The sequence below is a fragment of the Tauraco erythrolophus genome, chromosome 1, assembly GCF_009769465.1.
Source record: "Tauraco erythrolophus isolate bTauEry1 chromosome 1, bTauEry1.pri, whole genome shotgun sequence".
Taxonomy (NCBI): domain Eukaryota; kingdom Metazoa; phylum Chordata; class Aves; order Musophagiformes; family Musophagidae; genus Tauraco; species Tauraco erythrolophus.
In genome coordinates this window covers 112,568,627-112,712,805 of record NC_141465.1, presented here as the reverse complement: position 1 = coordinate 112,712,805, position 144,179 = coordinate 112,568,627, and the positions used below count along the sequence as shown (strand labels likewise).

At 43.2% G+C, this 144,179-nt stretch overlaps 1 protein-coding gene across 2 annotated transcripts; it reads right to left on the bottom strand.

Moving 5' to 3' along the window:
- Positions 1 to 40,155: 40,155 nt before the first annotated feature.
- UBL3 (ubiquitin like 3) lies at positions 40,156 to 103,832 on the bottom strand. 2 transcript variants are annotated; one of them, XM_086613020.1, is made up of 5 exons: positions 103,365 to 103,832; positions 49,997 to 50,105; positions 46,249 to 46,335; positions 41,639 to 41,716; positions 40,156 to 41,223 (listed from the first exon to the last, which is right to left on the bottom strand). In XM_086613020.1, the coding sequence occupies exons 1-5, from the start codon at positions 103,389 to 103,391 to the stop codon at positions 41,171 to 41,173; spliced, it is 354 nt and encodes a 117-aa protein (XP_086469146.1). In that variant the 5' UTR covers positions 103,392 to 103,832; the 3' UTR covers positions 40,156 to 41,170. The 2 variants fall into 2 exon arrangements, with proteins under 2 accessions (XP_086469146.1, XP_086469156.1); XM_086613030.1 differs by lacking the exon at positions 103,365 to 103,832 and adding an exon at positions 88,881 to 88,916.
- Between the last annotated feature and the right edge of the window lie 40,347 nt (positions 103,833 to 144,179).

The following is a 144,179-nucleotide window of genomic DNA, read 5'->3' as shown; positions in this document are numbered from 1 at the left end:
GTGGCCTGAAACCAGTCTCTCCCAAGCTAACATCTTTGAAATTGCGTCCTTCCGTTCCCTCCATCCCCTAGGTTGCACCACACCAAAGCGACAAGAAGCAGATATGGACACCTTTCACAGATAGGAGTATGTTTCCAGTATCTCTGCTCACCACCCTTCCCATGAAATTTGTACCTTCTACTTGCTTATGGGTTTCCCGAACCTCTTCTACTCTGTCTCCCTCTCCCTCTCTGAGATGGTTACTTCCAACCAGGAAAGCAAAAAGGAGCGCTTCATGCAGTCTTCAGGGACAGCGTCCTACACTTGCAGAAAACTCGAGTCTGACAGTGAAAACATAGGCTGGAATTATGCACATGTGGTGATTTCTATTTATGCTTTCCTAATGTGACCCAGTGTTTTTACATATCTAACCTTTCTCTGCAGCGTTAGGAGACTTTGAACATTCTTAGTCATTTACTTACCACTTCTAGTTTTGTAATAATGGCTTCATTAGAATGCACAGATGTTGGATGCAGTCCCCTGAAACATCATGGTCATTGGCTGTTGTTTGTCATTTTTTCCAGAGGCGTTACTATGTTCCACCCCAGTTGTGGTGCCATCTGGAAATCCCCCCAGCCTTCCCCTCCCATTGATAGTATTTAATACCTTTCTCCAGAGCACAGTATCATCCACTAGTCTCTCAATAAACAATATTTGTCCTTCTGACAGCGCATGCTACTCCGATCTTTGCCCTGTCCTCTTGGACCCTCACTCTCTCTGCAATGTAGCAGCTTGATGTTCACGGTCTCTAACTTCCCCCATTGCATTTCCTTTCTTGGGTTCTGGCAAAGTGAAATTCAGACAGAAAATACCTAATTACCATATGCAATGTTTTCACCCAGAACAAGTCTGCTTCTCCCAGCCTTTGAAAGCCAAGGAAGTGTTATAAGAAAACATGGCTCTGTCACTGGGAAAGCCCCTACCTGCCTTGGCCCACCACCTGGCTCATAGCCTTGACCTTGACCACTGAGCCTGATGATACCATCAGTGTCCCTCAGCCAGTGCTGACCCTGTGACACTGTGAAGCCACCTCATTCCTGCCCATACACAATGATTGCGGGCGGATGTCCTGGGACTGCAGGGGCTTGTGACAGTTGGGAGCAGTGCACACTGGTGGCCATGGATTGCAGGGAATGGAGGCTCCCATCCTTCCCTGCCGTCACTCAGTACTAGGTGGCAGAGAATTGCTCGTAGCAGTCAACAGTGGGTCCCACTGCCTGGAGAGGAGATGGGTGTCCACTGGGACACTCTTTTCTAAGAGGTGATTAATTGATTCCCAGTAACTTCAGTTCCATCAGAAATGGTAGCGATTTTTCTCCAAAAAGAAGAGTTTGGCCCTTTGTCTGTCCCTGAGGAAGAGGATATATGATGTGCTGCCCTGGCAAAGGGAGCATCGTGGGTAGGCAGGTCCAGGAGAGCCAGCTGGGAGGCTGGCATCAGCTCTGGGTCTGGAGTGCCACATCACAAAAATCAGAGCGAGTCTGCAGCGTTATAGGAGCATTGCTAGTCACAGAGAGCTGCCTTTTGCCTCCAAGGGAGAGAGCCTGCCAGGAGCACTGGAGCTATTATATTTGAGTCACAGAGCAGCCATTTGTACATTTAAATGGTAGAAAGCTAAATATGTTCTGCAATCAGTCCTAGCAAAGGACACCGACGGGGACACGCTCCTTTCAAAGCCCGACGTCCAGCTGCTCCGAGCTGCGTGACACATCTCTGCACGCACAGCTCTTTGCCTGGCGCTTGCCAGGCTCCCTCAAAGAGGCAGCTCCCCTCCCCTTTTTTACCCCAAGCCAAATGTGAGAGCAAGTAACAATCGAGATGATCCTAACGCATTGCTGCCAGCATAAATAAGCAACCTCTCTGATTTAAAACGTCCTGTTCATTTCTGAGGTGTGTGTGTTGGCGCTTGTGCTGAAATATCTGCACCCTGGACAAACCTATCTGCTGGCTCTGCCCACAGCTACCTCAGCCAACCTGCTGTTGTCCTTACAGCAGGACTTCAAGTGATTCCTTCAGTTCCTCCACCTGAATAAGATATGCATCCCATTTTTTCAGTCTCTACATTGTGCAGATTCCAGGTGTTGCTTGAGGAAGATGTGGCACACATTTTTCTGTAAATCTTTATCAGGTAGGACAAGCATATTGCAGCTGTCTTTCATTACCGTCACTTTGCTTTAGCCTCAGTGCTCCAGCTGGTGTCAGAGTAGCTTGGTGTGTTGGCACGATCTCTTCTATGGTCTTGCGCAGGTCTTAGTATAGGAAAGAACACAGAATGATGGGGTCTTGTGTCAAGTTCTTAGCCCAAATGCAGCATCAGCTTTACCGACATTACACCTGATAGCTGTTTGATTGATACACTCTTTAAAAGACCTGTGAGGGCAGTCTCCATCCCTCCCCACACTAAGAGAAGCGAAAGGTGGTTGGTTGGCCTGATGAAATATTTTGGCCTCTGGGCTGCTGAATGCACAGTTCAGTGGTAGCTGGAGAAAATAATATCTTCCAAACAGGGTGCCGAATGTGAACAAACATATGCTGTTCTTTTATGGCCTTGCCAGAGACCTGCTGATGCTGGAGCGTCAAGTGTAGAAAAATATCTGGCATCAAGTATACCCTTGAGAAAACATTCCCTTTGCATGCAGTGAAAGACTTCCCTTCCAACACATTTACAGGAATTCTTTGAAATCTCTCCATCAGGAAAGGTTTTTGTGTGTTCCCCACTTCTGATCTCTCACTTCTCTGTCTCCTCTCTCTTCAGTGCCAATCCTTTCTGTTGAAATCCAGCATGTAAGATTTCCCAAATAGTGAAGAGATTCAGTTTCCAGCACATACGCGTTCCTGAATGTAACGAGTTTACATTCACTTTGGTACTTATCCGAGTTTGCATTTCACACCCTTGCTTGGTAGAGACGAGTTCATGAAGTCTCTAGGGTTTACTGCATGTGCTGTGTTATCTAGGGTGTCTCTTCCAGTGTTAATAAAACTGTTTCTGCCACAGTGCTGATTCAGGCATCTGTATCCAATTTAAAACAAACAAATAACCAGTTTGATTTGGGCCTGGTCACCCATGTGTGCTCTGGAGCTGTTGGCAACCTCTGTCAATTCTGCAGAGTGACGGAGCCTCTGCAGGTTTTGCATCTCCTTCCAAATGACAAGCATCATCTCTGGTTGTGGTGTCTGCCACGGAGCCTGCAGCTCCTTGTGCTGTGTCTTTTCCTTGAATGGCTTCTCTCTTTCACTGGGGATATTTTCCGTTTTATTTCACATATGGTACCACATGGTGTTCAGCAACCACGCAGAGCTAATGCAGCTGACGGAGTCTGCTCCTTTCAGCATTAGCCGATCGTTAGCTTTTTAGCACTGCGTAGCAGGAGCCTCTGCGCAGCACTGCAGCGTGCCCTAAGCAGCTCTGGCAAGAGCCTCTAAAACAGTTATTGCTGAGGAATGCCTAATCACGAGTCTCCTTTTATTATCATTCTTTGTGTGTTCCTGGGATTCCTTCCCCCTTTGCAGTAATACCATTTTTGCACCCTCCTGCCAGAGGGTGCTGGAGTGCAAGCTTTGATTTATTGGCTAGTGGAGAGGAGGGTTTGCTGGGATTTTTCCCAGAAAGTGCTGCAGTTCCTCAGGCTGGTTTGCTAAGAGCTGGCTAGAAGCACGCTGCAGAAACCAGACCAGATGGGCAGCTTTTATTTAAATGAAAAAACACTATATGGTGACAGTGGGGAAACAAACTTGGGAAGAGAATGAGAGAGTTCTCTGAACAGTCTCTGCAGGAACTCAGCTCTAACAATGCCTGCGAGGTCTGGGTGCTCCCACTGCCAGATACTGGCTCCAGAACAATTCATTTCAAGGCTGGGGATGGTTAGACCAAGCAGAAAATAAAATTCGAGCGGTTTAGGCAAGGATCAGGCTGGTAAACAACTCTCAGAACAACTCTGTTCTGCATTTGGTGAGCCAAGGACTGAAAGTATGTTTTCCTTCAACCTGGTGACTTTGAAAAGCAAAATCCTAGAATGCTGATGCTGGCAACTTGAGTTAGTATTTCATGAGAGATAGGATATTTTTTTCTTGGTGCAAGGTTGATTCTATTGAAGAAGCTGTCACAGTCCTGTGCGCCCCAGCACAATGCGGAGAATTCACCAGGAGGTTTCGTGATTAAATGTTTCAGGAACGATTTTTATTTTTTGCTGTGAGAGAGATCACTGAGTGTAAGAGAGGCCATAGCTTGACACTGATTTATCACAGGGAAAGCAAATACAGCAGACACAAGCCAAGAGCACCAGGAAGCAGCAGGAGACATTGCAGGGTCTAGCTAGTCCTCAACATCAACCGTGTTATCACTTGACATCAATAGTTAAAGAAATGTCAGCGTTAACCTGCATCTGCAGCAGCTTTTCCAAACAAGCTAAAAGAAGCCTGCACTGATGGTAAGGCAAAACCGAACAACCTTTGTATGCATCTGGTGCAGCAGTAGCTGCCTCACTCCAATAGCTCAGGTGATAAAGGACACAAGGGCCATTAGACACACATCTGTTTCTTGGGAAAAGAGGGGATAAATCACTGGAATAGAGAGATTTGGTACTGAGACAGGACAGTGTGTTCCTAGACTGCGATAGGGACAGATACTCCTGAGAAGATGTACAAATCTCTTTTGGCTCAGTTTAATTCCTGCCCTGCTGGCAGAAAATTATATGTACCAAAGAGGTTCCTGCAGCCAAAGTCAGTATCCAGGGCACCAGCATGGTTTGAGATGGTGTCCATGCGGGAAGACATCTGTTGAGTTAAAACCTTTTAAATACAGCTGCTGTGATGTAATTTAAATCAAGAACTAGGCCTATGACCGAGGCTTAATGAGAATCCCATCTCAAGCTGAGAAGCTAAAGGCAAGCCATGGCTGGCCACTGGACCCCACACAGCTTTGGTTCCTGCAGAAGAGCTGCCCGATAGCACACAGCGCTATTCAGAGCTGTAATGATGTGTCATGATGTGTTTTGTTGTCACAGGACTTAAAACAGTGATATGCACACAAACAGTCATGCCTAGCAGGCTCAGTGACACCCAGATCCTCATCTCTGCTCCTTCCTCCCCCTTCTACCTAGGAAATTTCATAACAGTTAGGAAAATTATCCTTTTTCTTTGCAGTTTATTTACTACTGTAGCCTATCTGATCTTCCTCAAAATGAACGCTGCACAATACAGCTCAGAAAAGGAGATGGATCCATGGCATGGTCCCAGCTGGTGCATTGGTTGTGTGCCTCTTGGCTGGTGGGTGCTCTTGTCATGGTGACAGCCCTGTGGGTGCACCTGACAACTTAGATATCAGGGAAAGCTGGAACGCAGCCTCTAGCACAGCTGGCAGCCAGGCATGCACTTGGCCTGGTAAACTATGGTGCCAACAAGATTCTAAACTCAATAGCAGTTGTTGAGTGTCACCCTCTCATGTCTGAGCTGTTCTCTAAACATTTATGGGATACATTCAAACGTGCAGACTCAGATAGTTATTATTTGAAATATCTTTTGCATCCAAGATCTTTGGAAAGACAATTAGCCACCCAGTGTGATTTTTGTCAAGGGTAGCCTTCACCCCATCCTAGTCCATGGTGTTACTGTCTAGCTTCTCAGTGATCATCTGAGAAAAATGCCATGACTGTTTCAAGAAGCTGAACATGAGCGGATGTAGATTCACAAGAGAAAGCACCCAGTTCCACCCCCAGTACTCTCCTGGCAAGAGCAGGCTGAGGCCATCTGCAGAGCAGGTGGATCTGACAGCACCACGGATCTGAACTTTTTATCTGTGTGTGACCAACTTATTGAAAAAAAAAGATATTGCAAAATGACCAACACTTTGCAATCTTTGAATTGCTCTGCTTTGACTGAAGTGCAGAAATGGAAATGGGGGTGGGCATAGAAGAAGTTATGTTACACGATGATCATTAGCTCCACTTAGAGGTCACCTGTTTTCTGCCAGCACAATTGTGCCATTGTCATGACATGGAAGAGGATATCTTCTACTGAGAAAAAAGGATATGGCAAGACTGGACTGATGGCAAATGCCTCAGGAATGCTATCCCACAGAGAGAAAACACATTTGTAGATAAGAAAAGCAATTCTGGCATTGGGCTGGGTGTTTCAACTGCTTTTGAGATTTCACCACAGACTTCTGTGTAGCTCTCACAGCTGACCACAAGCAGTTCTTCCTGTCAGGATGTCCCAGCTGGCTGTCACTGGGAGTGCAGTGAATCCAGATGTGTATGATGAAGCAGTAGCTTGTGGTTCTGGCAGCCCAAGGTAAGACTCTTGCCACTTCAAGTGCCCTCTCAAGAAGCCCATTGCCTGAAGCCAGCGGCTGACATCTGGCTGAAGAATTGGCTGCTGGCTAATTGGGACTGTATTACCAGCCACAGAGCAGAAGTTGGCTGAAATCTGCTTGACAAAGCAAGCTGGTGAAACACAATCAAAGGAGCTCTGCCCTCCAGTCTCAGCTAGGAATGCAGACAAACGATCACCCATCCTCATGGAGAGCTGACAAAGAGATACGTTTTTCTCATCCAAGAGCTGTGCAGGCTGAAACATTCACAGGGCTGCAGGGAGGATGTCGAGGCACTGCAGAGTGCTTGGTCTGTGACCACGCACTTCATGAGGGCCAGACCTCTTCTCTGAGCTGTATCCAGATTTGCGTGTCAGGTGTCTGGGAAGAACAGAGCCCAAACCATTCAGGCAATCAGCCTGAACAGGAGCTTACCTGTTTCACCTGAGCAGTCAGTGATGTCTTTTCATGTCTGACTGGTATCACACTGTTCTGAGCCAGCCATACTTGATGGGGTTTTTCCTAATGCTGGTTTTAATCACATAAAGTCCATCTTTGTAAGGCGCAGCATGCCAGAGAAGAGCTGACTTTTCATAAAGGTTGCAGCTTCAGCTGCATCACTTGGAGGCTTCCCTGTTCACAGAGCACATTGGGACGGTAATGAAGACTATGAGAGTTTGTCTAGTGGGAGCTGATAAAACATACAAGGTATTATTGACTCATCACGTTCTACTGTGACAAGAAAGGCTGTCATCTCTTGCCAATACATTTATTCAAGTTTATGACAAATTTGTGGTATATATGTATTCATCAGGAATAAGAAAGTAACCAGAATAGGAAAAATATGATGGATATTTTGGACACCGCAGGCCTCCTGAATACCAAATGGGCCAATTTAGTCTTTGGTGCTGATATGTACATGCAGGGACAAGTTGAAGAAAATGTCGAGATCCCATGTGCCTTATTTTCTGCCTGGAAACTATATACTCCTTTCCTTGCAACACCTTGCCTTGCCTTGCCTTGCTTTGTCTTGCATTGCCTTGCGTCTTCCTGGCCATCATCTCTGGGTCGTAAGAAACAGGACAAAACAAGATCCTGACCCATCTGCCCTCTTCCCCCACGACCATAAAGAGGGAAAACAGTGGTTTGCAGCCCCCTTTCCCAACATGCTCATCACAGACTCAGGCACATGCCTTCATGACCATTCTGAGTAGGGAAAACCCTTGAGTAATACCCTATCTTGTCATGGCAGTAAGTGGGAAAACATCCAACACAGATATATCCACCCCCAACCGCAGTCTTCACCATGAGAAGCAGAGGCATCAAGAGCTCCAGAGCCTTCCCGTGCGATGATGGTTCTTGAAAAGCAGATGTTCTCCTTTCTTGAGTATCCACTTGCTGCAGTTTACTTAGCAAGGATGCTTCCCTTTATGGGAGCCTCTTTTCTGTCAGACATAGTGTGAACAGCTTTTATGCCTTTCTCATCCAAATACCACCAAAATAACAGCTCCTGTGCCCAGGCAGTTGCTTTCTGTGGTTTCCTGCAGAATGGGGGAGGCTTATACAAGCATTTGTCTGTCCCGTATCCAAAACAGGGCTAGGGCAAGACTGACAAACAGAAAAGAAAATTGGAATCTGTTGTATTTCTTCTTCATCTGGCCAGTGGCTCATTCTGCACTTGTTCCTCAGAGCTCAAAATTAAAACTTAGATATGATCCAATTTGCAACCCATAGAAGGAGGCATTTTTCTCTCTCTATTCCAGGACTCTCCCAATAGACCACAAAGGCTTCAACAAATAGAATAATATGTTTTCCTTGCTATGTATAATGAAATTATATTCACCATGGTTCCTACTGGGAGTTTTTGAACTCCAGGTTTATTTCTTAAACAGCCACCACAGGTTTTATTGCCAGAACAAATAATCAAAGAGAGAATGGAGAATCTTGTCTAATGGATATAAGTATCTCAAAGGAGATAGAATGACAGATTTTACTGAGATCATTTGCTAGGGATTGTATCACAGAGACTTATATGATCAATTACAGGGCAAATTTATATGAAGTAAAGCTTTTTAAAAGTTACATCTGCTTACTCATATCAGAAATTCCTTGAACTTCTGAAAACCAGAATAATCATCCATTAAAATAATTATCACTTAGAAATGCAGCATTAAAGAAAGGTAATAGAATGTGAGCTGTCAGCCTGTGTGATGTATGTGTGATTGAGCTCTGTGGATGGATCCATTTTCCAGTTACAATGAAGCCTGTGCTAGAAACTACTGTTCTTAGACAGTCACTGATTTTAAAAGAACACCCAAAAATAGCTCTGTTATTCGTTACCTTTTTTTCTGAAAAATTCTCTCCAGTAGTTCACTAGTCTCCAGAGTGGTGATTCTACACAGGCGTCAGACTACTTGTAGTTTGGAGAGTCCTGCTTGATGTTTTTGGTGTATCAAAACTTGGATTCTAATTTTGAGAACAACTTGACAACATTAGGCAAGTGATTTAAGCACAACGAGATGGGGAATGGCTCTGCAATAAGAATAAATATAACTGCAGTCGGGAAGTCTTTCCCCTTAAGGAATTACATTCATAACAAGAATGCAAAATAAATCAGCTTGCACAAAAGTAGAGCAATCAGCTCATTCCCCAGCATACAGATAAATCCAGTCCCATGAACTAGAGCCACATCACCCAGCTACATTCTCCCTATTTTAAGCACCTCTGCACAAGGAAGGACAACCATTCGCAAGAGCCCAGTACTGTCCTGAAGCTCTCATGAGGGACCATTGATTTCAGTAGGGAGTTAACTCTGGATGGTGCTAATCCCACTGATGATAAAGCAGTAACTTTCAGAGAATGTTTCTCCATAGTAAAAATCCCAAAGTCTCATTCCAGGAACTGATAAATTAAATAAGGTTCCTATCTTCACCTCGTCAATGAGTCATCTAAGCAGGCTTTCCAGAGCTCAGAACCAATAGTTTAGCCTCTGTTTAATATTTTAAACCCAGAGAAGAGCCCATTTTTCTTTTCTATTTTTCTTTTCCTCCTTAACTCTTAGCTAAACATAATACTTAGCAATATTCACGTACCAAATATGGCTTGGCCTATCTGCTCTCCTCCCATCAAAGCATGTGTCTGTTAGTGACTTCAGCATGAGACCCCATGTTCAATTATAGCTTCTGCCTTTCAGTTGTATTAATCAAGACATGACAGAGATAAGCGGCTCAATGCATCTCCCCCTTGTTCACTTCCTTTCTTGTCAGCCACTGTCACCACAGAAAAAGCTGCAAAATTGGTCAGAGCTGTCCAGGGAACTTGAATACTCTCCTGCCTTTAAGTTTACTGGAAAATAACTTGTCAAATCGGGCAGTTTCACATAGATTGTTTCATGCATTTCATCCGCAGCAGTGCCAAGGGTCTGTTCGGACAAAGCCTTTTGTGTGCAAAGCTGCCATTGAAACGGGTCGGCTGCAGAAGATAAGACTAGGCACTTCATGGACTCTGTACAGAAATAGGACTGAATCTCCAAGAAAAGAAGAAAAAGTTCATTTCGGACAATTCCAAAGAAACATTCCAGTATCTTGACTCAGTTGGAAAGTAATTAAGATAATCTGGAAATGAGATTTAAAGTCTAGCAGGAAAGAAAGTTTCCCGCTGCTAAGAGAAACAGCCTTGCAGGAGATGCTGATGTATAACACATATTCTGGTGTAACAGTGAACAACTGGATTGTTACTGAGATGTTAAATTCTGTGCTAATAAATGAACCCTATATTTTCACTCATTCACAGCTCTGCTTGCTTTCTTTTCTTCTTTCCTTGCTTGTCATTGTCTCCTCATACACATTCCAGGCAGCTCTGCTATAAATCGTCTTCATCACACTGTCACACTTACCGACATTTCAAGGACGTTTCATTTGAAACATTAAGAAAAACAGCTCTTCACAGCCTTCCAGGAAGAAGCATCAATGACTGGCAGCATTTGAACTCATGTTGTCCCACCTCCAGTTGGACCCAAACCCCGAGAAGCAACATCTGGAAACAGGATTGCAGGAAAACTTCTAAAGGCCCCTGCACGTTTTGGGTTCACCTGTGACACCGCTTCATGGAAACAATTCACCCACAGCTGGGTGCTATAATTTAGCACAAGCTACCTCATTATTTAGTGCCTGGCCTCTTCTCAGTTTTACCCTTCCACATGCAATTTCGTTCATCCTTGGTGTCCCTTGGTGCCTCCTGAGCGCACAGCTCTCCTCAGGTCCTCCTCTTGCTCACATTGCAAACGCACTTAGGAGATTGCATTTAAAAATTATTGCTCCTGTAAATTATCAATGTTGAATCCTCACCTGGTGTCATTTATAGTAGTCCTTGAAAATTAACAGCTTAAGGCCATTTATGGCACTGGAGGATATTGATCTCTGTTCTCAAGCTCATAACGTAAGTTCTTTGAGACAGGGACTATACTGGCAATAGGTAAAAATAGACAAAAAAAGGTAAAAAGATGTTGCTAGAGTGTATATGGAGTCTAAACAGTTAGGAGGAAAAAAAAAAAGAACTTCTGGCCCTTGAAGTTTGAGACATACGGCTAAGAGAATAATCAAAGGTGGCCCCTGGTAATAGAGTGCATGAGTTGGGACTTTAAAAGGTTTGGAGAGGATGGCAGAAATAAGATGGTAGAGCAAACCCTAAATCTTCATGGTCAGATAGATGGAGAAAGCCGGTGCAACTGTGCGCGAGTGGAGGCCCGTGAAGGACAGCTGTGCTCCTGTGCATTAACTCATCGCTGGGAGTTTTACTGCTGAACTTCAGCTGCGACAGTGGGTGGTCCTCTGAGAATTAATAGGTTTATCATATGCTGTTTTTTCTATTCAAGACATACCACTTGAAAAACAGAAACACGATATGGCACAGAGTACAAGCCCTTATTCAGTTTTGATCTGCTGAAACAGCAGTGTTTGGCAACTGCAAAGGCGAAAAGATCAAGAAAAATATACTGTAGATGAAATAGATATCTGTGTCACTACTCATTATTTCTCTGCTTAGAAAAAAACAAAACCAACCCAAGAATGGGATCCACATTTTCTTGATCTGCTCAGAAGTGATTTCCCTGATGATGAATTTTCCTTTCCCATCTCATTCCTTTTCTGTGTGAATCCTGTCCTTGTGATAGACCAGCACCAGCTGTCATTCATATCAGAAGGGACTGAATCAAGGACTCTGTTTCCTTGCTTTCCATCCCTGTTCTCTCTCTTGCTTCATTTCTGTTTTTGTTCGAAAAAGAAAAATCATACCGTCAGTGATATGCCAACATGAGATTCACTTTACACCCCACCCTTTGGAATCACAATGAAATTGTGAAATCTCAGTCTTCAACAATATTTGATTGACGGCCTTTGAAGGTGGGATGAAAAAAGTCAATAAAGTCTCATTTCTTCAGAATGTCTTCTCTGCTGCTTTTTCATGTTTGCCCTGTGGGATATTTGGCAATTTTCACACAGAGCACATAACCAAGTTGACTTATCACACACAGTTCTTTAAAATAACACTGGAGGAATCCAAGCATTTTACTTAACACAATATTGTGAAGAAATACATCAGAGTTCTGTTTGCATTAGCAATAAATCCTTAACGTCCCAATGGATTTGTTCAGCCAGACCTGGCAATTAAGTTAAAGTTGTTTAGGCAATAATTAAGGTTTTGATCATGGAATTTTATTTGGAGTTCTATTTGGGGAAAATCATTATTTAAGAATCTCTGCCCAGATCAGTCGTGTCTTGGGTTAGACAAATGTCTCAGAAAGAGACTAAGATGACATGCAGGTTATGTTCTCTGACACTGACAAGTGGCACTGGTGTCTCCTGTAGAGTCCATGTTGCAGAGAAGAGTGAGCAATTCAGACTGCAATTATCCAGCAATCCCAGATCCTGCCTGCTTACGCGGTCAATAAAGAGAAGCCATCAAAACACCCTATGGAGGTACCTATAGATTATGGTTTGAATATAGGCCCTGCTCCTCAGCCAGGCTATATGAAGCCAACACCAGGAAGTTAGAGGTCTAAACCACTCTCTTGGATACCATTTTCATAGTAGGCATTTGAGAAGGGATCAACCATCCCTTATGTTAAGGCTTAGCCCTTAATACCACTGTTCTTGGGGCAAGTTTTTTTCATAAATAACAAGTCAGGTTGCTTTTATTGCAGGTTGTTTCATTTTCACTGTCTATGTAGAACAGGAGTCCAGTGCCACAACCCTTTCCGCACAGGAAAGCCCATTCTGTTGGCCTCCTGCAGTTCTGCATCAGCATGAGGTTGCAAGCCCTCAGCATCCTACTTCTGGCACAAGCTCAGTCCACACAAATCATGCTTCCCACTATGGTGGTGCCAAACACAAGCAGCCAGTGAAGCAGCAATTCATGTGCTTCAGCAATCTCTGAGGGACACTGCAGAGCCCATCATCTCTCCTTGGGTTTTTCATTTGGAAGGAAACTGTGTTCTCAGGGACAACTCTCTGTGGCATTGGTTCTGACTGTGCAGCAACATCAGTGTGCTAAATCCTCAACTCTTGCTCAGTCTCTGCTCTGGAATTATTTAGGAGATTGACTGCTGTTTACCTTCATAAATAACAAGCAAGAGATGGACTGCCAGGTAGAGCAGAAACAGTCTTGGCTCTGTCTTTGAACAACACATGAAATCATAGCATCCTCACTGAGGGTTTTCTGGTGTTATCTTAATAAAAATAATTATCCTAATTGCTTACTTTAAGTATTCCAGATGCTGATGATAGTTGTGCCTTAGAAATGGAAACATCAAATGAAAAAATAGATAAAGCAACTACTGTTACAAATAAAAACTTAACCTAAACATTAAAACCCCATCACAACAGCAAGCCACATGAGGAATATGGCTGTAGTGTCAGACACTACAAGTTAAGTGTATTTTTCTAGCACTAAAAGCTTCACCAGTCCACAAGCCTGTTGGTCCTGCTTGTGCCCTGATCTCTCCTGAGAAAACCCATGTCTCAAGAAGAGGGCTTTCAGGGTCCATGTGCCTCCAAGCTCCATAGCATCTGTAGCTGGTTATAATGGGGAGGGGCTGTCCACATCCAGTGGAGGATATCCGTTCCTGTGAGTGAGACACTACCAACTTGCAAAGTTGGGTGATGTAGCCCTTTCAAATGTTTATTTTCTGCCAAAACCCTGATCATTCCACCTTGAGGACCACAGCAGAAGAAAAGGAATGCACTGCAACAGCACAGTGTGCAAGGGATGCCCTGGCTGGGTACCAGCAATGGCTGCAGTAACCTGTGGCGATAGGTGAGAACGCTGATGGAGCAAAAATCTCCGTGTGTCCCTGCTGCAGGGCTAGCGTGGGGCAGGTCTGCATGCCCCACATTTGCCGTGGCGGGTGGAAAGCCTCTTTGGAAGCCTGGTCTGCCCAGCCATGCCTAAGACAAACAAAACCACTTGGAGTCAGCAGAGATGGCTGCTGGCTGTCTGGAGGAGTGACTTTTTCTGATCTGGAGAGGACACTGATGGAGTGGGCATTTCAAGCCTGATGAGAGGGGCTGTCAGCGCCCTCCTCATACCTCAAGGGCAAGCAGGAGAAGGCTGAAGAAGCTTTCTGGACTGCAAACCAGCACTGTCACAAGAGCAAACTTCTAGCAGCTTGCCATGTGTGCACTTCAGCTGGGTGTTCACCCAGGGTCCCAGTGGGCTCAGAGCAGCCTCTGATGCGGCATACGGGGCTCCACGTCCACCTGGGTCTAAAGCACAGTAACTTCGTAAGCAGCACTAGGTGGTGAGGCGCTGGGGGCAAAAGGGGGTTTGATTTGATGAGCCAGAAGAGTCCTTTCAGTTCTACAGCCCTTGATTGCCCTGAGCATTTCCATTAGGAAGCAGAAATAGAGCTTATTAGACCCAGCCATATTTATACCCATCTGATTCTTGACTAATGGCCTTGCTGCTGGTGACTGAGTCCTTTGAGTGTATCTCGCAGGGGAGCCTCTGTCTGGGACAAACTTCATGAGGTCCTAATTTTAAAGTACAGGTTTGTGTGACTTCAGCCTGTTCTTCCTTCTTTCCATAGCATGTCACTGTCGGGATGATCCAGCAGTGTAACAATAGAGGCTTTTTATTAATTTTGAAAATTGCGAGCCACCACGTATCTTCAAGAATCTATCCCATTATATAACTGGCAATGCTTGAGATGAGTCAGTCTGTGAATCACAGGAGATACAACTAGAAACCAAACTAGAGCATACTCTGTTCTTTAATAATAAAAAACTATTTTTCTGTCATATCAAATGAATTTATTCTTTCAGTTCATTACTTTTCCCCTTCCCTCTCCCAATTATTTTCTTTCTTTCTTTATAACAGTTGCTCATTTGTCCCTGACTGGAGGTGCATCCTGCCCCAGGTCTGCATGCCAATGGGTCCCCCTCATCACTGGGTGATGGGACTCAGTGGTGCAACCTGTGTGTGGGACCAGTGGGGTGCTCCCGAAGGTCATGATACTCTTTGCTCTCATGCATACTGCAGCAGTGCCCAGAAATGCTTACCAGGACTATGTAAAAGTTATGTACACGAGGCAAGCATGTTTTTTGAAGAACTGCAATGTGGAGCCCCCGCTGGAGCTCTTGTGCGACCTCTTTCTCATGCTAAAGGGGAGTTTTATGCCGGAATATTTTGCTTCACAGGGCCCAAAATATGCCAAGGAATAAAGTATGAATGCACGGGCACACTGAGGTGCACATAGGACCTGCTTGTGCTGGGGATCTGTGGGCCATGAAGGACATGCCTCCCTGTGGCTGCATGCCCGGGTCCAGCCAGGGTGAGCCCACAAAAATGCACATCTAGGGCAGCAACTCCCGGCCTGGGCAAGCAGCTCTGTTGCTTGTAAGACCAGAAAGCTGATTTTCCTGCTAGTGAGTATGGTTTTTCCATGGAAAGCAATTCTCTGTGTAATGCTGAAGTGTGGAAACCAGATGGAAAAAAAAAACACTAGGGGTGGGAATACGTTTCCCATGAATTTTTTATGCAGTGCTAAATCATTTTACATTCAACTCTCTCCTGGCCAAGTTTTCAAGGGGATGAGCTGGCACGGTCATGCTGGGGAGAAAGAAAAGCAGTTTTCCCACAAGTGCTTCAACATCCATCTCTCCATCCCTCAACAAATAACCCAACTACGGAGCAGAGATAAGCTGCAATAGGAATAATCCTATTCATTTGGTAGATACAGATGTCCAGGTAGAGAAGAAGAATTCACTCCTGCCTAGGCAGGGGATCCACGTGGGCACATTCCTGCCAGGGATAAGCCCAGGAGGAATCGGGCTCGGTTCATGCTGCTGCTCTACCAGGGCTTTGATTCTTCCCTTTTGCAGACAATTTGGCCAAACATTAGTCCAGTTTGCCTGCAAGTTTGGAGGAGGGCTCTCCCCTCCTCAGTAGGGTGTCCCTTCCCAGTGGTGCAAGCATACTCCCAGCCTTCATGACTACGTTTGGCCAAAGCACCAGCCCAGTTCTGCTTTCGTCCTGCACTGCTTTTGATGGCAAAACGCCAAGAAACGTGGGCACCTTCTCCCATGCTGGGTGAGCTCCCTGTCCTTCCTCGCTTTTCTGAGCCAGTGCTTTTCCCAGGGGGCCGTGGCTGCAACAGGGCAGGGGAGGGGGTAGACATGGCTGGGCAGCGCTGTGCCACCTTCCTGCATTTACATCTGGGAGTCCCGGGAAGCAGAGAGAAACCAGGGAGCGTGCAAGAAACTAAAGGTAATGAGAGTAACTACCACTGCGTGGGAGGTGGAATTTCCATTTTGCAGGGAATTCCCCAGTTTTGTGATGGGCTCTTATTCTCTGCTGGATCAAAACCAACAAGTTTTGGAATTTCCTATGAAACCAAACTTGAGAAAGACGAGCAGATACTTTGATGCCTGTCAAAGCGTTTGTTGTCATTTCAACAACTGACAGGGCTTTTTTTTTTTATATTAAATGAATTTCAGAAGAACATGTTGCCTCCCAAAAGAATAAGCTAAGTGTTTCACTGTGGAAGGGTTGAAGCAAAGTCATTTTATCGCTTTTGTGCAATGCTTCCTTCCTTCCTTCCTTCCAGAATTTTACTCAGTCTTTTTCTTTAGATGTTCCCTTAAAAAATTTCCCTTAAAATGATACTTTCTTTTTCCAAGGGGAAAAAAAAAAAGATACTTTCTCCTGCATTACTACTGCTAACAAAGCTAAGCAATGTTATTGCTTTTGCAGTCACAACTCCACCTCCAGCACTTCCCAAATGCTTGAAAAACAGCCCTATGGAAATAAAAAATACACTTTTTCCTTTCTCCCAGGTTTTCTTGAGTGCCACCTGTCCTGGGAAGTGCTGGAGGTACACCTTTGTGACACCTGAAAGGGGAACCAGCACCTGCCCGAGCTCCCATCCCAGAGCCCTTGTCAAGAGGAAAGAAGGTGGCACAGCCAATGGGGTGAAGGATTACAGCAGCCATCCAGGCTGGGATTGACTGAAAATTTGATGACTCTGGGAGCAGAAACAAAATTCAACCTTTGAGCAGCTGCCTTTGACAGGCTGACAGCTAAATCCTGGAGAAGAGCAAGCCCTGATGGATCTATCAGTCAGGCCAGCTCGGCACATGTATTTATGGCTGCAAGTTTTCATCAGTAAGAAAAAAACACAAACACTTTATCTATGTCCTCAATTTTCCATAAATCATGATTGTCCTGTGGTGAGGAGGTCCTGTAAACACTGGCACTCATGCCACAGAGTGCACCTCACTAGTGGTAGGAAGGGAGGAGGTTCATGGTTTTGGGGTGTCTCCATGAAGGCGACTGGCAGCATGAGATGCACAGCCTGCACTGCTGCTTGCAAAGTGCTGCTTTTGTTTAAAGAATTTTAAGCAACCATATTCTCACTTGATGCATTGATTCCAGCCCTGGTTTTCTCTGGTAGCTGTGACCAGAGGCATGGTCCCCACCAGTTTTGGTGGGCACGAGAGCCACTGCAGTGCAAACCATCCTGCCAGACGAAGAGTACTGCTTCAACAATGTAAATCTTGCCTTCTTTCTTGGCCATATTTGTTATTTCAACTAAGTCAATCCCATCTGAATTCCTTAAAGTCAAATATCCTGATCTGCATAAGGAATGTGTTTTATCTTTATGAGAAGAGCGATGGGATCATTTCTTTGTGTAGCTTTCTGGTTTATGTCTGTACTAATGGCTTCTTCTCATTTAATTATTCCTTTAATATCCGCCGCCCCTTTGCTGCTACCTGAAGTACACTTCAAAGCTCCAAAACATGACCTAGGCGCATATAAATTTACATGTAAATCAAAGCAAAGAGGAATTTCAGAAAGCCATCAAAGAGTTGCATGGAAAAGCTTTCTGAACCATCCCCGCTCCCAGCAGGCAGCCATGATGCCCCACGGTTCCTCCCTGGTAGAAAAGGAACTAAGGAAGGATGGTGCTTTTCCAGCATCAACCCCTACTCAAAGGATTACAGTGGTACGTAGGTGTCTAAATGGTCTGAAGACACTTACTTCACAGTTTTCAGTAAAATATCCAGGCCTCTCCATGAATCATGTCCCCCAAACACACAAAGGACCATGAGTGCATGCTAGTGGCTTGGCAGTGAGTCGAACCTGGAGGAGAGTGCTGGGTCCTAACCCTGTCCCCGGGGTGGGATGACTCCTTCCAGCTCTTTCCCAGTCCTCCCAGAGACACTGCCCAACCCTCAGCAGCTCCGACACCTGGGCGAGAGGTGCTCTTTGTATGAGTCCAGTCAAGGTTTAAACCCTTCTGTGAATTAGTTGAACTAAAAAAATTACGATAGATTTCGATTTTTTTTTCCTAGTCCATCAGCTCAGTAAAGAGGTTTCTCCCTACCCTGTTGGTCTTGGAATAACTTCCCTTGTCTTCCAGCCATTTAGCTCAGTTTTGCTCTTTACTCTGCCTGCCCTGAGCTCAGTATTCTTCTATTTCTAGTGGCTCACATTCCCATGTGCGTTGCCATGTAGGGTATCTTTTAGGGGCCATTCCTGACACACATCCAAGTCATCACAGCTGTCTTTTTCAACTCTTCAGTAGCAGGGCAGTTTCTCGTTTTAGCTGTTTCCCTCATCACATCATCTTTTATTTTTTGCAGCTCTGGCCCTGACAGCCCTCTTTGCAGCTGGCGCCTTTCCACAGTCCCCATTGCTGGGTTGCTGCCGTTTCTCATGCTCCAGCACCCTGACCCATTCAGCAGAGCTGTCTTAGACGTGCTTGTTCCTGGCTTTGGCAAAATGTTGGGAGCACACTCCAGTCCTTGCAGAGTTTCTAGCCTTGTGCTTCTCCCAGTGACAGTTTCACAGCCCTTATTGCTGCCATCAATTCCCCACCAGGTTTTTCATCTTACCCTCATTTTTCACCTCCCAATTCAATCTTTTTCTCTTTGTGTTGTTTTCCATTTGACATGATGTTTACCTGCATGCTGAGCCACTGTCCAAACTTTCTGCTCTTTCAGTCCCACCTCATCAGTTATTCTCTGCAGACCTTTCTTCACCAGCAATACCAGGTCAACAAGAGAGCTGAGCTGGGAAAACAGCAATGAATAATTTATCTGGTGAGCGTAGCTCCTTTGTGTGTCATGGCACAGCCCTTAGCAACTTGTGTTTCCCTGGACTGCCTCCGAGTCCTAGCCCCATTAAAAAAATTTAAAAGGTCTATTAATCACCAAGAGCTTCATTATTCACTGACAGGCTCACCAGCCCGGAGGAAGCCAAGCCCTGTGGATGTCCACCTTGGGTCTCACCAAGCCTTGGCCTCACCACTACCTGTGACTTGCACCCGGGTCTGGCACTGGGGGATGAGTGATTTTCGCTGTATCGGTGCTTCTCTGCTGATACCCTCTGCTGGAAGGAGCAGGTGGGAGTTTCCTCTGAGGGCTGAAAATCTGGGTCCTGCATGCTGGTGGAAGAAGCTTTGCTGTTCCCCATCACTGAGCACAAACACCAGTGAAGCTGGGCTGGGTGAGGACATGTGGTGGCCGGCTCCCATGGGGATGTTGAAGGGACCAGGTGGCGAGGGGCAGTTTGTGGCACACGGCTGGGAGCCTTCATCCGGCTCCCATCACAGGGCAAACTCCTGACACGGGGCTCTCCATAAGGAGTTGCATGGACTACCAGGTAATTTTGAAATCTAATTGCAGCACTAGTTAAGCCATAAGAAAAGATTGTCAGGAAGCTGAATAGCATGGGGAGACCTCTGACTCTCAGAAATGTCAAGGATTAATCAGGGAAACTTGTGCGCAGGACACCTCTTTCCGAGTAATCTTTTTAATGAAAAATGGATATATAAACTGAGCCCAGCCCTTCCTCCACTTGTAACCCCGGTCACAATTAAAAGACAGGCAGACAGAGCAAATGCAAGCAAGAGAGCACCATGTGCATCGCTAATGGGTTGTCTTCATTCTCTACAGGGATTGGATTATTTCCCTTTTAGCTTCCAGCACTGCCTTTGCACGGTGGACTTGCAAGGATGATTAATGGGAGGAGGAAGCCCATTGACCCAAACGAAAGCCCATTACAGTAAATGGACGCTGCCCATTGATTTCACTGTGTCCTTCCTCCCGCAGCGTGGTCAAGGCTGACGTCCCTACAGCTGGTCTGCAGCGCTGCTGCCGCTTGGAAGCTACTTGGGTTGGGAAAGTGGGAAGAGGAGGGTGTCTCTGGGAGACCCCTCCTGTGGTACCATGGCAAGCTCAGATCAACCCACCTCTGTGTCCCTATCTCCACCTATATCAGTCCTTGTGCAATAGGCTTTGGCTCCGGCATATCATGACATTGCTTCTTATGAAACTAAGGGTATGTACAGTTGCCCCAAATTACTTTCAAAAATCATCATAGTGATGAACATCGGTTTAAGAGGTCATGCAGGCCCCGGAAGGAGGGTGCAGCTGTGTACATAAACCCCATGGATGTGGTAGGGTTCACCCCAGGGGTCTGCCTCACATCTCACTGACCCTGAAAGGCTCAGAAAGGAGAAAATGCTCCTGAAAGAGCAAGTCCTGGCAAAGGAAGACTGCTACTCTGAAGGGCCCCTGTGCCCAGTAACATCACGCAACCAGATGCGTGCAGAGCTGGCCACACCTGTTGGAGTTAATAGGCCTTTCAGGGTTGCAAACCGCATTTTCTGGTTTACCCTCATCTGGTTCACAGGAGGTGACCAACCTACAACCTGGTCATCTTTTTGTCCTTGAAAAGCTTCCCCTTTATATTCGTAGAATCATTGAATGGTTTGCGTTGGAAGGGACCTTAAAGATCATCTAGTTCCAGCCCCCTTGCCATGGGCAGGGACACCTTCCACTACATCGGGTTGCTCAAAGCTCATCCAACCCAGCCTTGAACATCTCCAGGGATGGGACATCCACAACTTCTCTGGGAAACCTGTTCCAATGTTTCACTGCCCTCAGAGTGAAGAATTTCTTCCTTAGATCTCATTTAAATCTCCCCTCTTTCATTTTAAAGCCATTGCCCCTTGTCCTAGCACTATATGCCCTTGCAAAAAGTCCCTCTCCAGCTTTCTTGTAGGCTCCCTTTAGGTACTGCAAGGCTGCTAGAAGGTGTCCCTGGAGCCTTCGTAGGAGGTATTGTCACATTGAAGCCTGGAGGTCCCACTGGTGTCAGCGAAAGCTACCGCTTCACACAAACGTAAGACATATGCAGCTCCTTCCTTGCAATATCATTGCAAGCCCCAGGCAGATGACAAACCATAGGAGTGGGTTTGCCTGGATGCTCACAAGTGGGAACAGGTATGACTCTAAAAACGGAGGTGAAATACCAACGGGCAACAGTCTCAAATGCTAAGCAACAGCAGAAGAAATCCTTTAAATACTCTGAATACCATCCTGAGGCTGTTTTATCTCCACACAAAAATAGCTTGCAAGACTCTAAAATATTGGCTAGATGCTTGGATACAGCAAAATGGCATCTATAAGTCAGAGAAGGTTACTTTTCACTTGGGATCTGTAAAAAATATTATTTTAACAGTTTAAAAAAAGTTAGAGGTATTACACCACTGAGCTCTTGGAACCCAGCCTGCAGCAGTTTTATCCCCATAAAACCAGTGATGTGGCAAAGCAAGCCCTGGTAATATCTAGATGTGCCTCCCCCACAGTCTCACCGTGGGGCTTACGATGCTTGGAAACAGAATACATAGTGTGTTTGAATTTATGAGATTTGGAATTACTTTGGGGAAAAATCTCACAAAGATTTGTTTTTTTTAAAACAAGCCTACATGTTTAAAGGGCCAGAAAGACAGAAAAGAGGATAAATGAGACAGGAGTTACTATTAGTTATTCAAAATACTATTTTCAAAATGGGAAACCCTTCCTCACTGCACTCCACCGTTCTCCTGCTGCGTGGAGCCCACAAACCCCGTGGTGCCCTGAGTTCAGAGAGCACATACACGGGGGTAAAAAGGATTGTTTGCCTCCCTGTCCTGTGCCGAGTGGTGCCCTGACCTCAATCTGCTGCGCTTGGCACTTACTGGCGATATAAATCAGGGTTTCCCAAGCCACGGTTGTAGCCTGCACAATAGGAGTTACATTGATGAGCATGTGGCCTCCCAAAGTCAGACTGATCCCAGAGGCAGGGCCAGGCAGGGAGGGAGCTGAAGCGCCTGGTCCCTGGGACCACACATGAAATGCAAATGCATTGCCCTGGTTTGACCACGGGGAAATAATGGTGCCAGCCCTGGGCAGCTTCTGCCCCACCTCGGCCTTTCCCAGCTGCCCAGCCCGAGCTCTGCGCTGCAGTAGCTGGTTTTACTGGGGATGGCAGAGGGAGCAAAGCCTGATTTCCTGCTGAGCTGGGTCCAAAATCTTCACTCCTCAGTCACTCATCTCCTTACCACATCGTAACTCATGTCCTGTTTCCCACTCCTATCCCCAGCTAGAATCCATCTACTGAGTAACTCCAGTCGGAGACAGGCCATCTCCACATGCTGCTGTCACACCCCCCAGCTCCCTGTGTTGGCCATCAGTGATCAAAGCAGCAATGAATAGCCCAGCTAATACTCCTGCCTTCCCACTTTGGATCTCCATCCCTCCCACCCCCTCAGCTGTCACTCCTCACATCACTTGTACGATCTCCTCAGATCAAGAAAGCTGGAGGGGTACGTTTGACAAGGGCATGTCGTGATAGGACACGGGGCAATGGCATTAAACTGAAAGAGGGTAGATTTAGATTAGATGTAAGGAAGAAATTCTTTCCTCTGAGAGTGGTGAGGCACTGGAACAGGTTGCCCAGAGAAGCTGTGAATGCCCCATCCCTGAAAGTGTTCAAGGCCAGGTTGGATGAGGCTTTGAGCAACCTGGTGTAGTGGTAGGTGTCCCTGCCCAAGGCAGGGGAGTTGGAACTAGGTGATCTTTAAGGTCCCTTCCAACCCAAACCATTCTATGATTCTATGATCACCTGTATGATCTTCCCAGTCTCCAGCTGGGACTATCACCTCCCTGCCGGATTGAGACTGAGTTGATCAACAGCATCAGAAGCTGTTGGGAGCAGGCAGACCCAGCTGGCTGCACGGCTGGCGAGACAGATGGACGGACAGCTAGTGTGAGTTTACGCACCCCATTTCCTCAGAAATCTAGGCTAAAATTAAGTCTCCATGCTATGACAGCAGCACTTTCTACGCCGATGTGAAAAGGTTGCTCTGGGACCCACTGCACGTCTTGAACAACTGAGAGCAAAAGGTCAAATGATACATATCTCCAGCAATAAAAATCTCCTGATAACAAAGAATTTGTTATTCTGTGGCTGACAAAGAAATCCATCCCCAAGCACAGAAGCAGTCGTAGAAAATAAGGCTGGAAAAGCCTTTTAATATGAATCCACTCTCGTGCTCCCCAGCTGGCACTCTCTGCCCCATGCCCCCACCCAGCCCTGGGGAGGGGGGGGTGTCTGTCTGCTACCCGCTGGCTACACATCTATCTGCCCTCCATGCTTCTAGTGTTTTAGGAACCCTCCCAGAAACATCCTTATGGCCAGCAGGACCTTCACTCATGCCATGCTGGGTCCCAGCCCACCCTTGCTCAGCTTCCCTGAAAAAACAGCCAGTGAAGCCTTATTTAGCTCATCCTCCCTCGCAGAAAAAGCTGTGCCCCACTTGAGCCCAGGACAAAGCCTGTTCTTCCCTTTTTATGCATCTCACTAAGGAGAGAGACACACAAGCAGCCCGGAGCAGTGAGGCTGGGGTGCAGGACTTGCCCCACTGCCCAACTGCATCTCTTTCAAAGGGACGGCACCACAGCCTACCAGGCTCATGCCCCCCATGGCATATCTTTAGGATGTTTCCAACTTTGGGGGAAGAGCAGAGTGATCATTCTATCATTGTGTTCGTCTCTGCTCCATCTGGCAGCGGCCACACTAACAACGAGCAGGTGGTCTCCAGGTGATGACAGCCTTTTGGATCTATGGAGGTAAAAGAGATGGAAAAGCAAATGAAAAAATACCATTAGGAGACATGAGCTGAGACCAGCATCTCCTGTGTCCAGCCACAGGGTCAACAGGCCAGCATAGGCAGGGGGATGCTGGAGGCTGTGCCAGCAGCAGCAGGCAGGAAAGGGGTCAGAAGCCTCCCTGACCCTCTCTTCAGGCAACTTATCTTCAGGATGAAGCTTGTCCAGGAGCCTGAACGCTTTCTTCTCTTCAGAGCTAAGCTTCAGCTCCGCACCACTGCACACATGTAAGTCTCAATAAAATGTACTTTAAAAATAGATGAGCAAAACCCAGGGACTGCTCCTCGGGCAGGGAAGCGGCCGCTGTTCAGCATCGCTCCTCTTTGCCACGGCTGACACGCACGGAGTGCTGCCAGTGGCATTTGCAGCCACCCATTTTTGTTTCTCATCAGTTTGCTGGTACTGAGAAGACATGAACACTTTGCACCGAGAAGCAGGGAACGATCACCTGCAGCCATCGCGCCCTGCGGCGCAGGGACCGTGCCCGTCTCTGCAGGCAGAACGCGAGCATCCGTGGTGCTCTCTGATTTGGAGCTGTCTCTGCCAGTATTAAAAAGTCAATAAAAGAAAATTTTACATGTGAGTAAGATACACCACTGGGACAGATCTCCTCCCCATCTCCTCCCTCTTTTTCATGGTTTGTAGAAGATGAAGCACATGCTGCATACTGACACCCATATGCCATCTTCGGGATGCTCTCTGCGGCAGCGACATGCCCAGCTCCCGGGGCTTTCTATGTTCATGAAATCACAAAATAACACACAGCTTCTGCCAGGACCCCTCGTCGGTTCTTGGGGAAAACCAGGGACAGCAGAATTGGGATGCAAGCAGAAGCTGCAGCTGAGGGATTTTGCTTTTCAGCCAGAGTTTCACCTGGCTGCAGCCATCCTCCTGGCTCCCCCTTTGACATGAATCTCAGTCAACATCTCACTCCTGTAATTGGATAATTATGTCAATTATGAGGGTGAGGGAAAATTTGCGAGCTTGTAGGTGCCAGCACAGCCTCGTGGAGCCAACCTCTTACCACAGAGCCAACGCCTATGGCTTCGGGAAGCCTTCTGCATCAAGGATGAAATTCACCCCTAGGAGCAATGTGCCAGGACAAACCTTTGTGCACACGCATGATCCATACATAGTCAGGAAAGGGCCAGGGCAGAGCTATGGCTTGCTCAACCCCTGCTCCCCGATCTGGAGGTGCCTCTGGGTCTGTTTGTACCCACCGTATCGGTTGTGGTGGTGGGAAGCTGCTCCCTCTGTCCCTGAAACGCCATGGTATGTGGCTCTCCTGCATAAACTGCTGTGAAACTGATGCATTTCTTTTTGTCCCTCTCCTTACAAGCAGGCAAGTGAACCATTCAACCCTGTGCGGGAGCAGCAACGCAGCGAGCGCAGCCCTGCAAGGGGCTGGGGCTGCAGAGAGAGAGCCGGGGGCAGCAGCATCCCTGGGGCACACAGCCAGAGGGAAATGCATGGAGCTCAGGAGGGTTTTCCCCAGGGCCTCCATGAACTTTATATCAAGGTATAACCTAAAGTCATCTGGCAGCTCAAAAACTAAGGAAGCAGGAGCCAAAACTTGCTGGAGGGAGTAAAAGCATCTTCAGTTACCTCTAGTCCCTGCTGCAGGATGGTGTGGCTCTGAGTGAGGATGCAGCAAGGCTGTGGGGGCCAGGGGCTTCCCGCCCCCACACCTAAGGGCAGGAGGGGGATCCAGCACTGCCCCTGCCTGAACCCTCCAAAATAAACACTGGATTTCCACTGCATGGGCTTGTAGTGAAGCGTAGCAGCACTTTGGGTCATTGGTAGAGAAGGTCTGATTTATTCATCAGGAACAGGTTGCCAGAGGAGTTGTGGATGCCCCATCCCTGGAAGTGTTCAAGGCCAGGTTGGATGGGGCTTTGAGCAACCTTATCTAGTGGAGGGTGTCCATGCCCATGGCAGGGGGGTTGGAACTAGATGATCTTTGAGGTTCCTTTCAATCCAAACCATTCTATGATTCCCTGAATTGCCGCCTTGTTATGTCACTGATGGCAAACGACCTTGCAGGGGATGGAGCAGCAGAACAAGCTACAGCTTCCAGGGACAGGACTTTGCTGCGACATGAGAGGGAAACGTCGGCAAATGGAGCAGAGGCACAGGAATTTGGCACTTTCTTGCAACGTGCCCAGCTCAATAAGCAAACCAACGAGCCGAGCAGACTGCAGGAAGAGCGGCGAAGTAACTGCAGATAAGTGATCTCAGAGGGACAGGAAGGAACATATTGATTTAGGGGCTGAGAGACCACTTCCATGCAGAGGATGCACAGGAAAGCCACGGCTGTTTAGCTGAAGCCATACAATTTTTTTTTGAAGCTGTGAGATACCTGCCAGAGAAAAAAGATGGCCCGGATAGGAAACAAACCACCTCATACTTTTGTCTCATTACCCACATATTTTTTTGGCAGTATCATCTGAATTGGAGACGTTGCTAAGCACAACCGAGAAAATAAATTATCCTTTTCAGACTGGCCTTTCTTACATTTATCTTAACACGGATCGCCTGCCTCGCTCCAAACTATAAGGTGAAAGGTTTTAAACATGCAGGGGTCCTTACCACCCACCAGGCAAAGCCACCATCGTTCAAGGCAGGGCTGGACAAGGGCTTTCTCCTCCTCTTCCTCAGTGCACTCATGTCACAGTTTTCTTCCTTGGTCTCCAAAGAGCCCAGTCGGAGGATGCTGCAGCCATCCCTGCTCCTCCTGTCCTTCCCGGGGATGCTTCAAAGAGTAGGACTGGCTTTTTCCTAGTGCTGCGCCATCCAGGTTTTATACTCTCCCTGGTTTTAAGTAAGGTTTCTGGCAGAATTAGTAATAAATAGCTTTGGACCTAACCATCAGCAGCATCATTTGGTATCACTGCTCACAGGGAGATAATTTTTAACGGAAATATCTCTGGTTTTTTGCCCTTGTCAGGAAATCATTTGGAAACAGAGCTGTATCAAGCAGGGCTGGAGCTGCTGCCTGCATGAGAGGGTAACGCACCCAGCTATAGCTTGTAGCTCTGACAAAGTTCCAGCATTTCATTGGCCTTAGGACCATATGATATTTCAGGCTAGAAGGGACCTCAGGAGCTCTTGAGTCCAACCTGTTGCTCAGAACAGGGTCAGCTGTGAGATCTGGCCAGGTTACCTGGTATCCAGATGGGTTCTGAAAACTTCTGAGGAGAAAGAAACAGGAGAGCCTCCCTGGACAACCCACTCTGAGGCCTGGCCACCCTCACAGCGGACTTTTGGTTACATGGCAAAAGGGTATTTTCAGGGGGGCTGCCCCCAGCCAGGCAGTGCCCTGCTCGGCAACGTTGCAGAAAGACAGGGCTTTGCATTTGTCCCTATTGGATTTCATGAAGTTCTTGCTGATCCATGCCTCCAAGCTGCCTAGATCTCTCCGAATCACAGCATGTTGACAGTTCTTCTCAGTTCAATGTCACCTGCAGATTTGACAAGTGCACTCTGTTGCCTCCTCCAGGTCATGATAAAGCCGTTGAACAGAAAAGGTTCCACAACAGACCTGTGGTACCTCACTTGATACTGGACTCCAGGTAGAGCACAACCTGTTAATCTCTACCCTGTGAGCCTGATCATCCAACCAGGTTTTTACTTTTATCCATCTGGTTGCCCATTCATCCAGACCATAACGTCCTAATCTGGATACAAACATAAGTAGAAGAGGTCACTCCATGATTTTTCCCAGGGACCAAAGAAAAGGTTAACCAGCCTGTAGTTTCCGGATCATACTTTTGGCTGTTTGTTTGGGTTTTTTCCCCCACCAAGACAGGTGCAATGCTTGCTTTTCTCCCAATGTCAGGAACCTCACACAATCTCCGTGACCTTTCAAAGATCAGCACGGTTGTCATCTCCAAACTATACTTACGGACTCATGATGTTACACTCAGGTGAGCATGGTGGCAAACATTCCAAACCTCTTACCTTGTGCTTTTCAGTCCTAACAACAACAGAGAATAAGAAGATGATGGTTCATTTGTGTCATGGTTTAGCCCAGCCAGCAGCTAAGCTATGGGATTGCTTGCTCACTCCTCCTGCTCAGTGGAGTGGAGAGGAGAAGAATGTAACAAAAGGCCTGAGGGTCAAGATAAGAACAAGGAGGGATCACCCACCAACCATGGCCCCGGGCAAAACGGACTTGACATGGGGACAAATCAATTTAATTTGTTACCAAGTACATCAGAGAGGATAACGAAAAACAAAAACAGATCTCAAAAACACCTTCCCCCACCCCTTCCTTCTTCCTAGTTCTACCTCCTCTCTGCAGCAGCGCAAGGGGATGGGGAATGGGGGGGGTTGCAGGTCAGTTTGTCACACACTGTTTCTGTTGCTCTTTCTTGCTCAGGAGACTCCTTACACTCTTCCCCTGCTCCAGTGTGGGGCCCTCCTTACAGGAAAACAGTCCACAGACTTCTCCAACATGAGTCCTTCCTGCATGATGCAATCCTTATCCATCAGATTGTTCCAGTGTGGGTTTTCCCCACAGAGTCACAGCTTCTTAGGGCACAGCCACTTGCTCTGGTGTGGAGTCCCTTCCCACAGACTGCAGGTGCATCTCTGCTCAATCTCCAGCAACGTGGGGGTCCTTTCCCATGGCAGACAGTTCTCTAAGAAATCCTTCAGGCACAGGCATCTCTGCTCCAGCGTGAGGTTCTCCATGGGCTGTGAGTGTATCTCTGCTCCGCCATTAATCTCCATGGGTGGAGGAGGGGCTGCTGCCGTCTCACCACGGGCTGCAGGGGAATCTCAGCACCAGCACACCTCCTCCTGCTCTGCCTTCACTGACCTGGTGTCTGCATGGCTGTTTGTCTCAGATCTCAGCACCCTCTCTGTTGCAGCTGTGCCGGGCCCGATGAACCTCATCAGTCCCAGCAGGACAAACTTTTCCCACCAGCCACCCCAGAGCTCTCCAAGCCATGCCCTCACAGCCATCTCCAGTCAAGTGGTGGTGGCCCAGCACAGGCAGCCACCTGCCTGGGAGGACGGGGCAGCCAGCCCCCCGCCTCCCCCCTCTCTTCACTGCAGGTCCCGCCTGGCTCAGGTTCCTTTGTCCCCATCTTAAATATGGCATTCGCAGAGGCACTGATTGGCTCAGCCCTGGACAGAGGGGAGAGCGGGTCTGACCTGGCCAGACCAGTCCGAACAGTTTTAGAGCCCAGGAAGCTTCTCGCATCTCCTTACAGGAGCCAACTCTACAGCCCCTGCCCTGCTACCAAAACCCCACTGCACAAACCCAGCACAATTTGCAAAGCTGGTCTCTACTAAAGGGAGTATGTTTCAAAGGAAATATTAATGGACTTTTCAAGAAGGAGGACCATGTGCATGGCTTTGCATCTGGTGAAGGAAATCAGGGTGTAGATTCAAGTGGATGGCACTACTAACTCCTTCTCTCCTCTTCACAAATGTCGTTTTCTCTTCTGTAATTATTTAGAAGTCTGCTAACAACAGTCTTCCTGAGATTAATAGCTTCCTTTTGAAGACATTAGACACAACAAAGCTTTAGGAGAATTTTTTTTCTTAGATAAAGCATAACAGCACCCCTGGTGAAGTGGTACCATAGTCACCTGGACAGATAAATCTGTCCCCAAGCCCCTCTGTGGCAGCACTTGCACCATGGGGAGAATGAAAGAACAAGCCACCAAGAGAAAAACCACTCTCCCTCTCTGTCCCCTTGCAGGAAGTCCTCTAAGGAAAACTATGAGAGGGGAAGACTGACCCAGCCTGGCTGTCAACTCACTCAGACATGCAGAGCGATCCCCATCCCAGAGGGACTTGACTCTGGTCTCAAAATGGACTAAGATCTCCTGAATTCAGAACAGGGACAAAGTCTTTCAGTGGGAAACTTCCATCACAGCTCTCATCATGTCTGCTATGGGCCAAATGCAAAAAGAAAATAAATTATTGGAGTCAAAAGAAAACTTTCCATGAGCTACTGTGGGAATCAGATGGGGCCATGTTTCTCCATGCCTTTTTCTTTTTGCTACTCCTATCTATTGGCAATCCTTGGAGACCAGCCAAGTCTGCTTCCTGTGCTCCTCATTTATCAGCATACTCCTAGAAATCAATATCCTTGCACTGGCTACTTCTGCTAGTGCATTATCATTTCCTGCAACAAGGATAGCTTGACAAAGTGAAGTTTCAGCTAATTAAAGTTTGTAAAACAGCTGCGTTGGTGCCGGGTCTCCAGCACTCTGTAGGCCATTTCATACAATTTTTTCTGGAGGAGACTCCAAAAGGTCTTGCGTCCTTTTGCAGCTGCTAGCCTTGTGTGGTGCTCAGTCAGGACACTCCGTCCCTATCCATTAACAGGAATCATTTTGATTTGAATGACGTGAATGTCCTCTAGGTTCAACGGTCTGGGAGCCCTTTGCATCGCTGTCAGCACAAAGGCGCTGAAAGGCTCCATCCACATGCAAATTGCACATCTGCTGACACTGAAACCTCCCTCATGGCACACGTGGTCTTTCACATAAATGAGAATCAGCCTTTCCGATTTCCAAAATACTTGCAGCAGAGCACGTGCCTGCTCAGAGACAACACACGATTGCCAAATGGTTCCCAACTAAGGCAGCCCAGTCACAACTTGCAGACTTCGAAAGGAAAGAAAGGAAATTGTACAGTAATTTCCAGTTTGCTAATAAATCCTGGGGTAGTCTGGGCTGAGGGGGACTGAGCAAAATCCACCAGGCAGCCGTAGCTCTCAAGCAGTTCATCAGGCCAGTTAGGTTTGACAGATTTAACAGACCAGTTTGCACAAGAGCATCATGTAACACGTGAGCTTCATGTATTTATATAAGGTGGATCCTCAGCTTCTAAGACAGATGCATAAAAAAAGCACTGAGGTACCAACACAGGAGTGAAGCTAAATGGCAGAATCAGTTCAACCTGCTTTCCCATCTGCCCTTTTCCTAACAGAGATATTTTATCAGCTTAGGCTTGTATTTACATGCTGGTAGGAAAAATCTCTCTTCCTCCCTTCTCATCACATGTGAATATTGTGCTGCTGCTTGCAATAACCCAAATACAAAAGGCCCCAAAGAGATGATGCGCTGGAAGAGGAAACCAAGAGGAAGGTTGTGAGATGGCTGCTAGTGAGAGCAGATAACAGCCCTCCAGTTTGGTCCCCGGCATTCCAAGATGTTCATTTACACCAGCCCAAACTCAGTCATCACGTGATGTACCTGCACACGAGCCCACCTTCCCATCTATAATCTAAAGCATTTTATAGAACGGCTTGGAGTGCAGCAGTCTCATTTCCTCCTTCCCCGCATGACTTGCAGGATAAGGATCTCTACTATTTTCTCCGAACTTTTCCTACAATTGCTTAGTAAAGCCCGCATTAGAGCGAGCGGTTAGTACACCACACACAACTGCATCCTACAAGATACACACCTCATATGAGGAAATAAGATTGATTCCTCCTGCTGCAGCCTGGCTAACCAAATTCAGTATTTCCTACATAAAAAAAAAAAAAAAAAAAAAAAAAAAGAAAGAATATCAATACACAGACCACTGGTACAGCATCCATATAGAGATAGAAAATGGGGAAATTACTGTAGGGTCTTCCTAAAGAAGTTCAGAGATCTGCCCATTCACAGTTTCCTGATAGCACCTCATCCGGGGTCTGATGCAGACCCAGAGGTATGGGCAGGGCTCACCACCCCTGCCTCTGTCCATGCCTGGGCTGGCAGTTCCAGAGGGGGCCATGATGGAGTAGCCATGGAGGAGGAGATACAGCTCCTCTTACAGGCACAGCAGGATTAATGGTGCTGCAGCATTGCCAAGAGTTTATGCTAGACAGAAGGTGATTTTTCTTGTTGATGAAGTGAATTCAGTACTTAAAAGAGGTGTAAAGAAGGGACACCACACAGGAAAAAGTAAATTTTTGTTGAATCAGATTCAAACATTGTGGCTGGATTTTCAATCTAAAAATGAATAATAGCATCTATTACATGCTTCTGCATCTTTAAGGTATCATACAGAATCGTTGTGTTTTTTTCTGGTTTTCAGTAGGAAAATACTGTTATCATGCCAAAACTAGGACAAAATGTCAAGCTACTTTTACAATACTGTAAAGCTGACCCAAAGTGTCTGCTTCAACACTTATCATTTGGTGAGACCTTATTTTCACATTTAAGAAAGCAACAACAAGCACAAATATCCCGACACAGGAACAGCAGCAGGTACAGGAGGGAGAGTCCTGATCTGCAGGTGCAGTGACCTGGCAAGAACACGAGACGAAAAGCCACGGCCTCTGCTCCCCACACCCGTCGCTTCTGCATTTCCTAATAAAACCAGCTCTCCTCCCTTGGAGCATTTCTTAACACAAAGCTCTTTTCACACACAGAAATTGTACTTGTACAGAGAAAAGAGCTCAAGAACTGCAGTTGTGAAGGACTATCAGATGTCGAAATTCAGCACCTGTATCCAGGAATCAATACAGCCTCAACACGACAGTCTGCAAAATCCCAAAGTGCCGGGAGCAGCATTATTTACAACGAGCCTTTCGTTGCTGATGCTGATGCCCAGACACTGCGGTACCCTGCTTTCTTCCTCAGCCTTTTTTCCTCCCCCTCCATTAACCGTGCTACCTTTCGCCTTGGAAACCGGCATCTCTGACTGCAGTTCTGCTTCAGGGCAGCTGAATATACAGTCTTTTGATTGTTCCACAAATACTTCGGTTTAGTTTTGGCTGAAACCCCTTTCCACAGATTTGGCCAAACCGTGCAATTAGGGATTCATACACCTCTAATTTAAACCTCCTTATGCAGGCGAGCGTGGTGCAGACAGCTCCACTGCGCAGCTCTCTCCTGCCCACGCTGGTGCCACTGTGGCTGGGGCTGCCCAAGGCTTGCTGCCTGGCACTGCCTGACGTGGGGCCAGGGGCACTGGAGGGCTATCAAATCTCATCGTCTTCTCATTCAGCAGAAAATAATCTTCAGCCTGTCATTTTGCAAATCCCGCTGGCTTTCCTCAAGGAAAAGGTCTGGCAAGTTGGGGAGTGTTCATAGCCATGAGAGTCCACTATGTTGTGTGCCCTTAGCACTTTATACAGAAGGTCATCTTCTCTCTCGCGCGCACATCCCAGGCATTAACGACTGCAACATCCTGGAGGTGCAGGAACTGAACCACTCACATTTAAATACCTAGCAGCAGCTGAAGAGGTGAGTTGTGCCTTGCATGCCAATTATGCTGCGCTCTCAGAAGCTTCATTACCTCCAGGCTCTTCTGCTTGCAATCACCCACCAACATCAGAAGTATTTTTCCCTCCATTTTTCATTTTTCCACCTGAGAAAGGAGAGGTGCCTCTCCAGATTTTGGAATCAGCCTGCGGGCATCAGGGGAACCCTTCAGGTTTTCCCTGGCAGCAGCGACATTTCACCCTGAGGAAGATGCGAGGAAGCTCCATGCTGGCTTTCTGTCAGCCAGCTCTTCCCTTGTGGAGCACAGGAGAATACCTACACCTGCCCTCCATGCAACTATTTCCAGCAGAAAAAGAAAAAAAGAGTGGATTAACTTCTGCACACCAGTTCCCCTTTCCAGGAAACAGGAAGAAAGTTCTTTACTAAATCAAAGGGGAGTTAAAGATTCAGATACCACTACGCCGACTCAACATCTTGAAGACCACAAGATTTCCTTGAGCAGCCCATGAACTTGTGCACGCGAGCCTTGCCGCAGCCGGACCCTCCCAGACGCACCGGGAGCACCACCATGCGCCGCTGACAAGACAGCCCTCCTCCAAGGCAGGGTGGGTGTTCGGCACATACGCGGGCAGCGAGACACTGCACCTTCCCGCCACCTGCATTTCCAGAGGTAACAAGAGGCTTCTCCGTGCCTGGCCGCAGTCTCTGGGGCTCAACCGTTAAATGGCCAGGCACAGAAGTGCAAACACAATGTTTAACATGAACGATAGCCTCCTCATTGCTTTTAACCACTGAGCAGAAGAAACGACGTCTTTGAAGAGTGAAACAACCCATGTCAACCCCACCACCCCTCCAGTCACCACCCAGATGAAGCCCGAGGGGAGGCAGATGCCTTCACTGGATGGCAGCAGCTGCCGGGCCAAGGAGGCAAAGGAAAGCCGTGGGCTCAGCTCAGACCTGTTCGCCTGCAAGACCTTCTGGAAGTCAAAGTGGCCCCATCCTGCTGATGGCAGCACACCTCCAGGGAGCTCAGGGGAGCATTTCTCATCATCACAATCCTCGAGATGGTAAAGTTGCATTGGCAGCTGAGTAGCCGCCCCCAGGCAAGTCCGTCCCAGGACTGCTCAGGGTGCTGGAGCCGGGGCTCCGGTGGTTCCAGCCCTACCTCGCTGTGACAAGGAACTCCAGCAGCCAAGAGAAGGAGGATGGCCAGGTCCCAAACCACCTCCCCACGCTCTCTTCTGCCCATTCCCCATGCTTTCAGGGGCAGCCCTGTGCCAGCGTGGTGCTCACCTCAGCAGCAGGGGCAGAGCTAAGGGTCCTCCAGAGCCACACCTGCTCTCACAAGTAGACCTGAAAAAGCACCCCAGGGGTTACGGCCTCCCTGCTGCAGGAGGGACAGTAGGTCTTACCAGTTTGACCACCAGCGAGGTTCTCTGCTGCAACACTCAGTCTTGCCTAACTTGAAAAAAGCAGGTGCAGCTGCATCTGGGGCCTGGCTGCAGGGTCATGAATGGTGGGTCTGCCCTTGGCTTGGAAGCTCAAAGCGTGTTCCTCTCCTCTACCCATCAACGAGCAGAGCCACGGAGGAGTCCTGCCCACAGCTCAGCAGAGACTGCTGCAGAGGCACACTGCATCCACATTGGTGACATCTTTTTCCAGTCCTTGCTGTGGACTCAGCTCAGCAGAGCAGGTGTCTGGTGGTGATCACTGCTGTCTGCAGCCAGAAGCACCAGGCTGGGAGAAAATCAGAACAATGGGAAGCTTGAAGACTTTGGAGATGAAGTCAGAGACGGTCATTGCTTAGAGGACAAGAAAACCAGATACGAAGGTTGCCTCCAGCTCTGTCTGTTGAGAGAAGACCTTTCTCTGGGATGTTGACAATCAGGGTGATCAGGAACCAAACGATTTGGCTGACATCGCTTGGTTAACACAAAAGTGCAAGAGAAGACTCTCGCTTGCTTTCCAGGAGAACACCCACCGGATTTACTTCACAGAAAGGTAGAACACTCAGCTGCTGGTACAGTCGCATGGATTTGCTAGAGTTCCCTTGCCTGGGCACTTGCTGACTTGCCACGTTGACATTTCTTCCCACTTAAGACCTCCGTGCTTTTCATCTTGCACCAGTGCACGCAGTCGTGGTGCTGACTTTTCACTTGGCAAGGCTGCGGGGTGCCAGCTCCCTGCCAGCTCCGTGTCTGCTACGGCAGAGCTGTAACCTTGGCAGCACCGGCGATTAATGATCCTTATTTAGGGACATGGGTGAGCTGCAGAAATTGAAGAACTGAAACTCAAATCTTTCTTTAGCTTAGCCAGCACAGGTAACCGGCAGATGCAGGTAACCCAGACACCAATGCTATTCCCTGCCTTGGTCTGGAAGTGCAGTGTCATCCATCCAGCCTAGTTGACTTCCAGTATCATGGATTTTTTTTTTTTTTTTTTTTTTTTTTTTTTTTTTTTTAAATCTAACCTCTACAAGTAGTTCCACTCTGTTATTCTGGTCCCTTAATGACTGGTATAAGATCCCAACCCCCTTTTTTTTGCCAGGAAACAACTGAAAGCCTCATGAAGCGGCCAGATATCACCCTCTTCTGCCCCGCATTCACAACCTTAGCCACATCACCCTGGCAATTAAGAGTTGCCACACTGGGGCAGAGGTCTCCTCTTTCCCACAGCTGCTCTTTGTGACACGGAAAGCTGCTGGTAGGTGAATTTTGACCAGCCATTTAATGGTTAATCCTACAGTAGGCATCTAAAATTTCTCCCATTATTTCTTCCTGATCCTTGTTCAAAGAATACATAAAAGACAGCACAAAAAGAAAACTGTTTCATTTCAAAAGAAAATTCTTGTTTCATCCCATTACCCTGCCTCTATATATATATAAAAAAAATAATAGCTGAAGAGTATTTTGAGGTAGAAGAGTCAAAACATTTACTACCTATAAATTCTGTGTCCTCTGAATTGATAAAAGCGGGGTGCTTTCACCTTAGACCGCTCAAGAGGCATTAACTTCTGCCCTAAGGAAGTGCATGCAGCTCACACTCTCCCCCAGCTACAGACAGCAACGGAGTCCCTCGAGCCTGCTCCAGGAAAGCACAAACCTCACCTTGACTCTGGAGCAAAAGTTCTTCTCGTGAAGCAGCAAGTTTGTGCAGACAAGCTCTAACCAGGGTACACGACACACTTGTCCCGCACAGGCTGGGGCTCGCATTCTGCAATTCTGGTACATAACGGAGGTGGTAATGTGCCAGAAGTGCCTAAGACTTGGGCTCTTCACTGAAAGTTAATGTAATGTCTGAAGGACAAAAATTACTACCTTGTTGAGAAAAAGTTTGGCATCACGGATTATGATAATTCTGGAAATTCTATCAATTTTCATTGATACAATGATACATTTTCCTTTTAAATCTTGCTCAGCTTTTCTCCTCGAATTACTGCTGGTGGCAGTGAGTGCCACTGATTTTAATGAAAAATGTTTCTATCGGATTTGATTTTGTCACCTTTGCTTTAAAGACAAATGTAAGAACTGGGCCAATAAAGTTACAAGACAAAAATAGAGGATCTCCATCTATTTTCTCTGCATTAGTCGTAACTGTAGCTATTTTAACCTCTCATTATCTTCCCACTGTCTATAATATTCTGCTGTCTCATTATTTTTGTTACCATTTTCCAAACCCTAAGGAACTTGCAATACAAAGCGTTTGCCCATGATGCCCAGAACTCAGTCCCAGAGTGATCCGGTTCAGAGTTGTGTGAGCACTTTGGTTTCCCTAACTATGCCATCCTTCACATTCAAACCTGAACTTCATTTGTCAATGCAATCCGTTCCATGAGCTTCATAAGGTACTACTAGATTTTCCTTATTTTTATGAGCTTGACTTTAATAACCTTCACCAGTTTCTATTTCACTTGTCATTCCTTTCGACATCGATTAAAAAAAAACCAACTCACAGATTTAAAAAAAACCCCAACGAATCAACAACCAGAAGTCAATTATAACTACTGGAAAAACCCAGAGCATAAAGAGGCTTTTGTAACTTTACAGTCTAGTATAATAAATTGGTAAGCAAATCAGCTATTGCATTGTAAACCTCTTCGCAGGTGTGTACACGTGGCACAGGACAAGTATGCTACTACCTCATGAGGATTTTTAACAACTTATTATCATGAGCCATATATTACTGTCAGCCTCTTGAATAACAATAAAGGCCTTTTACTGTGCTCTGAAAATAAGCTTGATACTCACAAGTTATGGCCAAGATGGAGTATCTAGGAAGAATCAAAGTACTTCAGAAGAAGCAAAGAGGATAGGAACTCTCCTTTAAGAATCTTAACATATGTCAGCATTTCCACTGATTTAAGCACAGAAGTTGCATCGGTTTCAATGGTGCCACTGATGTTAATGGTGTAAATGTCGATTTAGGCAGAACACACAACCCAAAATCCACGTAAGTGTACCCATTTAATTAGCATAAAGTCAGCCAGAGAGTTTTCGATGGAGAAATATATCCGTCTTCCTATTTGCTTCTTGAAGTAAGATTTGCATAACGAATCTTATCAGGGCACACACAGACTCACAAACTACACAATCTTTACTTCCCTAAAGAGCAGCAGCAGCAACTCCCGAATCTGGGCCAGCCCAGAAATGGTCACCTTCCTTCTTACCTACAAGAGAGGACGGAAGCTTTTTCAGACCGATGTGTATTTCTCTTCTAAATTAGATCACTGTTCCTCCTGTTTAAAAGCAGCGTACTACGGGAACGTGTTCAGAGACTGCAGAGATCAGCACTGGATTAATATCAATGCAGCACCGCTGCAAAGCCTTTAGCACTACAGCAGCCATACTTACTTCCTCCAGCAGCTGAGCTCATCCTGATACTCTTTCAACAGCCATATTTTTGCTATCGTTTAAGAAAACAGAAGTTACAGAGTGCTTTCATTGCTACCAGACACCATTCCTCACACATGTGAATATTAATTTATTATTGATAACACACACAACAGTATTGGAGTCAGATGTGGTCTCTTCATGGTATTTCAGAGTATGAAGGGCTCTAATTCACTCTCTCCTTCTCTTCCTTCATGACATCTGTTAACTCATCCATAGGGAAAATACAATTTCTATTTAACAGTGAAAATGAAATGTCAAACTCTTCAGTGTACTATCAGGACATGCAAGAGCATGACCCTGCAAAGACTTAGCTTTAATCTTTATGGGCTGCAAGTATCTTCTGGACTTCAATCAACATAGGAGAGAAGCATTTGCATGAACTTTAGCAAGGCTGAGGAATATGGGATTAAGAGCTACTGCTTTTGTTTTGGCAAATATACAATCTGCAATACAAAGCACTCAAGGAAAAAAAGCACAAATCTTTCAGCATTTCTCCCCCAGTTTTCCACCAGCCTCACATCACAACAGAAATGCTCCGCAATGGGCAGAACTCAGACAATTTGCAGGAAAATTAAGGCAACGGTTCTACCTGCTTTCTGCAGGAATGATTTTGGCAAGCTCACGCTTTAAATGCCAAGCAGCATTTAAGGATTTGCTTGGACATGTGCACATATGCATCTTATTCATCTCAACAAAAAGGAACTCCACATACTTCGCTATTCAAGCTCGCCAAATATTTTAACTAGAAGCTACTGGATTTTCATGTATTCATACCGTACTAAGTACCTAGTTACTTTATCAAACCAAAATTACATTCCAAACACTCACTTTTCAAAATCAATGCGTCCGAAAGACTTGTTTAACAAAACATGTCCTGCCTCAGCTTGTTTCTTTTTCTTGTATCGTCATATCCACTTCCCATCTGAGCCTGTGTTACTTAGGTGGTCAGCATTTTGGAAAAGGGAAGTTTCATTTTATAGTTAAAGATGATAACATGCAACTAGTAGCTTTCACAAGCTGATGTTTATCAAACTTTTTTAAAAAAAAAAATGAGACGGTTTGTGTCCCTGTAGTTACTTATTTAGCAAGTACACTGCAGAGTCCAAGATTCACTTAGGCAACGAGCACATAATAATGCTGTCATCTAAGTTCCCAGCACCCTAAGAGGTATCTGTATGCTCGTCATTAAGTAAGTGAAGGCTACGAAAACTTACAGCATGAGCACATAACTTCTCTGAGGTACACCAGGGTGCAAAACAGCTGTACATTTGCAACTGCAACTGTCAGTGCTTGCATTCTTCTCTGACATAAAAAAACCCCTCTAAGCCACTTCTTTTGACATGAAAGGAAAACAAAACTGAAGTGAGAAATCCCATTAGCAGTTTTCAGCAGGTTTTGGCCCTCGCCCTTTTTTTTTTTTTTTTTTTAAATCAATAGAATGGAGTCCTTACTTAGTTTCCAGATTAAGCAGTATTATTAAAAGTAGTTACAGACCCACTTATAGCCCTTAAAACACCACCAAAATGCACTACAATATTCTTTTATTTAGTTTACAGAAGAGTCTATCAGTACAGGTTGCAGAAAGAAAATGTTTAGTGCTATTTACAATTTGTTTTAAAACTCTGCTCTATACAAATTTAATTCTGATCAGTATGAACAATATTTTTGTAAATCTACTGCATATAAAGCATTTCATCAAAGCAGTAACAATGAATAAAATAACCTGATTACATTTGAATGATGCCAATCATCTGAAAAAACGATTACACAGAACATCTGTAAGAGTTGTGGACACTTAAGTACAGAACACAATGTCAACCTGTGACTCATTTTTTTTAAAGGCTAAAGCTATTTATATGGAATATTGTTCTATTATACTACACGCCAATCTATATTTAACTTCTATAGTTATGTATTTTATAAGATTTTTATTAAATATATTCTACACATATTTGTAATTTCACCTAGGAAGAATTCCTCCCCAGTGAAAAAATATAAAATCTTTTATATTTTTTTTATTTTTATTTATTTTTATTTTTTACAGGTTTAGATGAAACTAGCTCATGCTTTAGTGCTGTGCAAATTTCTTTAGCATATCAACATTTAAATTATTGATATGAAATAAAAGAATGGCATCCTTTTAAATTATGTATGCCTTCAAAAATCAGCTTCTGATTTTAATACAATTGCAAGCACTAATACCAAATGCAGATTACGTAAAAGAAACAAAACTAGTACTATGGCAGAGGTTTTTCTTTTTGCTTTTTAAACTTTAATAATTCTTTCAAAGTCTCTAATGAGTTAAGCATGACACTGGACACTTAAGGTACAGATGAGAAAATGACTGAAAAACACCAATTGCCAATATTCAAATACATAAAATCGATTAGTAAATGATGTTTTCTAACATTTATGCACAATAATAAAAGCCTATGAACTACAGGAAATTACCCCTCCCATATTAAGGCTAGGAAATGCACTCTCTGCGCTTGTTTGTGCTGTCTGAATAAGCACTCAACTAACGTAGCAGATCAGAGTGCACCAGTAACGAAAAAATCAGTTTCATCAGCCCTCTACAGAGTGCTTTTAAATTACAGGCACATAGTTTTTTTGTTTGTTGCAGTGAAAATATATATAGTTAGACTTGGTTTAGTTAGCATTTTGTGCCAGTTCGGCCACCAAGGTTGACTTAGGTAGAATTGACTTAACAGTTTTTCCTTTGATTTGGCCATACGTGAGATTTGTTTTAACTATGGATATACTATTTTCCAGTGTTGCATTATACATTGTAGGTTATTACTAGATGTCTGAAATATTGTTAGAGATTGTTGATGAGAAACATACTGTCAACCATATTTAGTGCAAATTGCATCTAGAAAGCTTGACTAGTTAGATCGGTTAATGGAGATTTTTGTGGTAGGAAAATGATTCCTGCTATGGAAAAGAACACATCAACTTTTCTGGAGATTGAATTCTTTCAAGAACTGATGTACTGTAAGATTATTCAATAAACAAAAAGCAGGAATTTAAAAAAAAATAAGAAAAAGAAAAGAATGTGTTCCTAGATATCTCTTTTTTTTTTATAAAAAAAAGATGAATGAGACAGTGTTCATGTGTTCATGTAATATTTCAGTTCCATGGATTTACAGACAGGCTCTTCCTACAGGTGTCTGAAGCAAGGTAGGGCCTCTTCTATTCCAGCAGCATGAAAGACAAAGACTATATTACATCACACGTAGCAGGTAAAGCTAACAGGATTTACAGGATTACACAGCAATTGCTTTCTCCAGTTTTTTCACGGTTCCTTTGACCTGTGGAGCGAGAAGAAAGTTTTGCTTACACACCACTTCTAAAGCAATTGGGTTGTTTTATGTGCAAGTATGCTCGATACAAGTATGTGTTTTATTTTTTTTTTAATTAAAAGTTTACTATCATTATTACACACATGCATACATATCTGAAATATAAATCAGGAGTAGTTTTTAACAATAAAAACTAAAGCTTTTAAGGTTTGGGTAAACTTTTGCATTCTACTAAAGTGCTAAACCAGAAAGTTAATTTCTTAGTTTTCTATAAACAACATGTACTAAAGCATTCCATTACTCGCTTCACAAAAGACCACGAGGACTTGACTTTTCTCTACTAGGAAATATTCAAAAAGCCTGTGAGAGATCTGACTGCTTTGCCACGTACTTAAGTAAGAAATACCTCTAGTGCACAGCATACCTTGAGAGTTTGGCTCTGGCAATGTCTCTCTAGCCACCAAATGCATCACTGTTGTTTTGCCAAAAGGAAGTTTTAATGCTGCAAAAGGAGACAGGGAGATTTATTAAAACATTACAGCAGTTCTCTTTCTTCAAAACACCCAACTGAAATGAACTATAACTGGATAAGCAACTATTCAAAAGTTCATACTGTTAGGTTTGAACTGCTTGCTAAATAAATCTATAAAGGTGTTTCTGGCTAAAGTTTGTAGATCAAGGTCTTGGGACCTGATAATAATCACTTAAAACACTGTGTTCTTAGAGACATGATATTCCTGTTAGGAAACTCAGCCTTCCTCTTTTGAGTAAAAGTAGAAGTGGGCATTTATGCCGAGACTCAGGTGCTAAGCACTTTTCATCAATAAGGATCCAAAAGAGCGGCTAATTCAGCCACTAAATTGTTACTCCTGAGATATCAAAACACTGAGCCACTACTGCAGAAAAGATTTTCCTAAAACACACTTTGATCCATGATACAGATTTTCTGAAATACAAAATGTCTGCATTTTGCCTTTTAATATTAATCTTCAACATCAGCTGCATGTGAAAAATATCAAATTTAAAACATTTTAAATCAGACAAGGTAGTTCTCACAATGCTGCCTTTGTGAGCTTTAGTAACACAAAATAACAAAATTGGACCTTTCCACAATTCCTTCTGCTTGTTGCTGAAACTAAAATTATCATTTTCACATTCTGGTTTAAGTATACCAACACAATGCTGTATTTATGGTTTTAACACTGCAGTATAATATTTAACAAAACTTCTAGTCTCCTTGAAATGAAAGGATTCTCTGTTGCTCGTTATATTTAGCAGATTCTCATTGCCAGCATTCTGAACTTTGACTTCTCCCAATTATGTGGGGGAGGGGGAGTTATTTTTACAAGTTCTTTACATAATTTTAGTTTTGTTTCCTCTTTCCAGCTCCTAAAGATTAAGTATTTTTCTTGATTATTTTTCTGAGAAATATAAGGTAAAGATGCTTTCTCTAAGTTTTGTCTTCCTCCCTCCTTATAGAGGAAAAAAAGTTAGTGATAAATGTAACAAGAATTTAACTCTAAATACACAAATCATTCTGACATGAGTAGAATTTGTCCTCTCAAATTCCTTCTTCTATTTTCACATACAGTGGACCAAGGTATTTTAAGTGAATAAATGAATAATGAACATCCAATAAGACCTAAAGGTAACTGAAGAGATATCCTTATTTTAATCACTACGGCATAGATTCAAAATTCAGTAATAAAAATAAATAAATAAACTTAGTATTTGGCTACTACATGTATTCAACACAAGCCTAGCTACAACATTGCTATTAAATCATGTTCATTGCCTACGTATTTGTTTGAAAAAATGAAAGTTATGATTAAAACATGGGTGTAAGTAAGCACACAGAGGAATACACAGATCCACAAGCTTCTTTGAAGCAGCTGTACTTTGGGAAAAGCCACCTCTATGGAAAGTCAGGTCCGAGTTGCTCAGTTTACTTTGAAGCACTGCCTGTGCTTGCAACTAGAAGCTATTGATAGCTCAAGTCTGACCAGAATGAAGCATTCTGGCTACTTCATTCTGTAATACTACCGAAAACTCCGCAAAGAGCGTATTAACAGTCTGCTAAACTCAACGGAAAAGGACTGTCTTCATGACAAACTCTTAAGAAGCCATTACAGAAAGAGCAAAAATACTACAAACTAATCACATTAGGGAAATCTTTCATAATATCAAAACACTTAAGGAGACTTGATTAGTGAGCTGTGGAGATCAATTATTTACAGTGATCAAGTAAAAGTATGCTAATATTTCAATTAACTAAACTCAGCTAGTAGTTTGCATAGTTCACACAAATTCTTATTAGCAATTTCCAGCTTCTTGCTTGGAGCACTGTGACAGAATCTGAGCACTCCAACCTATGCTCAGTAATCCTTTCTTGCTCTTGTCTTCGTACTTTCACCCCTTTATCTCACTTTAACTAAACTTTTATTACATTCCTGTCCCATCTGTCTAATTCCACTTTTATTCCAGATTTTATACCATCAGAATGTATTTTTCACCCTCTTTTTTTTGGTATGCATATGGCACAGGGTGAGTTGGCTTCCGTTTCCCTCAGTCAATAAGTAAAACATTGCTGATTACCATTATCTAACAAGTAACAGAGAACCGTCAATTATGCATTACCTCCCTAAGTAATATTATTTAAAATTCAAACTGCAGACCAAATATTTAGCTATAGAATGAAATTTCCTGTTGGAAGCTGAACAACAGACTCTGCCTCGCTGGCTAACTCCCCAGCCCTGCACACGGGCAGGACACAACAGAACAGTGTGGATCAAGCACCGCAGGCAAGAGTGGCACAGCAAGCTTTAGAGAAGGATTTTTTTTTTTTTGTTACCACTTCCAGTGCCATTAGCTCTACTGTTCTTGTAGTGACAGTCTGTTCAGAGAAGCTGGCAAAAGAGATGGTTTCTTTAAAATAAAATTTTCCATTCCAAAGCCAGTTTTTCTATCGATTTGTCATTTTTTTGAGGCTTCTTAGTTTTAAGGAGTCTCAGATTTGTAAGACACTACGTAGATGTGTGAGGTTACAACTAGAACATTACAATGTCATTTTTAAGTGTGAACAAAAACAGACTCCTGTTAAAAAAAGAAAACACCCAACTCTTTCTTCAGAAACTTTTGTTTCACTAGTTGATAAAGTGATACAGTAAGTCCAAATTCCAGTCAATATTTCCTAATCACCTAAAGCAAATAAAACACGAAGTGCTATAACTCAATTATAGAGAGCTGCAGATAGAAAAGCCTAATGGAACTGTATTATATATGAAACTAAATATTGTATTTAGTGAGAAATTCTTTCCCCCCTTCTCCCCCCTTTTAAAGATAACTAGTTCATGTAGGGTTACATCTAATGAACACCACAAACTGAAGTAACAGTCTTTTCAGGCTGCTTCATGAATTGCTGTTCCCCTTTCAGCTGTGTAATCTTACTTCAGATAACTTCATTAGTACTGAAGTAAGCCAATGTTTTAGGGGTTCTTTTTCTTAAAACAATACAGCAACAAAAAGATCTCTGAAAAACACTAACATACATGCAAGACCCTTAGGGTAAAATCATGATGATCAAATTGCAACGCATGAATGATTAAGAATGAACTAAAATGCCCTGAACCCACGTAAGTGTTCAAAATCCACAGACCTGAGTTAATGCAAGAGTCAACAGCACGTGGCTATTATTTTTCAGCTTAACTTGTTAAACTACATATTAAATAAATATTCAAAGTTGTTTCAGATTTAGACAATGTCACTAAAGGGAACAAGCAGTGACGGTCAAAAGCAACACCTAGAGATGAACGGCAAAGAAAATCCCATTTAGCTACCCTTGCCTGGAAAATGTAGGGTAAGACTAGTGTCTCTAATCGCAGAGATGACCCAAGACTTAACATAGGTCTTTCAACTCTACTCCAACTGCTACTAGCTGCACTCATTGGCACCTGGTAAACATAAAAATTAAAGAGTGAATAAAAATTTCAGAGTTCTCCCAGCTGAATCGACAACGTTCTTGTTTGTATATATAGCAGCATTAAAAATTGATTTATATGGAGAGTAAATCTATTCTAAAAGTACATCACTAGCCAACACTGGTAATGGTAGAAAGGGAATCAATGGCTATATCATCCCAGCGAGTTCTTCATGGAAAGATCACCATAAGCAGTCCAGAAATATTCTTTTCAGGTTCATCTCAACTTCAAAAACATTTCGTTGGTGATTTTATACTATATTCTCCTCTCTGTATTGCACTCCAGTACCAAATGCACGAACAATCTGAACATACAGGGAAAGTAGAAGTATTACTTTCTTTTTAAACTGGCAGAGAGAAGGGAGTCTCATTTTGTTTAGTGATTGATATAGTCGATATTCACACTGGCAACTTTCATCTACAGAACGAAAGACTATTGTCACAAATTTGTGTCACATCTCCATCGCAGAGATCCATCAAAGTCTGTAATTGTGGGGAAAAACTCGCCACAAGGGGGCACAGCTGAATCGCATTTCCTCAGCACATGACGCGAAGCCATTTACTTTTGTTTTCGCATAACTATGCAATTGTATCCCTGGGAGAGCACTGGACAGCAAGAATGCTTCCCCTCATTCTCATTCATAGAGTGTCTTCCTTCATTGCACGAAGATTTAAAGTATTGTCTAACCAATTATCATAAAGTTTATCAAACATTTTGAAATACTTCAGATATTTATGAGGTAGCTTACCCTGCAAGTGCAGTCTAAGAGAGGTGGCACGAAATATTCCATTTACAAAGACAACAAATAAAAACAGCATTACTGTTTCTTTATGCAAGAGGAGATTTGATTTAGTAGGTGAAACCTCCCAAAGTTTAACAACTAGTGGTAACAAGATGGAAAAATATACAATAAGATAAAATGTCACTCTCTGCAGAGGAAAAATAGTATATAGCAAGCCATACTGTGATCTTGAACAGTATAGTAGTGTTTACTGCACTGTAAATAAATATCCCCTTTGCCTGGCTTTAACATTCATAATGAAAATTATTTTCATACCTCCTAATGTCACATTGCCATGAAGAAACCTCCCTTGATAAATGAGCCGCAAGATATTTGGACTGCTGACTTGTTCTTCTTCCCAATCTGAAAAGAAGCAAGAGAATTTTCTCGATCACATCATAATAAAAACATCTTTTGTTACTTCTCTCACTTTTACGCAGGAAGAAAACTAAGAATAGGACTCTTTTGCATGAAATGCTAAAGAGAGAGCACAGACTGAAGACACAGAAAGATAATTCAAGGCTACCACTCCTGAAATCTATTCTTAAATTTATTATTTCATGTTGGGCATTGAAACACATAATTTTATGCCTGCAAGTATAAATATTACTTACTTCACAGACTGCATGAGATACTTAGCATATATTTAAGTCCTACACAAAATATTTCACAAACTTAAGTTGCTTCCCAAGGCTTAACAACCACTTGGCTAAAACTGCCTTAATTTCTTCCCATTCAGAAGATTCTCAAGCCGTACTCCTCCTCACCAGCTAACTGTCCAACTGGAGCTGTTCTCCAGCAAAGGGAAGCAGCTACACACATAGCGAAAGTAGACATGACGGGTCATTTGAAACAGGATTCTCAGATCACAGCTCTGCAAACGCTCCGCAGGCTGTGCAGGGGTGTTCAGTGGTGGCCAGATCCAACCAGCCAAATGTCCAGGGGGGTCAGTGACCCAAGCAGCCCCGAACAGTCACTGCGGAGAGGCTGAACAGAGGGATCTCACTGAGGAGAGACTGACTGATACATTTTAGGGAACTTCTCAAAGGACAACCTGTGGATGTTTTGATGTGGCAAACAGCGATTCGGGAAAAGCAAGCACGCGTTTTCCTATAATGCATTTCCTATAATGCTTAAGCCATCATAAATAATTTACAAGCTTAAATGATCTTTTCCCACTCTTTTACTGTTTCCTGTCACAATGTGAGCAACAAGTAAATATGCACTTTGCTTTCAGAACAAATATCATAAAACCTTGAAACGTTGAATTTAAACGGGCTCTCTGGAAATACAGCATCTTCTGTTTCTTAGCTGACCAGATATCTGGCAACAGCTGTTCACAAACGTTCTTTCTTTCTGCTTTTGTAGTGTTTATATACCAAAATGAATATTCAGTGAGGGGATCAGGACAAGCAACAGAAACCAACCTGTTCACTGGGAACATACAATTAACATACGGGCAGCAGCAACTGGCACCACAAAAGGAAAAGAACTGAAAAGGGGAGAAGGGGAAGCATTTGAAACAAAAGCCACGGCTGCGGAGGGTGTAGGGAGAGGCATCTGGTGCGAAAAAGCAAGCGGGCAGGCAGGGACTCAAGGCAGGGAGAAGGAGCTCCGGCGCTCTGCAGAACACGGCGAGGCAGGGCTGGCATCAACAGCAGAAGCTGCAATATCCCCGGGTGCTGCCATGTGCCTGGTTTGTAAGATTAGATCAAATTAGGCAACCAGAGCTATTTGAATTTCAAGTATTTCTACTCAGGGTCTGGTTCGATTGTCTTGCAATTCAAGCACATGCCCTTTTTGCTATGCTGTGAAGTGGGTTATGTTAAAGAAGGGAACTATCACACTGCTCGGGTAAATGATTTTTCAGAACACACTAAATTTTTTTTTTTTTTTTTTTTTACTCCATACAGTCTGAACTCGGCCAGTTTACAGTGCCATAATGACGTAAAACACCAATCAAAAGAAGACAGACTCTATTTTGGCACAGGTATTTGCTCATTGTTAAGCTGCCAATTTACCCATCCTTTTAATTTTCACTTCTTGGCTGGCAGTCTGAAACATTTCTTTCTGACATGATTTCAAATTTTAATTTCCACTGATGACTAAATGAGCCAAGGAGAAAATAGTTACCTATGAGGTTTTTTTTCTTTTTTTTTTTTTCATGTTCAGCAGATAATTGCTGTACAAGAAAAAAGTATTATTTAGAAGAAAACGGGGGGGAGGGAACGGGGGAGGATGTAGAAGAGAGCAGGTAACCTACTTAGATTATATACATTAAATTTGTCATTTTCCACTACAAGTCAAAAGATCCTTAATTAACAACTGTATTGCCAAAAGAGAGGAGGTTTGCCTTAATCTTGCCAGCAGGTGACTGAGGATATTTCATGACATTTTTCTCCACAAGATCACAAGAAGTCAAAATGGCGGTAAAAACAATCATCTCATAACATCTCTATTTCAAATAAACTTTAGTCCTCATCAAGATTTCTCAGTCCTGTGACAGAAAGCAGCGCTCTCAATCTGAAAACAGCTAGTGGGCTAATGTTTGTGAAAACCTATACACTATTCTGAAGTAGATTTTTTTCCTCAGTCTTTTAAATCGACACTGTTCTTTGCATAGGCAACTAAATATTCATCAAGATTTAGAACACTCCCTCAGGACAGCAGGTATTTGAACTGAGGTTTCTGTGTCTCCAGTTGTACTTTTCTTTTTCTTTAAAAAAGAGACTTTAAAGTCTGGGTTTTTTTCCCAGCTCTAAACTCAGAATCTGCGAACTTCAAGCTCTTCACAAGACTAGGAACATGAGACCATATGTTCAGGAGTAAACTTGACTAAAGAAAAAAACCAAACAGTTCTGCCTTTACTAATTCAGATAAAAGTACACAAAGAACATTTGGTCATGACAACTATGTTTGTAGGCACACATTAAAATATGTACAGTAGCTACACAGATGCTATGTCAACCAGATTTCTTACTGAAAAAGTGCTTTACATCTCTATCTAATAATTCAGAGGACTAAAAACCTCCTCCTTCTTTACATATTTTACTGAATAGATGATACTGCATCCCAGTAAAACAAACAGCAAATAAGGCCCCTGAAATCCTGTTCTTCCTGACCTCAAAGACCAGTTTAAGGCCTTTTAAAATATGGATTATCAACATTAACTTTTTGGCATGAATTATCATCCATGATACCTCTTTGACAAAGGCACCACAGAAACAGATATTGCAATGTTTTAGTTTGTATAAATAGTAGTCTTTTTCTAACATCAAAACGGTAACCCAAATGAAGTCCTGTATCAAAAGGAGCATTTTCTTTCATCGTGGGTAATGCTATGTCTATGTTTTGGCTATTTTCCCATGAAATCACAGTCAAGGAGAACAGAAGCACTTTGTTTTGTGGAACTATTCACATATGTGAGTACACATTTTAAGTTTTCAATTCCATTTTCCAAAGCTAGTATTCCTACATAATACCAAATACACTCATACAATCTCAGTTTCCTTCAGTCTTTTAATGTCTCTTAAAATTTTCTTTTATTTTTTTTTCTCCTGGAAAAATATCATTATTACACATCCTTTCCAAGATAAGGCAGAAAGGAAGTACTTCAGACTGAATTTCACTAATGTGTTCCTGTGACATGATGTGTTTTACATTAGCTGTCCTCATGTAAGAGTTTTATACCTCCAACATGTCCCACTAGATCCTCTACCAAGACTGATCAAGAAAAGTGTGTAAAGATAGGGGGAAAGAAGTTCTTCAGTTTGGGGAAGCAAATTTTAGAAATAAAGTGGGAAATAGTCCAGACATCTATCTAAAAATCTGCCCAACCAAAGAAACAGGGAAAAAGATGGCAAGATGACAATTGTGTTTCTATATAAACCTATGTCCAGATACACGATAAACATACTTAATTTGATCACTGAGAACAGAGATTGGTTTATTGACATTTTAGTCTGAAAATACAGAGAAGCTTGTAGCTTGACAGTTAAAAAGCCAAAGCCACACAGCTACTTACCCATCGGCCAGTTGTCATACACGTGTTTTGCTATATCTGCAGCAGAGTCATTCGGTGAAAATAGGAACTCTTTCGTTTTCCCACTTACCAAGATGAGGCGCAAATTTATCTGTTAAAAAAAATCCAAACCAGCAGTATTAGGAAAGTATCCAGAGAAGACTTATTATTCTTTTTCTTTTAAGTTAAAATCACTGTTCCAAAGTGATTTGAGAAAACAGTTTAAGATGGTGTTAAAAATAGGGTCAAAGAGGTCAATAAAATTTTGCTTGTTTACACATAACCTACAAAGACTAAATTCTCACAGCTGGCGTTTGTGTGAAGATTCTGATAGGTAGTGATTGAATCAACTGTGCCATTAAAAAAAAGCTTTCAGCAGAGTATAAAAAACCCACAACAGTCAAGACACAGTGGCAACACATCTTCTTGATTGAAGAGGAAAAATATAAAGTTGAAAAATTAACCTGAACAGAGAGCACTAAAAATACCTAAATCTGCACCAGAATATCCTGTGAGCCTCAGTAAAAGCCCGAGCACACTCTCTCCAGTATGATACTTGTCTGCCCTGATCTCACCCACTGCATCTCCTACAAAACACCTGGGATTCAGACAGCATCCTTCCTCAGTCCCAGCTGCCACAGAACTTGAATCCCTCTGCCAGTCTTCTCAATCCAAAAGGTTGTTCCATCATTGTCTTACACTACAAGCAAAGCAGTTGAGATCCACATGCAATAACATCACATCATAGTTTTTTCTCTTATCGATTTCCTTATGTACCTATCAGCATCCTCAGCTGAAACTTTCCTCTCTTCTATTTCCAAGTTACTGAATATAATTCCTTTTCCACATAGCATTAAAATAACCTGCATAAAGAGCTCACTATGACATTACTTACAATGCAAAAGAGACTAAATTTTGGCTCCTCAAGCAACGTCGAGCAAGGTCACAACCTGTGTTTGGGTAGCTAGCACTTACCAACGCCCATGACAAATAAGAGTTTAGCTGTTTTTGTGTTTTGGCGTACAAGCCTAAATTGCACCAACTTTTAGCAAGACTTCAGCGTACCAACTGCTTGAATACTTTTTTCCAAAGCACACTCTCAAACTGCAGCTCTCATTTTAAGTTAAGTTGCAACAAAGCTTTCCCTGTTGGAATTCAGTAAACTTTCCTAGCTCAAATACAACAGGAAAAATTTACAGTCATGGCTAAGTTCTCAAGACTTCTTCAGGGTCAAAAACCTCAGCTCATCAACTCCACCAAACATGATGGCCTTATCAGGTACCTACTCATCACTTGTTTCAGAAGCTCTCCAGACAGATTGTCTATTCTCTCTTGAATGCTTCGGCTTGGATTCATCCCACCTGTTTTTAAGCACCTCATGGAGGTATCCAAATTACAATCCCTATCATTCTGCACACTCCAAGGTCGATAAAGAAAATGACCCCTCCAAAACTAAATTCAATCTCTATTTCACAGTGTAGAAAGGATAAAAAGAATTAGCATAAAAGGGCTAGGTTCTCCTCCCTGTCCCCCTGCTAATGCCCTTCAGAAAACACAAGTTCTGCCATTAGCCCAGAAAGAAGCCAAGTGGTAGCTGTCTCTGAGGAAGCACCACAGCCACCGTATGAGTATCGCTGCATACCAGGAAATGGCAAGAAAACTTAAAGGAGAGAAGCTGCAGGAATGCTGTTTAGTCAAAGATAATTATTCATAAAATTTAGAACACATCTGGCTATAAACATTCAAGTTCTGTTTTCTTTGATATTTCCAGAATGATTAAGGAATTATTTTCAAATCTCACCAAGATTTAGCAGAAAAAGCAGGTCAAGTTCCACTACTCCTGTTTACTCCAAAATCTGACTACCGTGATGAACTACCACTTCAGAAAGTTATGCTTAAATTTAGCAATGGCCAGACTATGTCCACTTGTTGTTTTGCTTACGTTGTCTTTCAGTTGAAGTAGTTTCCTCCCTCTTAGCTGTCTCCACCTGAGTATGTATGGCCAACACTTACATACACGGTTTCCTCAGCTGGACTACTCAAGACAAGCTCTTCAAGACAAGCTTTCTCTAGTGAGATATCCATTTCCACATTCACCCTAGGAGCCTGTCTCTGCACGTTTCAATTTCTTCTCTTCTCTCCTCAAAACAGATGACTATTTCTGAAGCATACTAAATGATGCCTCACCAGATGCTTGTATAACACCATCAGTTATTTCCTTGGTCTACTGGAAATATCTTCTGCAATTGTGCGACAAGAGCACATATACGTTCTTCATAATTGCACCATGCCATTTGCTTAGTTAATTCATACCCTTCTCTACTTTGATCCTTTCAATTATTCAGCCTCCAAGCTTGTCACTGACATTTTTGGCTGTAATGCCCTGAAGCACCAGGCTTCAAATTTTATCCCACTCCTATTACTCCATCCCTCCCAGGGAAAGAAGGCTAGGTAGAAAGAAGTATTCTGCACCACAAAGATGTTTCAGCTGTGTGGTGTGGTGGACACACTGGAGGGAAGGGATGCCATCCAGAAGGACCTTGACAGGCTGGAGAGGTTGGCCTGTGAGAATCTCATGAAGTTCAACAAGGCCAAGTGCACATGGGCCGGGGCAATCTCAAGCACAAGTACAGACTGGATGGAGAATGGATTGAGAGCAGCCTGGAGGAAAAGGACTTGCGGGTGCTGGTTGACGAGAAGCTCAGCATGACCCCGCAATGTGCCCTCACATCCCAGAAAGCCAACCGTATTCTGGGCTGCATCCAAAGAAGTGTGGCCGGCAGGTCAAGGGAGGTGATTCTACCCCTCTACTCTGCTCTCGTGAGACCCCACCTGCAGTACTGCGTTCAGCTCTGGAGTCCCCAGCACAAGAAGGACATGGAGCTGCTGGAGTGGGTCCAGAGGAGGGCCGTGAAGATGATCAGAGGGCTGGAGCACCTCTGCTATGAACACAGGCTGAGAGAGTTGGGGCTGTTCAGCCTGGAGAAGAGGAGGCTACAGGGTGATCTTATAGCAGCCTTCCAGTACTTAAAGGGGACCTACAGGAAAGTTGGAGAGGGACTTTTTACAAGGGCATGTAGTGATAGGACAAGGGGCTTTAAACTGAAAGAGGGGAGATTTCGATTAGATATAAGGAAGAAATTTTTTACATTGAGGGTGGTGAGGCAGTGGAACAGGTTGCCCAGAGAAGTTGTGGATGCCCCATCCCTGGAAGTGTTCAAGGCCAGGTTGGATGAGGCTTTGGGCAACCTAGTGTTGTGGAAGGTGTCTGTGCCCATGGCAGGGGGGTTGGAGTTGGATGGTTTTTAAGGTCCCTTCCCACCCAAACCATTCTATGATCTCCTCCATGTCTGGATCCATGGCCTATGAAATTCCCCCCAAATTTCTGTGCAACTCTTCTTTCTCTCTATGTTAACAGCATTTTCCAAACTTCATGTCATCAACGAATTGTAGCAGCAAGATCCCTTTACATGAACCTTTGCCGTTAATTGAATCAGGAAACGTTAAGACTGATCTGACAATTGATCCATAATGATTCCAATAACGAGCCCTCTCTGAGCTGGTTCCCCCTCCTCTCAGCTAGGCCCTTTATGTTAGGCCCTTAGGCACACTCACTATTTCTCTATTAAATCCTAATTTCTCCTATTTAACCAACAGTTTGCAATATGGCGCCACATCAGTTACTTTGTACATATTCAGATGAAACTGCAAAAATGTCTAAGTAGAAAATAAGTTCCTTTCATCAAGAGTCAGCTTGCCACACTCCGGCTTTCAGAGGTGTGGTGCACCGTGCTCCGTTCCACTTTCTCTATACCTCATTATCTTTAATTATCCTTTAAGCGTTAATGCATCTCATTACACCACCAACACACTGCCAAAAATTCTGGAGGTTTAGACTGCATCACAAACTGTTATTGTACTTGGGAATGGGCCGCCTGTTTACAAAACAAGCCAACCAGCCCACCCCGAATATTCAGCAGCAGTGCCTGCTGTGGGCAATGGCGGTGAGGAGCTGCTTCCCCAGCCGCCCTCCTGCCTCTCACTCAAATCTCCCTGCATCCATTTCCTCGACTCTAATGGGCTCCTTAGACATACTCCTCTTCGCTTGCTCCCTCTGGCCAAGCAGTCCCCCAACTCAGATTTTACGCAGGTTATTTAAAGATTTCTTTTCCTTCATCTGCGTGTAGTTTATCTGTGGTGGGGATTACCTGTTTTGAAGATCATATCACTTTCCTAGGCAGCAGACATAACACCAAACCATCAACTCCCCAGAACTGTCTGATTTGGACCCTACAAGGAGAGATTAAAAAAATCCCAAAAGAATAATCCTGCTCAGCATTTAAAATATGATTAGGGCACAGCATTAATATATAAATAAAGTTATTTTTCAGGTAGTATAACATTAAGGAGACATTCATTTTTATTCTTACTACGGAGTTTTGAGATTACCAGGCACACTGAAGTGAATACAGAAAGGAGAAGAGTATCACAGAGAAACAACCAAACCTAACTTGGCTTCTTGCGGGAAGCTGGGATTGTTCAGCCTTGAAAAGAGAAGACTTCGGGGAGACCTAATAGCTGCCTTCCAATACCTGAAGGGAACTTACAGGAAGGCTGGGGAGGGACTTTTTACAAGAGTGTCCACTGATAGGACAAGGGGAAATGGGTTTAAGTTGAAGGAGAACAGATTTAGATTAGATTTTAGGAAGAAATTCTTCAGTACAAGGGTGGTGAGACTTTGGAATAAATTGCCCAGAGAAGTTGTGGATACCCCCTTCCTGGAGATGTTCAAGGCCAGGTTGGATGGAGCCTTGAGTAGCCTGGTCTAGTTGAGAGGCATCCCTGCCCATGACAGGGAGGTTGGATTAGATGATCTCTAAGGTCCCTTCCAGCCTATGCCATACTATGATTCTATGATTCTTGGAAAATTTGATTAAGTCATACTTCTGCAGATAATATACAACATAAAATCAATATATGCAATGGGGCGGGGGGGGAGGGAGGGAGGAGAGAAAAATGTTAGTTTCGTCTCCACCCCCGCACCTCACCAAGATGGATAATTTAATAGTGCTCAAGTTTTTTGTTGCTGAAGAGCATTCCTTACAGTCTTACTATGAAATATAAAAGGCACATCAAATAAATTAATAATTTTACAGCATATACTACAGAGTTGGTGTAAAATGCAGAAGGAATATTTTCATTAAAAAAACAGAGTATCATCAAATATCAGCAGAAGCCCAAAATAAATCCTTAAATCAGTCAAGCAGATGTTGCATCAAGTGCAAGGAAACAGCTGCTCTAATGAAAGGTTAAAGTATTTTCTTATTTATAGTACAGCATGCCACTGACACATTTACGTTGCATGTTTGTCTATATATATATGCAGATATATAAAAAGATTATATATATATATCTTTATATTTCTTAATTTTGGCTTGAAGGAATCTTAGTCTTGAGTTGCACATCACACTACCTGAAAGGGTTTGAAGCAAAGAATACCCAAACTTGCCTTTAAATTTAGAGTTTAATCTCATTCCCCTCAAGAGCATTTGGAAATTTAATGGCTTGCAACTGCCATACTACTTACTCTGCAAACCTGAGAACCTCACTTCAAAGAAACTGTAGAGGATCTGAAACAAACCTTTCTGGCAAAATGCCACTAATGAAAGATCATATTTAAAGGAAGAAAAAAAAAAAAAAGAGCATATGCATATATACATTTACTCCAAGAAAAGTGCAGAAAACAAATTTTAGTTAGGTTGAGGAGTTTTGACTCAAAAGCAGCAAATTTTAATTTTCTTAGTGGTCTTCGCTATCCCATACTCTTATCTCCTATATTAAAAGTTAGCAAGGAAGTTCTATCTGTATCCCTTGTATGCTTAAAGCCACTCGACCTATTCTTGTCAAAAGAATTTTGGTCCTGAGATGTTTCTGTGATTCCTGTGGCCCTGACAAGTTTGCTTTTCCACACTGGAAAAAAACGGTGACTGTCCTGATTTTTGTTTTGGTTTGTTGTTGTTTTTTGTTGTTGGTGTTTGTTGTTGGGTTTTTTTTTTTTCCCCTGCCCAGGCTCCCGAAGGGAATTCCAGCCTTTTGCTACAGCAAACTGGACCATATCCTTACACTTCCGCATTATAGAACCAACTGGAACGTTACTGATGAAAGCCGTGAAGAAGAGCCACAGTATCAAAAGTAGGATTAAATACAATTTGTGGACTGCATCCCCTCTGCATGGTTATGTAACAGCACATTCTGTTTGTGATCTCAAGCATGCAACCCTCGCCCTCTCCCCCTCCACCACCACGGCCAACACCAAGCTCATAATTACAGCTCCATCAGTCGCATCGTGTACACAACAAGGAATTCCAGTGTAGATGATACACTGTAAACAAAAAAAAAAACCCATAAATTAAATATATATATGCAAAGTCTGTAGTAACAACTGTGACCACATCTTTTGAAACAGAAATTTGGGTTACGTATATGCAGATGTAGTGTAAGTTGTGTTTTGTTTGTCACAGGCATCTGCAATGAGTTTGTTCATTCTTTAAGGCGTAACTACAAGATGTTGTAGTGGCACAGGGCTTCTAATTTCACAGCTAAAGTTAAAGAAATAGGAAGTCACTTGAACATCAATAAATGAGAGATTTACAACCTATAAGATGTTTCTTAATGTTTAAGTGACTTCCCATCTATTCAGTTAAACAAGTTATTTTGTTACCAGTTTTATGCTCCAGTAGCAGCTTACTATTTCACCCGTCTTACAAATAAAATGTCGAGGAGGAAAAGTGTCATATCGCCACATGCTATACAACCCCAGGTTTAAACTAACTGCTTTTCTTCAGCTCTTTAAGATCAAAACATATACACCAGACTTCTTTTTTCCTTTTCTTAAGAGACGTGAAATTGAATTAAAAACTAACGATGGAACAGAAGGGAAAGCGCTAAGGGCATTCAGAACTATAGACTGAAGTTTTGCTTCTCAAAATCTAATTTATTTACTTCCTAGCTCAAGTTCATAATTGTAAGAAATAAGTTTGTTCTCCAAAGACGCATCCAAGTTTCCTAATGACTCTAAGCCAAAGAAAAACCTCACAGCACTGCACAGTACGCTTTACTGACTGAATTCCACCAGATTCACACACCTGGTCAAACCAAGCCTGAATAACAGTCTAACTGAAACAGTAGTGTGACACAGGCCAAGTCAGCAGGGACCTGCAGGTTCCAGTTCGCTCCTGAGGTAGATACATCATCTCATGTAATCTCTTCTGGAAACGTATCCCCCTGTCCTGAACATAATGAAAAACTTCAGGTTTTATACTCCCTGGAAGGCTGCTCTAGAACCCAACTGTCCCATTGAGTGGAGTTTTCTTCTAATTCCCAGCATGATTTTTCTTGGACAGGTTACATTCACTGATGCCAGACCTACTTTGTACTTTAGGTACAACAGGCTTCTTCCCCACCCACCTTGGGGTTTTGATGGCTTTCTCCTACATCTGCAGACAAGGACACACTTTGCTAAAATAAAAAAGCAAAAGGTTTTCCTCATTAATAGGCTGGGCCTTGGTGTGACCACTGTCTTCAAAGCTCTGAAGCACATCAACAGAGGTTAAGAAAACTGGGCTTGGTTAGTCTGGAGGCCTAGTGGGCACCTATTAGTAGCCTTCCTATACGTAAATTACCAAGAGAATGACCTTTTCACCACGGTCCAAGACAGAACAAGAGAGTTCACCCCCATGGCAGGGGGGTTGAAACTAGATGATCTTTGAGGTCCCTTCCAACCCTAACCATTCTATGATTCTATGATACTTTTATATTAACACAATTAATTTTGTTTGTATTAATTCAGTCTTTGAGATAACCCATTCTTTTCCATACAACACCATGATCATCTTCTGTACTATTGGTGCCTCCAAATTTTCATCATCGACAAATTTAAGCCACATACTGATTTTCCTCATGTCAGTGGCATAAACGAAAACATCAGGAGGACAGGTGCTCCTAAACTTTTTAAAGAATTCCACTAAGCATAATTGCCAGCCTTACATGTCCACACTGAACACTTCCACATCTTCTCCACCCAAGTCACACAATCAAACTCAGCCTTCCCAAACCAATCCTTTCCTACACCACTCAACCACTCACTGAAGTCCAGACAGGTTACACCTCTTCTGCATTTCCCTCATCTGAAAAACACTCTCCTTCTAAAGAAAACTGGCTAATGAATCTATCATAATCTTACTTGAATAAATATATACTGTGAATTTTATCCCATTATTTCTTTTCTGCTCCTTCTCAGTATCCTTCTTGAGGTGGTTATTCATCTGTCAAATTCAAAGTCTCTCTACATCCTTTCACTCATCTAGCACACAGATATTTTATACCTTTAATGTCTTTGACCTGAAGAAATACCAAGCATGCAAATTCTTCAGATATGTTCCTTATACTAACCCAGTACAATTAGTTTAATCAGCATATGCTCCCTTGAAATTCAAAGCCTTTATGTACACTCTTACTTTGTTTATTCTTCCATTTAATTTTAACTGTATCAGCTCATGATCATTGGATCCAATGTCATTTTCCCAAGCAGCCTTCCAAAGATTTCCAGAGCTTTCTGGGAATTTAAGAGACACATCTAGAATAATATTAGCTCTTTCTTGGCCAAGAAACTAGCTAGCAGAGGGACTGAGATGCAAGTGCATAAGGTAAAAAAGTGAGCAAGAAGTATGAATTTGTAGCCCAACGATGTAAGCGTTCTCATGAGACAGAAGAGATCTTCGATTCTGGACTCTTGTTCAAGAGTCACTTGGTAAAACAAATGAAACTACAATTCTTATGAATCACACTTCTACTAAACACCTATTTTCACCAGGTACTTCATAGGGAATACAGGTATCTTAACTGTCCTTCCTCAACTGAACACCTGAAGCTTACATTTGGCAATACTCAGAACTCCTGCATTTAGTTTTAGATGCACAAAGGGGCTTTGCTCTACCCTTACAATACTTTGCACCTATAATAAGCTTACTTCATAACAGGAAAAAACAAACAAACAAACAAACAACAAAGTCGACACGGACTCATCATGAGACTTAACAAACTGTCAATGTGACTGAACAAAGCTCTAAAGTACCATTGCCAGCAACATGACAGACCTGCATGAGGCATTCAAAGCCACACCACTTGTGGAAGCAGGGCGAACCCAACATGACACCGTGAAAGCGTGACAGTACCCCACATCACTCTGTTCAAGACTCAGATGAACTTCATAACCAGTTCCAATGACATTCTCTTTGTAGTAATTTATAGATGAGTAACAAATACGTTTTTATGCACAACTGCTTTCTCAAACAAGGAATGGCCACGGCAACTTTGCACTGATAAAAACTAAGTTAATAAATTTCAGAGAAATTTGGAGCAAAGGGAAAATCAAAATTAAGCATAATCAAATTTTATTTAGAGGAGGAAAAAGCAAAATCCTGTAAGCATTTAACTCAGTAGCTATGATAAAGCTGGCTGTTTCTATGGAAACCACGACATTATTGAACTCAAAAACATAGTGCTTCCCACACTTCATCCGTTCCCTCACTTCAGTTTGAATAACACAAGAACAATGGTAATGTATTCTTCAATATCCTCCTATGAGTTCCAGGGTTATCTTTTAAGAAGAAATATCTAGAAACATTGTTCTTCAAAATAAATTATTACAGATACTATCATAAATAACCAGTAGAATACAATGGATTTCAGTGGAGTTTACATATTGTTTCCTTTACTATCCTGACTATTAGCATTCTGGGGACAAGGCTGGTCTTGCCTTTTTTTTTTTTTTTTTTGGAGAAAGGTGAGGTGAACATAACATATCAAAGAGTCAGCTGGAGCTAGTTAAGAATTTTCACTGAAAATCATTTTTAATAAGAAAGTAAAAACAGAAGAATAACCTTTTCTTGAAACATACTGATTCTATCAGTAAAAGATTTTTCAATAATTTGATGAAATAAATCACAAATACCCACCCAGGAATAATTTATCTCCCAAGATAACAGAGGCACTCCATTACCCAAAATAAAGCAAGTACTCAAGTATCTGGTTTTCTCGGCTCAAATGGCAGTTTGTCTAGTGTATCCTGGGTGCATGCTTTAATCACAGGGTACACAATTAATCTGTCTACTGCTGGCCCCCAAGTGAATCCACTCCGACAGGAAAGATTCAGAGAAAGACCTACTCCGATTACTCATTAGCCAGAGACAGGGCAGTTTCACCCCACAGATGCAAAATAAGTTTCTCTTATGTTATGATAGAATTGTGTAAGTCCATCATAATCATAAAGTGTAAATTACAACACACAGAAGGCCATGTTTTGGAATTGAGCTTTAATACAAAGAAGTAGCAAAACCGGCAGAAAGTTAACCACACGGCATTCAAGCTTGCTGTTTTCAAAGTTCACCCCTTCAACTCCGTGTATTTTCACTTTGAAATAAAGTGACATGAAACAGAGAAAGGGATATACCCAGACTAATGTGAAATTTTGGTAGAGATGACTTTAGCAATCAGTATACCATGCTGAACCAGTCATTTCAAAACACAAGAGTAGAAATAATATCAAAACTGCATCAAATCATGATGCACACGTGAGATGATCGTGCTTTTGGATTGAACTGGTTGGGTCTGGTAAGCATGGTCACAGCAAGGTGGTTTGATAACTCCAGTGTTTTAGAGTTTCTGCTCTCAGAAGAGACTCCCAGTGAACTGCAACCAGCCCATCCTGGAACAACATACCCTGCAGTCCCCAGCCTGCAACACATGGAGTTAGTGGTGAAGCAGCAACACAGAGGCTTTTGCATGACTTCTTCAGAACATACATACAATAACGGCAGAGAAGAGCATTCCAGGTTTTCTTTCTGAAGTGGAAAAGTGTGTGCGTAGGAGAGAGAAGGTCATGTCTGTTTCTACTTTTTCCAATCTCTGTCTCCCTAAAAATATGCTCTAGTGACATGCATCTCAACATTTGACTCCAGAATTTAAAAGTGAAATCAGCGTGTACCATCTGTGTTACCATCTTTCTGTTTCTTCTCAAAAGCTGCCCCTGGATAAGCCCATCACCTTGTTTTCACCCTCTCATGTCAGCTAGTATGTAAAGCTTAGAAGTTCACTACACAAATGTAATAATGATAATGCTAGGCACTTACTTAAATTTGGATTTAATTCTGATATAAGGCAACATTTGATCTAATATATTCTATAGAGAGAGTATTTACATAGTATTTTAAAATATTATTTAGGACAGTTCGATGTCATCTTTAAAAAGAGAGGTGCAAGGCCATCATGTTTGTGAATGCTTATTTTTGTGAAATGCCTAACATAGAATCATAGAATGATTTGGGTTGAAGGGACCTTAAAGATCATCTAGTTCCAACCCCCCTGCCCCTTCCACTAGACCAGGTTGCTCAAAGCCTCATCCAGCCTGGCCTTGAACATGTCCTGGGAGGGGGTATCCACAACTTCTCGGATTTGAAAATGAGTACTACCACTGCTGCTGCTAACAAAGGAGAAAATACAATTCCAAGGAACTGGTTTTACACGTAGCTGCTTTCTCCAAGTTCAATGGGCAGACAGATACTCTCCACTCTGTCTTAATCCCCAATCAATTTTTTTGTTTTCTTAACTTTAATCAGTTTTGTGGGGCTTTGATTTAACCCACGTTACTCAAAGTTTCAGATTCAGCTGTTCCAAGGATACAAATAACAACTAGTGTTGGTTGTGGAAGAGTATATCAAATGCTCTATTTGGGCACTATGAGACAACAAAGGCAGAAAACTGAGTTTCTGAGTTTCCATTACATGATGGAAATTTTGAAAGCCACGTACAATATACCTAGACTTGGAGATATTACAACTTTATAACCAGAATAGGTCAGTGAGATCATAGACCAAGCTGAAAGTATTCTTGCAGTTACAGCCTGGATGAAAACAAACATCAGCTTCAATTTGACCAGAAATGAAGTTCAGTAAGGAAAAAGATGTGAACATAAAGAAATCATTAAAACACAGGGGGGAGGAAAGGGACATTTTGAAGGAGTTGCCATTAACTGGAGGCAATGAAAAGAATTATAATTGCAAGCAGCACATGGTCATGGATTTCATCTAGTTCCACATGCTAATTTTCAGGACAGACAAGTGAAGCTCTTCCCATCCAACTTCATTATTTCTGAGAGGAACGCCCACTCATCTGAATTCAGTATCAGAAAGACAGATTGACAAAAATGATACCCAAAGGAGGCAGGAAGGGCAATTTAATCAGCAAGAGACACTTTTAAGACTTCCTGCAACACCCCACTGATTTTTGCACTGGATGCTGGACTAAGCATGGCTGCGCACAGATAAGCCTCCCAGAGATAAAAAGACTCTCAAGTTATTGGTTTTGTAGTTTTGTGGGGTTTTTTTTGGTTGTGTTTGTTTGGGTGGAGGTTTTTTTTGCTAAATCGAGTTTTAAAAAGTGTTTTCTTGTTTTAAGTTATTTAAACATAATAAACATGTATTGGGCACTCTGCATTCCTGAGTTAATCTTTATGGCAGAAGTCAAATTGCTCTTCCCCCCGCTTCCACTCTCCACCATGCAAGACAGGAAGAGTAATTATCGATCACTTCAAAGTTAGTGCATATATTAATTTTTCAATTCTCACCAAAAAGACATAAGTAACTCGCAAATTTAGAAAATTCCTTGGAAAAAACTTTTAACTAAGAAATAAAAAAAAAAAAAGCACGCACTTTCTTGTTCCTTCAGTTCCTTATGAGACGATAAAGATTCATGAGATGATAGTTTTCCTCAGAAACAAATTAATCTCCAAAACAAAGCCTATTTTTAAAATGTGCTAGTCCTCAGGCCCCAAAAAAGGGACAGTGACAACCAAGTACAAAAATAGCCTGATTTAGAGCAGAAGTGACATAACGTAGGAGCAAGGAAACCATCTTCTGAATCCAATTTTGTTTTCTATTCTATTCTATTTCATCTTGCAATAATTCTTGCATTATATGGTTTTAGTGCAGTTTACTGCGCAGTACACAAAAAAACCCCACACTGCAACTAATTACAGCGTTATAGCTCATATAAATACTATTTGTCATTTAAGCTAGATGCAGCTAGAGAAATTCCAGGAAAAAAAGAAGTCACTCCCTAAAGACAAATTAAGAGTGACATGGTCCCCTGAAAGTCCCCTTGTATCAGCTCTGAGTTATTAATAAGAACATTGTATGAATAAAAAAGACTTCTCAAAGATTTTTTCAGGACCTACATCCCAATGGAAATGACAACAACAGGATGTAAGTTTGCAGCTTCTCTAATTTTGAGACTCTGCTGACAGGTCCTGCACCTCTTATGATTCGGTATCTCGGTCAGCATGCAACTACTAAATTTTTCAAGCCTTAAGAGAGTATCAAAAACAAAATGGAAACAGGCTTAAATATCTTTTAAAACATGAAAGAAGCAAAGAGTTGCACCTTGACTTAGAGATGTATTTCAGTTCACTTGTGTGGAAATACCATGAAATTAAATTTTTATTATTAGCTACTGATTCCTAGCTTCTCTGGGCTTACTGTGTAACATGGCAGTCAGCCAAAGTTTGCCATTCCAAAGCACTGTCTAAATCACTGAGCTGTGATAATTAAAGGCAAGAGACAGGGCATTATATATTTTTGTCTCTGATGCTAAAGATAGTTTAAATTTTCATCAAAATGGATGTTTCAATGACCATAGATCTCGTTTGCGCTAGTGAAAGCAAGAACTCGGATATGAATGAGAACACAACCTTTTCTAACTGTTTTCCTCCTAAAATAGCCCAGAGAAAACACTGGATTATGTGATAAGAGATCAAAGATTGTGATGCAGATGCCAATTTATTCAGAATACAACTCTTCAAGAGCAAACAACTTGACCTTGACCTATGCCTGTACTTCTCAGAACAGAATAATGAACATTTCCATTTTTTCCTTTCTCTATGAGCTACCCTTAATATTCAACAAAAACGTAAACCGTGTTTATACAAAGCTTACATGTTTTTGTTCTATTTAAACATTATGGCACTAATTCATCCCCAAGCTAAGTCAACTGAAGTTAATGGAGTGGTATCACAAATAAGATCCAGTTATTTATTTTGCTCTGCATTCGTTGTTGAATACTAAAAGGCACAGCTCATCCACCTTTCTGATACTGCATGCTAGTCAAGTGCTTGTGTTCTCTCAACCAGCTGGCAGTCTAATAGTAATTCTTATCCTATTTCCATCATGAGAAGCACTAGCACATCCAGACTGTCTGCTAACAACTGAAACAGTTAGAGCTGCCCTTTCATTTTGGCCTCCTCTTTCTCTCGTATTGTTAAGCCTTCCACAGAGTCAGAAACATACAATTTACCAGTTGTCATCACACTACTCGGCCTCTTTAGATGATGTAGTTCTTGATGCAGCATCCCTGTATGTCTGCTACATGGTTTTGTGAAGTACGTGCCACCGCAGTAGCCAAGGCCTTCCAAAGCAGACTGCGTCTGCCTGGCAAGGTGCTGCAAAGTCATCACAGGTTCTACCTTAACCTTTTTCATCCACGAAAAGAGCTCTTCTCAAAGAAAATTAGATGTTAGTGAGGAGGAGAAGAAAAAAAAAAAAGAATTAATAAGAAAAGCTTTTTAGAGGGTATACATTTAATATCTTTTTCCTTTCTTCATGTCTTATATGCCCAAAGTCTATACAAAATGCATCAAATTACATAAAAATGCTTCATTTCAGCCCTCCAGAAAAATCTATCTATCTATCTATCTATCTACAAATATATGTAAAAAGCACAAATTTAAGATCCAATTCATATTCAGGCATCTTCTAAGCATAAATATCATCTTGGTCTAGGATCTCACGAAACCCTTGGCAGGAGGGGAGAACAGCGATGTCTTCTTGAAGGCATTACAGTCTTTTAATCGGTAGTGATTACAAGCAACACCAGTCAGGGCTCTCAGTCCTTACTGCATCAACAACTACATTATAACAAGCCATCTGCTCTGTGTCAGAGTAGTGAGTAAGGTTGGCTTCTGTGAATCTGGGGCAACATGCATTCTAGCTTGCATCTTAATTATGGTTTACGAAACAGTATGTATGGACAACTACAGAGGTATGTTATTGAAAGCTCCCCAAAGTATCTATGATTCTTACCTTTAAAACAAAAGAATTAGTACTACTTCCCTGAACTAATTTGTTTGACTATGTACATAGGAAACGAGAATAAACTATTTAATGGGCTTTTCTCCTCACACATTGTGACTTTTGCTAGAATAAAATAATTTTAGACTTCGGTCATACTCTAAATCCTAAGCTATCCTGTCCTCATGTTTTTAGCACACGGTCAACCCAGCTAGCACATACTACTTACCACCTCTGCACGTCCAAGTTCTCTGAGATGTGGAGATAACCTGTCTCTCTCTTCCTCTTTTGCTTCTCGTACACTCAGATTGTTAGCTTTTTAGGACAGTTGCTTGTTTTGCTTTATATATAATACTTCCAGGCTATAGCTCATTTACAGAACAGATATTTTAAAACTAAAAATGTTTAAACAACAGTTTCACAAATTTTATAATAGGTTTTAAAGACCTACTCGACCCCTCTTTTCACTAAGGCAAAAGGCATGATGGTCTAGAGAGAGAGCATCAATGACTGACCATGTTATGAAAAATTCTCACTGGTACCACAGGTTACGACTAATTATAGTTAATGGAGAATTATTTCTCAGACAATTACTAAACTTTCGTAATTATCTCAACTGAAGCATTACTTTGATGTTACAAGAAACAGCAAACACTCTCTCCCAAAAAACAAACAAGCCAGAAGGTTTTTCTTCTTATAGACTCAACATGTTCAACACAGAATTGTGGATATATGTCTATGTCAGCTATGATGACCAATCTTGAACAAAAATAATTATTACAAAAAAAAAAGAAAATATCTTTTCATTATAGGAAAGAAAGATGCCATGTCTTTGCGTTTGCTGTCATGACACAATAAAAGCTAAACAATTATGTTTTTGGAAAGAAGATTGTAAGAATAGAATTTAGCAAGCTCTCTGTCAACAGACACAACATCCGTTAGTATGAATCTTTCGAGGGAAATGTGTATGTATGTGTGGACTGAATGACAATTATGTGTATAAAATTCATGTTAACAATTACGTAGTTCAAAAGTGTCTGGTTATCAGCCAACTGATTTTCTAGCTAATTACTAAGTCACAATCACAGCACAGTAGTAGAATTGTAGATATAACTATATGTTAGACCCTTTGTAAGAAATATTCACAAGACAGTATAGAAATTACAGCTGCTCCATAGGAAAAGAATGAAAGTCCACATAGTCAGAACTATTCCATTCTTCCCAATAGTTTGGGAGACAAATCATTATACAAAGCTGAAAGGAGGATCTGGCACTTAGAAAGAAAAGTGCATTTGTCATACAAAACAGCTATCAAGAAAACTATTGTCTTAAGCTACCCATGGCTGGGGCGACTATTCAGCTGAGAGTCAATCAGCATCAACCTGCGACTAGTGATACTGTCACTTAGTGGTGCCAGACACAACTATGGCATCATCTGCTTTTCATCCTCATTCAGAAATTAGTTTTCAAAGAACATAATGAATTCTCATCTGCATATAACTATTTCATTGATTACTGTAACAGGCAAGACTGTTTACTTACCATAAACAGCGTACGAAATTATACAAAATAAAGCATTGCATGAACATTGTTCAGTGTTTACACTACAAATCAAGGATCCGAGTAGCTGGGTAAGTGTACACTGTGCCAGATACTGTCTAGGATCTAAACATCACCATGTTACAGGAAAGTTCAATCTTGCCATCTTGGAAATACACTTGTTAGAGTGTCAGCTATATGACAGGTGAGTACCACATGGGACAGTTCAGTTATTTTATTAATTTAAGACTTTTTATTAAATTTTGAAATGACAGAGCAGGCCAGAAAAGAAAGACAAAGGAAACTGGTAGAAGTGGAACAGGATGACAGGCTACAAAAACTTGTAAAACCTGGAAACTGTTTCCCTGGAAAAACACAAACAACAAACCAAATAAAAAACCCAAAGCAAAACAACAGAAAAAAAACCCAACAAACCAAACCAAAACACAAACCAAAAAAATACACAAACCCAAACCAGTTCCAGACTGCAAAGAACACAGGAATAACATCGGCAGAGAAACAGAACAGCAGCAAAAGGAAGAAAATCAAGTGCAACAGTCATGAACATGGCATGGAGTGAGATTGATGGCTGCCAGCTACGACCTTTGTAAAGCTACATGAAGCCTACGAGCCCACACACCACGAAAAGTAACTGGCCACAAATATTCATGGCCAAGAGGTTAAAAATAAGTAAAACCAAGGTACTAATCATCTGAGCCTCTCAATTTACAACCCTTTCACAAAAACATTAAATATACCTAACATGTTATGCCCCAAGTAAAAGTTTGACCGAAGTACCTCTGAGCCAAAGGTTTTGATCCAATACCAAGGATTATACTCTATCCTGGCAAAAACTAGTTTAATGTTTTTAAAAAACTGCAGCACAGAGAACTGTAACAGACAGTAAGCAATACTCCTCTCTTCAAAACCCATGGTATTTTGGACCTTTCCAATACATGTCTCAAAGGTAGGATTAAAAAGTTTAATTAGCTTTTCATTCAAGTACTGAACCAGTTGATCAGATTCATCTTTCTCCCCAAGTGCGTCAGTAAAATCATCAGAGTACTATTTGCTCTCTTCTTCAGAGACCATTATTATGATTACCTGCTAACAGTCAAGTCTCAAAGCCTCAGTATCATGTTCTTAAAACAACGTAGGAAAGATCACATGCTAAGCAGCATAGACCTCACAGTCTTGGACCCACCCAAATTCTGGAACAGAGAACACATCCGTTCTCCATAATCCATTTTCCTTTCTCTAGATGTGAAGAGAATGGACTTAATCCATAATAAACTAAAATCGTTACATTAAGAAATGTAATGTTACTTACATTACAAACACTTATATACAATATTATATTATAACAGGTTAACATAATAGAACAATCTTCAACACACTAAATATGAAAACAAGAATAAGCCTCCATAAAGGCATTTTATAAAAATCAGTGCAGGAAAAGGGCAAACGATAAGAAAATAGATTAAGTAGAGAAAAAGCAACTGATGTTGTTAAAAAACACTAGTGTTTTAAGTATTGTGTGGAATACATATATATTGAGTCAATCTGGTTGCATTACAATGAAAAATAACTCACTTTCAATGCCACTATGAAAAATTAAGATACTCTACCTGTAGAATTCATTTTTATTAATAGTGTGAGACTACATATAGTATTAAAAATTCACGCTTTCACAAAGATAAAAGAAAACTGAGACAGTATTTCAATCTTACGCTCTAGAATGCTCGTCAGCTCACAAGTTGAAACTTCTCTTCAATGTCTGAGAAACTTCCTTTGCAACTCAAACATTACTGGCATTTTGCAAATGACACCTCCACCTTTCCCCATTAAAGTCTCTGCTAAATAAAAAAAAAGAGTAAAGTCCATGTCCCAGCAATCACTTCTATAATTATTAAATACAGTATTACTTCTCAGTATAAAAACTGCCTATGGAGAATACTAACTTACAGATGGATTTCCACACAGTGTACTTCAATGCACAGCAAAACTGCCCTGTCTAGTCAGTTATGACACTACAGTGTAAGAATCTCCAAGTCAATCCAACTAAATTTACCCTAATTTAAGAAGTTTCCAAAATTTTCAATTTTTCTATGTTTAACTTTTAACGCAGAATCTAAAATTAACGTAAAACAAGATATAAAAAAAGTACTCTGTTGTTTTGCAACATAGGAATGAAGCTATAAAGCAACAAAACTGAGTGGGGAGGAAGATAAAAGAGTTGTTTAGAACTTTTCTTACCTCATGATTAAAGTGAAGGGATAAAAAATACCACCAAAGATCAACCCAAGAATGTAACATAGTTGGAGTCTTATTTTGAAACAATCCTATTCTGGATATCTCAGAGAAAGGAGTAAAATCTTTATGGAGAGTCTCAGTTCCACAGGGCTTAACTGAGGGATGTTCAGTTCAACATTTCTGCCTTCAATGACTGTTTTTGGCTCTTGAAAATTAACAGCTCTGTTTGACATAAATCATGGCAATTGTAATTCAATAAGAATCATTGTGAAAACATTTTTTGCCTCATTAAAAAAAAACCCAAAGAGTAAATTCTACTGAACACTCACTTCACACAATCTCTGTGCTCCTTAAATCTTACAATTCATCTGTTTCACTGTTCAAAGTCAATTTATATAGATATCAATTCCTACAGCACTTTCCCATTCTTTTTCTTACCTCGAATGAAGGATTACACTTATTTTTCGTGTCAAAAAAGGTTGTAATTCAGCATGTGGCCCAAGTTTAGTCTATTCTGAAAGATTGTATTTAAGCAAGAAAAAGTGTCCTTTTACCCTCAAAGCAGCATTTTATACTTGTATATACCTGAATTTCACCCTTCTCATTGAATTTAAGGGCTAATAAATCATAGCTACTCAGAACACATTGTTTTCTAAGTTAGTGTTTAATAGTAAACATAATTCACAATGTGATATTTCCATGTATAGATAAAGTTGAAGTCAAATACAACTGCGCCAAGTTGCTCAAGGAGGTCTGAAAGAACATAATTTTGATCTTTCTTCAAATACTGATAATCATTACCACAAAACACATGCACATACACACAGAGAAAACACGTTTCTTCAGAACTCTGCAAATTGCAACACAAACCCAAATGTTTCTTGCCCACTAATTATTTCTTTTGTGGTTTGGTAACAGCACTTGCACAGAGGGACGGTACTTGTGGTAAGCTAAATGAGTAGAGAGGGACATAAATCAAAAGAGTATTTCACCCTAATTCTCCGCTTCACAAGCTACAGTCACAGACACTCCTCAGTTAAAGACTTCCAAACTTTCCAAAGGAAAATACAATGGTAATTAATACTCCTTTAGTATTATTACTGTTTATTTCATCATGGAAGGAAGTGTAACTGACACTGCAAACCACAAGAGACAAATTCATAGTGATTCTTAGTTTATTTTTTTCCTCTCTCCATCAACTAAGCTGTCCTCTGAATGGATGCTGAGTGTCCAACTAAAACTGGTTCAACAGGAGAAGATCACAGGAGAGGCTTCTGCATCATTTCTATATGCTTATGGGCCACCTGGAAGTTTGACTTGTAGCTCCCCAGGATGCTGCTTCTGCTGCCTTATATCAACAAGCTGAAGCCAAACAGATTTTCCTAGAGACTTGTTACTGCTTCGTAGAAAAGCATTAAGAAGAAAATCAAAGAGAAATATTAATGATGACAAGTCGCTAAATAGACCTCCTTCCATCCCCTCTGTCTCTCCAAAAATCACGCACATGCTGTCATATGATTTTTCTCCTGCACAGAAACCACTGCAGATAGAAACAATAAGAAATACCCACAGGGGAAAGGAAAAACTATCCTATTAGCAAAGCAGCAAGATTAACAGTTGGAAGCGTAAGTTCATGACAACAGGCCAAACGCATAAGCCTCAATAAGAAAGCTTTCCATTTCCATTTTGAAAGCTGTGCTGTACCTGTGCACACTGTGAGTAGTTTTAGTTAGACATGTTGTCCCTGGAAGCAGGTGTAAAAGTACTTCCCTAACTACATGCTCTTAGTTTAAGAAAAAAAAAAACAAACCAACATTTTTCACCAGTGTCTTCCACAAGCAGTGGTTCACTGCGCACAGGTTAAGACTACTGAACCATCAGCTTCCAAAATTAACAGATTTTCCTTTACCAGATGTTCAGCGCTAACCAAAGCAGAACCATAATAAGCACTCTGTGTTCATGCACAGTCAAAGACCTTACAACTTCTGATTGAGAGTGCTTAATAAAGAGAACAACTTCCAGCTATTCCAAAGGTACTTCAAGAATTTTAGTATATTTTTATACTAGCTTCTTTTATTTTTTTAACACTTAAAGTGTGCTCTAGCATAGAGATTTTATCACTAATCAAAATGTTTTTCCCTTTGCATACATTCAAGTATGAAAGCAGTATAAAACACAGAACAAATATTTAATTTCCTGACATAGCACCGACTGCTTCCCTTTCCACAAAATCAAGCATTAAGTGTTTGTGAACTATAAATAAATATTATATTTTAATAGATTAGACCTTTTTATGTACAATAAAGGGTTAGTAGAGTTGTTTTGGTTTTTAAACATTCACATTTATTTTAATTGCTCTTGAAACAATGAGATTACATTTTTGATGTATAAAACTTCAAGTTGTACATTCACTTCAAACTTGTCCAAGAAAATTTTTTTAAAGAAAGACACACCCACATTCACTGTATTAGTAATATATACAACATTAGAAGGAAAGAGATGGTTAGCACTGACCAAGGTTTTCTTTTGAGGCCTTCTGCCACTGATCACACTTAACAGGGAGACTTCCACCTGTGAGACTAAGATTTTCTACACTGTTTCTCACTTAAGATGGGGCTTGCTCTGTTTGTTTAAAAGGAGGACCAGAACGAAAAGACCACTTCAGAGAAGTGAAGGGACAAGGGAAAAGCAGAAGCATTTCCACACATTTTTTAAAAAGCGACTTTTTAATAAAAGTTTGAAACAATTGTTTCAAGACAAATGGATATAAATTTGGAGGTCCAGTGGTAAGGCTTGAGTGATGTACCAAATGTTCAACATTAACTGATGATCTACAGTTTCTAACTCAAGAGAAGAAAATTTGTCTATTTACAGTTATCTTGGAAGCCATATCAGAACACATCGTTTACTCCTTCTTGAACGAATTACATATTAAAGGGAAGCTTCACAGTAAGTCATCTTTTGTGGATGTAATTTTAGCTGATAGCTTTCTGGTAATTAATTCATTGGCCAACATTACTGTCTGTAGAAAAGGTTTATTTCCTACTCACAATGAATTAGATGGAACTACATAAAGAAGTAAATACAACTGATGAAACCAGCCATCTGTAGCAATACATAGAATCATAGAATTTCTAGGTTGGAAAAGACCTTAGAGATCATCCAGTCCAACCGTCCCTAATCCCCCATAAAACCATGTCCCTAAGCAGTTCATCCACCCTTTTCTTTAACACATCCAGGGATGGGGACTCAACCACCTCCCTGGGCAGCCTATTCCAGTGGCTGACAACCCTTTCAGGGAAGAAATGCTTTCTAACATCCAACCTGAATCTCCCCTGACTAAGCTTATACCCATTTCCTCTTGTCCTATCACCCATCACTAATGTAAAGAGCCCTTCCCCCACCATCCCTTCTCAAGTACTTGTAGGCCATAATCAGGTCTCCCCTCAGCCTCCTCTTCTTTAGGCTAAACAGCCCCAATTCCCTCAGCCGCTCCTCATAAGTTTTATTTTCCAGCCCCTTGACCAGTTTAGTCGCCCTTCTTTGGACCCGCTCCAGGAGCTCAATATCTCTCTTAAAGCGAGGGGCCCAAAACTGGACACAATATTCCAGGTGCGGCCTCACCAGTGCCGAGTACAGGGGCAGGATCACTTCCCTGTTCCTGCTGGTTACACTATTCTTGATACACGCCAGTATCCCATTGGCCTTTTTGGCCACCTGGGCACACTGCTGGCTCATATCAAGCCGGTAGTCAACCAACACCCCCAGGTCCTTCTCCACCAGGCAGCTCTCCAGCCACTCTTCCCCGAGCCTATAGCGATGCTTGGGGTTTTTATACCCCAAGTGAAGGACTCTGCACTTGGCCTTATTAAAGCTCATGCCATTGGCCTCAGCCCAACGATCCAGTCTGTTCAAATCCCTCTGAAGGGCCTCCCTACCCTCAAGCAGATCAACACAGCCTCCCAGCTTGGTGTCGTCCGCAAATTTACTGAGGGTACATTCAATCCCCTCATTCAGGTCATTGATAAAGATGTTAAACAGAACCGGACCCAGCACTGAGCCCTGGGGAACCCCACTGGTGACCGGCCTCCAGCCGGATTTAGCCCCATTTACCACCACTCTTTGGGCCCGGCCATCCAGCCAGTTTTTAACCCAAAGGAGGGTGTGCCTATCCAGGCCAGCAGTTACCAGTTTCGCAACCAGAACACTATGAGAGACTGTATCAAAGGCTTTTCTAAGGTCAAGGAAAACTACATCCACAGCCCTTCCCTCGTCAACCAGGCGGGTCACCCTGTCATAGAAGGTGATCAGGTTTGATTGGCAAGACCTGCCTTTCATAAACCCATGTTGACTGGGCCTGATCACCCGGTTAACCTGTATGTGCTCATTAATAGCACTCAAGATAACCTGTTCCATGACTTTGCCCGTCACCGAGGTCAGACTGACAGGCCTGTAGTTCCCCGGATCCTCCTTCCGCCCTTTTTTGTAAATGGGGGCAACATCCGCCAGCCTCCAGTCCAGCGGAACTTCCCCAGTGAGCCAAGACTGCCCAAAGATAATGGACAAGGGTTTGGCAATGACATCCGCCAGCTCTCTCAGGCATCGGGTGGATACCATCAGGCCCCATAGACTTGTGGGCATCCAGCTGATGAAGCAGATCCTTGACCCGTTCCTCTTGGATCACAGGAGCTTCGATCTGCTCTCCCTCCCTGCCCTCAGACACCATAGGCCGGCTCACCTGGGAACTACTAACCTTATTATTAAAGACTGAGGCAAAGAAGGCATTAAGGACCTCAGCCTTGTCCTCATCCCTAGTGACTAATGTACCCCCTGTGTCCAGTAGGGGCTGGAGGTGATCTTTAGCCCTCCTTTTGTTATTAATGTATTTATAGAAGGACTTTTTGTTGTCCTTTATGGAGCAGGCTAGTCTAAGTTCCAATTGGGCTTTTGCCCCCCTGATTATCTCCCTACATGCCCTAACTTCCTCCCTGTAACCCTCCCTGGACACCTGCCCATTCTTCCAAAACTTATGGACATGCCTTTTTCTTTTGAGGTGTTCCCAAATCTCCTTGGTCATCCAAGCTGGTTTTCTACCCCGGCGGCTCGATTTCCGGTACACAGGGACAGCTCGCTCCTGTGCCTCCAGAATTTCCTTTTTGAGTAGTAACCAGCCCTCCTGCACTCCTTTACCCTTGAAAACTGTCTCCCACTGTACTCTATCAACCAGACTTCTAAATGGTCCAAAGTCTGCTCTCCCAAAGTCCAGTTTGGCCGTTTTAGTGCTCCCCCTCCTAACTTCCCCTAGAATAGAGAATTCTATTATCTCATGGTCACTATGCCCCAGGCGTCCTCCAACCGTCACATCTCCCACAAGACCTTCTCTGTTCACAAACAGCAGGTCTAGGGAAGCACCTTCTCTAGCCGGTTCACTGACCAGTTGCGATAGGAAGTTGTCCTCCACACACTCCAGGAATCACCTAGACTGTTTCCTGACTGCCGTGTTATACTTCCAACAGACATCCGGTAGGTTAAAGTCACCCACAAGGACAAGGGCTAGTGAGCGCGAGACTTCCCCTAGTTGTTTAAAAAATAGTTTGTCAGCCTCACCCTCCTGATAGGGTGGCCTGTAGCAGATTCCCACTACAATATCCACCTGCATAGGCTCCCCTTTGATTTTTACCCACATACACTCCACCAAGTCATCCCCAACATTAAACTCTAAGCATTCTAGACCTTCCCTTACATAAAGGGCAACCCCACGACCTCTCCTACCTCTCCTATCCCTCCTGAACAGCTTGGTAAGCAGACAATGTTGAAGAAGTCTTTATATGAGCATTACGTATCATATTCAGCTTCCCTCATGAATCATTCTATACAATTAACTTTGCTTTTTCTAGGTGGGTAAGTTCTTGCTCCTTGGGAAAAAAATGAGCACAAATCACTAGAAAACATGTATTATATCACCTTTCTTGTTTGACTGTGACTTGTCAAGAAGCCAAAAACCAATTTATTTCCAGAAGGTGAACAAGAACTGCAATAATACACTCTGATGATTCTATTTAATCCCTAGTCTCCTCTGAACTGCTGTGATCCCATGTGCTCCTTGCCACTCCCCCCCAACACTTAAGCTTCCTATCAATTTTCTTCTCTATTTTACTAACTTATTCCCCTTTCAGCATCGTTTTCTACTTACCAGCACCCAGACCACAGTGACTCATTTGCGTTCACACATTTATCTGACACTATACATCAAACTACTTTCCCTCAATTTAGTTTCCTACAAACCTGACAATTCGTTTCATTTGCAGGTAGCTCAGTCTCAGCACAATCCAAAGTATAATTATATTTTATCTTCAAACTTTTGTCCTACTTACACCTATTACTATTGTCCCATTTTTCTGACTTTTGAGAGTAGCTGCTGACCAAGACTTTCATCATTCAAGCGCACCTTACAATTTTCAGATTGTCTGGAATGGTATTTTGCCTGCCTTACAAACACAGACAGACACTGTCCACCTTTTCCTTACTTATCTGTATCACAATATTGCCTAGAAATCCAAGTCTAACACACTTAACTGTGACCAGAATAAAGAAAGTTTGGCAAGGAAACACAAAAACCCTACGGACAAACCACAAAGACAGCACTGCTGACTATTATTATGGTCAGCGGTCTTAGAACCATCTATGTGTTGTCAAAATTCTTGCAGAAATTCACACAAGCAATTCAGGAGGAAAAAAGTGGAAAACATTAATTTTGCTGTGAAGACATACAATATTCTTTCTGAACAGAATAGGCATCATGGGATAAAGGTCAAGATGTACTCACTGGATCATTAAGTGCATGTGCAGGAGCAGTTGCCATTGAGAGCCAAAAAACCCAGCAGAAAACAGAAGCGTACAATACAAAGATAAGCAATTTATTTTTCATGAACCAGGAAAGAAAGAAATAATGAACAGATATATTAAGAATGCAAACACTACATTTATAGCTTTGCAGATCGTTCTAGAAGTATATAAAAAGAGTCAGAGGAAAGAACATTATAATAAGTGGAAAAAAAAAAAGATGAAGAGAACCTGGAGAGTTCTAGCTGTAGGGACAAGTAAAGAGAACGTAAGTTATTTAAGAGTTGCTATGAAACAAAAATCTGAAAGGTTTAGATAAAGATCTCATTAAGGCCTTTTAATCACGCCCATTCAAAAATGGCACCCACATTATAGGTCCAAGTGATGATCAGAAAGCTGATACTGCCCACATAGCCAGAGCAGAGGTAAAGCAGATGGCTTCAGGCCCAGTTCTGCCTGAGCTAATCAAAGATGTGTCAGAGAGACAGACAGATTTTAGCTGGACTAAAGACAAGCCTGGACTAGAGGTTTTCATACAAACCTGGCAGCAGATGGTTCTGTCTGTGAACAAGGAAACGTTTAGGAAAGCTGTAGCACGGAGAAATGGAGCAGAGACGGGTGCACAAACACGACTGAGCAAAGTACCAAGGACAGAGTGTCACGAAATCTCTGCAAGAAAGCTGGGCGTAAAAGACAGTTAGAGAGTAATCTAAAGAGGATGCAATAAAGACACTGCAGAAAACACAATAGAAGATAATGTTATGATATCCCTGAAGGGCAGACTACCCCAAATCCATTATCATCCCAAAGCAGTAACTTATTGCCATGCCTGGTCCCACATCTAACACCAATAATGAGATATATACATTTATCTCATTTAGGTGTTAGTAACAAGTGTGTTATTTAATTAATGTTGAACACAGGTAGATGATGACAGTAGTTGAAGATGACACTTCTCTCAAAGATTTATAGGCATTAGAGTGGGCATAGAAGGAAACACAAGAAGTTTTAAGTCTTCTTTAGTTGTTATTAGCAGGACAAAACCAATTGAAAACGATGCCTGATAAAACAAAATTGCAATTCCATCTTCAGGAAAGCAAGACACTACTTAGAAACATAGAATGATTAGAGTTGGAAGGGACCTCAAAGATCATCTAGTTCCAACCCCCCTACCATGGGCAGGGAAACCCTCCACTACACCAGGTTGCTCAAAGCCTCATCCAGCCTGGCCTTGAACACTTCCAGAGATCAGGCATCCACAACTACTTGTGTTAGCACAGCAGAAGACATTCTCTGAAGTATAAATTAAGATATTTCAAGGGAGAGATTAAACATGTTTACAGCCTTTCAGCATTTTTAAAAAGCCAAGGAATAATTAAAAAAAAAAGTAAAAAAATTAAAGAGGTTCCAGGAGAAGCAGCTACATATGGAACACAACACAAAAAGACAGCCTCTCTGTCAAGGTGGGTTTCCAGAAATAAAATATGGCAAACCATCTGGATACAAGAGGGAGGTCTTCCCGATTCAATCTTAAATTAAGTCAATTAACCACAATCTTCTCTTCCCTTTCTGTATTTGTGTTCTTTATATCATTTATGTTTTCTACTTGAAATATGATAGAGTGTATTTTTGAATTTTACCTTAACCTAGATTTAATTAAGAATTATTTCAGGGTAATTTATTAACAACAAAGCAGTCATTCAATCTAAGGATTTGGCCAATTTATAAAGCACCTTTACTTATCAGCATATTCTGCTGGCTATCCAATAAAGATAAGGTGTATAGCCTCAGAAGTTGCATGGGGTGTTTTGGTTCACCATGGATCAGGAAAAGAAGGAAGCTCTTTTACTAACTGTTATGACCAGAATACTTCTCTAGCAAGCAACAAGATAGAGGAAAGTAAACCTGAACACTAAAGATGTGCAGCAAGTTTATGAATAAGTCAAAAAAGTTTCCTATCGATAAATGCAAAAGCAAAAAAATATAGTGCCATCAGTTATTGTTACAGTATTTTTCCCTCCTCTTAATTCAAAACCTCTCCTGTTCCCATTTATGACCACCGTCCTTCATTCTCCCACCTTTTCACTTCCATAAAAAGCCTGGCTCCATCTTTTATATAACCTCCTTGTAAGTACCAGGAGGCTGGTGCTAGGTCTCCCCAAAGCCAGCTCTTCTCCAGGATAAAGAAGTCCCATTCTCTCAGCCTCTCCTCACAGGTGAAGTGCTCCAGCCCAGACGATCTCAGCAGCCTCTGCTGAACACGCTGCATCTGATCGATACATTTCCACTTCCAGTGTGGTACAGGACAAACCGTCCAAAGCTGGACGCTGTATTCCTAATGCAGTCTACTGAGTGCCAAGTATAGGGGAACAATCACTTCCCTTAATTCCCTGGTTTATGCTGCTCCCAATATCACCTGGGACGCTGTTAGCCTTCACTCCTGCCAAGACACACTGGCAGCTCACGTCTGGCCCACCGCGCTCCCCAGCCAGTCAGTCCCCAGCACACATCGCTTCTGGAGGTCAGTCCACCCCAGGTGCAAGACATTTGTTCTTGCTGAATTTTATGAAGTTCCTGCTGGTCCATTCTTTAGCCTGCCTAGGTCCCTCTGAACAGAAGCCTTGCCCTCAAGCAGGTCAACTACACCTGCAATTTGGTGTTCACAAACTTAATAAGTCTGTCTCCTCTTCCAGGTCACTGATAAAGGTATTGAACAATCTAGGTCCTACAACAGACCTTTGAGCGTCTGCTTGTAACCAACCTGCATATAGGAAGCCAACAATTAAGCACTATCTCTTAAGCTTAGTGATCCAACCAAGCCAGTCTACTGCCTCATCTACTCATTTTCCCCCTGTTATCGGGATGGACTATCTCTGTGCTTAGAGGAACTGGAACTTGTAAAAAGCCCTGATGAAGAAAACTCAGACAAGGGAAGCTTCAGCAGTTTGGCAAAAGGCACGGCACAGTTTCCAGCTGGCATTGTAGGATGCTGTAGTCTACAGTATCTCCGCCATTATCTAATTAAAAAACAAAACAAAAAAACCACCAATATTTCCCTCTGTTTCTTCTCCTTCCATACGGCTGTCTACATTACACCTGAATTAACATAGTTGTTCCCACAACCAGACCAGGCATTTTAGGACTTTTAGGTCAGGCAAAAGTCCAGGGAAGAAAAGCATGTCTTATCAGAATGTTTTCAATTGTTGGTCTATAAACCTACTTAAAAATTATTCTCATTTTACTCACAATCCTCTCTTGGCACTGAGAATTAAATGTAAATTTAATAAACCAATCCTTGGATTGGTTTAGAAAGACAAACATATTGCAGGGAGTAAATATATGTTCAGAAAGTCACTTGGGATTTGAAGGTATTTTTTGTGCTTCTTTATTATTTCTTCCTGTAACTACTAAGATTATGAAAAGGTCATTTTTAAAATTCATTAAAACAGCATGAACTTTTCTCTTCATAGCCTGTATTTAAAGGGAGGAAAAAACCCAACATACTGTCATTTTCATTAAAACTAAGATTTTCTAAAGCTTCACTTCCCTAGAATATTACCTAAACCCTTTTCTGAGTCTACAAAGCTTTATAGGTGGTTTGGGTGTTTTCTTAGGTCATAATTTTATTTCCACTATTGAAATTCTTTCTTTGAATGACAGGCATGGATATTTTTTTCCTGTAAATCTCAAGGATCAAAAAAGTCACCAGGTATAAGCAGTCATTCACATTCCCTTGATATGTAAATACTAGAAACATGCTTTTCTTCATTGCCTGTTTACACTTGGTATTAGAATGAGACAGCAAAACGGGCACACACAAGCAGTCATAAAGCGAAGAACATTATCTAAAACACTGTCACATCATCTAAAATACTGCCTGGCAACTTCACAACCTGCTGTGAGGATGACACCGCTTGATAATTGGAACATTTGACGTGACATTATCCATATGACAGAAGCACTGGTCCTAATGCCCTTGCAGGATTGAACTAAGAATGTTAGTTGATTTTTATCACACTTCAGAAAACTGAAGGGGTTTTTGTCAATAAAGCCAGGGGAATAGATATTCAAATAAAAGAGCCTTTGATATATACAAATAACAAAGTATAGTGACAGCATGGACACCCAAGTGGAGCATCCCCAGCAAAGCACAGGACAGTGAAACACACAAAGTGTTGGCCCAGCCAGGGACAAGATCACTAACTGATGCCCCTTTCCACTTCTGTAACAAAAGCAGAGAGCAATATTCTGTTCCAGAAGATCTTCCTCCTTTCCAGCAACTGGTACCAAATTCCACCAGGATGCATATTTCAGAGACGAGAACCTCTCTTGCAATATCTGTTTTCAAGAATCTATGGAACACATACAATGCAGCATTTTAGAGAACTTGAACACAATTTGCACTTTTTTTCCCTCCACCTCTTAATATCACTGGCACCATTCAAATTAAATCTCACTGGTACCATTCAGATTAAATCAGACATTCTGATGGCATATTTTTCCCCTTTTTCTGTTTGTTTCTTTCAGTAGCCTGAATGCTTAAAATAAAGTTAAAACCCAGAAAAAACCCCAACACATTAAACAGAGTATATGAGTGAACAAAACACAGATTACTGTACATGCAAGGAACAAAAGGTTAACTTCTGACCTCAAAAGATGGAGGGGAGAACATAATACTTGAATACGTTTTTAAAGTACCTTTTCCTGTTATGGACAACAACAACAACAAAAAGAGAATAAACTTTTCCTTGTTTATTGGTTTTGCCTTACAAAAAAAAAAAAAAAAAAAACTTATCAACTGCTCCTCTCCAAACCTTCACACATGCAAGAGTTTGTTTTGCATTTGGGGAGAATTCTTTGCTTTGTTTCTATTTAGCTATCTATTTTTAATTGAAGTGTCTTGCTGTTTTTGTGTCCCTCTTAATCAAAAAAAATAAATTCACTTTCTCTTTCCTACTCTCACCTGACAAGGACAATTTTTTTTTTATTTAATCTAAGTCCATTTTTTAGTAAAAATCTATACAACCACAACCATTCCACCCACAGATGAGGGTAAATACTCTAATGAAGAGAAATCAGGAATGCAGAATGATAGGTTATTTTGAAAAAAACTCACAGGTATCTCTTCCAACTCCTATGCACAGGCAAACTCCCTATCTGTCACAAATTTCAAATCAGTCACTTCCAGACTTTAAGATTCAAGGAATTCTGAGGTCGTCTGGTCATAAGTTCTTATTCATAGAGGCAAAGTATCTAACAGCATTTGGTACCACCTTGATGGTCACAAGCTGCATCAAGGGAAATCCCCATTGCACATGCAGATAAACCCTCCCAGTGAAGGTAGTTTAAGCTTTGGTCCACAGAGAGCTCAGTCTAAGCATTGGTCTTGGAGAGGTGGCGGAATTGGCCTCTTTGGACACAGTCAGAACTCAAGTGGACAAGGCTTGAGCAATGTGATCTAAGTTTGAGGTTAGCTCTGCTTTGACCCATCATCACATCTAGCTCTGCTTTGGGCTACACAACCTTCAGAGGTTTTGAATATCATTTGTATTAAACATATTCTATATATCAAGGCACTGCTAAACTGAGTAGAGTTTCAAAGACCATGTTTGGTACCCCCACCTACAGATTTAAGCCCAAAAAAAAGTTTTCAAAAATAATTTATTATGGGTATGGAACTATATCTCTGTATAACCACCTCTGACTCACTGATTTTCTATGTGACTCAAAGAGTTAAACAAAAAAAATCTTTTATCCTACCTTAACAATTTATACTATTATGTCATTACTACGACCGATAGCTGAAGGGCTAAACAAAACAAACAAAAAAACATTTCACTGGAATAGGTGAGCACCTCCAATGCCTCCCACACACATGCACATTATTGCTTTATTAAAGCTCATGTCCTCTGTCAGACGAAAGGATTTTTATTGCTACAGATCTCTCAGTGTTCCTCTGATTTATTTCCCCCCACACACAAAGCAGCACCAGTAGGGAGATTAATGTCTGATAAATATGGTACTAAGAATGTGAGAAAGGAGTGAGTAAATATTGCATCAAAAAGGTATTAAAATTAGAGAAATTTATTTTCTTAATTCTCTGCTTGGTTATTCAATTCCATCTGAAGCTTACGACAGCAATAACTATTTAAAACGAAAACTATTTAGGTATTCATATGCCTTTTATTATTAATAATCAATCCACAAAATTAAAAAAAAAAAAAAGTAAAACAGTGCTTCTGTTTTGCCTGACAAGCAACTAAGCCTTTAAGCTGTGTTCATTGTTATGATCCTACTTAGAGATCGGTATTGTCTCAGTAAGTTGGTGGTTACATAAACGTAAGCACGCCCAGACCTCAAACATTCAGCTAGCTTGTCTTTCCGTAAAGAGAGTACATTTTCAGTTACATCTGCACTTGTGTGAATGTAGGCCATCGATGAGAGGGATGCTCCCACTTTCTCCCCTTTGCTGGGGTCAGACCTAGTGAACCTAATATCATTGGATGAGTAGTTTTGAGCTGGACGTATGGAAAAGCTTTGGGGGAATTTCTGGTAAATTACTCCTCCATCGAATCACTCAGTGGCCAATTCCTCTTTCAGCTGCACGACCACTAACTAAATCCTGCTCTAAGGACATGGTGGAAACATGGCCAGTGGAGGGCAAGTGTCACCTGGCTACTCATGTGTAGACATAATGACTAGATGGGAAAGTAGTGGAAGAAACTGAATTGCCAAAACAGACTTACAGCACAATTTTGTCCACTGGTTCATCAAATCATTTGAACGAAGGCATTAAGTGCTTGGTTTGGCTGTCCACTTGCCAGGAATGCAGATAAAATGGAACTGACTGGCTATCACCTTATATACCCTGGTTTTAGCTACAAAGCTTCAACTGAGACTTTGAAGAGAAGGGCTGGGGCAAAGGAGATTTTAAAAGCATAGATTTGAGAGGTCCTTGATCTTCCTAGAATAAGCCTCTGATGAGCTGGGCCAATAAAGTTAAGCCAAAGCAAACTGTGTACGAACTGCAGAGACTGGATGCAATTAATTCTCAAGTTCAGTTTATCCGACTGACACATGAGTATAAGAAAAGCAAGGATTTCAAATATTTTGATACCATAGCTTGATTAGTGGCACAGATGTCCTCCATGCAATAGCAACAAATTCTTGTTCCCATTTTGCATACTTATCTACACTCTGAAGACAAAGCAAAGCGCTACTCCATCAAGCTGCACCAAAACAGAGCGCTGCTGTTCTGAGAAGATCAGAAAACAAAGCTCCACAGGACAAGAATATACTGGGGTATTCATACACAACATTGAATTCAGAAGTTTCATGCTTTTAAGTGGTGCAGACACCTCTGGCTAACTCTGTGATGAAGAATAAACAAACAAGGATTTCCACATGAAGTGAAGCCAAATCCTTTCCCAATCCAACAGTCTCAACCTGACAGAACAGAGTGAGCCAACAAAAAGAGCTTTGCATTCTAAGTGTGAGTGACCAGATGCAGCACACAATGTAATTCATGGAAATCCACATCAGAAAATACAGTGCCTTGCCTCAGGTAGCTTCAACTGACTTCTGCTAGATTTTACCCGAGCGTTGTTTTACAATTACAAAAAGCAAAACTCCTGTGGAAGTCAGAAAATTAATTTCTAAAACTACATTTTATAGAGTTAGAGGCAGCTCCAAATTGCAGTCAGTAAAGAGCTAGTTTTTAATTCTAAACCATTTTCTGCAATTTTGGTGGGGTTTTTTTTGTGTGAATATAGGTTGGTTTGCTGCAAACTGAACAGCAGAACAGAATGATTAGCTGACCTGCAACAGTCTTCTTTCCAGTCTTCAGCAAATACCAAATTTTTCTCTTGTCTCATCATCCCTTATATAATTTATAATTAAGTATAACAACAACATAACACTAAAATCTGCCAAGTCACCCTGGCACTATTACTGACCAGGTCTTATTTATTATGAAGGAAAACTATTTAATTAAACTCCACTGGCCTGCATTACAATTCCAAAACACTCAGCTAAAAGAAAATAAAGTTACAGAAAGCTGTATCATCTCACAGGGTCAGATAAAGAAAGGAGAGTGCCAGACAGATTAACTAAATGCCACTTGGGTTAGATGTCAATAGGATTAGGACGGACTTTGGGTTGCCGCTAGCAAATACATCCACATGCCTTGCAGAGGGTTCGGTGAGAAGGCACATGTCTTGTCCCGTGGAGCAGCTCCAGACCTAAGTGGGAGAAGATGAAAGCACAGACTGGAGGAGTGCAACAGGAGAAAGGTTTCCAATACATTCCTCAGCCAGAGACTAAATATAAGGAAGTGTCAGACAAGCTAAAGGAGTCTCGGATCAAAATAAAAAAGCTTTTTTGTCAACTCACAGAAAGCCTACTGTGTTATTCTTAAATGCATGCCTCCATCCAGGCAACAGTGCAAAATGGACAGCTGGCTAAACCCATCCAGAAAAAAGCAAGCTTCTGGTGTATTTAACAGATGGTGGCACAGGTTATGAAATTGGTCTTTGCTTCAGTCTCCAAATATAATTTTTTAACATAACTGAGATACAATATTTAAATAGCCTTAGAATACTTCTCAAATGAAATGAAACTAAGCGTTTATTGTAGTACGTACACTCACGTTTAGAACAAAAAACACGTTTCTATAGATAATATCCTATTCCACTTTTCTGCTCTCTGAGGAAAAAAAAAAAAAATCTATGCTCAGAAAAATCAGGAGTTTTAGGGTTACTTTCTTGTACCTCAAACAAAAAGTTACAGGCATGCCAAGGAAAAAGCTAAGGGCATGCCTGAAAATTATATTGCTTGTAAGAAAAAAAACCACAAACAATAAAAAAAAAAATCTCCCTTCATTTATATATCCACCAAGCTATCTTCTAAATATACTCCTTTGGCATGTAATGTCATGCCATCACACCAAATTTTCACAGAGAAAAGAGTAATTTCATCACCTTTGTTTTACATCACAGGGTTGGGGGATGGGGAAGTGAGATTTGTTTGTTTCAAACAACAAGTATAATTCCCTTCTATTACTTTATAAATCAAAGTCTTAACCTTTTCACATGGTATAGGGAAAGTGAAGGTATCTTCTCAGAAAGGATTGGTTTTATATTAGGGATTTTTCTTAAACTTGCAAATAAATGTCTGTCAGTCCTGTGAACTCTTAACCAGGAAGTTCAATGCCAGAAAAATCAAGCTCAATGTGGGGTCAAGCTACTATTAAAAGTAGCGCAGCCCTGTATTTCACCAATTTAAAAGCAAAGCAAAACACAGATCGTAACTGTTTAACTGCAATTCTTAATTCTAATTTTAAAAAATCTGTAATATTTATACATGTTGTAATAACAAATTTGTGGATTTAGAGACTTGACCATTCTTGAAAGAGAAATGCAAACATTATTAAACTTGAGCAAATTCAAATACCTATCATTACAGATTAGGCAGTCAATTCTCCCTACATACATAGCATGCTGGTGCTACAGATCTGCATGATACTCCAGAGCCAGCATGAGTTCAGTAGGCTGACCTTCTCTCTGATACATTACATTGGGTGAAAGTTCTCTTCCCACAAAAATTAAACCCTAAAATTTAACACTGATAGAATATTTTGCATATTCTATTCACGGATATGTAACTACCAACCCAAAAATAATTTATTAATCAATCTTCAAAGAGAAGGAACAAGAATTAAACCAAGACACACACGTGCACAGATTTGGCAATATAATGCTTTCCAAAGCATGGAAATCCAGAACTAGGTCACCACTTTATCCTACAGATCATTTTCGGCTTAGTTTGAACAATAAAAGTCTTTTGAATAAACTGCCTGCATTCAGCAATCATGATACACTCATCCACAAAAAGAGGCGGTATTACTGAGTGTAACAGCCCATGTATACACAGCAGAAAATGGACAGAGTTGAACAGACATACTTGTGGGCTGCTAGTTCTTTGCTTCTTTATACTTTAAAATGACTTTTAAAAAAATTAGAGTCATCTGACACTTCATATCAAGTGCTATTTCCAGGGTTCCTGATTTATCAGTTCTACCCTGTAAATTTTTGATTGATCCCTCAGTAATGAAATCTAGTCATCCAAAAGAGGTCTGCTAGAAGCACAAATGCAAAGATCAGTCTTGTCAAAGGAATGAAGACTATATTTAGATACATATCTATTTACACAGTTACCATATAAAGACTCCTCTACAAGAAAATCCTCAAAACATCAAGTGTTTAAGCAAAGTAAGATGTAGCCTTTAAGTATGCAGAGACAAAATATGTTTAGTTTCAAGATAATCATGAATTAGCTTGGATACTGTTTCCTCTTTTCAAATACCACAACAATTTATGCTGAAAAGGTTTCATTTATGATCATTAGATTTCTACCTTAGTTTCAAAAAAAAGACCATCCCCTAAAAAACCCCACCGCACACACAAAACTAATGTTTCAAAACTTAAACTGAGTCAAAAGTGTTAAAATGAAACACAGCATAAAGGCTTCATTCAATCTGTAAGTCAACCTTTAGCAACACACAAGTATCAAAAGCTGCCCTCCAAAATATAAATGTAAAATGTATTAATCAAATTACAGATATGAAATTTACTGCAGTGTACAACAGAAACCTTGCTAGGGCAACGATAACAGGCTTGCCTGCATTTATATCTTATATAATGCCAAAGAATCTTCATTATTTAATTATGGAAGCATAAATTTTCAACCCACTCATATTCATTTCTGCTCTGAGGATATGAAACATCTCACAAACATTTCAGGCCAAATGTCAAGAGAGACCTGTCAAGCTTCAAGTAGTAAGCCTCTTTCTTTTAATCTAAAATTAAAAAAAAACCCCAACATATCTGACTTTCTTTGCAAGACTCCATTATAAAAAATTCAGTACCATTAAAATAACGTGGCATTTGTATAGACAGTATTCTTTCTCTCCTGCTCCACAGGCATGATTACACAATTAGGCAAAACACACACAGCATTTCTGCTGTGATGTTTAGAATAGACCATTCAAGTCCAATTTTATACAACAAATTACAAAATGGATAGATAATGCACTTTAAAGGACTTCAGACAATTTCCAAAATTAACCCAGTTGTGTAGAAATTTTCATATGTTTGTTAACCTAAATTACTTCTAAATTTGCTCTGATGACATGTATAAACTTCCATTTTCTTCTTCTTAACAGGTTGTGTGCAACAACTTAGGCTGGATCCCGCTTGGCAAAGATCTGCAATCCCACTCTACGTACTTCACCACAAGCAGTAGTACACCTACAACTTTTTAAATTTCCATGTAGTTGCAATTTAGGGGAAGATCTGCTACGCTAAAAGGAAAGAAATGTATTTTGAACAATGGAAAATTTTCTTTCTACTTCAGTGCTCACAACTGTAGATGTGAAAGTTTTCTGCAGGAAATAACAAAGCTGGTAGAACTGTAATATACTGTAAATTAAAACATTTCATGATTTTGAAGCACTACTTAATGAATTTAAGCTAGGAAAAGACAACCTACCAAAAATCAACATGAAAGCATTGCAGATGAGGTTTTATAAAGACCTACCAGCTCAAAAGAATTACCTAAACATATACATCTACTGCTATTTTTAGGCGTTGTGAAGTACTCCCCATACAACGCAGCTGCTCCTCGCGAAAGGCATGGGTCTCCCATAACTCATGTGCCATTGCAGTCTGCTCTCTGGCCATCCTGGCCACATTGGCATGTGTGAACTGGCACTAAACACCACGTTGAGGCAAGTGAATCAACTCTTTGAAGCCTTATTGCTTTAGAGACTATATTTGGTAAAGTAATATTTACTTTTGCCAGAAGGTGAGATAATGTTTACACGGACACATCTCAATAATTTTCCACCCAGCAAAGTAACACATGCTGCTTTTCCATCTCCATTCAGCACCGCTACTGAAAACACAAATATTAAGGGACGGATTTGGATGTGTTTGTCTGGAAGGCAGAGGAAGGGTAAGGATGTCCTTCATCAGAAAACTGTTTCCATCTGACATGTTAAAAAACTTAATTCAATGGAATTTAATCACTAAGAGTACAAAACCCACGCATGGTAAGAGAAAATTGTGACGACTCCTGGCAAATTGCTGTCCATGAAGAAGCCTGAAGGCTTTGACACAGCTATGTTCAGTGTCTGTCCCTTTGTCACTAGATGGTTGTGTAATCATGATTCGGCTTCTCCCTGTGCTCCTTTCAGCTGCTACTACCACCCATCCTACAAACTGCTACAGCAATCCAAAATGCCTACAATAGAAAGCGAATGCCACCTTTTCCAGCAACCCAGCAAGAGCTATTTTGAAACAATTCAAAAGATTTCTCTTCCCTATCCTAACAGCTCCACAGACACTCTAGGGTTAGCCAATACAGCTTCCAATAGAGCACCACAAAACAACTGCTGGCTTTAGCCCAAAGTTAAAGACAACACAAAAGACTACCGTATTTTAAGATTCTGAGTAAATGATAGGAAATTTCAAACTCTCACAACAAAGAGCTATGGTTCTTCCTAAAAACTGTATCCCATTTTTTTGGAACATGTTGCAATCTGATTTTATAAGAAAAACCTACGTGACACAAAAGACTGCAGAAATTGCTGTCTTTATTCAAGTATAATTCTCTATCTTCCATCTCCTGCAAAACAACCTCTATTAAAAGGAAAAAAAAATCTTCAAAACTTTACTAATAGAGGCACTAACTACATCAATTTTCTTTCCCTCTGGTCTTCATTTCTATATGCTAAGAACTACAAGATAAACCAAAAAGTTTCTTTTTTTTTTTTTTCAGAAGAGAACAGAGAGGAACAAAATCACCTCCTAACCACATGTTCATTATAAATAAAATTCATAACCTAGAACACTTATTCAAGCATCAAAGTCAGGACTGAAATGCAGCAGCAGAACCAACTATAAAAGGCAGGAAGCGATTTACCTTCAATTCTTATCTGGCATTAGTCAGCACTCGGAATTATTCACTATGGTGCTTGCACGTTTTTCTTTTTTCAAGCTGAGTTTAAAATTTACCAAGCAGCACATTTGCAGATAAAGGCACTGACTGATAATAATTCTGTGCTCTATGGATACAGCGAACTGTCTTTCCTACATTTCCTTTCCTAAAAAAACAGAAATACATACAGAATTTAAGGGAGATAATTTAAGAATAAAACTAAATCCCCACGTCCTTGAACATCAGAAACTGCTGTGGATTTGTCGTCTTCTCCTGAGATTGCTTCGGAATTAAACAGAGCATGCTATTAGAAAAGTAGGAACATGAAGTAACAGCTATGGTAAAGCAATATTTGATAATAAAGTGCTCAGAATTTCAGTTTCTCTGAATGACCAACAAAAACACTTCAACAAAGTCATGTGACTCCCAATCAATACTAAGAGTTTAAAGAAACAGTAACCTAACCCTGGTATGAAAACCAGCTTCCCATAAAGCATTAGCCTCAAAATTTGCTTTTTACAAGTCATTAACAAATATGGTTACAACCTTTCTCCAAATGTTCTTGAGAGCATCTATCAATGTATAAATATTTCATTGACTTTTGCACCATTTTAATTAACCCGCTGTCCACAACAAGTCCTCTGGAATAAAACCTTCACATCAGCAAAAAGCACACCAGCTTAACCGACATGTTGGTACAGTCATGCAATACAACTACTCTGAACAATCAAGACTGACAAGCACTGAAGATGCACCAGAGTAGAGCTGACCAGAGGAATTCCAACAAAATTTGACTAAGATATACAACATCACTAAAAAAAAACCCACACAAGAAAATCTTGATCTTGTTTAAATTTTTTTCTTGTCTGACTGCAGTTCAAATAAGATTTCATTTGAGATACACTCAAAGAATTGTGGTCAATGGCTCAATGTCCAAGTGGAGAGCAGCGACAAGTGGTGTTCCTCCCACTATTGGGACCAGCACTGTTTAACATCTTTGTCGGTGACATGGACAGTGGGATTGAGTGCACCCTCAGCAAGTTTGCTGACGACACCAGGCTGTGTGGTGCAGACAACACGCTGGAGGGAAGGGAGGCCATCCAGAGAGACTCTGACAGACTGGAGAGCTGGGCCTGTGCAAACCTCATGAAGTTCAACACAACTGACTGCAAGGTCCTGCACGTGGGCCAGGGCAATCCCAAGCACAAGTACAGGTTGGGTGGAGAATGGATTGAGAGCAGCTCTGAGGAAAAGGACTTGGGAGCGCTGGTTGATGAGAAGCTCAACAGGAGCCGGCAATGTGCCCTCGCATCCCAGGATACAGTTGGCTTTCTGGGCTACATCCAAAGAAGTGTGGCCAGCAGGTTGAGGGAGGTGATTCTGCCTCTCTACTCTGCTCTCGTGAGACCCCACCTGGAATACTGCGTTCAGCTCTGGAGTCCCCAACATAAGGAGGACATGGAGCTGCTGGAACAGGTCCAGAGGAGGGCCACGAAGATGATCCAAGGGCTGGAGCACCTCTCCTCTGAAGACAGGCTGAGAGAGTTGGGGCTGTTCAGCCTGGAGAAGAGAAGGCTCCAGGGTGATCTTATTGCAGCCTTCCAGTACCTAAAGGGGGCCTACAGGAAAGCTGGAGAGGGACTTTTTGCAACGACATGTAGTGATAGGACAAGAGGCAATGGCTTTAAACTGAAAGAGGGCAGATTTAGATTAGATATAAGGAAGAAATTTTTCACTCTGAGGGTGGTGAGATACTGGAACAGGTCGCCCAGAGAAGCTGCAGATCCCCCATCCTGGAAGTGTTGAAGGCCAGGCTGGATGGGGCTTTGAGTAACCTGGTATAGTGGAAGGTGTTCCTGCCCATGGCAGTGGGGTTAGAGTTAGATGGTTTTTAAGGTCCTTTCCAACCCAAACCATTCTATGATTCCTTGCAATCCTGCTGCAGAGTTATCTAGTATAAGACTGTATTTAAGTGAAATTGCATTCTACAATATCCGCAATTTTTGATAAATAAAAACCTCTTCTCTCACGAATCTTCCAAAAATAAATGGATTTTCATGAAGTACTTATTAAAGAGACTCGTATTACTGGAAGGCTCAAGATTAATTAAGATTTATCTTCCAATAAAAGCTTGAGCAGTACAGGAAGACAAGGCACTGATCCAGCCTCTGAACAACGAGGAGGTGATGAAGAAGGAGAGGGGGGAAAAGCACATGGTTCTGGAAAAAGAGAAATTATGCATTTATATCACAGAAGAGAAAAATATTGTTGAATAGTCAGGTATTTACAACTGGTTTTGTACTTCATTTTACAAGTGGAAGAGTTCCCTCTTACTATAAGCTTTCCATATATGACATAAATAGTGCTATGGTACATACAACACACAGTGGCAAAAAACACAAGACAAACTGTATTTGCTTAAGAGCCACAAATCTCTACTGAAAAAAGATAACGTTATCTTAGAAGTGCCAGGCTCTTTAGAGAGAGTTTATGCTCTTCATAGTCAATTCAGGGAAAGATACAGCTGCAGCTCCAGAGGCCATCCCCACCAAAACTTTTATAGATTCCCCATTAAAATCTTCCCAAGTGCTACTTGCTTCCTGCAGTAAGCGCAAGAAGCACAGATGCTGGCATCATCAAGTGACAGCATCAGAGTGCTGGAACAAGAAGCATGCTGCACTTGCACCGTAGTCCTCCACAAGGATTTCCCTGGCTATCCCCAAAGCCAAAGAAAAGGGCACGGAGGGCCCATTTTCATTCCCACAAAAAGTGGTGCATAGAAGAAAGTTAAAAAGTCCCATCACCCTAGCTGAGATGAGTGATGACAGTTCATTGCAAAACCGTGTGCTTCAACCCTCCCCTTCCTAATTAATCTGAAAAATTAGAATTTTTGAGATCCTTGCTAGTGAAGAAGCGTTAGACCCCATCACTGGGCTCCTCTGCTACCCTATTCCAAGCATCTACCTTCTTCCCCAGAACACCTTCTACTGGGCTCCCTTATTAGCAAGAAGAAACAATTCAAAAGGAAACATATTCAAGCTAAAAGGACTTTGCAAATACCCACTGCCACCTTCACTGGAGCCCTCATCACAACCCCGCTTACAGTTTATGTAGCATTCCACTCACTACAGGGGATATTTTAAACCTCCAAATAATTTTAAACATATGGAATTTGGAAAAAAAAAAAAACACTTCCAGATTCACGTGAAATCCTGATTCATATGAAACTATACTGGTCAGAGGCAGTTAAGTAGACAGAAATCAAACACAGTATGCAGTTTCTTTTTCATAAGAGCTCCTAGTCATCTTGCCATTAGTTATGAAAACGAGATCCTCAAGACAAAGTCAAATTTCTCAGTAACAAGCTGTGCTCTTGGTGTCAGATCTGACATATCGTACCTTAAAACCCCAGTCTTGTGTCTAGACAACTATAAATACTCACCAGCATCTTTTAAATATTTTTTTTTTTATATAAAAGCTTCCCTCCCTTTGTACTTGAGCAGAAAGTGAGCTAGCATACAGCTGACACTCACATAAAATACTTAACAAATCTTTAAATTACAAAAGTGGTCTCTAAAATAGTTTTTCTTGGCAATCTATAGTATGAAAAATACACAGTACAGCATATTTTAGTACAAAATCTTTGAATATTCATGTCAAACAATCCCTACACATTTTTATAGCCAAAGATAACACACTGGACAAACCCCACCTTATAAACATGGAGTTCTTGATCAGAGGTACAGTCATAGAATGGTTAGGGTTTGAAGGGACCTCAAAGATCATCTAGTTCCAACTCCCCTGCCATGGCCAGGGACACCCTCCACTACACCAGGTTGCCCAAAGCCTCAGCCAACCTGGCCTTGAACACTTCCAGGGATGGGGCATCCACAACTTCTCTGGGCAACCTGTTCCAGTGCCTCACCGCTCCCAGAGTGAAAAATTTCTTCCTTATATCTAATCTAAATCTGCCCTCTTTCAGTTTAAATCCATTGGCCCTTGTCCGATCACTACACATCCTTGCAAAAAGTCCCTCTCCAGCTTTCCTGTAGGCCCCCTTTAGGTACTGGAAGGCTGCAATAAGATCACCCTGGAGCCTTCTCTTCTCCAGGCTGAACAGCCCCAACTCTCTCAGCCTGTCTTCAGAGGAGAGGTGCTCCAGCCCTTGGATCATCTTCATGGCCCTCCTCTGGACCCACTCCAACAGCTCCATGTCCTTCTTGTGTTGGGGACTCCAGAGCTGAACGCAGTATTCCAGGTGGGGTCTCATGAAAGCCAAGTAGAGGGGCAGAATCACCTCCCTCAACCTGCTGGCCACACTTCTTTTGATGCAGCCCAGGACACAGTTGGCTTTCTGGGCTGCAAGCGCACATTGCCAGCTCATGTTGAGCTTCTCATCCCCTCCAGTGTGTCCACAACACCACACAACTTGGTGTCATCTGCAAACTTGCTGAGGGTGCACTCGATCCCACTGTCCATGTTGCCAACAAAGATGTTTAACAACACTGGCCCCAGTACTGACCCCTGAGGAACACTACTCATCACTGGCCTCCACTTGGACATCGAGCCGTTGACCACAATTCTTTGAGCGCGACCATCCAGCCAATTCCTTATCCACTGAGTGGTCCATCTGTCAAATACAGTCTCTCCAGTTTATGAGACGAGGATGTTGTGTGGAACAGTATCAAATGCTTTGGACAAGTCTAGGTAGATGATGTCAGTTGCTCTTCCCTTATCCATCAACGCTGTAACCTCATCATAAAAGGCCATCACATTAGTCAGGCAGGGTTTGCTCTTAGTGAAACCATGTTGGCTGTCACCAATCACCCTCTTATTCAGCCAAACTAGAATCATAGAATGGTTAGGGTTGGAAGGGACCTCAAAGATCATCTAGTTCCAACTCCCCTGCCATAGGCAGAGACACCCTCCACTACACCAGGTTGCTCAAAGCCTCATCCAACGTGGCCTAAATGACTCCAAGAAATATTACCATGACCTTTGCGTAACAGGGAAAGCAATGCATCTCCTTAGGTGTTCATGAGAACAGCTAAAGCACTGATTCCAGTGTTGCCATCACACTAACCAGGGCAAGGCTGACCTCCGGCAGGAATTTACCCGCAGCATTACCCATACTGACCAACTATCGGGGGCAGCTACAGCGTGAACTTGATGCCACGCCACAATTAGTCCTGCTTAATGGAGGACATAGCAGCCCAACAGTTGAAATCCAGAAAACTAACACAAGTAAAAATTAAGCAAGTCCTTATAAGAGAGAGTACATAACTCTATTGAAAGAATAGCTTTTTAATTATTCTTATAAACATACAGTAATACATCCTCATCATCACTTATGTGCCGTAATATGGGTATTGGAAGTTATTAATTTTGTGTGTGATTTCATGTTAATTTCATTATTACTGAATCACATGGAGTTAGTGAATGGGGATTTATTCCCCTCACTTAGAATCTTTTAATAAAGCTTTCTGAAAGTTTGGGCTTTATTGCCAAAAATATCTATACAAGTATACAAAGTATAAATTGCTAAAACATGCAAGTCCAATGAAGTTTGTTTCCACCACAGATCAATAACTCAGCTTCAGAAGCAAGAGCTAAGCTTTCACTACCCTATCCCACAGCTGTTACCATGTGTAACTCATTTGCACAGATTCAGATTGTATATTCATTCACAGACAGAATGACACAAATATTCAGATGTAATATGCCCTAAGTAACATCTTGTGCTTCAAATACAACCACAGAACACTACTCCAAAAATTAAGTTTATTTTAATGTTCATGTTACTGCCCATAGAAATATGAACTCTGTAATTAAAAAGAAATATAAAATACAGTGACTAGGTATTTCAGGTTTTAAAAGCATATGAAGGCTTCTAGTCAGTCCCTTATAGCATATAAAATATAAGCATGTCTGAAAAATGTTAGACAGTATTTAATTTTAAAAGAAATACTGAAAAGGACTACTATTTTAGAATAATAACTTTCCTGAGGCTTACTAGCATATGCCACATATATTCACATATAGATTGGCATTAATCTACCTTTAAGAAGAGAGTCCTAAATTTACAACTCCAGCTATGAAAGACTTTTGACTAACACTGTACTTCACTATTATATTACTACTCCATTATTTCTCTATATTAAAAACATATGTTAGATTCCAGAGACAGATTAAGTAGTAACATCTAGAATGTATGTTAAGTATCAGAAAGAGATTGCAGTGATGTAGATATCTGCCAGACCACAAAGCATTACCATATCGTAACTCCACTGAGGAGATACCAACCAATGCTACAGTACGTGACTGTGAAGTACTGTTCTTTTTTAGATGAAACACATTGTTCTTTTCAATCTCTGAAATAAAAACACATTTAGTTTCCTTGTGTTTATTTTGAACTTGGTGCTACACTTTTATCAAGTGCTTGAGAGAATTCCTTATGCAACACGAACCATTGAATACTGCATAATGAAGACCACAGAAAAGCTTCCTGAACAGCTCAGGACCACCCATAAAAAAACAAAATACTTTTTTTTTTTTAAGAAAAAAAGGAGCTAAACTTTCATTCCCATCCAAACTGCAGATAGATTCACAGATTAAAATTCAGATCCTCAGCTGCAGCTGAAGAGCACTCCAGAATAAGACCACCTTCCACCTTTGCTCCTCAGCAGTGGTCCAAGACATTGACATGAATTAGATTAGCCTGAATGGTAATCTGTGCCAGCTCTCAAGAGAAACCAAACGTCCCAGCGCCACAGTAGGCAAACATCAGCACAAACATGTCCAGATTGCACCCCCGTGCTGTTGAACACAAAGTACCATTTTGGTATCCATATCCCACTAAGGCATTAGTTCGTAGTAGAACAAACTTACCAAACTCCTAGGCAGAATCTCTGTTTTTACTTGGTTCATTTATACAGGATTCATAAAACTCGAGGAGTTTTTTGGTTGTTTCTGTCTCCATAACGACAGTATCATGGAATAGTCTCAGCTAAACTCTGCCACAAGCTTTCCATTTAACTCTAAACTGAATCTCCCAAATAATCTTAAGTAAAAAACCAAAACTTAATCAAACCCACAAACAATCATGTCACCAGTAAGCTATTTTCAAATTCCTTTACAGAAAGCAGAAAACTCCAAGATGCTGACGACAGGGTCACAACTGGGTAATCTGTCAAATCTTCATTTTATACAAAGTTTCTATTTGTGGAAAACATAGAACACATTTTAAAATCGGATTTCAACATACTTGCAGAGTCTTAATACAAATGGAGAGATCGCTTTCACTGTGGATGGCTTACAAACTGCAACAAATTCATCCACTGTCAAGGAGCTAAACACAATCTGAGTCAGTGACCGCAAAATACACCAAATTTCCACAAACACGTAAGAGTACTCAGCTGCAACAACGTTTAAGTATTTCTGCAGAACTACTACTTTTGAGGCCCAGCAGACCTACGAGTAAGAAGGTCTGAACTTTTTATTTAAGTGTTGCTCTCAAAAATAAACACCTCCTAAATAATTCTCTCTACATTCTTAGAAAGCCTATTAGCAACTTTTTGTCCCCCTCAAATTTCTTTTTGGATACAAAAAAAAAAACACCTCATAGTATTGAAGGGCATAATGCTATTCACAGAACCTCAACTGATATCTCAGCAAACTTTTGTTGTTGTTGTTTTTTAAATGATTCTTGCAGAGTGTTGATTCTTCATTCTTTTCTTCCCTCAGTATTTCCTCCCTTTCATTGCTTGCAACACTTAGTGGTACATCTGTGAATTTAAATTTGTCTGGAGGTATGTCAAGTGAAAAATGTTCCAGTCATTGCTTTAAGATGTTCTGCAACATATGTATAACAGAAGTTGTCAAAAATTAAAAGCTGTCCTTCTATCAGAATTTACAGGGTAATTTGAAATTCAGCTGTTGTTAAAAAAGATAGACCTCTAAACTACGTTTAAAACTGATGAAGAGCTGGGGTCTCAAGAGTTTAGACTTGATGTGAGAACAGTGACACTAAAATTTCTCATTGACATTCTGCTCATTTTCAATAGCTTCTAAAATGAAAGCACTGCACTTGGTCCTATCCCTTTAATAATCATGGTGAGCTAAAGTTTACGCATGCAAAATTGTGGCAGGGAAGGCTTGTTACTTCAGAAGGCTCAATTAACTGCTGCAAAACCAGAATTAACATGGAAAACAGTATTGATCAGCAGCTCTGCCTTTCACCATAGTTGGAATGAGAAATAACCACGTTAGTGAATTCAATACTATACAAAGAAAAGACTGAAAATAAGCTGTACTATCTCTTTTACATAAAACCACAAGAATGATTAGTCACATTCCAGATATTTCTGGACTCCTGGAAGCTAGAGTAGCACTCACAGGCTGAGTCAGAACTGAGCTCTCCATTCTGCGCTCAGTATTGCATAAGCATATATAAAGACATCACCAAAAGTTTACATCCTGACTTTTACAGAGAAACAAAGCTGACTGACCAGAAATACAAACTAAGTAAATCCCACTTACTGTATATTCCATGACCACGGCTTTCAACATTCACAGAAGTTGTACTAAGGAAGAACTCTCAGCCAAAAAACAGAAAATCATGCCCTTAGACATTATGTTTACAGTATCATACAAGTATTGCTTATCAAGTCTGCTGCAAGGACCACATTCAGACAGGCTAATTTCCTACTACAGCCTTAAGCCAAACCAAGGAAGAGAGTTATGGGCCTTGAATGGTCTAAAAGGTAAATTTAGATATGCACAAACAGCAGTCACAAGCTCTAAGGTGAAACACAGATTACCAGTACCTGAAGTTGCCTCTAATTCCACATCTGAGAGGTGCAACTTGTCCCCACTGAGGTCCTGACTGAGTTGTCCAGTTCCCACAGATGACATCTGGCCATTTTTTAACGTGGTATTCAATGTTCCTGCTGCAGAGGCGATAATTTTACCATGCTCAGATACTTAGCATTTGGGTTTTGTCTCTCAGCCCTGCTGGAACCTGCCAGCAGCTACTGCTGGCTTCCCAGCATTCTCATTAAGGGAGGAGTTAAATGTCCTTCAGCACACATCCCCTCCAGTATTTCATGGAGTTAGACAACAGAAGCAAAGAGAATCCAATTCAGGTAACAACAACAACAAGGGTGGGTGGCAGGAAGGAAGAAGCAGTTTACACTGCCAGCCTACACTTCCATCTGAAGTACAGTGCTGCACCAAGGCCCAGAATAAATATCAATCATTATCCCATCCACAGGTTACAGCTGTTCCTCCTCAAAGAAAATGAAATTAAGGACATGCAAACATTGTTTCAGAGTATGTTTAATGTGTTAGGATGCTGTGGAATTTCCACTACAGTGTCATACACAAAAACGCCAGACATTACTAAGATTTCTTTTTGATTGTTCAATAAATAGATAAGACGTTTTTTAACCTGTGGAAGAAAAAAGGTTGGTGGGAGAAACGGTAAATACAAATCATTTTGAAGTATACTCAAATACATACACTCAGCATCAGCTTGGACAAGTTTATCCCTGGCCACTGCTGCAGGTAACAGAGATGGAGGTTCTTTATCCTTTTACAAGAAACACTGCAATATGCTACCAAGGCTGGCTCCATACATAAAGAGTCAGGAAGGAGCTTCTTCTAAACAAGGATTCCACCAATTCCTTCTTCAAAAGGAGGAAAAAAAAAAAAAAACACACAAAAAAAAACCTACTAAAAATTACAAAGGATAGGATACTTCTATCTGTTACAATCAGCAAACAATAGTTAAAAAAAAAAGGAAGGAAAAAATATCTGTACAGAAAAATCTGATAAGCTATTTTTATCTTAGAATGTAATGGATTAGAACTTCCAACACAGGGGGGTCAAAAATACAGAGAAATAATTCAACCTTTATTATAAAAAACCTTAAAGGGCCTAACTTATGACCATATGCACAAAGGCTACAAGGAATGCAATAATTTTCAAAACCAGGAAAAAGGATCTACTGCAAGCAAAAGCAGTTAAAATAGAACAGAGATGCATGATGTCTTACACTGTGTTCCGATACATTAAAATGCTATTAGTGAACAGAGCAGTTTCTTTCCATGTTCCAAGTGCATTATAATGATACTGCACTTACTATTCTTGAATGAAGGAATTGTTTAGATTGAATGATGGACAGCAAAACTCAGCTGCCATACAACCAGCTACTCCTTTGAGTCCCTGTCGGAACCTTGTTCCTGGATGCCAAGATTCCCCTACTGATGTAGCATCAGTTACATGTCCACCCTTTCCCCCCTCTTAGCCTACATGAATATGTATTAAAAAGGAATTCATAGAATGGCATAGGGTGGAAGGGACCTTAGAGATCATCTAATCCAACCTCCCTGTCATGGGCAGGGACGTCTCTCAACTAGATCAGGCTACTCAAGGCTCCGTCCAACCTGGCCTTGAACACCTCCAGGGAGGGGGCATCCACAACTTCTCTGGGCAATTTATTCCAAAGTCTTACCACCCTCGTACTGAAGAATTTCTTCCTAAAATCTAATCTAAATCTGTTCTCCTTCAGCTTAAACCCATTTCCCCTTGTCCTATCAGTGGACACTCTTGTAAAAAGTCCCTCCCCCTTATATATGTTAAGTATTCATCACCATTCTATACTGAATTTCCTAAAAAAGAACACACACATACAAATTTTCACAAAAGATGCTGACCCTAACAAGGCATGAACTGAGCAGGGTTTCCATCTGTTATTCTTCTTCCACCTACTGCCCCTTCTAACATTGTACATGCATATATAAGTGGTTTAGACCATAGACTCCATCCTCTTGCATGTCTGCAAGTGTCTCACACCAAACATTCAGTTTTATTAAAAATAATTTCTCCCATACCACCTACATCTCTTAGGTATAGCATATGGATTCAATAGCTGTACATAATAAAATTTTAAACCTCTAACTGTTTGATAGATTCCAGCGTTCCGCTGTTTATCAAATACCAAAAAAAACCCAAACCAGACAAAACAAAGAAAAAAACCTCACCATGAGCCAAAAGCATCACTCTCGGTTACTACTCAGACAGAAAAAGAATTTGATATCCTAGAGGGCGTGCAAAGAACTGCCCAGGCAGAAAGCACTGGCAGAGCCTTTTTCTATCTACATAAAACGCACCAATACAGGAAACAGCAGACACCGTAATACTTTTCAGTCTCACGGGTCCCTTACTGTGAACTTCTAAGATCCCTGAAGAATTCTATCTGCAAGAAGAAGTATCGTCACAGGCACACAGAATGCAGAGATGCAGCTTCCCAGATTCTTGTGATAACTCCACTGAAATAAAGGGGATTATTCAATTGAGTAATAACTTCTGGACTGAGCACAGGTTTCCCATAGCTTGTTTTAAAATAGTCAGCTACAAATATCAAACCATTTTCATTTGGTCCACTCCAAATTTGGTCCACTTGTGATTAACTTCACAAGTCCACAAACCACTTCATGTGTCTTTATCATTACAAAAGAAATACAATTTGCAAGCAACCTTGCTGTTATTCAGAGTCAAACTCCAGCTGCTACCAAATGGTAAAACTGATAAATTACCTGACGAAATTATCAAACATATTCAGAGATGCCCTGTTGTCACAACAATTGTCAGTACTTATGTGAAAAAATAAATAAAATTAGGCTCCAGAAATGCAGTATAGTCTTCAAGTACTGCTCCATACACGTGAAGTCCTAATTAAGTTAATGAAACTACTCAAGTAGAGAGGTCAGTATTAGCAGGTTTCATTCCAGGAGTGGAGTTTTAACCTGTAAGTAGCACACATTGCTAAGGAATAACGCACCACAAACTTACAAGACACGGAATGTGGTGTGTCACTATCCAATTTATTAGTGGAATGCAAATGATAAAGTACTGTGTTAAGAAGAGCTGTTGAAATGGTTAGCTGGTAAAATCTGCTGTAGTTCTGAAAAAAAAAAAAAAAAATCAACTAAATGTCAGAAAAGGAGGCTGGATCAAATTATGCCCACATACAGGTACAAAGCTTACTGAAGATTTTATAATTTACTATGAATTTATGTATAGCAGATCCTTTTCAAAGGTGGGACAGGAAGACAAATTAACACTTTTTAAAGAAGCAACAATTATAATAGTTGTATTATTACCATTAGTATTATTATTATTATGAGAGGGTTAGTTCATGAATCTGACATAAACAGTTTGAAGCATAATTATTATAATACTTAAGTAATTCATAGCAGATTTACTAAGTGTGATGGAGTCTTCGTAACACAACACTCCATCACAGTGATGCCAACTCCTACAGAAATGGGAAATGATTTTTTGGTAAATGCAAATTACACAGTGGGTGGATAAGAGAAACCAAACTGCAAAATCCTACACTAAATAAAAACATATATAAACAAGGTGACAGCCTGGTAAGTGCTCCTCTTTAAAGAGCAATCACGTAACAATCCCATTTTCTTTCCCGAACAAGCTCCTTTGAAATAAGGAGGATGGTGACAAAAGACGACCCAAAAGGAGTTCTTCAAATGCTCTTTTTAAAAATTAATAGCTATTAGCTGTATTTAATAACTTGAATTTCTACAACACACTTCAAACTTTCGGAGAGAAACTGCAGTTAATAATGCAGAAACACAACGAAGCGATCCTAAGACAGACCAAAGTATGTCTATTTATTCGGTTAAATTCTACCAACATTGGTAACATCTTCATTCAAGTGTTTTTGTAATGACTCAGTATTTAAACATCACTATGTTTAACAAGCTTCTTCCTGATTTGAAGAAACAAGAGCATCCCTAGGCCTAGCTATCCCTGTCAGTGGTATTCTCATTACATCGTAACAGAAGGAAACAGGTTTTCACAGAAACAAAATAGTATTTTACCAATCTTAAAACGTGTATACTTTACACAAAGTGTCATACGTCGAACATTACAAGCCTAGTGGCAGCATCAGGGTTCCCAGGCAGGCAGGACCCAGCAGTAGTGCGGAGGTGGCAGAGTGCTCAGCCCGGGGTGAGAGGGAAGAGCAGCGCTCCATGCCACAGCCAAGGGACTCCTCCAGGCAATTTACAAAGCAGCACTAAGAGATCTGCATCTAACCCTCCACAGCTAAGGAGAGGATTTCTGTGATATAACGCAAGACGGACACGTGCAAGCGAGAAGGGGGTTCAGAGTACTCTAACAGCCAGAGAGACCCTAAAAAGAAATATATGAAAATTAATAGTTGGCAGGATTTAAAGTCAGAGACAATAGTCTCCTCATTGCCCTTTCCTTCCAAGGAAAACATTTATTTATAGTATTTGAGAAGGTGGGGAGGAGAAAGGTGAGCTTAAAACCGTGTTTGATCCTTCTCTACATCTTGCTGTTTCTGCTTTTTTGGCAGAATTCATTCGTTTTGACTGCAGTAGGAAAGCTGTGAAGGAACCACCGAAAGTAAGCAACTAAAGGATACCATTATTTCAATAGTCCACTTGTCACACATATGCACCATTAATTGTATCTATACCGACGGCGGAAACAAGGGCTACTCGGTTTTATCGTTACCACTACCGGGGCAGGTTTTACACGCAAAACAGAACTTCGTCCTGAAAGGAAAAAAAACCGCCCGGACAAGTCTGCTGCTTTTAGGGAAGAAAAAAAAAAAAAAAACAAACCAAACAACAACAACAAAAAAAACCACCACACACACACAAACCAAAACAAAAAACCTTTAAACGTGAACAATCATGAGGAGATACGTGAAAATATTCTGCCGGCAGAATAAAGAACTAATATATCAAACTGCAGCCACAACTTCTTTTTCAAATGAAGTGATTTATGGAAATATATACAAACGGAGAAAGAAAGTCGTGCTGAACGAAAGATTACCTAGCAGACCTGATTCACCCTCCCTCCTCCTGCCCTGCTGTACCTTCCTATTTTAAATGTACCCTGCCGAGCACCCAATACCGGCTGAAGCACAGTCCGCCATAAGAAGTACTAGGAGTGCCCTTGAAAAACGTCCAGCTAGCAGCCAGTGCACAAAGGACCTCGCCATGCAAATAAGTGCCCGAGGATTTCTCCCTCGCTCTGGACCCGGCAGCAAGAGAAGAGATTAACTTCCCATCAACATCGGAAGGCAAAGCGTCGGAAGACAAAGGCTCGAGTAAATCATTCCGAATGCTCTACTTCGTATTTATCTTCCCCCAAAAAACGCTCGGCAGAGGTGAAAGCAGTGCTACACGAAATAAGCGAGAGCAGCCAGCGATTAGCTGCTGTAGGTAGAAGGCAGACAACCCCCCTCGCCTCGCCACACGGAAGGCGACGCTGCAGATTTCTCACTCCGCTACCAAAAAGGAAAGCAGAACCAGCATCTGGGGCGGAGGGAGGTGGTGGGGGGGATGGTTATTAACTGGGAACTTTTTGTTCCTTAAATATGCAACCGAGATCTTTTTTTTTTTTCTTCCCACGCCCCTCTTCTTTCCACCTTCGCTGCCAAAACAAGCCGAAATAAACGTTATTCCATAACAATAATATTAAATACGGAGTATAAGACTCACCATATCAGCTGGAACGCTGCTGGACATCTTGATGTTACCCTAATGGCTTAAAAGCAACTTAATTGAAAAAAAAAAAAAGCACCAAGAGCAGCCCGCTGGAGATCTTCAAGAAGCAAAACCGGTGTCAATTTCGGAGGCAGCAACTTCCACGTCCCCTACGAAAAAGAGGTGCCTGACGTGCAGCGGGGAAGGCAGCCGGCTTGAAGAAGCGAAATATCCAGGGGCAAGCGGTGCCGTGGCTGTACCGGAGGAGCCAGCGGGAGGCCAGAGATGGCAGCAGATCCCTGTCAGCGGCGGCGGCGGCAGCAGCACCAGCGGTGCCAGGTAGACCAGGCAGGACTACACCGCCACATGAGCTGCGTGCGGGCTTTTTCCCCCCTCGCTCCCTCTTCCTTCTCTGCCAGCCTTGACGAATGACGACGGGATGATTCACGGGATAATGGTGCGTCCAAGTCACCTCCTCAGTCAGCCCAGGCGACCCGGGCGCGCAGGCAGTCAGGACCTCGCTCCTGCCCTCGGCGGCGCGGCAGGGAGGCGAGAGGGCCGGCGGGGGCCCGGGGCCGCTGGGGAGGACGCCCGGCTTCGGCCTCCCCTAGGCGGTGTGCGACATTCAACAGGGTCTGGCGGGGAGACGGGCCGGGCACGGCTGCCTGAGGGGCGGCCGGGAGGAAAGCCCTCCCCCGCGGCGCTCCGGCGGCGACAGCACTCGGCGGGGGCCGGGGGGCGTTCAACGGTGGCCGCCTCCCGCAGCCTCAGGTCTCCGCTCGCATCGCCGCCGCCTCCTCCTCCTCCTCCTCAGCCCGCCCTCCCTCGTCCTCTGGCGGCTCCGGGCGCCCTGGGCGGCGCGGCAGGGGCGCCCCCCCTCCCCCGCGAGCCGCGCTTGGCCGCGCTGCCTCGCCCCGCTGCAAGCTGGAGCTGCCGGTCCTTCAGCGCGATCCTCGCCCGCAGCCGCCCCCTGTCATCTTCGACTCAAGCCAACATGGCGCCTGCCGAGCCGAGAAAGGGGACACGGCAGGGGAGAGACGGACCCCCTCCTCCCCCTCCACTCCCGTCGCGTCACACGCCACCGCCCCGCGCGGCACCATGGGGCTTGTAGGCTGACAAGGAGAGCGGGGCGGGGCTACCGTGGCCCCGCCCCGCCGAAGCCCCGCCCCCGCCCCGCAGCAACCGTTGCTATGGCGGGAACGCGCCCCCCGGCGGGGCGGGGCCTCCTCCCGCCCCGCTCCGCCCCGCCCCGCCCCGCCGGGGGTCCCCCCCGCCCCTCGCCCCCGCCCCGACCTCCCCCTGCGGTGGCGGGGGCCGATCGCGGCGTTCCGGGGGCAGCGCCAAGGCCTCGGCGCCGCTTCCCAGCCCTGGCAACAGACACCCCACCCCCCGCCGCCGCCGCCCGGGCAGACACCACCTAAACCGTTTTCCCAAGGGCGGCAGCAGCTTCCTGAGGGGGTTTGAGGCTCCCCTTGCAGCCCTTTCTCCGTGGATCCCGTTCCCAGCGTGTGGGCCTGTGCTGTACTCTTGGAGGGAGGGGGGGAAAAAAATAAAAAGGAATTTTTTACTTTATTGTTTTGAGGAGTTTTTTTATTTTGCGCCTTAGATCCGCAAGTCTGAGCCCGCGCAGCACTTCTTTGTGTTTCTCTTTTATTACATTGTGTTTTAGATTTTTAAATATTAAGGTCCTTCTCTTTTTTTTTAAGCCATGTAGCTTTAGTAATTAAAAAAAAAAAAATAATTAAAAAAGCACCTGTAAGATTGGCAGTGGAAACGATGACTTCCAAGTTGGAAACATCTAGAGCAAGGGCATTTAGCATGTAAAATACCCCCTTCGGAAGGCATCCCACTCCTTGAAGGGCTTTGCATTTGTTATGGATCTATGTTACCTGAAACAGTGGCTGTAACGGGTATTTTATTCCTTATTCCAGGCTGCTCCCAGATACCAGCATTCAACAAAGAAAGGCTGTGCCCGATGAAAAATGCATCCCACCTCAAAGACACGATAAAATCCTGCCCAAGGTGGAGGTCTATTGAAGAAATTAGTAGGCCTTTTGAGAGGAGTGTGGAGAGATATGTTCGTATGCCCATACTGCAAAACTGTCCAAGAAAAAAATAATTGAGAAAGTCAAGTGGATGGAGCTTGTGACAGATGGAGCCTGGTTCCTTTGGGGACAGACCTCGTGTAAAACCACAGGAAATTAAGACAGAGCTGTTCCCTTTAATACTAAAAGTTTGAGGCTGCCTTTCTTCTCTATGACTCCATGCAGCGAAGGCAACCCCTGGCAAGTCACCGTCCCTTGCAGAGGTTGTAGTTCTTTTCTTTATACTCTGCTCCTAAATAGCATGAAGCTACAAAGTTCAGAAGACGGATTCGACATCAAGCAGCCCCATCTGATGCCTGGAAGAAGAGCTGGGGGCCAGCAGAAGTGGCCCCACTGATGCGGCCTGTGTGAGGATCCTGTGGTGTCACATGTTGTGTGACTTGGGGCACGTCACTCCCTTGTCAGCCTAGTTGGCTTAGTGCATTTTTGGGAGGCAGTGGCTGGGGCCTTTGTCACGGGAGAAGAGGCTGAGAGCTTGGACTGTTCAGCCCGGGGAAGAGAGGGCTCAGGGAGATCTCATTAGTGTAAGTGCCTGGTGGGAGGCAATGAAGAAGAGGGATCCAGGCTGGTTCTCACCGACAGGACAAGAGGCAATGGGGACAAAATAAAAACCAGTAAATTCAATCTGAGCTTAAGAAAAGAGTTTTTTTTTACTGTGAGAGTGACCAAACACCAGCACAGGTTGCCCAAAGAGGTTGTGGAACCTCCGTCTGGAGATACTCAAAACCCAACTGAACAAAGTCCTGGACAACCTGCTCTGACTGACCCTACTTGAGCAGGGGTTGGAGCAGATGACCTCCGGAGGTCCTTTCCAACCCAAATAATGCTGTGACTGTCACTGTCCCCTGATAAATGGTTTTATAGTACATATTGAATCATCATCCCCAATCTCAGACAGGTCTTCTAGCCACTAATGGGATAAAAAGACTTGTGTTTGTGAGAGTATTAGCATACTGTTGAAGCATTTCTTACTTTTTCTGCAATTAGTAACTTTGAGAGACAGAAAAGTAAAAGGGTTCCTCATTCTTTTTTTCTTTTTCTTTTTTTTTAATAAATCATCTAAATACTACTACTCATAGATGAGGATCCAAGGGATGAGCCCTGAAGGATGTCTCTCCATCTCAATTGATATGCATTCCTGGGCACATATGACTTTCTGGTTAAATCAGTGATAGACTGAAAAATTATAAATAGATCTTGCTGAATAGAGTTTATACTTAGAACATTATTGATGTGGGCTTTTCCCTGAAAAAAAAAAAACCAAACAAAAAACCCTTACATACAACAGCTTCAGTTTAAACAGGCTCTTGAGATCTGCTCCAAGGCCATCCTGCAGACCAGCCCTTCATGCTGTGCAGACAGCAGCCCTGTACAGGCACCTTGAGGCGATCTCAGAGTAATTTAGGAGGTGCCCTGCCTGTGCCCTTCCCTCTAGCGCTCTCATAGTAAGGGTGGGAGAACAGGCACCATGTCTGCTTTTCAGGCACTGCAACTCACAGCTGTCTCCTCCTGTAAACTGAAATTGGTGGCAACTCAAAATGATGTTCTTGGCCATGCTGTGACAGCTGTGGGGGGAAATGCATGGCCTTTGCCACCTTCTCTGCTATGAAGAGGCAGGGCAGACAGCAGAGCTTCATAATTGTGGTTGTGAATTGTCCTGTGATGAGGACATCAACAAGTCCATGTCCTCAAGCACATCAGGCAAGTGAGGACACCAAAAAGGACAGGAAAACTGGATGAGAGGTCAGCAAGGCACACAGGCAACAGCAGGGCACATACACTGCATTGGAGATGGCTCTTTTCAATTATTTAGATGGATGAGCTCATCTGTGGTGCATAATGATAAGCACACCCATAGGATATAACCATAGGACGGAATGCAGAAGACATAGAACCTAAATCACCCTAATTCTATGGTTTTGCTTTTTTGCCTCTAGTTTAACTATCCTTTAAAAGGAAGGATCATGTATTTCATGTTGATGAAGCGGGGGAATACAGGAGGAGTCCTTGCTACTTCATGTACACACTCGGGTTGGTCAACTTTTCTGCTGAGTGTTGTATAAACGAGGCTCAGCTCCTCTCCTTGACACGCAGCTGTGCTGTCCAAAAGAGGGCATGAAGAATTAGCTTTTTTATTCTTGTTACTACATATTTGAATCTACAGTTACGACTTCAGGCCAGAATCCACTGTCTGAGGCACAGCACATACAATCACGTATCAGAGTTTCTGTCCTGAAAGGTTCATAGTACCAGGTTTACTCTACGGTTGTTGTTTATATCACATCTGCATGATTTTTTTCCTGTGGCTCTCAACTATGATGACACAACACAAACAAATGGAGGATCCAGCACAGCTGGTACATTCTGGAGATCATTTTAGGATGATTATGTGCTGGGCAAATGAATAAAAAGAGGTGCTGCGTGGTGATCCTGGTAGAAGTTGTACGACATATGATGAAAGGGATAAATTCCCACCGGTTTCATAGACGTGAGGTCATGTATTTGAAATGCAGTGCAGTCAAATGTAAAACAGAAAAAGATCTTTTCTCTTTGGCACGTATTAAGAAAGGCTGTTACGATAGTATTCATTTCACATTCGCACGGAGAGGAAATGAGAGTTGTGGCCAGCAGTAGTCGGCTGGAACAAGGGACCCTGCAGAAGCGTAACGGCAGGCTGCGTCTGGGATCGGCTTGCAGCTAAACCCCGAGCAAGCGCTGCAGGCATACACGACTGAAAACAAATCTTTCCCACATCCAAGGATCAAGCAAAGAGGGAAGTGCTGTTCAAGAGAAGTGCTAGCAACACAGAGCTAAAAAGGCTATTCTGCTTTTGGGACCTAGTCCTGTACTTGGATGCACAAATCTTATTTCCATTAAGTCTCCCTTGCAGAACTGTCATGTAAATTTAGCCGTCCGGATACAAAATCATTTATCATCATTACTTTGGCAATTTATGGAGGAAAATGATGAAGTGCACAACTAGTATTTTGCTCCTCATTTGAAAAATATGACACAGCATGAGTAAATAAGCAGAATTTTGCCACACCGTGTTCTCTTTGAGAAGAATTGTGCCAGGTATCTATGAGTAGGTTGGGCTGCGGTTTTAGTGTTTGATGGCCATCAGTACTAGTTGAAACCTGACTCTGTACTGAGACGTGCTTAATAGGAATAAAAGGTCTGTTATTCTAAATCAGATTAGTAGTCCAGCCAATGCAATATCCTGTCTCCAGCAGTGGCCAGCATCAAATGCTTCAGAGAAAGACACACAAACTCCCACAGTGGACAATCACATTATCATCTTCTTATTTGCTAAGTTTCCACTGCTGCCAATGCTGCCGAAGAGGCTGGTTTATGCCCTGAAGCACAAAACTTCATGTCCTTTATAGCCTTAATGGCAGAATAATCCATCAATAACGTGTAAGACCAATCAGCTTTTTTTCCAAAGAGCAGCGCTCTCTCCCGACAGTTGTTATTGCTGGGGCTGGAGACCATGTCCAACCTACGCTCCAAGATGGACATTAAAAGCTTTCAGCCCCATACTGTGCACAGCATTTTCCCTTTTAGACAGGCTGTGAAGAGGAGCATCTTCAGGAGAAGGAACGCGCCACCAAGAAATTTTTTTAAGACAAGAACATCCACTGTTTCTGATTTCCCTCCAGATTTTCAGAGCAGCCTGCAAAGGTGAAAGGCTCCTGTGACAAAGGGTTTAATTCTCCGGAGTTTGGCCGTGGGACAGATCAGGATTCTTTCCCTCTCTGGCAGTCACAGAGGCAAGATATTGAGCAAGGAGCACACTGGGCTAGTCAACAAGATACTTCTAATACCTTTGTAGAAACACATGGCCATCTTTTTAACTCTTACGGAGCCAAGCTTGCATTGAACTCAGTGTGACTCGGTCCTGTTGAACTCAAGCCCCTTCAAGGGAGTGTTCAGGCAAAAATCATAGAATCATAGAATCATAGAATCGTTAGGGCTGGAAGGGATCTTCAAAGGTCATCTAGTCCAACCCCCCTGCAAGGAACAGGGATATCTCCAACTAGATCAGGTTGCTCAGGGCCTCATCCAACCTGGCCTTGAACGTCTCCGGGGATGGAGCATCCACCACCTCTCTGGGCAACCTGTTCCAGTGTTCTACAACTCTCATGATAAAAAATTTTTTCCTAATATCCAGTCTGAATCTACCTCCCTCTATTTTAAAACCATTACCCCTTGTCCTGTCACAACTGGCCCTCCTGAACAGCCTCTCCCCATCTTTCTTGTCGGCCCCCTTGAGGTACTGGAAGACCGCTATAAGGTCACCCCGGAGCCTCCTCTTCTCCAGGCTGAACAGCCCTAACTCTTTCAGCCTGTCCTCATAGGAAAGGTGCTCGAGCCCTCTTATGATCTTCGTGGCCCTCCTCTGGACCCTCTCCAACTGGTCCATGTCCTTCTTATGTTGGGGGCTCCAGAACTGGACGCAATACTCCAAGTGAGGTCTCACGAGGGCAGAGTAGAGGGGGAGAATCACCTCCCTCGACCTGCTGGCCACGCTCCTGTTGATGCAGCCCAGGACGCGGTTGGCCTTCTGGGCTGCAAGAGCACATTGAAAAAAAAAAAAAAAGCTGCAGTGGAAACAAGGGCCGGATCCTGCCGCGTACTTGCTGCTTACTGCTCCCACACACTATCTATTTCTAGTGCTGGCCTCTGAAAAAACCTCAGATTTTGTGTTTTCAGATTTTTTTTTGTACTAAACAGGTTGCTTTCCCTCTGGAAGGACATTGATTTTTGCCTGTTTGCTGATTCTGTGTCAAGGCAAACCAGCACGAAGGTCCCACCGGCCCCTCCATCAATGCCAGCAGACTTCTGGGAATGACGTTTAGCGGTCCTCACCTGCCTCAGAGCCAGCAGGGATGCAATAAAATGACCTCTGAGGTTTTGTAGAGTTCATAATACACACTGCCTGCCAGAACCATGGTTTATTTAGTTACTTTTTAAGTTACTCATCAGACCGATCTTACTGCTAAACAAAAATTCACATCTATTTAAAACAACTTGTATCATGCCCCTGAATACCTCAATACGCTTTAAGAATTTATTTCCCCCTTACGTTTGCAGCACATGTGTACAAATATAAGATGATAGGAAACAAGCAAGTGATGCCAAGTGCCAGAGGTTATTGCTGACCTTCCTGACGCAGCTGAACCAGGTAGGAACTGTGCTCTACCAATCTAATGGGTGGAGCAGGGATATGACATAGTGGTGTTACAGTTACTGATGTCATAAATTATGCCAGGGAAGTGCTAAAAGCAAGGGTGAAGATTGATAGAGGAGGGTACAAAGGTGGAATAAGGAGGAGGAAAGACTAACAGGAATGAGAACAAGTCCCTGGACCTATTTTAGGGAGTGCTCCAGTCACCAGTATTCCTGAGGTGATTAAACTATCCATAAATGTAGGAACTAATAGATATGTCTGTCCAGTCCGTACACAAAAATAATCCTGAAAACAATTGGAAGAAGTTCCTTACTTTATGATAGATAAGAAACAGGAAGGAGAAGTTTTAGCAGAGAAACATCCATTCTGGATTAGCTTCCTGACACCAAGGAGGAGCTAAGGGGAACACTGAAATAGTGCTCAAGCTCTGAACTTGAAACTTGAATCTAGCAAAGGATTTGTAAAACATAGCAGTAAAATGCTCTTTAATATCCAGAAATCAAATGTGTGGAAATTAGAAAGTACTAGACAACTCTTCATGAGGGTTGTGGTGGCAAAAATTATTAAAATTTGACAGAGAAGAGGGAGTTTGAAGATCCCCAGAAATGCCATATCAAATTAAATGACAGCTCTGCAGCAAAAGAAACAAGAAGCTGTGACTTTGGGGAATGGCTATTAAAAACCTCAACATTGCAAAAGAAATTGTATAGAAAATAATTAAAGAAAAAAATACACAGTTAATGTTCAAGAGAGGACAGTGAAAGAGCACCAGAAATCACTCTCAGTCTGACCAAGGGTGTAGTAGGAGAATGGTTTTGTAAAACCGTTAAACATAACAGCAGAAGCTCAAATCGCTTGTTGGTGCTACCAGGATCCCAGACTTCATTTATGCCTTACAGGAGCCGCTGCAGCCCAAGGCTGAGTGTAGCCTATTAGCTGCGCAGAGCCAAACTCAGCGGGGACCCTGGAGCACTGACTGCGTTTTATCATCCCTCTGTCCTGCTGACTACAGCAGGTTTGGGGCTTTTTTTTTACATTATCAGGCAGCTAGGTTCATTTATATATATATATTTTTTACTGTAAGGGTCTCCAGTGGGAAGCTAAACATTAGTGAGTTCCCATTATAGCTTGTATTTACTATTTATAAAATTAGTACTAAAAATACTAAATTGAAGTAAGAAATCATTCGTGCTCGTTTGGTTTTCATGTCTGTTATCTACACTACACTAGAACTCTCCAGGTTTTTTAGTTTAAGGATCTTCTTATGTCTGTAATTTAAGGCTGTTACTTATATGCATATGCATATGTATATATACATAAACATATGCTTCTATAGGCTCTAAATCTATATGCACACATGCATATTAGTTCTCTGAACATTTTTTAAATTAACTGTAGCACTCAGATAGATTACACTCAAATTCGATTGTATGCTACTTGTACTGAAACAAAAACCCGTCTCAGAATTTGCACTGAGGAGATAATTGTTGTTTACATACGTTATGTCAATGTAATATAGCATATCACCTGCCTTATTTTATAGCATTCATTAGTCTCCAAGCCAGAAACAATATCTGAATGAAGCAGTGTCTAGAAATGCTATTTTTAATTGGCTAAAGAGATTGCTCGACCTCTGGTGACTGGTCACTGTTGTTGGGGAGACTCTCCATGAGCGGAGGCGCATTGTTTAAACATAACGGGACAATAGTCTCATGTCATCTATAGGATATGGAGACACCACAGTTTTGTGCTTCTTTTACTTTATTACTATACATGCGAGGCACAATCGACAAAGACTTCCTGAGGATGAATGTTGTCAGTATATGAAACACTGAATAACTGCTTTTTGTTTTTCTGAATGATCCCCTTTCTTTCAGATTTAAGGGGGAAAATACAGAAAAAAATAGCTCTGGGGGATGGAGTTTTGTGTTTAGGATTTTTTTTTTTTTTTTTTTTTTTTTTACAGAGAGGCTTTTGGCTGCACAGGCTTTTGGCTGCACTGAGATCTTTCTTACATTAATTTTATATGAGTTTGACTCCATTGACGTAATCTGAATTATTCCTGATCTACAATAAGGTGAGAAAAGGACTGGGCAAATTAATAGGAGCCTGAATTCCATGTTACTTCCAAGCTCACAGTCACTTGGGTCCTAAATGCTGCCAGTTTGTAATTTATTTTTTTCTCTATTTTCACTTTTACTTATCATGACCATAAAAGCCAAGAGGGCCTGATTCAGTTCTAGCCTCCCTTTCTCATTCCAGTCCTGAGGCTTATGTGAACAGTAATAGGTGTTTTTGTAGTAGAGATAATTTCTCCCAAAATAGTCAGCACTAAAAATCATCTAATTGGTTTACTGTCAGCAAGAGTCTTGCTAGAGACAGCGAGAGAGCAACAGGGTCTGAAAGACTGAGTGAACTGGTTTTACCACCTTTGAGTTTGTTCTATGTATGTGTAGTTGCTCTTACAGAGCGTCATTAGTTTTTATTAATTTTAGTTTTAGTAATTTATGAAAATTATTTTAGTTAAATTAAAGGAGAATTCATCAGACATCAATCTTACCACTCACTCATGTTGCATCTATCATTGGTGATGGGCTGGTGTCTTGGGTGCCAGCTGCGGGCTCAACAATTGAATTAAAAACAAAAGTCTCAATATTTGTCCATGTGCGAAAACTAATGCCATGTTTTCAGATTCCCTTTATCAGACGCTAAGGGTGGAATTCAACTCGCCTAAATTTAATCCTCTAAAAATATTGGATATCTTATCTAAGCTACTTGTCTGGCCTCCATCTGTCGTCAGTGGAGCAAGGTACATCCACCACCTTGACCTCTTAGATGAGACGCTTAACTTCACTCTGCTGACAATTAAAAAAGCCTGCACAATTAGTTTAGACTAGATACTGAGTAGTTATACAGCTGAAGATAACCATGGTGAACCTCTCTTCAATCTCTTCTGCTTCTCCCCACCAACACAGTGTTTTCAGTTCCACACACTGCTTAGCTGGAAAGTTGACCAGGATTTGATGCTAAGGACTGTTCTGCACCAACCCACCCAGATGTTGGCATTGCTCATGCTCCAGAATGCTGAGATCCAACGCCAGGGATGCTGCAAACATTTATGCAGGACCTTCAGCACGAAAGCAGTACTACCATGGCTCAAGTCAGTGGGCATAGGCTGAATGAGTTACTGAACAGCAAGCAGAGCTAGCTACGTACTTAAGCAGGTGCACAAACTTTGGCAGGATTGAGGCTTAAATGATGATCACCTTAAGGCAAGAAAAGGTTCTTCTTTTGTTTCCTTTGCAGCACAAAACTTGCTATTGTCGCTTAATTAACTCGGTTTTCAAACTGATGAACGATGAAGTAATTCTGGAAGCGTTACAATCGTGGCGTCACTTGAAACACCTCAGTGTTCTCCTGAGAGAGGTGAGAAGGTGGTAGGCTGGCTGTTCTGCTCAAGGAGGCTGCTCAGTGATTACAGTGTGTGCTCTGGAGCCTGCTACTATTAAATAGTAGCCTAACTGCTGTTAAACTATATGGGCAGAGTCCCACTGCCCAGGTGAGAACTGCATCAGGTCTGAAAACCTTTCATTTTTCCGGAAGGATCCCTATGTAAGGCACTGAGGACACAGTGAGAGAGCTGATGGTTAAAAGCTTGTTGAAGGAGAACGAGAAGAGGATATGAAAGCTTGGAAAAAAACATGCATAGATCTGTTTTTCTTCATAGCTTTAATATGGCATGTAAAGTGTATCCTTTCTAGTTTACTGTTGCGGATTTCTTTATAGGTGCAGCAAGAGGTAGTTCTTAAACGGAGACTGGTTACACGGAATATTACAGGGTATTTTCAAGAGTATTAAAAATGCCACCAAACAAAGATCTTGTTCACTTTCCCTGCCCTTTCTGTGACAAATGACTGCAGTAAAAGTGAACTCCCGCTTTTTCTTATTTATGAAACACCTCTTCCCTTTTGTATGAAAAACTAATTTTCCTGTGCTTTAGAAAGTGTGTAAGTGGCATTTGAAAAAGCGGGCGAAAGCTGTACATTGGAGTAGAGGAACAAGGCAAGTACTGAAAAACAAAAAGCTATTCAGTATTTTTTTTTCCCCTAGAAGAAAAGGAATGAAAACTGTCATCAGACTGAATTGTTCTATTCCTGATTACTGTGTGTAGCATGATGAAACAAAAAATGCATTTCCATTTTAGCTTTCACAGGCAATATATGCCCGCAAACCTTTTGACAAAGAACTGATTTTCAAAGCTGCACATTTCTGTAGGCTGTCAGGGATCCAGCAGAGCTCTCACGCTGCTTTGACTTTTCCAGCTCCCAAGAGTATCAGACCTTTACAATTCTTTCTAGGATCCCAACAAATTTAATAATATAGGCAAACTTCTCCATAGATTGATTTTGGATTTACAAGGCGCCTGGCTGCTTGCTTGCATAGATGTAACCAATAGGCAGAACCGACAAACCAGCCTTGAAAAAAACCCTCATTTAGTCAAAATGGATTTTACCCATCAGCTTCTCCACAACCGAGACTGGCAATGTATCACTCTTGGCCATAAACTTTTCTTCAGGAAGGAACCAGTCTTAAATAAGTCAGTTTAAATAAGATCAGCAAAACCATCTCCAGTAATACCATCTGGTGACTCTTAATCACATCCGAGCCTAGAATGTTGCAAATATGAGTCAGGTTAAAAAAGACATGAGAAAAACAGTCTGAGCGTGGAAACGCAAGAGTATTAAGTTAGAGTAGCTCACAGCCTGCAGGATGGAGAAGAGCAATAAAGAGGAACACGTAGCCAAGCAATTCATAAACTCAGGGACTAAGGCAATACATTCTCATTAAAATGCAGTCATTTACCGACGGTACCCTTCCCATCCTTAAGTCTGGTTTTGGCTTAGTCCTTATGTACTGCCCAGGTACTAATACAGGCACAGAGTTAAAAGATTAGCACAGGGATGAGCATCGTGTGTTAGCCGTAGTCTTACCAGCATCAACCCGTCACTTCCCTGCCTGGTGAGCCACAGCAGCAGGATGTGCCCTCCTGAAATCACACAAGAACCCATGAGAGTGACCATTGTGTTTTCTGTGTTTTCTAAGCCATTGGTAATATTTTGTAGATTTTGAATTTTTATGTGCAAACTGCTTTTTTCTTTTCCACATTTGTTTTTCTTTTCTGTGATTGAACCCTTAGATAAACAACACCCTGTAGTAGCTTGTATCAAGCATAACAAGGGGGAAAGGTGGGCAGCACTGGGTGGGTGCTGTAACAGGAAATTCAAACAGTTTGCTTCTACGTTCTTTTGCAAAGCAAATTTTTTTTTTTGCTGCTGGCATGCATAGTTAGATTCAGTTTAATTTCACTGACTGCAACGCCATTCCTTCTCGTTAACCAGCATCCGAATGATGCATCACAGGATCACTGTATCAGGGAATGTTGACAAATAACTGAATGTGCTGATTTCTGTGTCATTTAAGACTTTCATTCAACCCTCTAACCTAAAGACAGGTGTTTTCTTAAAATGTATTTACATGCTAGCAAATATGAATAAGCACTTAAAATGTTGGTAGAGACAAGATCTCTATAGACTCAGAAATTATTAGAAAAAAATAAAGAGGTAAGAATGGGTTTCCCATTTCAAAAATGTTTTCATGTTAGTTTAACAGGATTTGATGTAATGTTTTACAAGTTTATGAACAAGTAGCTGAATAGTTGGGGCAGCATGTGTTTTCACTTGTCCTGAATATTTTGATTGCATTAAGCAGTTAACAGAGTGCACATCAATCTCCTCGTCACCAGCCTCCATTCACATACTTTTTCTTTCCTTCTTCTGGCAAAGTATTTTCACACATGCCTAATCTCAAGAACATCACTAATCCCGGACTGTTTATGTGTGGAAACTAAGCAGAGCCTGCAGCATTTTACTGGCCTGTGCTGAGATTATGAGGGGATCTGTTGTCTCTGGAGAAGGCCTCTACCATGTGTTGTGGCATGGGCCTCACTTCCACTGGCCAAGGGTGGGGAGAAGTCATCCTCTCCCTGTGGGCATGAGGCAGCCCTTGGGTCACGCACACCATGACCTTGGAGAACAGGCTCAAAACACCTGCTGTAGCAACTAAGTTCAGGAGATCAGTGAGCTATCTAGGTGGTCTGGTCTAAATGCCAAGCCAAAGCGGTTGGCTTAAGTCCGTCTTAGATGTTTCAGCGTGTTTTCTGCTTGTAAGGTCTGTGGTGTGGCAGCCCTGGCTTCTCTCTCTCATTTCCAGACCAAGTCCTGGCTTCGCAGCTGTGGAGAATAGACACTCTGAATCACTCCTTGCCCTTTTCTTACACAGTAGGTGACCAGATCTGTTGGAAGTCACACGGGGACAGTTTCTTCCTGCTTGTGACCTTGGCTCACAGCCAGGGAATTTGTGTAAGGTGGAGCAATGTATGATGGATGCTCTTGTCACGTTTCGATCAGATAATTTCTCCCAAGAGAGTCTGGGCATCCACTTCCTCCCACTGTGGAACAGCAGCTCTTGGAGAAGCCAAAGAAAAGTACTGATCAGATAGGTGAGCATAGACAAAATCATATATCAAAATATGTATTTATAAAAGCGTGTGTGTGTGTGTGTGTTATTGTCTGGTGCTTGGCCCTTTGGGTTGTTGTAGAAGTAATTGGCGTGTTTGGTGGAGTCTTTTAGTAAAAGGCATTTGGGGTGTTTTAGTTAAGAGTCCAAAGCACTCTGAGGCCTCAGAGAAGTTTTCTGGGTACTCCCACTCATTGTACAGAATCAGATATACGTGTGCAAATAAAGCAGAGAAGGATACAGTTACTTTTATGATCGGTTCAGCTTGATGAAGTACAGGAATAGAGAGTTTCTTTGTCCTTGTACAGGACGGGTTTGTTATTCTTCAAGCACTTTTGTGAGAAAATGAATGTGTTAAATTAGGTCCTGTAGAGATTTGTTGGCAATTTTAAAGACATGGCATAATGAAGCTTGTTTCCAGCTCTGCAGGGATAGCTTCTTTTGTTAATCTACCAAATTAAGTATTGGGTAGGCTTGCTTAGTTAGCAAATGGGAGAAGAGATGCCAAGAGCCCTATTCTTTTACCCTGCTGCTCTCAGCTCTGTGACCACCCTCTCTTCACCAAGGGGGAACCAGAATTCTGTGTTCTGAGGGGTCAGTACAAACCTTTTCTGACATACGAGCCTGTCTCAGATCAAACACCTCACTTGGAAAATACTGACATACATTTGAAAAGAACAAACCAAGCCAGAAGAAAACCCCATCTGTTAATTTCTTAACTGGTTTGGCATGTGTTGCAAGCATACTAGTCAAAAAAACCCACCCCAACAGCATAATCTCATGCAGAAAATATCAGTTTCTCAGTTCAGGGAGAAGTCTTCTATGGCAGGTTTGAACACTTAGAAGTGGATTTCCCTCAGAGCCATCTGAAAGGTTGGTGTTTACCTTAACATACAAATGAACTACAAAGAAAGCAAGAGCAAAGGGCAAGTCATCCCGTCTATGCTGGCAGCTCTCTTTGGAGGGATGAACCATATTTTCACAACCCATCTCTCCTCTGACCAGACGGGCAGCCAACATGGCTACCTTAGATTAGATTAGGTGCCTGACTGCTGAAAAGCTAAGTTTTGGTTATAGGAATAGCAACCTTAAACTTTAAATCTTAAGACAAACTGAGTGGATCTGGGTCCCCCAAGAGAGTCTATTGTTCCTTTTCCAAAAAACAAGCACTTCATGTCATGCCAGATCGATTTTAAAAAGTGATTGTCTCCCAGCTGAGATGTGGTACTGTAGTATTCCTGCTGCCAGAGCATTCCTGCTTTGCTGATAGGCAAAACTCCAGCCACACACAGAACAGTGAGGAGCCTCAGGCTGAGAACAACAGAGTGCTCAAGTGATTTTGGCCAGCACATCTGAATAAAACAACCTTCATGATATTAGAACAACAAAACACTTTACTGCTCTTAGAACAATAAATCACTTATGGCACAGTAGCAAAGCGATCCTTGCTAGAGCACAGTGGTATCTCAACAAGGGATCCGTGCCTAACCTTTCCAGCATTAATGGCTGGAAACACCCGCACTACCAATGTGCTTTTACTTGTATGTTATGGAAATAATGGTCTCATCTATACACAGCGAAGTCAGGGGAAAGGCCGTGGCACAGAGCCCCGGGTAGCTTGTGTATCCCATACAGCAAAAGCTGGCAGCGTCTCCTTATACGAGAGCTAAAATACTTTGCTCAAAAATAAAGCCAATACAAAACACTCAGAAGCCATTTCTGGTACCAGTGTATTTACTGCTTCTCACTTTGAAACCAGACAGTGCTTATGCCTTTCAAACATCTAAACACACACAAAGCAGAAAATGTAATCAATTAATTTTCTAATGAGACCCAGGCGCAGGAGCCCCTGAGAATTTCTTCCCCACTGTTGAACTCTGCATTTCACACCCAAAGAAGCCACATGCTGCCTTTGGCTCCTAGTGCCATCCCCGAACGCCTTCTGGCTTGGACAGGAGAAAGACTTCTCTGGTTACCTTCAGGCTTGTCCTTGAAGTGCAGGAGGAGAGGGAAAGGACAGAACGGTGTTGGTGTCAGGGAAAAGCCCAGTGCCTGAGCCCATTACTAGAAAGGAAGCACAGAACTACAGGTGATGCTCGGGGTTTCCATTTGCCAAAATGTAAGTGCTTACAAAACTGTTCTCCTCTCTGGAAACAGTGGCAGGAGGTCCATCACTGCCTCTACGATCTTCCAGGGATGCTCTATAAAACAGAGAAGGCAGCAGCAGTCAGAGCAGATTTGCCAGTCCCGCTCCCTGCTGCATGCTGCTGCTCTGCTCCAGCTTTCAAAGCACCATAAAAATCATCTGACTCTGCTTGTGGATGCAACAGAAGTCACAGATTTGATGGAAAGTGAAGAATGAAAAAGTTGCAATACCCAGACGCAGATCCCTGCAGGCACAATGGTTGCTGGAGATGTGACTGCAAGTAGCTGCTCTCCTCCCTGGTTATTTCCAGAGCATGGGAAGTTCTCTTTTGTGAAAATGCCACGGGTTTGTTTGATTTGTTGACAGACAGCTCAAAGCATGGTCATCTGCATCTGGATGGACTTATTTGTGTGCCAGGCTTCACACCTGCAGCCAGGAGCCCAAATACCCTCATCTTTCCCCTAATTCCTCCTGATACATCAGTGACAGGGAGGGGAGAAACAACTGGTTTCAGAAGAATTGGGCTAGACCCAGAGGTGAATGCCGGTTTAATGTGGGCAGTATTTCACACAGAGTCAGGAAGAAAATGATCCTAAAGGCCTACAAAATTCCTGGGGCAGTAATCCCAGCTGCTGGAAGTACCTAAGTGTTTTGGAGTGACTCCCTGCCTTTGTCAGAGCTGGACCTCACTTAGAAAAACAAATGACTTTTCAACTCCAGGAGCACCCTGCCCCAATACCAGCATCTCCACAGAGAAACGATCCTCCCTTGACTTTCATCTTTGCGTGTGGCACAGCTTGTGCACAGAGGTGAAGGATACAGCCACGGAGCAGAACACCAACGTACCGAGGTGCTGTAGGAGAGCACCCAATGTGGGGTTGTTCCATTACCCTCACAAAGGAAGCTCCAGGCTGCCCTGGCTGCTGGAGCCGGGCAGGGTAGCCAGAGCAAGGGGGTGGAGGGCGTTCAGACTGAAGCAAGGATAAATGTAAGCTTCAGCCATGCAAAGATAAGCAAGAAACTCTGGGCTCTTGGCTCAAAGTCATTTCGCTTCCTTTATCATCACCAGCTCCTGCCGTGTCACTGTGTGCCTTGTTTGCAATGCTGAGAAAGGGCAGCTGGCGGAGGTGATTTCCTTATGGTTTTGGAGCCTTTCTAGCCTGAACAAAAGACTTATTACTTCTGACATTGGATTCCTGTGTCGGGTGAACCCCTGACTTCTCTGACTTGAATAGGTAGTTTAATTCACAGCAGAGCTGATTTCAGTTGGTGGTGTTGAACTGTTGTCATCATGGCATCGTTCAACACAGGATAGGAAGCTAACCAGGAAAAACTGAAGTTAATAGAGCTTTCATATGGCATTCCTAGAAGAGTGTGAACAAAAAAAGTTGTAACTGCAGAGGAAATATTGCAATGTCTGTAGGGAAAGGATTCATGCTGCCATTTGCTCTCTGCTTCATTGTATTTGCTTTCTACAACTCCCTCCCACCTTTACCATAAGATAGTAACTTTTCAGAAACCTCTTCTCCATTGACATTTCACCTCTACTTCATTGGCTCAGACAATTTTCAGTGACTTGGATAACATTTAGTCAAAGAAAACAGCCTGAATAAGATCAAACATTCTTTTCTTTGACAGAACACTTAAAAGCAAACAAGCAAAAATATATATGAAATATATGGTTAGTATCATCATACGTTTTTCACTTTGTCGGGCTACTAAATGACAAGAATCGTAAGAGGAGACATTATATAAATTCTATGTGAACATATGGCTTTTTTTTTCTCCTTCCGAGATTGCAGGCTGAATCTATGCAATCCCGTTAACAAAATGAGCCTCGTCGTTTGAGGAGTAGCACTTAATGACAGTTGTCAGTCATCACTAGGTACTACACTCAAGGGGCATCTTGATATGTCTGTGACAGACAGATTAGATATTGTCTGGAGAGGGTTAAGCGGCGGCTGTAAGAAAGCCCTAGCTGAGAGGAAATGAGGATTAAAAAAAAAGAGTGAGGAAACCAGATACAGCTTTTCCAGCCCTTGGTCTCTGGAGCAGATGATCCTTCTGCTCAGGTATGAGCCGTGCGTGTCTGAAGCTAATGGCTGAACGGGAGAGGGAAGCTGCCGTGATTTAGCTTCAGTCACCTGGAGACGCAAATCACAGCTTTGTTGTGCTCAGACCCTGGCAGATGGAAACTGTCTCTTTCCCCAAAATAGTTTGCAATTTAATAGATTTTTCTTCCCATTCTTCTTACTCTTTTACACTGGGGGCAAATGTAATCAGCACAGCTATGCCCGAGGCAGAAAAATACTTAAATCATTTGCCACTTGTGACTTCCATCTCCAGAAGCAGGAGGTAGCAGAGGGATGCTTCTGCCCTGTCCTTGTGCCGTGGCAGGGACGCCTTCAGTGCTGGCAGAGGTCAGAGGCTGGTGCAGAACCCTGCTCCCACCACTGCCTGAGAGCCTGAAGGCAGCCCTGCAGCTCCTGGCACAGGTGTGCCTATGGGGAATGCCTCCCAAATAGCTTTTTGCCTCACTTGTCCTTGTAAATTGCTGTGTGGAATCCAAAGAGATGCAGGGGTCAGCTCAGGAGTCTACGCACATGCTGCTCTCACAAAGACGTGCTCTATATCCGTGCGTGACCAACAGGCCGAGCCTGTCAACCAAAGAAAAGGCTTTTCATGCATTTCTAGTAATAGCCACAAGGTCATTCGACATGGGTACGGGCAGCAGGGGATGGGGTTGGGAGCCTCTGCTGCAGAAGTCCTTCATCTTTTTTTGAGCTAAGGGTCAAACAAGACTGCAGACAGAGAAAGACAAATGGGACACCAGCCCCAAGGGACCTGCTGCAGGAGGCCAGTGGAGGCTTGCCGAGACAGCAGGTTGTGGCACACGTAATGCTGCTCACATAAAGTCCAGCAGTGAAACCACAACACTATGGGACTCGTAAAACTGCTCCCTGCTGCCTGGCCGGGATGGCGATGATGATGATAATGATGAATGACAGGGGGTCCACTTTGCAGGATGCCCGGCCTCAGGAACACCACCTGCTCCCGGATACTGCGGATACCTCCCAGCAAACAGGAGGCCCCAGGAGGCTGCAGCAAGTTTTCCCACAGCAAGCAGCTCTCCAGGGACCAGCCCTCCACTTACAGCAGGTTTCTTCTCCTGCAAAGTCAAGATGCTTCAGGAGGCTTCATAAGGTGCAACACACCCAACTTAATACCTTCAGTCTTGACCTTCACGTCCAGAAAAGCAGATATGAACAGACACACTCCAGAACATTAAAAATCATGTAAAAAGAGAGTAAATAAGTGACCTAGAATTGGGGAGGAAGCAAGAGAAAATGCAAGGTTTGAAGTTAATTAGCCCTTGAACTGTCAGGCCCGATTACTTCCACCAGGCTCTGACATTTCGAAGATTAATTAGGGAGTTAGCTGTCACGTCTCACAAAGGACCACCATTACACCAGAGAAGATCTACTTGCTCTCTGCACACAATGTCTTGAAATTTTGCAATGTGAAGTTATATCTAAAAGCTAATTGGGGACCTCTGGTAAAAGCTTTCTGATTATTATATTCATTTTGAGGAATGCACTGTATTTATATGCTGAAATGCAACTGGCTGCTTTCAAGGAAAGGTTTAACTCATTGAGTGATGATTTTAAATACTTGTAGCTCCTGGGCAAAAGGCCTTTATATTCCTCCGCTTCTTTTGCAACACTCTTGTTACAACCAGCATAAATTGTACTATACTGCTGTACCCAGTACATATCAATTATTCAGCACACGTTTGCTCCCAGACAGATCTGTGTGTATTACTAGGTACCTGTCACTGAAATCAGCCTCCCAAAATGTCTCTGAGCAGCAGAAATGCGGCTCCCCTAATTTGAGTCAGCAGCATGCTCCTGCAGCACCAAAAGCAAGCCCTCTCCTGGGCTGGACCAGCGAGGCTATAGCCGGCAGAGCTGGGGATGGGAGTTTTGGAGGCTCCTCTGCAGGTCATGGGTCTCATCCAGTCTTGGTGTCCCCAGTTCTAGAGACACGTTGGAAAATGGGAGAGGGTGCAGCGGAGGGCTACCATGGTGCTCAGCAAGTTGGAAAATCCCATCTAAGGCCCTGCTTTCGAGCAAAGGTCACATCAGGAAATCTCCAGAAGCTCCTTCCAACCTGACCTTTTCTAGGATGATGCAATTTTTAATGCTTTGTTCTTCCCCAGGACAGACCAGCTCCCTGCAGAGCTGGAGGAAGAGGCACCGTGCTGAGTTTTCTGCTCCTCGGTGCATCTCTCTCTGCAGCAGTGAACCGGAACGGTACCTGTGAGTCTGTCCGTATCGTACCATGAAAAATGTTGTTGTAAGCACCTTAGCAGATAAAAAACCCACCCCGCCTCGGAACAGCTGAAGTGTAAAGCGCCGACGTAGTGAATTGTGGAAAGGGTCCTTCGGAAGAAGTGGAACAAAAATGAAAGAAAGGAAAAGGAAATGAAATCCCGTTTTAGACATAAAACGGTTTCTGGCTTACAACCATCTGGATATTTTTAACATGTCCATCAATACAGTCTCTATGCACAGCAATGGACTGATCTGTGGCTCTGTATTCGTGTTTCCGTCTCTCCCCCAACAACCAGAGGGTGTGTTTGAAAGAATAATTTGGTCAGAGCTGATTTTATTTTCCTTTACTGTCAGAGGATACTTATTATGTGAAAGCTGAGCTGTGGAGAGGTGGGACCTTCTGGGAGGTGGTTATTTCTGTGGTCCTTTTGATGTCCATTGGAGGGGGTTTCCACAGCCACGGCGGAGCTGTGCGCAGCAGCCAGCCCCCTGCACAGGCATGCTCAGCCGCGGCACAGCGAGCAACAGGGCTGCCATTGATCGTGCTGCCCAACCCTTGACACTGAGATGGGAGTCAACGATAAGCTATCTGATCTCATCCAGCCAAGGTATGTGCCTACAGGCCAGCATAGCCGCTCTCCTATCCATGATATAACTACCTATTCCCACATTCATGCAGTGCCTGGAGCAGGGCTGGCCAAGCCTTTGCGATCCCACAAGGATCCCAAAGCCTTCACGCAGCCAAGAGTCACCAGACATATCCGGAGAACTTTGCAGGTGGGTGGGTGTGTGTGCACAAGCGTCCTGGGAGATCCCTAAGCACGAGTGTCAGGAGGTCCCTTAGTGTCCTCCAGCTCCCTTAGGTCAGGCTGACCCTCCCTGATTTGGCATCTAGCTGGAAACAAGGTCCCTGATATTGTACTGTAGGAATCAGTCCTTTCTGTGATTATCTTAACATACAAAGGGATAAGCCAGCAGAAGAGATAGTTATTCCCAATTCAAAGGCAAGGTCCTGCGGAGGTTAAGGCTAGGACTGATCCTAGCTGTCTTTGGCCATCTCAAAATTAGGCAGCTAAGCCAAGGTAAGAACCTGTCTTTTAAAGTGTTCTTTTTAGTAGATTCTTCCAGAGAGCACTTCATCCTGTTCCAAATGGGTGGGACAATTCACCTTCCATCAGCTGTAAGGAGAACCAACACAACCACCTTCAGGGAAGCCTGTGGTATTTGTGGGCCTTGGCCCCAGAGCAGAGGGGATGATACCCTGACTCCAGGTTTCCTGTCACTGGGAGCTGGACTTGAACTTGTAAAAGCCTAGAAACAGAAGCGATGGATCCTCCCTTCTCACTTTCCTCTCCGAGTGACCTGTTCAAGGTCACACAGAGTTGGCAACTAGACCAGGAAATGATGTGCCCCAACCACAAGGCTGTTTTTTTCTTCCGTGCTTTTCTAACCATTTTCAAACCTACCAGGAACAGATCAGGAGAAAAAAAAAAAAAAAGAGATTCCAAATGCCTTCTAATCTTCTGTACCATCAATGCCATAGTCATAAATACCCACTGGAGCCAACCCAAGCCTGGTTTTCCATTTCATCTCTCTTTTTTTTTTTTTTTTTTAAAGCCAAGAGAAAAACTAGTTCCTTTACAGATAACAGTTAATCATTAATGGTATGTGCAAAACATTGCATACTTGACCCTTTGACGTAGTGGAAGAAGCACGTAAGTGGAGATGACAGGATATATTGGTTTGTGCTTCTCTGGGACAAATCTGCCTCACTGTGGAAAGGGAGGAATTGAAATCTTTATCACCTGAGCTTAGTAAGGATGTTGCATCTGAAAGAGAGTGATGGGGTACTTTAAGGCTGCTAGCTTCTAGCTACTTCAGTAATTCTGCCTAATAAATGCAAAGTCATTGATGCTTTATTCTTCACGTCCAGCATCTAATGGAAAAGTGCTTAGTCAGCCTTATTTTGCTGACTCACTGACTTTGCTTTTGGAGGCACAGCGCATCTTCCCTGGGCAGTGCTTTGCTCAGGCAGGGCTGGAGCCGTGCAGGGTGAAATGTAGGAGCTGGCAGACAGGCAGGCTGCGAGCAGCATCCAGCACGGTCCTCCGTCATCTCACAGGCGCTTGGAGATGCTGCAGGAGAGATGCATTGCTGGGCTTGCTTGGGGCCTGATCCAAGGCACCGCGTACCCTCAGCTCCTCTGGTTGGGAGGACGTAAGAATGCTTAGCATATTACACACCCAGACCTTTATTTTCCAGGAATAAATGGGGCAACATTCCTTCATTAGGTTTTGTGTGAACAGATCTTTCAGAGAAAATCACATTTTATAAATTTATTTTATGAATTTTCCCAGCAAGCGGTTTGCAGCTCTAGGCTCATCTGCACTTGAAAAAAAAAAAAATAGAAAAGAAGTTTTGCTTGATTTCCAGGGGGGAGACAGCGGTGATGCCACCTGCTGGCGACAGAAAGCCTGGTCTCCTCCCTGCCTCCTGCCATGGCACCTCGTACTGCACAGCCTTTGCTTTCACTATTCTTATTTTTTGACAGTGGGATGTACAGACATGGCACTGGGTGGGTGTCCCGGTGGGGGCCGAAGCGCAGCCAGCCGTGTCACGGGTCACCCAGACAGGAACGACTGACCCCTTGGGAAGCAGAGGTCCTTACACCTGCTCTCATAAGGCGTGAGAAGGTTACTGCGTGGCTGGGTTTGGGGTGGAAAGGGGGGAACTCTCGGCAGGAGGAGGCTCTCTTGGGTCAGAGAGCTCCACAGACACCATGGGGATCTACCTCCCATGTCTTCTTCTGCCCCGGCCTCTCTGTGAGCCGTTAACATACGGGTTTACATTGGTAGCAGGTGAGCTCCCTGTTGGTAATGCAGGAGCACCCAAGGAATGATATGGAGAGAAACTCAGAAACAAGCCCAGAAGCAGGGACTGGAAATCACGATTCTCCTGTCCCACTGGGTCTGCTGCCTGCCTGGAAGCGCAGTTGGGCTCCTCTTCTCCCTCCTGTGTCTGGCTGTCTTAGCAGAGGGGAGCAATTTCAACAGCCAGACAGTCCCTTTCAGGCTCACTTATGTCTTTCAGAACATGTCTGAGCAGATGGGGAACATCTTTGAGATACCCCCAAGAGCTGTAAACCCTTTTATTCCTGCGCAGCTGCACCAGTCGTGCTGGGAAGGGAAGGTGGGCAGCAGGTCTGTGCCGGGGTCCTTCCTGTCCCATGGGCACACCTTCTCCTCCAGACCCCCAAAGACCACAGGAACCACACAATGTACCCTCTGGCCACCAGATCATTTTGGCCAGGACCTCATGTGCATCTACATTTGTGTGACTTGCCCAAACCCACACGTGGAGCCAGAGTCAGAGCTCGTGACCGACCGTACCCCTGCCTGGTCTCCCATCTTGCCCTCCCATCAGAGGACTTGGTTGCAGCTCTCTCCCAAATGCTTTGGTCAGACTACGCTGCTAAAAACAGGGGGGAAGTGGAAGAGGTGGGCTTGGGGAGGCAAATACAGTAATTCCAGAGTCAGGGAAGGTTTGACCCTATTTGATTTGCAATGCACCTTAGCACCTACAGTCTTCCCAAAGACTATGTGGTGCACTGAGGGCTGTAGCTGGCGGGTGAGGCATGTTCTGGCACAGTAAACGTGTTGTAGCTTCTTATTCAGAGCAAACAGTTCAGAAAGGAATATTAGATGGCAAAGTGCATACAGAAAATCTCCTGTAGCCAAGCTACCGGCCCTCTGGCAAGACTAGGAATTCTTGAGAGGATTATACACGAGCTTCCATCTATGGGAGATGCTGAAAAAATCCTAGGTCATTCTTCCGGACTTCTTGGAAGTGATCTTCACCTCTAAGGAGTGCTTTGGGCAGGACCCCACAGAGCTGAATAGGAGAGAGGGAGAGAGGGGGGTGGCAGAGCCAAGAGAGGAGATAGTGCTGTGCAGCCAGTGGCCGCAGTGCAGCCAGTGGCCGCAGTGCCACCATACCCTCTCACTGGGTCGTAAATCACCTGCGTGTAATGGCGGCGGTCTGGAGCACGAGGCGTTACCACGGGACTGCAGCACGGGATGGAGGGCAGGCACCCACCAAGTGACTCCCACGTGCTGTGCCGGGTGCCTGAACCATCACAGCAGGGTAGTGGGTGCCCCTGCCCACCGCCTTGCTGCTTCCCACAAGAATGTTGGGAGAGCTGAGTATCTGGAGCTGCTGAAGTCCTGGGAGCCGAGCACCTGGCTCTGCCCTTACCAGCACCCTCCTGGGACCAGGGTGGCACAGGGAAAAGGAAAAAGAAGAGAGATGCTTCGTGCCTGGGCAAAGACTGGCTGATCTCAAGAGGAAGCATTAGTTTCTGGTTTAAAATATCCTCAAACAATTTCTTACTGCCCTTTCTCATGGGTCTGGCTTTGATTAATGACAACAGGCTCCTGCCTGGCAGCTGGAATAGCTGCTCAAAACAGCAAGAGGAAGTGTGTCCAGTGGAGACAGCTTCCTCCAGGGCAGCTGGGCTGTGGCCTGGGCACTCAGCGAAGGCAACCACTTCAACTTCCATCGGCATCTCAGCTGTGACCTCTGCAGATAGCTGTGCTCAGGACTGGAGGGTGGTGACACTCAGGCTGCTCCAGCAGAGTATATGCAGCATCGGAGCTGGGAGGGCAGGTCAGCAGCTCTGGAGACCACTATCGATATAGCTGGCTGTTAATTTTGATGGAAAGATACCCTGCATAAAGTCACGGGATAGAAAATGGGGGCAGAAGGGGGGACATAAACTGTTTAATTGCTTGCATAACTCAGCTGAGGAAGCTGCAAAGAAGAACTTGCCATTCTTGGCCATTTGCCTCAGGCTGTGTGCAGCCAGGGAAAGAAGAAGTGAAAGGAAGAACCTCCCACTTGGGTACCAGAGGGAAGCATGGTGTTGCTAGAAGAAGTCTAAGCTGAAGTCTGCGGTAACCAGGCCAAAAAGGTACACGGTACATAAAAGCACGAAAGCAGCCCTGCCTAACCACCCATGCAACAGGAACACGCGGTGCCGAGGTGATCTGAGCTCATTGCCCGAATTCCCTTCTAACCCGCACTCTGACCCTGGGCACATCCCTTCACTGCTGTGCTCCGTGTTGGTCTGCTCACGTTTCAAAACCTCCGGGCTCTCCCCATGCATTTGACTCAATGTCGAGGACTGCTGCACCCCCACTAATAGTAAACTGGTGGTGAGGTCTTTTGCAATATCCGTCAGCCCTGGGTAAGCAAGGCAAGCTCCTTAAAACCTCACTCTCCTTGACATGTTTTGTTTCATTACATTCTGTCAAGTAACTCCTCATCGCGGCATCAGAGACCTGGAAAATTTGACTCTGGACTCAGGAGCTCCGGAAACATAACCCCTCAAATCCTGATGACCTACTTCATCGTGTCTTGGAAGCCAGGCCATGTTTCTTTGCTAGAGGAAAGTTGGCTGTTGAAAAAAGTCAGATCTCAGTTATTATTTAGTTCCCACTAATTTAATTCCTCAGTGTTTTATCAGATACTGTCTCCTTCATTGTCCTCCCCTTAGTTTGTCGAAATGAATGTCTGAAAGAACTTTTACTGCCTTTTGATTAATGTTAGTTCCCTCTGCTTATTAGCCACCCTCATCTCTCCCATTTTCTGAACAGTTCTGAGGTCATTTAAAAGAAAATGCAGTATTTTAGTCAGTTTATAAATATATCTAGTGGTACCGTATATAATCACTCTGGATGCAAACAATGACATTTACATCACTTTTTTTAGCACATGTTCAATCCCCGTTCAGGACCCTGACTGTGACTGAAGAAACGATGCTGCCTCCATCACTCTCGGGCTGTACAATACTCGTGTGAGTGTACGTGGACAAAAAATGCATCGGATGCTTTGTGGACTGGTGAAGCATCTCTGCTGGTGCCGTGTAAAAGGTGTTACCCAGCCTAACCCAGGCCCTGGTGTACAGAGCACTGTGCTTGGAGGAGCCACTGGCTGTCCTGGGACCTGGGGGCTCCTTCCACCAGGGCAGAGCCTAGTGGGCTCCAGCAGAGGAGCTCTCGCAGCTCTGGCGGGCTTTTTGCAGGATAGAGCTGCCCTCAAGGTCCTGAGCAAACCCCATCACTGCTCTACAGTTAGAAAAAAAACAAATCCCATCATGCAGACCAGGTGGAGGATGTGGGAAACCCTGGTGTGGCCAACATTCCTGGGACTCTGTCCTTTCTGACCCAGCAATCACTCCATGGATGTCACTGAGGCTATCCCAGCTCTGAGCAAACCCTCATGAGTGGGAAGGGGAAATGAATATTTAGATTCCTCCAGAGAGAAAAATTATCAGCAGAGATGGATATAGCTGAATTGACGTGGACATACCCTTCTTGCTACTGCCAACCAGAGAATAAACGGGGTCACTGCAATCTCCTCCGACAGCCGTATCTGGGGCACCAGAAATCCTAGGGCCAGGATATGACTGTAGGATACCAGACCTGTTTATACCAGTTGTCAGTTTAAAACTGGATTTAAAATGAAGAAAGTTAGAGGAAAGATCCTGTGGGTGGGCAGGAGGCTCCTCTCCCCCAGCAGCTGCTGGCCAGGAGGTGGCCACCAGCCCCAGCCAGGGCTCCAGGCTGCTCTGGGGTGCAGCGTGGTCTCGGGGGATAACCCTTGCTGCATCACCTGCTGCCGTGTCTCTACCCACTCCCTTGACACCTTCAGGGGCCGCACGACTCACAGGAGTTTGCCAGGTGCAATGTCTCTAGCAGCTGCTTCTTCTGGGTTTTGCCCCCACTTGCTCCTCTTCGTTAATGAGACCAGCGTGGCTTGCAGTGTTGCAAACTGGCCAGCCCTGGCTGTGCTGCGCTATTTTCACCCACAAGACTAATTTCTGTCTTGGAGCAGAGTTGTGACTGGGATGCAATTCCCAGACCTAAGCCTTCTGTTTTTTTTTCTCCTCCATGATGAGGAGATCAATTGATTTTATTGTCTGACGGATGTTGCAGGCATCATCACTGTCCAGGATCTGGTTTCAGCCAGCAGCTTATCTCAGGGGTCCCTGTGGGCTGCCAAGCCCAGGAAATGGCTGGTTGTTTGGTGCCATAAGCAGACGTTGCTCGGCTCCATCATTCCCTCCTTGGAGGGAGCCCTGTGATAAGGTGCCAGCCCCTGCCCAGCAGTGACTGCCACGTACGTACCAGCAACTCTAGGCTGAAGCTCATCAAGGGGTTCCCAGCCTCCACCATGGCCCTAGGCAGCTCAGGAGCTTCACATCGTGCTGTGATGGTGACAGATCTCCCCTCTGCAGCCTGAGTTGTTGTGGAGACAAGTTATAATTTTTTTTCTGATGCCAGCGTTTACCTCAAATAGCTTTTCCTCCTCTCTCAGGCATTTGCAGAGGGCAGTGACAGCTCCTCTTGGCTTTTCTTTGGTTACACCACAAACTTTAGGTTTCTCCTTACAACAGTCTCCCTTTCCTTGGTCAACTGGTTCTCCCAGTACTGTTCTTTGTGAGGCACTTCGCTTTTGTAACTAACTGCAGTGTTTATGTAGTACTAGAGCACTGCCTGGATCTGGGCAGGCAGACAGAGAGATGCCATACAGTATCACCTTCCTTGCTTGCTTTTCTAACAGGCAGGGGCTCATCATCCCATAAATCAATCATTATTATTGGCAAGTGGGCCCCTCTGCAGTCTTTCAGGTGAGGTGCTGACAATCAGAGCCACTAACCCTAAAATATTTATTTTTCCAGGACAAGCAACTAGATCCTTCCTCATTTCCAAAGTCTTTCTCTACACTTCTAAAAATATGTGAAAATGGATTTTGTTGCCTGATTTGTCTCCTCATGGAAATCTACCCAGCAAATTGTTCTACATCTTCTCCAGGATAAGCCCTGTTAAGTTTCTCCAAGTATATATTTTGGTATAAACATGGGCATTCTTATCTCCAGGTCTGGTGCCCTTCTGTCCCCCTAGTTTAGTTCGATCTGCCTTGCATGTTGTGAGCATTTGGAGAGAGTGTTGAGACACAACTTAGGTTTCTGGCAAGTCTCTTAAATCACCATGTCCCTGATGTCCCACAAGGAACCAGAATCAGCCTTGGACTGAGGGAGGTCTCTGGGACCTGCAGCCCACTGTGCTGGGAAGAAGCTACGGGACTAACAAAAGCAGTTGTTAACTTTAGCGCTGGGTAGGACACATCTAATGGAAACGCACTTTGACAACCCCATCTACTGAGAAGGAGGCAAAATAACCTCCCTTTTGTACTACAGCAGTGGGGTTTTTTGATTACTTGAAAAAACATGATTGCAGGTGAGAAGTGTCTTGGGCTGAGTGGAAGAGCATCAGATGGAGATGGGAAAGCATGATCGATCGAGAGAATTATCCCAGAATAGACGCATGAGAAGAGAGGAAAGGGGGGTTAGGAAGAATCGGTGACTGTATTTTCTTCTTTCTTTTTTCTCTCTTTTTTTTTTTTTTTCAGATAAGATTCGTGTCTCATCCCCAGTAGCTTAACTCAGAAGGAATTGTGCGAGACCCTCTCCACACCTTTCACGGTGGGAGCTCTCGGAAGGGATTCACTTAGTGCCAAGTGAGTCCAGGACCATCAGTGATCACTGGGCCCAGAGCAGGGGGTCTTCTAGGGGTGAAGGTGGAGCAGACAGAAATCCTTCCCAGGGCATGCTCTGCAGGCCAAAAAAAGCAAGTCTGCTGTCATCTTTGCAGACCAAGACATTTGTGGGGCTGTGGATCTGATGTTTGGGGACTCAAATTCAGTAAGGTAAGGAGACAGCTTCTTCCGTTCAGCCAAAGTATCTGTTTCAGGGCATCATGGAGGAGTGTGGTTTTGGTTTTGGAGTAATAGTCAAGAACTGGTTTCAGTGTAATTCTTCTGGAATAGTTGCATCAGTAAATTTTCACATTTGGGCAAGCCTTGCACTGCTGTAAATTTGTATTACCCCATTGAGCAGAAGAGAATAAAACTAGATTTCCACTATAAATTTAATCAGGATGAAGGCCTGGCCTGATGATGAGTGCTTTTGCTCAACTCGACACACTTTAAGAGCACCAGATTTGGTGCTGAGCTCTCCCACAAAGGCTGGGCACCTTGACCCTCTCCACTTGAGCATCTGAAAATAGAGCAACCTCAACTGGGATTCACCTCATGCAGCATCATCCCCTTTCTGTAAGCCATCTGTCCACAGTGAGCACAGACAAACAGACATGGGCAGAACATTGGCTCGCTGACCAGGCACTGATCCTGGCTGCGTGAGAAACACAGATGTTTGGCTGAGGCAGAAGTCAACTTTCACATGTTGCAAGCTAAAGGAACCAAACTCCAACCCCAGAAGTCACACTTGAAAATCGTGACTGTGGATTTTCCGTTGTGGCCACCAGTGTCTCTAAGGGAAGCATACAGACTCTAGGACAACAGAAATGAAACTTAAAGAAAAAGAAACGTGACAAAAAATTGAACATAACTGGCCTTTTCTTAGTTAAGTAGCCACTCCAATTACTCCAGCGCAGCACTATTGGCTTGCTGGTATTTCAATCAGAAAGTCCCATGAGCATGTTGCACTGAACGTATGTTAAACACCCCAGCCAGGAACACAGGCAGCATAGACAGGAACACTCGAAGATGAAGTGCCTCTTAATGTGTTTTCCTGTTTAAATAAAACCATGGACTCGCTAAACAGAACTAAGGAAAGAGGCAACAGCCCTTGGCAAGCAAGCCTCTCTGCAGAGTCCTCTCAATGAGTGTTTGCTCAGTTGGTTCGAAAAGCGTACCGAGTATATTGACATTATAATGCGTCGTGTCATCACGTGTGGTGCGAAGCAAGAGGGAGGGCTGGCGATCTAATCGTCGGCCCCAGAGTTACTCTAACCCAGGATGTTGTTATTTCTTTGCAAATAGCTGGCCATCAGAGGAGCTGGGTTAATTTCCAGGCGTATTTAGAGTGTAATTAAATTCTGCCACCGATCACAGATCCAATCGCAAAGCAAACCCAGGCAGAAGTACTCGAGGAGGAGACAAGGACCTTGCATGACAGCTCGCAAGCCCTGCCCGGTTGCGGAGAAACATCAATACCTGGGAGAGACACTATCATTGATATGCAACCCCCAAAGCAGCATCTGGATGTCAGCGGAGGTGCAAAGGTCTGCCCGAGGCAGGGCAGACACCCTACTCCCTCCTTTCCTGCATGGAGGCAAAACCTTATCCCCAGGCTTAAGAGTCCCCTCCACCACATTCATGTCCTCCTGCTTTTGGGACGAATCTACATAAAGGCAGGATTGCCAACCGCCAACATCCAGCCATTTCCTTCCCATCATGAAGTTGACAAAAAATCCTGCTACTTGAAAAAACTCATGTCCGTGGAACTCTCTTTTATTTTGTTTTCTGGATACAGTGCATGATCTCACTCTTTTTCTGAAACCACAAAGCCAAAAGTTAGAGTGAAGCTGAGATGCTCAGCTGGCCTCTGGGCAAGGAATCTGTGTGAAGGCACAGCAAAACTCGGAGCCGGCCCAGGCTCAACGAGAGGCACAGGGACCTTCTGAGCTCCAGCGTGTTGTAACAATCTGCTTTTCTAACAAGTCGATGCAAAACTCCAAATTTCTCTAGATGCAGGTGGTCTGGGAGCCATCCCCAGTAGCCAGGAGCCTGGGGCGAGATCCCTGGAGAAGAGAGGGTGATGGCTTTGCTCCTCAAAGGCAGAGAAAACGGGCAGTAGCTTCAGATGGAGCTGGCGAGGCCGTAAGGGAGAGCATGTATCCCAAGGATGGCACCACAGTGTCTGAGTTCCTGCAGCATGGCTGTGCGGCCACTCTGCGCCTCTTTCATGATAAGAGGGAATGAAGATGCTTCACCCCTCCTGGATGCTTCATGTCTCATGCTGGCCAGCCGCAGATGCTCACCTGGTTGCCCCCAAAATCTTCATCCTGCTTGTAAACACCGAGGCTTTAAAACCACAGTGGTTAGATAACTTTCACAGGCTTTTTGGAGCCTGATCTTCAGGATTTGAGGTTCCAAGGTTTCTTTCCCTGCATCTAGGAGAGAAAGAAGAAGCTGGAATGAAAAGTTGCAGTGCTGCTAAAGCTGCGTGACTGCAGCTTCTTGGTCCTTAACAAAAGCTCCAGACACTGGAATTCAAGATGAAGTAATTCAGATCGACAACATTGCATTAAAAGCACTAAATACATTTTCACTCTTATTATTCTATTACTCTCTGGGTGACCGTACTTGTGATGACAAATCCTGCCGCTTAGATAAGGAACCAGGCTTTGAAGCCAGGACTTGAATTAGGTTTTGGTGTTTTTTTCCTTTGGAGAGAACTCCGCCTGTTTGGTTTGTCTCTTCCCACATTAAAAAGAAATATTCTCAAACCAGGAAAGCTCCACTTCCCTTGATTCTCTTTCAATTCCAGCTCGTTTTGGCTCAGTGCCTCTTTATGCCGCCCAAAGCATCACCCGCAATTCAAAGAACAGAGAAAAAGAAATCCATTCAATTAAAAAATGATATAAAATAAAAAGTGCTTTGGAGGGCAGATGTCAGAGCTGGGCAGCGTTCTTATCCTCTGGCTCTTAGGATTTTGTTAACCTTAAGGATTATTAACAGAAAATTCATTTCCTTTTCTTACATAGATTTCATCTGCAATTTGCTGAGGGGTGGGGCGGGGTTCTGTTCTGAAAATGTTTTCTCTTGTCTGTGTATATTGAGAAATTCCCATTATATCTGCTGAGAAAAAGCAATATCTCTATTAAAAGACAAGCTGTGGTGCTTATGGAGTCCCCACCACGCACCAGGGTGGAGGAACCCCTTTGAGTGCAGCTCTCCATCCAGCGTGAGGACTCCCTGGCTGCTTTGGAGCACATAATTTTTGCTAAACCTGGTAAAACGTCTATTGGAGGGATCAGTATGCATATAGGCATTTCTCCAAAGCTGCCTCCTTCAACATAGAGCAAATTAAACTGTCAGCCCCAGGTCTGCTTCCCTCAGGGCCCTTTGAAAAACCCAACTTTTATGTCATGCCTGAGACTCACAGTGGTTTACTGTAAAACTTAACAAGCTTAGTTTGGTTGTTTTTCTTTCTTTTTTCCCAGATTTAATTTGTCTCAGAGCACACAGTCTTCACTGTATCCCAAAAGAGTCAGTTTTGAGCAAAAATGTGGTGATATAATATGTACACACACAACCCACTTAAGTTGTTCTTCCATAAAGTCTCCTAAAAATAAGGCACATTTAGCAAAGGGAGGTAGGGAAAGTTTCATCATGACTTGGCCTGGTAGAGATTTCAGTGGGATTTGAGCAAGGGGTGGTGGATAATAGAAGTTTAGGTGTGGGGTGATGGTTTTGGTAGTGTTAGGGTAACCATCGAGAGGTGGGGGAAGAAGAATCTGCACATCAGATTCTCACAGAAGAATCATCGGGTGAGCAAAGAGGAGCTGACAGGGTGCAAACTCTGGGCACCAACGTGGCCACAGCAGCAGAGGTGGGAGTGGGCAGGGGCTTGAGGGTGGCACTGCCTCGCGTTGACCTTGTGCCTCAGTTTGTAATGTGCTGCACAAGAAGTTAATGAATGTAACTCCAGGAAGGATCTGTCTGAAGTGTCATTGCAGGAGATTTCTCTAATTAGGGGAAGTTTGTTTAAACATGGAGATGTGCCAGAGCTAATCGCTGCGTCCGGTTACCGGTCTGCCTGGGAAATGCTAGTGTCTCTGGGCTGGAACACTGATGTAAACCGAGCAACCATCTGTCACAGACCCACACCGACTGGACATAGAATCACAGAATCATAGAATGGTTAGGGTTGGAAGGGACCTCAAAGATCATCTAGTTCCAACCCCCCTGCCATGGGCAGGGAAACCCTTCACTACACCAGGTTGCCCAAAGGTGGCAACATGGTGGGTTGGAAAGGAGGGGAGAAGGTGCAAGGAGCAGGGTAACACTTTTGCCTCTTTTGGCTCTGAGCATACAGATACTGATACAGAAATGTCCACCCACTTCCCCAGAAAAATGAAAATATAAGGGGGCTGAGCTGTTTTCCTGGCTCTAAACCACCATTCAAACGAAGGAAACACAGGGCTGCAGCCTCATTCCAGCTCCGCGTGCTGGAGGAGGCCGTGGGAGAATTGAACCAGTCTCCCATGTGCTGGGCAAGGAGGAGGAGGGCTGGGGCCAAAGGGAGAGGTGGACAGCCTCACCACCAATGGCTTTTTCCAGCTGAAACACCAGATCTCTGACAGAAATACTGAATCAATTTAGGATGCTGAGAAAAATTAGTAGTGGAAGCAAGGAGCTCAGGTGAGGGGCTGAAGAAGAAGAACCTTTCATTTCAGACAGCTGAAAAGTCTCCAGGAGAAAGCCCAAGATGCAGTACAGAGGAAGCCAGAAACAATTATGGAGTCAAGGGCTGCAGATAAAGGTGTGAGATATCACCAGCTCTCAGATATCGCAGTCATAGAACTCTCTCCTCTCGAAGATCAATAAAAAAGAGACAGAGAAAAAGAAAAGAAGAGAGAAAAAAAAACGTGTTCCCTGGTGAACACTTCCCGAAGCATCAGCGCTTGGCTGTTTTAACCGATACCAGCCCTCTCTGAACTTGCTCCACTTCCACTTGGTTCCAATCAGTAGCTATTGACCCAAGCTTCATTTTCTGTTATTTCAAGCTATGTTTATTGCAATAGCATGAGGTGGCAGGATTGCTGCTGTGCTGTGCACCGAGGCGCAGCCCGGAAGCAGAGGACATTAGGGACCGTAGAATCACAGAATGATTTGGGTTGGAAGGGACCTCAAAGATGATCTAGTTCCAACTCCCCTGCCATGGCCAGGGACACCTTCCACTAGACCAGGTTGCTCAAAGCCTCATCCAACCTGGCCTTGAACACTTCTAGGTATGGGGCATCTACAACTTCTCTGGGCAACCTGTCCCAGTGCCTCACCACCCTCAGAGGAAAGAATTTCTTCCTTACATCTCATCTAAATATCCCCTCTTTCAGTTTAAAGCCATTTCCCCTTGTCCTATCACTACATACCCTTGCAAAAATTCCTTCTTCAACTTCCTTGTAGGCCCCCTTTAGGGACAGGAAGGCTGCTAAAAGGTCTTCCCGGAGCCTTCTCTTCTCCAGGCTGAACAGCCCCAACTCTCTCAGCCTGTCTTCATAGGAGAGGTGCTCCAGCCCTCTTATCATCTTTGTGGCCCTCCTCTGGACCCGCTCCAGCAGCTCCATGTCCTTCTTGTGTTGGGGACTCCAGAGCTGAATGCATTATTCGAGGTGGGGTCTCACGAGAGCAGAGTAGAGGGGAGAATCATCTCCCTCGACCCACTGGCCACACTTCTTTTAATGCATCCCAGGATATGGTTGTGAAGAGGCTGAGTGTCCCATTTCACAGAGGCTGACCACGATTCGTGTGCAGATGAAAAGTCTGGGAAAAGACAAGAAGCTGACATTGGGCTTCCCTGCAACGACCCTTTTGCATTTTTGTTCCCCCAGCCAGGGGAAACCTTTATTTTCTCTCTTCGCCCATGTCAGCATTGCTCCTAGTAAGAGTCTTTAAATCCTTTAAACTTTCAAAAGCCTTTGCACTTCAACTTCACATTTGAGATCTATCTAAGTATGTATATATTTAAGTGCGTGTGGGTGTAGGCATGTACCTTAAGGAACTCCTAAACTAAAAGGATTGTTATGACTATGTGCTGATTAAGCATTTCTCTCTGTCACCCCCAGGGTGGTCGTCCTCCCCTGGGGCTGATCCTGCCCCCAGGACTGATGGCACATTTCCTGCAGCTAAGGCAGGGTCTCCACCAGGTTGTTTCAGAGACACTAATGTCCTCTTGGTGCTTGAGGGAAAAAATAGCAACTACAGGGTTACAAGACTGTCCAGAGAAGTTGTGGATGCCCCATTCCTGGAAGTGTTCAAGGCCAGGTTGGATGAGGCTTTGGGCAACCTGGGCTAGGGGAAGGTGTCCCTGCCCATGGGAAAGGGGTTGGAACTAGATGATCTTTGAGGTCCCTTCCAATCCAAACCATTCTATGATTCTATGAAGACTGCATAGGCAAAGCAAGTCTCAGCTCAGGTCCAAGGAGGCCGCGAAGGACCTCTGTGCAGCCTGGAGCAGTCAGTTGCAGCAGGAAGCTGCAACATCCACTAGCTCACTGATCCTCCAGCTCTGGGACTCTTCAACACCTCACCCCCAGGCATCATGCATCCTGCTTTGCTGCAGCTAGTCTAAGGGAAACCCTCTCCCCAAAAACACCAGCCGTACACCATGGGCACAGACACTCTCCGTGACTTCACCAAGGGAAAATCATGCCTGACTGTTCTAGTGGCAGTCTATGATGGAGTGACTGCATCAGTGGTCAAGGGAAGAGCTACACGTGTCATCTACCTGGACTTCTGTAAGGCCTTTGATACAGTCTCCCACAACATTCTTGCCACTAAATTGGAGAGATATGGGTTTGATGGATGTATTGTTAGATGAACAGAGAATTGACTGGATGGCCATGTCTAATGAGTTATAGTTGATAGCTGAATGTCCAAATGGAAACCAATAACGAGTGGTGACCCACCAGGCTCTGTACTGACACCAATACTATTTTAATATCTTAATCAACAACATGGACAGTGGGACTGGATGCACCTGCAGCAAGTTTGTTGACGACACCAAGCCATGTTGTGCATTTGACATGCCTGAGGGAATGGATATCATCCAGAGAGACCTTGACAGACTTGAGGAGTGGGCCCATGGAAACCTCATGAAGTTCAGTAAGGCCAAGTACGAGGCCCTGCACATGGGTCAGGGCAACCCCTGATATCAATACAGGCTGGGAGGTGAAGGATTCAGAGCAGCCTGGTAGAGAAGGACTTGAGCATACTTGTGGATAAAAAATGGACGTGATCTGGCAGCATGCACTTGCAGCCCAGAAAGCCCATCATATCCTGAGCTGTATCAAAAGCAGTGCGGCCAGCAGGTCGAGGGAGGTGATTCTGCCCCTCTGCTCTGCTCTCGTGAGAACCCATGTGGAGTACTGCATTCAGCTCTGGAGTCCCCATTGCAAGAAATACATGGACCTATTCAAGCGGATCCAGAGGAGGGTCGCAAAGATGATCCGAGGGCTGGAGCACCTCTGCTATGAAGACAGGCTGAGAGAGTTGGGGCTGTTCAGCCTGGAGAAGAGAAGGCTCTAGGGTGATCTTGTAGCAGCCTTTCAGTACTTCAAGGAGGCCTACAAGAAAGACAGAGAGAGACTTTTACCAGGGACAGGATGAAGGCTAGCAGTTTTAAACTGAAAGAGTGTAAGTTTATTTTGGACATAAAGAAGAAATTCTTTACAATGACAGTGAGACACTGGGACAGGTTGCCCAGAGAAGCCATGGATGCACACATCCACTAAGAGCAAGGGCTGTGGCACAAGGACCTGGAGAGGTTCTCCTGTGACACGGAGAGCTGTCCCCGCTGCACTGGGGAGCCTGAGCTGTGTCGCACACCCAGGGCTGCTCTGGCCCCCTATAGTTTTGGAAATTGGCTCCTGCTTTTAGCTTTATTAGGGTGATTTTGCTAATTTTATGGGCTGTCAGGACTGATGTTTCTCTGACCATTAGTCAGAAGTGCCACAGCGAAAATAGTACCATTAAAAATGGATCATACATGTGACTTGAAACTGAAAGCCATTATGTGGGCTGCCTCTAAAATTTATACCTTAATATTGGGAGATGGGTTTGTAAAGAAACTCCAGTTCAGATTCACGTTTTCATCAATTCATGCAGCCAGCGCTAAATGATTACAAGCACTTTTTTGACAGGGTCTTTGTTTACACCCTCTCAGACTCATCCCTAAAAATCACCAAGTGAGTCTTTCAATATTCCATTAGTCACCTAAGAATACAATCCACACTGAAATTCATTATTTTCAGTTTAAGGAAGACCTGTGGCACATAGTAGTTAAAGCTTGATTAAAAATCATTTATTTCCCAAGAAACATTTCATCCTCCTAATAATATTTATTAACAATCTTTAACCTTCACCCAAAAAAATGCTTTTTATCAGCTGGGCACACTCAGCATATTCGGGATCAGGTCACACGCGTGCACAAAATGAATGGCAGTGGGCCATGGTCTCTACACACTCACAACTTCCCAAAGGCTCTGCATACACGTCCAGCAAAAATTAGAGGTTTTTCTTCCCAAAAATGTGCTCATTCATATGCATCATGCTCCCAGGCCCTCTGGGGAGGGAGGACTGTCCATCAGCTCCCTCGGTGAACTGGTGGGGAAAGCCAGGCAGCAGGAGCCCTTTGCCCTGCACCGGTGCCCATCTCCTGCCTTGGGCGTGCTCACCTGGAAAGCCCTGTGGCTCCTTCAGCGCCTGCATTTGACTTTTCTTATATCTGACTGTTTCTAAATTACCAACGTGCCCAGCAACCCGTGCTGTGGCTTTGTCTGAAGCCTTTTCCTTTGATCTCTGTTGCCTTTGAAACTGCCTGGATGTGCAGGCAAGCCACGCTGCTTGTCCTGCAAACCACCACCCCGCGGGATGGTATTTTTCTTGCTGAAACTGGTGTGAAAGGTGCTATAAACCCTCTGAAACTCAGGCCACAAACTGATGCCTCATTTTAATGTTTGGTGGGTTTTTTTTTCCTAAGAGCCTTGCCAGCTGCCTGTCTCACAAGGTGTGGAGCATCTTCTGAAGTCACCAGCAGCAGGTGAGAGCATCAGCATGTACTCAGAAGCTCACAGCATCTCACAGGATTAGATCTATCTATTGCTGCTGTAGGTTTGTTCCCCTCAGGGGCCATACAAGAAAGCTCAAGCATCATCACTGCAGACATTTCAGTGTCTTGCAGAAATGACCATATCGTGCCAGATCAGCAGCTGGGTTGCCCAGAAACCTGTCTGGAAAGCAATGTCTCCTACGGGAGGAGTGTCAGAACAAGGATGTGCCAGAGCAATCTTACCCATGGTGTGTACTTGAACCCTCCAACCCAAAGCCATTTAAAGATACTGTGAGGCTGGAGTTTGAAGCCAGGATTTAGCATGCAGGACGGACTGATCATTGCTCCCCACCTTGACTTTAAATTCTGGAACGTGTCAAAGAGCAAAGCAGAGGCACAGGAAAGTGTCAGCTATGACTCTTAGCAAATCAAGTGGACTGGCTGATTATTTGTTAATGAGCAATTTAATTTGAGCTCAATTATACGCTCTGGGAGACACTCTCAGGGAGGTAATTACCCAAATTTCCTCCCTCTGATGGGGTCCAGTACGCTGGGCGTACATGATGCGGGTACAAGCTCTGGTGCCCATGACCATCCCACCAGCCGTCAGACACCAGGCTGTCACAGTGGCAGACGCCAGTAAAGATCCTGACCACAATGCAGGGAGGGAGACAGTCCTGGCTGCGGAGTACGAGGAGTATCCACGCCGCTCGTCTTACACCATGGCACTTTTGAAACAGCAGTTAATAGGGGCTATTTTAAGAACACTGTTAATTCAGGAAAAATCTAGTTTTCAGCCATGGGCTGAATTTGATGATGCTGTTTGATTCAAGGGGAAGCCAGGAGACAGCCTGGACCAACACCTCCTGACACTAACACGAGCTGACTGGGCCCCCGAGCTATTGCGATCGTATTTACTGTAGACTTTATCTTTCATGTCCAGTTTATATTTAGGCTTGATTATGCGGGGCTTTCCCATGCTGCTGGGCACATCCTCATTCCCTCAAACAGTAATGGCAGCGCTCACACGAGGGAGGACTCGCTAAGGTGAGCAGAAGGTGGCTTCTGGGCTTGCCTGAGAAAAAGCAAAGTTTTCAGAAAGGAAAAAGGCTTCCTCGTCTCAGATATTTCGGCTGTGGCTTATGTTGCATCAACCACCAAGTTTGGTCGTGGCTACATTTTGGGAGGACACAGTGCAACCAAAGGGCGGAGGTAATTCTGGCTGTGGCAGGAAGCCCCGTTTCTTTACACTCTTAACATTTCAACACTTTCTTAAATCTTCTGTTTTGGTCTTTGGTAAAATCTTTGGCCAGTTATTTCTTTGCTGTATAATTATTTGTGCCCTGATCTTGCTCTTTCAAAGCAAAAGGAGCAGGCATGTTATAAACACAACTGCAGCAAGAGTAATACTAGCGTAATTGCTTAAAAATCAGTGCCATTGGGGCATGTACCATGAGCCAAGCAGTTGGTATTTCTGAAGGTAAGTGAGGCCTTATATTGCTTTTATCCAGGATCTACAGGAGGAAATCAAATTTATATGTTCAAAGATCACACCATAGCATGCTGTAAACTACAAACAGTATTTGTTGTGAAATATCTGACAGAGCTACATGGACACAAAGATGGATCATTAATCAGGAAAGAATATTTCTGCTGTTACTAGATCATGTATTTTGGGGGTGGAGAAAGCAAAACTAGGGTCTGATCTCCACACAACTTCCACCTTGTGTGGCCAGCAGCAGTATAAGGTCCCGGCTGAGCAAAAGCCTTCTCCAGCTTCTGTCTATCACCCATTCTGGAGCAGGTCTGTTCCCTGAGTGTTACCCTCGTCTGTCAGCACACACATGGCTACCTGCAGCATCAACATCTGAAACCACCACTTGACAGCCTAGATTTCCCAGTACAGCTCCTCCGTGAGGCAGGTCTAGCTCTGCAATTGCCTTTACTTAATGCGAAAAGAAAGAAAGGATGGGGAAAAGACCATTATCAGTCAGATTTATGTGTCCTAGATTTCTATGGCAACTCACGCAGTTCAGCAATGACACCGGTACACCAAGGCACCCTCTTAACAGCATCCACCTCAAGCCAGAAGTCTACAAACAGTAATGGAAGTCTGTCTGGCCATCCCCAGAGTGAGGTGTGGGAATTAGAGGGCCAGCACAGAACCCTCCCAGGGCATTTTGATGCCTTTGCCAGAGGGTAGTCAGGGATGAGTCACGGTGAGCGGCACACAGCACATGACAGCAAGGCAGACACATCACCCCATTAGGTGAACCAGGACATGTTGTTAGAAGGCTTTCAAGTGACTTAGCAAGCAGTATTGGGGAGCATGCACCAGCTTTGGGGTGATGTGAGGGATCCAGTGAGGAAGGGAAGGTTTTGCTGTGTTCATGCTTTCATGGAACCAAGCAGATATCAAAACGTGCCCAACCTTCCCTGCCTCTCTCTCTGCAGTTTTGGTCCAAGCTGTGGTGGGAGCTCCACCATACTAGGAGTGAGGGGTTTGAGGAAGAGGATCTGTCTATGGAGGGATCTAGTGCTCTCATCCATTGCCTAAAGGGGATTACAGGGAAGACAGAGGCAGGCAGAGGCAGGCTCTTCCCATAGATGCACACTGAAATGATCAGGGTAATGATCAGAAGTTGCAACAAGGGAAATTGTGGTTCGATATAAGGAAAGTATTTCACCATGAGGGTGGTCAAACACTGGCACAGATTTCCCAGAAAGGAGGTGGGGTCTCCATCCCTGGAGAAACTCAGAACCAAGAGCCTGAGGACCCT

Coding starts and splice junctions, on each gene's coding strand:
- UBL3 (XM_086613020.1), bottom strand. CDS start 103,391: ATGTCCAGCAGCGTTCCAGCTGATATG. Junction 46,336..49,996: donor GTATGACAACTGGCCGATGG/GTAAGTAGCTGT, acceptor GCTTCTTTTCAG/ATTGGGAAGAAGAACAAGTC. Junction 41,717..46,248: donor TGGCAATGTGACATTAGGAG/GTATGAAAATAA, acceptor CTCCTTTTGCAG/CATTAAAACTTCCTTTTGGC.